Here is a 144,179-nt window from a genome sequence, read left to right as displayed (position 1 = left end):
TCTGGGACCCATCAGGGTCAGCTGCTTCCAAAAACTTGGCCCAAAAATGGATGAAGGAGCTGAACTCCAGTACTACTGTGAGAGTGGCTGCCCTTGACATGGAAGTAGTATTTAACTGAGTGTGGCATCAAGATTCCCTCATAAAAGTGAAGTTTGTAGATATCAGAAGGGAACCGCTCTACAAGAAGGCATTAGGCATGGCACAAAGGAAAGCAGTTATGACTGTTGCGGACCAATCGTCTCATCCCAGGATATTACTGCAGGAGTTCCTCAGGGTAGGGTCCTAGGCCCGATCATCTTCAGCTGCTTCATCAACACCTTTCCCTCCATCATAAGGTCAGAAGTGGGGATGTTCACTGATGATCGCAAAGTGCTGTGCACCATTCACATCGCCTGTAATGAATGGCTATATGCAGAAAATCCTGGATAACAATCTTGAACTAATAAATCTCAGGCATATTCATACCAGACAAGTTCCAGGCAATGGCCATCTCCAATGCATAAGAATCTAACTGACTCTCAACAATGGTATTACCATCACTGACATTCCAACCTCCAAAGAGGTACCATTGTACAGAAACTGTACTAAACTAGCCGCATAAATAATACAGCAATTAGAGCAGGGCAGACACTTGGAATCTACAACAAGTAACCTATTTCCTGACTCCTAAAATGTATCCAGCATCCGCAAGGCACAATTTCAGAGTGAGTATGATGGAATACTGCCCATTTGTCTAGATGAGTGCAGCTGTAACAACAATTAAGAAGTTCAACATCATCTAGGTCAAAGCAGCCCATTTAACTGGCACCCCATTCCCTCCCTTAAGCACTTCCTTACTACCAATACATCAACCGAGAAGGTCAAGGGAAGTGAATCCATGGTAGTTGCAAGCTTTCCTCCAAGACACTTCTAATATCTCTGTTGGTGTCAACCCCCTAGGATGGCAGTGGTTTAACAAGGCCACTTACCACCACTAACTCAAGGATAATTAAGGATGGGCAACAAATTTTGCCCATACCAGTAGCACTCGCATCCGTTGAATTAATCAAAAGAATTGGCTGACCCTATTTTCCAGGTTGGGGTCGCTGCATTGCAATTTATGATCCAAGGCTTGACATTAACCAAAAGCATGACAAATAAAGTCAAAGGGTTATAGAGCTGTACAGCACAGAAACAGACCCTTCAGTCCAATTTGTCCATGCTGACCAGACAGCTGAAATTACTCTAGTCCCAATTGCCAGCATTTGGTCCATATCCCTCTAAGTCCTTCCAAGTCATGTACCCATCCAGATGCCTTTTAAGTGTTGTAATTGTACCAGCCTCTATTACTTCCTCTGGCTGTTTATTTCATGCATGCACCACCATCTGTGTGAAAAGGTTATCCCTTAGATCCCTTTTAAATCTTTCCCCGTCACCTTAAACATTTGCACTCTAGTTTTGGACTCCCCTAACTTAGGGTAAAGACCTTGACTATTCACTCTATCTGTATCCCTCATGATTTTAGAAACCTCCATAAGGTCACCCCTCAGACTCCAACGCAACAGGGAAAATAGCCTCCACCTATTCAGCTTCTGACTCCAACACTGGCAACATCCTTGTAAATCTTCCCTGAACCCATTCAAGTATTGCAACATCCTTCCTGCAGCAGGGAGACCAGAATTGCATGCTGTATTCCAAAAATGGTCTAAACAATGTCCTTAGAGCCGCAACACGACCTCTCAACTCCTATACTCAATGCGCTGACCAATAAAGGCAAGCATACAAAACATCTTCTTTACTATTCTGTCTACCTGCGATTCCACTTTCAAGGAACTATGAGCCTCTACTCCAAGGTGTCTTTGTTCAGCAACACGCCCCAGGACCTTACTGTTAAGTGTTTAAGTCCTGCCCTGATTTGGATTCCCAAAACGCAGCACCTCACATTTATCTAAATTAAACTTCATTTTCTACTCCTTGGCCCTTTGGCCCATCTGATCAAGGTCCTGTTATACTCTGAGGTAACCTTCTTCACTGTCCATTACACCTCCAGTTTTGGTGTCACCTGCAAACTTAGTAATCATACATCCTATGTTCACATCCAAATCATTTATATAATGACAAAAAGCAGTGGGCCCAGCACCAATTCTTGTGGCACACCACTGGTCACAGGCCTCCAGCCTGAAAAGCAACCTTCTTCTGACTTCTACCTTTGAGCCAGTTCTGTATCCATTGGCTAGTCCCCCCTGTATTCCATGTGAAATAATCTTGCATTTCCAGTCCACCTTGTTGAATGCCTTACTGAAGTCCACATAAATCATGTCCACCACTCTGTCCTCATCAATCTTCTTTGTTACTTCATCCAAAAACTCAATCAAGTTAGTGAGACACAACTTCCCATGCAGAAAGCCGTGCTCAGCTATGATCCCAGTAATTCCACAGAAGGGGCACAGACAGCTCCAGAATAGCAATACCCCTGTGCCCATAGAATTTATGCCCTAAGGTTCTCCATTTCTTGCCTCGATGATTTTCATAGTGGGCACCTCCTAGGGTCCCACTCAAGTGCCCATGCTTCACAAACCATGAATAATGGTAGGCTGTTCAACTTTGCCAACTGCATTCTCAGTTACTAGGGCCACAATGGAAACAGGCAGGAAGGACTTTAGTAAAACTTCTGACAAGGTTCCACATTGTACACTAATTAGCAAAGTTAGATCACGTGGGATTCAGGGTGAGCTTGCTAATTGGATACAAAATTAGCTTAATGGCAAGAGACAGAGAATGATGGTGGAGAGTTGCTGTGACCAGCAGTGTTTTACAGGGATCTGAGCTGCGTCCACTTTTGTTTGTCATTTATATAAATGATTTAGATGAGAATATAAAACAGCATGGTTAGTAAGTTTGTGAATGATGTGAAGATTGGTGGAATGGTGGGCAGCATAATTTATCTAAAATTACAATGGGATCTTGATCATTTTGCCAATGGGCAGAGGAGTAGCAGACGGGGTTTAATTTGGATAAATGCGAGGCATTAGATTTTGGTAAAACAATGGCAAGACTTAAATAATTAAAAGTAGGACCTTGGGTAATGCTGTCAAACAGAGAAGCCTAGGCATACATAATTCTTTGAAGATTGTGTCACAAATTGATAGTGTTAACCACACTGTTAAGAAAGCATTTAGCAGGCTTGCCTTCATTGTTCAGAACTTTGAGTATCGGCATTATGTTGAGATTGTACAAGTCCTTAGTGAGGCCTCTTCTGGAGTAGTATATCCAGTTCTGGTCTCCCTGCTACAGGAAGGATTTTTTTTAAGTTAGAGAGGTTTCAGAAGAGATTCAACAGAATGTTTTTGGGAATGGAGGGTTTGAGTTATAAGGAGAGGCTGGATAGATTTTGACTTATTTCACTGGAGTGTAGGAGTTTGAGACGTAACCTTATAGACATTGATAAAATCATGAGGGATATAGCTAAGGTGAATGGCAGGTGTCTTTTCCCTAAGATGGAGGAATTTCAAGACCAGGTGGCATATTTCTAAGGCGAGAGAAGAAAGATTTAAAAAGTCATGAGGGGCCATTTTTTTACACCAAGAGTCGTTTGTGTGTGGGGAATGAACTTCCAGAGGAAGTGATGGATGTGCATACAGTTACAATGTTTAAAAGACATTTGGATAAGTACGTGAATAAGTAATGTTTGGAGGGATTTTGGTCAAGAACAGGCAGGCGGGACTAGTTTAGATTGGGATTATGTTTGGCATGGACTGGTTAGACCAAATGCTGTCTGACTCTATGACTGTAAGTCGTGGATGCAAGTAGGGCATGGAAATGAGAAGATTTATTGGCCAGGAATCCCACAAGAACCAGAATTCCTGAAAGTCATACAACTCTGTCATACTCAGCTGGATTCAAAGATGACTGCCTGCTGGGCACTGAGGCCTCTGCCTCCTGAGTGAGGGAGTTAAGTGCTCAAGGTGCTGGAGGAGGGCATTACTCAACAGTGGGTATAGCCAGCAGCTTCAGATTCTAAGTATAGGGCTCAGTGATTTCAGCAGCCTCACAGTGCTGATGGGAGGGGACCACACGAAAAGTGTGGTATGGATGGAGGTGCTAGGAACGGAGTATGAAGCACCAACTGGAAGCAAACCTTAGGGTCACGGAGCGGGGGAAGAATATTTGATTTAGAAAGACTTCCCGTGATGGAAGCTGAGATTGAAGTAATATAACCTGCTAGTATTCTCCCTGCCCTTAATCTCCTCCTGACATAGAGACATAAACCTTCCTCATTGTTCCTAATGGTTGGAGAACTGTGAGAAAGCCGTCATTACCTCAACTGGACTGTGTAGTCTTTGAGATCAAACCTGGGTGTGAAAGTTTACAGGTCTTTCAACTGTATATGACATCTGAGTTATAAGAAACGGTCACCAGAACCCAAAACATTAACTCTGTTACCTCCTCCACAGATGCTACCAGACCTGCTGAGCTTTGCCAGCAACTTTGTTTTTGTTTTTTGGTTTTTATATATGACATCACACCAGGTTTAGTTAAGTCTTTGGCACATGCACTCATGTAGGCACAGCCTTCTTACAGCAAAGGCCATTACATAGTGATCAGGGAAGCCAGCTTGTATTTCCTTTCTAGACGATCCCAATTGCAAAGTTTCATCCAAGACATTGATAACTGAACTCATCTCCATGCTAAAGACCGAACCCATGAAAGACGTTGTATGTATAGACCACCAGCATGCTTGTTATGATGGATTCCTGTTTTATTTTCCCACAATGGGAGGTTATTGAGTTTCAATGATACTTGTTGAATAAACACATCTAAAGGCTGATCTTGTACTGCAGTGGCTGTACTTTTTAATGTTTATTTGGTGCCTTCTGCTGTGACCATATTACCGATTATATCCACATGAGAAGGTTGCTTGTGCCAAAATTCCTTTCTTACCTTATCAGTAACTGACCTGGTTATAACATTGCTTTGCTTCAGTCTTAATGTTTAAGAATATTTAAGGCGTCTCCTGTAGCAACTTAAGGGAACAAACATTTCTGGCATCCTGCAATGAGCCACTCCCAGAAACTGTTTATGGAATGAGAAACTCTGTAAAAGTTGTTTCAAATATCTGCTTTGGATTTTCCAAATATTAAATCATATCACGACCTCACTGACCAAATAACCAACCTCAATGTATTATATCTCAGCATTTGTGGTAACTCTCTAGGTACAATGTTCAAAACAGGAAGCCATAACTATTAAGCTCATTGCCAATAATTCCAGTCGGAAATCAGGGTAACTTCTTTACCCAGGAAGTGGAATTTGCTACCACACTGAGTACTGGAGGCAAATAGCATTGATGCATTTAAGGGGAACAGCAAGAAAAACAACTTAAAAATTATATAGCATCTTTAATGTCATAAAATATTCCAAGTGCTTTACAAGAGCATTATGAAAAAAATGCTGAGCCACATATGAAGTAATTAGGGCAGATGACCAAAAACGTAGTCAAAGAGGTAGGCTTTTAGTCATAACAAGGTGTAGAGCTGGATGAACACAGCAGGCCAGGCAGCATTAGAGGAGCAGGAAAGCTGAAGTTTCAGGTCTGGACCCTTCTTCAGAAATGGTCCAGACTCGAAACATCAGCTTTCCTGCTCTTCTGATGCTGCTTGGCCTACTGTATTCATCCAGCTCTACAACTTGTTATCTCAGATTCTCCAGCATCGGTAGTTCCTACTATCTCTGAGGGTTTCAGTCATGTCCTGAGGAGGAACATGAGGTAAAGAGGCAGAGAGCTGTAAGGAGGAAATTCTAGACTTAGGGCCTCAGGCAACTGGAGTTGCAACCACCAAAAATGGAGCTTCCAATCGGGATGCTCAAGGTCACAATCAGAGGAGTGTAGATATCTTACGGGGTTTAGAACTGGAGATGATTACAGAGAGGGGTGATCTGAGGAATATGAAAGAAAGGTTGTTACTTTTCTTGTGAGGTGGATATTGTAAGATTTTGTGGCAAATGTGAAATTTGGTTTTATAGTGAAAACACAATGGAGTGGCCAATAATTCATGAGTATGTGTTCCAGAAGTAAAATTAAGTCAGGAGTGTGGATGCCCCTTTGTTGACTTTTTTAAGACTGAGATAGACAGATGTTTGGTCTCTTTGGGTATATGTAAACATCTGAGGAGAAATAAGTGGGAAGTGTCAGGATTTGGAGGCTAGTATAAAGCATGAATGCTTGCATGAACCATTTGGCTAAATGATTTATTTCCATGCTGTTTAATAAATGATTATAATGAGTTGGCTTACTGTGAATTAGATGTGTAACGAAGGAGTCCATTCCATGTAGGAGAGTCTAGGAGTGTTTAGGGGGCACCTAGGTAATAATCCAGCAACCTGTATTATCATATATGATGTAAGATCAGAATTAGCAACAGGAACAATTTATCTACTATTCATAAGAATGGAAGCAAAAATTATGAATTTTTAATAATTCTTTCATGGGATGTGACCTTTGAAGGTTAGACCAGCATTTATTGCCCAGAATGTAGTTAGGAGGCAACTGCATGGTTAAGTTTCTGGAGTCACATGTAGGCCAGACTAGGTAAGGATGGCCATTTCCCTCCTTAAAGGGCATTAGTGAACCAGGCACGTTTTTCCTACAATGTTTTCATGATCATCATCAGACTCCTAATTCTAGATTTTTATTGAATTCAAATTCCACCAGCTGCCATGGTAGGATTTGAACTCAGGTTCCCAGAACATTACCTGGGTCTCTGAATTAACAGTTCACCAATAATACCACTAGGCCACCACCCCTACAGTATTTACTTATAATTGACTGTCCTCCATGCTGTGGAATAGGCTTTAATTTTCTTCTGCATTTCTCCCTGGGGAAGGTATGAGAGCTATTCTGGGGAAGGACAGACACTAGCATCCAGCAATACTACTCTGTGCCATAATGTGTACATGGTTCCCAGGGGTATTTACTTTCTGGTTTTCTCACATACCTGTAGGAAGCATAGCTTAGATGGGATGCTCACCAAATGGCGAAGGTGGGTGCATATTGTTAGGTAGAGATTATATCTAAAGGTAAACTAACTCAAGTGCATGCACATTTCACATGATACACAATGTTCTGGATTGCCTGAGAGACCCAGGCAGGAATTATCTTTGGCTCTTTGCTTTCTTGCTTAGCCTTGAGATCTTTGGGTTTTTATTTTGGTTCTCCCAGAGCATTACAAGGTTCCAGGGATGCTACCAAATAAAAGTAACAGTTCAAACATCATGGATAGGCACCTGAGACCTATTGCTTACCATTCTGATGCCATGTGGGAAATTCAAGACACTTCATGTTTCTTGGGTGACCACATGAGCTGCTCTAGCTCAAACTCAGAATTTCCAATACTGATGGACAGCCAACCTCTGCAGAGTAATTCCAGAGATTTGGAGGTGCCGGTGTTGGACAGGGGTGAACGAGGTTAGAAATCATACGACGCCAGGTTATAGTCCAACAGATTTATTTGAAAGCACAAGCTTTTGGAGCGCTGCCGCTTCATCAGGTGGCAAAAAGAGAATTAGAGTTTTCTGGATCATACATTTCAGGAGGTGGTCACCCGTCAGGCAGTAAAGGTGGGTGGCCATTCGCAATCACAGAATGCCTCAAAGTACCTTGCTGGCAATACGGAAAGCAGACAGGGCAGCATTCCAAAAAGGTAAGATCCCTCGGTGCTGTGTTAGAGAGTGAGCTTTGGCTCTTGTGCTCAGGTCCTAGGATGGAATTTATCCACACCCTTCTGCTTTAAAGACAAGAGTCCTATAGACTAAAACGTTGCTGACACACTATCCACCAAGTACAGTTAGATCACTGCTAATTTGAACCTTAACTCCATTTAACAACCTTGATTCCTCCTCTTAGGTTCTTGACCTAACAAAAAAATTCAGTCAACCTCAGTTTTGAGATTTTCAATTGATCTCCAATCTCAACTCTTTTAGGGAAAGAGATCAGATTTCCACAGCCTGTTGTTTGAAGAACTTTATCCTTAAAAATCTAATTCTAGTTTTAAGGCCATGCCCACTTATGTTGGATTCTTGACTGGACCAAATTTCTCTTCATCTACTCTATCTCAAATAGATTGTCCTTTCATCTCAAGGGGGAATACCAGTGCAGGTAGCTTTGTTATTTGTGTGAATGGCTGACAACATAATCTACCCATTCTCATCAATCACCTTTACATCTCAATCCCTGTCTTTTTGCTGATCCTTTGAGATTTTGTATTTTCAAATCTTTATCTGCTTTTTCTTGTAATAGTTCAGAAGGGATTTGCTTCTACCATTAATTACAAAATCATAAAATCATTACCACATGGAAAAGACCATTCATCCCATTGTTTCTGTGCTAGCTCTGTGCACAAGCAATCCTGCTGGCCTCACTCCCCACTTCAATCAATTTGCCTAATTCCCATTGGAAGGGATTAAATCCCCTCCGCCCTTCTTTTGAAGCAGGAGTGACTTTAATCACAACAGCGAGATTTAAGACGAATGGACATAAAAGCAGAAGCAGGCCATTCAGCCCACTGAGTTTGTTCTGCCATTCAACGAGATTAGGGCTGATCTGGTAATCCTAAACTCCATTTTCCTGCCTCTTCCCTACAAACTTTGATTGCCTTATTGATTAAAAATCTGTTCATGTCAACCTTGAATATGCTGAAAAACTAGGCATTGACAAGCCTCTGCAATAAAGAATTCCATAGATTCACTACTGTCTGAGAGAAGATATTCTCTCTCATCTCTGTCATGACTGTGTAACGCCTTATTCTGAGATTGTGCTCTCAGTCTTAAACTTTCCCAAAAGGAGAAACACTCTTTCCACATTTACCCTGCTAAGAATCTTATTTGTTTCAATAAGGTTGCCTCTTCTAAATTCCAGTGTGTACAGTTCAAACCTACTCAACCTCTCCTCATTAGACAGTCCCTCCATACCTCGTATCAGATGATTCAGATGAGTGAACCTTCTCTAGACTACTTCCTATGCCAGTATTTCTTACTTAGATTTTTTTATTCACTCATGGGATGTGAGTATCACAGGCTAGGACAGCATTTATTGCTGATCCCTAATTGCCCAGTTAAGAGTCAACCTCATGGCTGCAGGTTTGGAGTCACGTGTAGACCAGTCCATGTAAGAACTTCCTTAGATAAAGTTCCCAAGACTGTTCTCAGTATTCCAGTCTGGCCTTATATAGTTGTAGCAAACCTCCCTTCTTTGGTATTCCATTCCCTTTGAAATAAAGACCAACATTCCTGCGGCTAAGGTAAGGCAGTTTTTTAAAATTACTTACCGGTAGCAGGCAGAGGTGTTTTCTTTTTCACAGAAGGAGCGGGAGCAGTGGAGGAAGTGACGAGGACCAGAGGGGCAGCCGGGAAGGAAAGCAGTGACCATACATATCAGCAAGGCAGCTAAAGCCGAGACTCTACAACTGTAGTGTCTCCCATCCGCCCTCCTCCTCTAACCTAGTTAATAAGGTAAGGTTCATTCTAAACATTCTCTATTGAATATAAGTTTGTTATTAATTTGTCATTATTACGTGAAGTAAGCTTTCTACTTTAGTACTGAGTGGGTGTTCAGATAAGTGGGGTATGGATGCTTGGGCTGTTGCTTGCTCCTTCTGCAGAATGTGGCAGGTGGGAGACATGGCACACGTCTCTGCTGGCTACATCTGCGGGAAGTGCACCCAACTCCAGCTCCTTGAAAACCGTGCTAGGGAAATGGAGCTGAAGCTGGATGAACTACAGATCATTCGGGAGGCAGAGGGGGTAATTGAGAGGAGTTACCGGGAGTTGGTCACTCCTAAGGCTCAGGACAAGGATAGATGGGTTACAGTTAGGGGGAGGAAAGGGGACAGACAGGCAGTGCAGAGATCCCCTGTGGGCATTCCCCTCAGCAATAAGTATACCATTTTGGATACTGCTGGGGGGGATGACCTACCAGAGGAAAGCCATAGTAGTCAGTTCTCTGGCACTGAGCCTGACACTGTGGCAAAGAAGGGAAGGGGGCAGAATAGAAAAGTACTCGTGGTAGGGGACTCGATAGTTAGGGGAATCGACAGGAGATTTTGTGGTCAGGATCGGGATTCCTGGAAGGTATGTTGCCTCCCTGGTGCCAGGGTCCGGGACGTCTCCGATCAGGTGTATAAGTTCTAAAAGGGGAGGGTGAACAGCCAGAAATCGTGTTACATATTGGCACTAATGATATAGCCAGAAAAAGGATTGAGGATATAAAAAGTGATTTCAGGGAGTTAGGATGGAAGCTGCAAAGCAGGATGAACAGAGTAGTGTTCTCTAGTTTACTAAAGGTGCCACGAGATAGCGAGGCGAGGAACAGGGAGTGGGCGCAGCTTAACACGTGGCTGCGCAGCTGGTGTAGGAGGGAGGGCTTCAGATATGTAGATAATTGGGATGCCTTCTGGGGAAGGTGGGACCTGTACAAGAAGGACGGGTTGCATCTGTACTGGAAGGGGACCAATGTCCTGGGTGGAAGGTTTGCTCGAGTAGTTCGAGAGGGTTTAAACCAGTATGGCAGGGGGGGTGGGAACCTGAGCTGTATACCAGAGGTGAGCGTTGATGCAGGTGAGGCAGTAGCAAGAGGTAGACCAGCTAGTGGGAAGGATTTTCCTGGGAAGGAACCAAGGGATCGGTTAAAGTGTGTTTGCTTTAATGCAAGGAGTATCAGGAATAAAAAGTGATGAACTTAGAGCATGGATCAGTACCTGGTGCTATGATGTTGTGGCCATAACAGAGACATGGGTTTCTCATGGGCAGGAATGGTTGCTGGATGTTCCAGGGTTTAGAACATTTAAAAAGAATAGGGATGGGGGAAAAAGAGGAGGGGGTGTAGCACTACTAATCAGAGAGGGTATCACAGCTACAGAAGCTTCCTTTGTCAAGGAAGATCTGCCTACCGAGTCAGTATGGGTGGAAATTAGGAACAGCAAGGGAGTAGTCACCTTGTTAGGGGTTTACTACAGGCCCCCCAATAGCAGCAGGGAGATTGAAGAAAGCATAGGTCGGCAGATTTTGGAAAAGTGCGGACGTAGTCGGGTTGTTGTAATGGGTGACTTTAACTTTCCTAATATTGATTGGAACCTCCTTCGAGCAGAAGATTTGAATGGAGCTGTTTTTGTAAGGTGTGTTCAGGAGGGTTTCCTAACTCAGTACATTGACAGGCCGACGAGGGGAGAGGCCATTCTGGTGCTCGGAAGCGAGCCGGGGCAGGTATCAGACCTTGCGGTGGGAGAGCATTTTGGTGATAGTGACCATAACTGCCTCAGATTCTACATAGCTATGGAGAAGGAGAGGATTAGGCAAAATGGGAGGATATTTAATTGGGGAAGAGGAAACTATGATGAGATTAGACATGAGTTAGGAAGCATGGACTGGGAGCAATTGTTCCATGGTAAAGGCACTATAGACATGTGGAGAATGTTTAAGGAACAGTTGTTGCGAGTGATGAATAAATATGTCCCTCTGAGACAAGCAAGAAGGGGTAAGATAAAGGAACCTTGGATGACGAGAGCGGTGGAGCTTCTCGTCAAAAGGAAGAACGTAGCTTACATAAGGTGGAGGAAGCTACAGTCAAGCTCAGCTCTAGAGGATTACAGGCAGGCGAGGAAAGAGCTCAAAAATGGTCTGAGGAGAGCCAGGAGGGGGCACGAGAAAGGCTTGGCAGAACGGATTAGGGAGAACACAAAGGCATTTTACACTTATGTGAGGAATAAGAGAATGGTTAAAGAAAGAGTAGGGCTGATCAGGGATAGCATAGGGAACTTGTGTGTGGAGTCTGAGGAGGTAGGGGAAGCCCTAAATGAGTTTTTTGCTTCTGTCTTTAGGAAAGAAACGAACTTTGTAGTGAATGAAACCTTTGAAGAGCAGGTGTGCATGCTGGAATGGATAGAGATAGAGGAAGCTTGATGTGCTGAAAATTTTGTCAAACATTAAAATTGACAAGTCGCCAGGCCCGGACCAGATTTGTCCTCGGCTGCTTTGGGAAGCGAGAAATGCAATTGCTTTGCCACTTGCGAAGATCTTTGCATCCTTGCTCTCCACTGGAGTTGTACCTGAGGATTGGAGAGAGGCAAATGTAATTCCTCTCTTCAAGAAAGGAAATAGGGAAATCCCCGGCAATTACAGACCAGTAAGTCTCACGTCTGTCGTCTGCAAGGTGTTAGAAAGGATTCTGAGGGATAGGATTTATGACCATCTGGAAGAGCATGGCTTCATTAAATGCAGTCAACACAGCTTCGTGAGGGGCAGGTCATGCCTCACAAACCTTATCGAGTTCTTTGAGGATGTGACTAGAAAAGTTGATGAGGGTTGAGCTGTGGATGTGGTGTATATGGACTTCAGCAAGGCATTTGATAAGGTTCCCCATGGTAGGCTCATTCAGAAGGTCAGGAGGAATGGGATACAGGGGAACTTAGCGGTCTGGATACAGAATTGGCTGGCCAACAGAAGACAGCGAGTGGTAGTAGAAGGAAAATATTCTGCCTGGAAGTCAGTGGTGAGTGGTGTTCCACAGGGCTCTGTCCTTGGGCCTCTACTGTTTGTAATTTTTATTAATGACTTGGATGAGGGGATTGAAGGATGGGTCAGCAAGTTTGCAGACGACACAAAAGTTGGAGGTGTTGTTGACGGTATAGAGGGCTGTTGTAGGCTGCAGCGAGACATTGACAGGATGCAGAGATGGGCTGAGAGGTGGCAGATGGAGTTCAACCTGGATAAATGCGAGGTGATACATTTTGGAAGGTCGAATTTGAGAGCTGAGTACAGGATTAAGGATAGGATTCTTGGCAGTGTGGAGGAACAGAGGGATCTTGGTGTGCAGATACATAGATCCCTTAAAATGGCCACCCAAGTGGACAGGGTTGTTAAGAAAGCATATGGTGTTTTGGCTTTCATTAACAGGGGGATTGAGTTTAAGAGTCATGAGATCTTGTTGCAGCTCTATAAAACTTCGGTTAGACCGCACTTGGAATACTGCGTCCAGTTCTGGTTGCCCTATTATAGGAAAGATGTGGATGCTTTGGAGAGGGTTCAGAGGAGGTTTACCAGGATGCTGCCTGGACTGGAGGGCTTATCTTATGAAGAGAGGTTGACTGAGCTCGGACTTTTTTCATTGGAGAAAAGGAGGAGGAGAGGGGACCTAATTGAGGTATACAAGATAATGAGAGGCATAGGTAGAGTTGATAGCCAGAGCCTATTTCCCAGGGCAGAAAAGGCTAACACGAGGGGTCATAGTTTTAAGCTGGTTGGAGGAAAGTATAGAGGGGATGTCAGAGGTGGGTTCTTTACACAGAGAGTTGTGAGAGCATGGAATGCGTTGCCAGCAGCAGTTGTGGAAGCAAGGTCATTGGGGACATTTAAGACACTGCTGAACATGCATATGGTCACAGAAATTTGAGGGTGCATCCATGAGGATCAATGGTCGGCACAACATTGTGGGCTGAAGGGCCTGTTCTGTGCTGTACTGTTCTATGTTCTGTGTTCTATGTTCTATGTTATTCCATTTCCCTTCTCTATAACCCTCTTGAACTTGGATACTAGCTTTTTGTGACTCATGGATGTGGACTCCCAAATCCCTATATCAGTCAAAGTTTAAAACATCTGTTGCTAATACAGATTATGTGTTAAGAATCAACATTGCTGATTCAGAAGCACTTCCTCTGAACATTTTTACCAGTTTAAATTTCTGTCATGCCAATCCTTGCGCAACAATATCAGCTATGTCTACAGATTTAAATAGTGTATTTAGATTCTCTGGTGAGTTCCTGTTGCTAGGTGTGGCACCCATTAGCACTTTATGTAATGTAACATGATGGAAGTGAACGTATTTGCATCTTATTTGCCTTGGTTAAGGCACAAATTTCAGAAATAAATCTTTCTGGAGATAGCTTCAGTCCCACTCTTGAAAAAGAGATTTCAAATCAGATGAACTTCAACACTGAAGAAGGTTCCTTACGTTATCATGCCAATGCCCAGTCTACTACAATCATCATTCCTCCGTTGTTTCTTGTGCTTCAAGAGTATACAACTAGTTGTAAACTACTCTGGGATATTTGGCATGAAAGATACCTTATGAGTTCAAGTCCTTCTTTTGTTGAGATAACAAGGTGTAGAGCTGGATGTACACAGCAGGCCAAGCAACATCATAGGAGCAGGAGAGCTGACGTTTCGGGCCTAGACTCTTTTTCTGAAGAAGGGCCTAGGCCTGAAACGTCAGCCTTCCTGCTCCTATGATGCTGCATGTCCTGCTGTGTATATCCAGCTCTACACCTTGTTGTCTCAGATTCTCCAGCATCTGTAGTTCCTACTATCTCCTTCTTTTTCTGTTCCTTTATTTCTTCTTTCTCTCTTTTCTTCTCTCCTCTTTTCTCTCTCACTCTCTTTTCTGTTCATTCACAAATGATAGGAGTGCCAACTATACAATTTCTCCACTCGGCCAAAAGCTGGAATTCTCAGAATTTGTAACCTTATTCATGCCTCTCAGATGTGGCCTTCCAAAATTCTCACTGGGTAACCTGCATCAATATTTAGTGGCTATGGAGTGTGCATCAGTCGTGGAGGGAAGATCGACATTGGCTCTGCGGATGGGAGGTCATGTGCCATCTGTTTTTATTAAATTGACTTACAGACTCTGACACTCTATACCTGGAATGTGGAGAGGTTCTTAACGTGTGATCTCAGATCTAATCAATGCCTGTTGTCATTTTTAAATAAAAATGCAGTGACTTCTACATGATCTGTTTTATAATACTGGAACAAACAAGTGGGAAGATAAGAACTGGAGAGGTACTCCTTTGTGGTTTAAGCAGAAGATGCAATTCTTGATGTTGTGTGGAACAGGAAGGGTGACACACCTGAATGAGGTTAGTGGTTAAGTTGCCTTCAAACAACTGCAGGGGCCCTACAGTTGGCCACAGGGCTCCTGAGGAAGAGTCATATTCATCGCTTTCTCCACAGAAACAAAAACAGAAATTCGTGGTGGAGCTCAATAGGGCTCACAGCATCTGTGGAGAGAAATCAGTTCTGAGTTCCAAGGAAGGGGTCACTGGCCCCAAAACATTAACTCTGATTTCTCTCCACAGATGCTGCCAGACCTGCTGAGCTTTTCCAGCAATTTCTGTTTTTGTTTCAGATTTCCAGCATCCGCAGTTCTTTTATTTAGTATTTCTCCACAGATGCTGACAGAGCAGTTAAGAATTTACAGTTTTTACTTCAGATTGCCAGCATCTGCAATATTTCACTTTTATTTCATTTTGACAAAAGCACTGCAAAGAACTGGTATCAGTGGAACAACACATCAGTATGAAGTGATGCCTTTGGGATAGGAGGAAAAGAAATTGGACTCAAGCTCAGGATATCCTCCATTCATAATCCACATGGTGAGAGGAGACAGTCACTGTTACAATATTCTTCCCCGACTTGTCAATAAATAAAGAAACTGCTACCAGTGGTTAAAGGGTTGGTTACCAAGAAATGTGGATTTAAGACATTTGGAAAAAGAATTGGGAAGGGAAGCATATATAAAGAAATGCTTTTATGCCATGAATTGTTATCTTTAATATATGCCTGAAAAAGTGCTGGATAAAGTCAATGGTAAATTTCAAAAGGGAATTGAAAGCAACGAGGAAAGCAGGGAGTGAAACAAATTGGATATCTCTTTCAGAGAGCTAGTATATGCAGAGTGGGCAGAGTTGCCTCTTTCTGTGCCACAATGTTCTGTGATTCTCTGTTAAAGCAGCAAACATGGTTATGTGATAAAATTAAACACCGTTACTTAAGTTAGTGAGCTCTGCTTACACATAGCCTGATGTGGTGTCAGCAGCTTGCACACTTTGAGTCTTGGCCTTTGACCCCTTTATGTCTCATGTATTGAAGGACCACATGTTGCTGCCCCTGTATTTAAGCTCCTGTGACGTTTGGTAGGAATGTTTCCTTCCTTCAAAAGCGTTATGCAAATGAAACTTGAATTTTCCAACCAAGAATTTAATAGATTAGAAATATTTTGAAGTGAGTTGCGATAGCCCTTTTCTAACTTACCTTATGATGATTGGAAAAATAAACATGTGGCAGCACAACCACATTTGATTAGTTTGTAGGAACTGACGGGATGAAAGAATGTAAAATTCATCGTGGGTAGTTACATGCGGAGACTAGACAAGCATTTCAGATTTTAACCTGTATGTTCTGCAGATGGATGAAACACCTGGCTGAAGAAAACAGGAGCTCAATGAATATTTGCAAATGGCCTGTCCGATTTGACAGCCACAGGACAATGATCCTTCACATGTGCATAAAAGATATTTTATGCATTTGCATATTTGTGCTGCCCTTTATAAAGAAGATGGTTAGGCCAAACTGCATGTGAAAATCATTTAAATAAAAGCAAAATAATGTGAATTCTGGAAATCTGAATTAAAAATAGAAAGTGCTCAAGAAACTCAACTCAGTCTAGCAGTATCTGTGGAGAAAAAAACAGAGGTACCGTTTTGATCTAATATGACTTCTTTGGAACTGATTCAATTCTGATGAACAAAGGAGCAGGATTAGGCCATTCAGCCCCTCAACCTTGCTCACCATTCAATAAAATCATGGCTGATCTGTGGCCTACCTCCATATGCTTGCCTTGAACCGATATCTCTTGATACCATCGCTTAATAAAAATTTGTCTATCTCAGGTTCAAATTTAATGACTGAATTGGCATCCACAGATGTTTGCAAGAAAGAGTTCCAAACTTCCACTATTCTTTGTGCATAGAAGTGCCTTCTAAATCTCTCCTGAATGGTCTGGCTCAAATACTTAGACTATGTCCCCAGTTCTAGAATCTTCAACCAGAGGGAATAATTTATCTCTATCTCCCTGCCTTTCCCTGTTAGTATCCTGAAAACCTTGATTAGATCACCCCTTAATTTAGTAAATTCTACAGAATAAAGACCTAATTTGCCTAACCTCTACACATAAGGTAATCCATGAAATCCAGGCATCATCCAGGTAAACCTGCATTGAACACCCTCCAGGGCCATAACATCCTTTCTAAAGTGTGGTGCCCAGATCTTCTCACAGTATTCTAAGTGAGGCCTAACTAGGGTTTTGTTTAACCACAGCATAACATTTACAACCCTATTCGCCAGCTTTTATATATGAAGGCCAGCATCCCTTAAGCTTTCTTGGCTACTTTCTGCACATGTTCCTGGCATTTTAAACAGCAATGAACCTGAACCTGAACCCCCGAAACTCAATGGACATCCGCTATATTTAACTTTGTGCTTTCTAAAGAATACCCTGTTCTATCCTTTGTTGGTCCAAAATGGATAACCTCACACTTGCTTGTCGCAAAATCCACCTCCCATCATTTTGCCCATTCACCTGTTTACACAATATTCTGTTTACACTGTTGACAATATTGTCTACAATGCTGCCCAATTTAGTGTCTTCAGCAGATTTCGTATTTGACTTTTTATGCCATTATCCAAGTCATTAATAAATATTATGAATAATTGAGGCCCCAAGTCAGATTCCTGTGGGTCACCACTAGTCATGTCCTGCCAACTTGAGTACTTACCCATTATTCAAACTCTCTGTTTTCTGCCACTCAACCAATTTCCTATCCACATCAATAATTTGTCCTCATTCCATGGGCTTCCACTTTAGCTAGCAGTCCCTTGAGTGGGAATTTATCAAAAGCCGTCTCAAAGTCTAATAACATAGGAGAAGGGTCACTTAGACACAAAACATTAAATCTGCTTCTCTCTCCTAAAAATAACTTAATTTAGATCAAAACAAATAAAGTTGCAATTACAATTGCAATTGCACAGAGTTAGGAATTTACTTCAGGTTACTCCATGTTTTCCATTCTGGATTTCATTGAATAGTTTTGTATCTTTAAGAATATTTAGGATATATGTTTAGTTAGAGAGCTAATGGAGAAGGCATAAGTGTTAAAAATGATCCATATAATAGACTGGCTTGCTAGACTCTGTTAGCCTATTTAACCTTGCCCATTCCTGTGCTCCTAAGGTTGCTGTATTACGCATGCAGGAAGGATATTAATCAATTCCAACCCAAGATATGCATCCTTTTAATATAAAGTAAACTGACTTGATGCTCAGAGCTGTGATTCTTTCCAAAATCTTGAATGAAATTGAGTAAACATACCAACCATACTGCTAAAGTCTGACATTGTAGTCAACAATCTTCAATCCTGACCAATTGCATTCACATTTTCTATAAAAGTAGAAAAGTGATAGAACATGCAAACACTCAGGGTTTTCAGTTATGCCTCCCATGGTCAATTGCCAGAAGAACTTGCTGAAGCATTTTCTGTTTAGAGAAACGGTACTGAAGCCTCAGGTTAATGTCTCCTCCCTCAACATTGAATAAAATTGGGGAGGTAAGCAAAGAAGAATTTGAAGCTCTGTCTGTACTTCCTCTGTGGCACTGAAGGTTAGACCTGTTGCTGATTTCTCTTCACCATGTCAATGAATGGTGGTCTCCTGTTATAATGTGACACATGCGTTGACTTTTTTCTCTGATCCCTTGCACCATTTTCTCTTCTAGAAATCACTTCTGTCTCTCTACAGTCTATAGATGTCTGGGCTGTAACAATTGACCCAATAATAGGTATCACTACTGTGTGGAAAATGTCTATTTTTAATAAAGTCAGTTGTGTCTGATCTATTTAAATCAGCAAGCTTATAATATGATAGACAAGAAGTTATTATGAGTATGACATTGACATGTTTGTTATTGTCACATGTTGGGTACAAAGTGGTGATGTGCACTGAACTAAACAAAATGTAAATTCTGTCAATGAAGTTTATTACTTAAAGGTTCACTTACAATTTAGCCAAGGCTCTGTCAAAATTAGTCCTGCCTATTTCCTGCACGTTTATCCAGATGGCTTTTAACATCAGCCAAGAATTTTATTTGCATGTTTTTTCCTTTATTTCTTTATATCACAAACTGAATTTTTTTGCATTTTTATGGAGAACGCATCTGAAGTTTTCTGAATAAGAAAATGGTTATGTAACTTTGTAACACATTCCTTTATTGTGATGTTAAATTGACTACAAATTGGAAATACAAAGCTCTTTAAATATTAGTTTGCCTCTGAAATACAAAGGATATGATCTTAGGTTTTAAAGTGCTGATGGTTTCAGGTGACTTTGATGAAGGGAGCTTCTTTACCTTAAACGTGAGTGTTGGGGTATGAGCTGTTTAAACACAAACTTCTTTCAGGCCTTCCAATGAGGAAAGTACACTACTTCTTGTTATACAGGAATGTATGCATAAGGTTACACAACCAAGGGATGCTGGTATTGGACCAGTAATCAGAAGTTTGGGCTAACAATCCAGAGAATGCAGTTTAATTAAACAGTAGCCATTTGAGAATGGAAGTACAATTTTAAAAGTTTGAAAGATGGTCATAAAATTCACGGTTCTTCACTGTCCTGAACTTTCCAAGTCTTACGTAACCATCTTTTCCATGCCAAAGTCATAGATCCTTAACTACAGTCTGAAATGGCCTCACAAATCACTCCTTTTAACAGGGCACCTGAGACAGAGCAACAAATGCCAGCCTTTCCAGCCATGCCCATATCCCAAGAATCATAAAAAGAAAAGGTTCATATATAATGCGTAACATGATAAATTTGTACAAAAGATCTGGAAACAACAATTTAATATATTCTTTTTAAGCTTCACTCTTGTTGATGTAAAATATCATCAAAATACATTTCTGCATTCTTCTCATGCTCACACTTTTAAATTGGCCAAATATATTCCAGTAAAGAACATAAGGTCTACTCCTTATTATTGAGTCTGTAAACCAGACTTCATTTTAACAGGCAATAGGATCTTGTGCTGTGATAACCACATGGTACTTTCCATCTCCAACTTTTATAGAGTGCAGCTTGCGTTTTTCATACTTGCAATTACATTGGAATATCTACTGTGCACTTAAAATGTTTCTGCTGAGGATGCCTAGGAATGCAAATGACGCAATGAAAACATGTCGTCCACAATCCAGCCACAATAGATCCATGTAACTTCATAGTTCACATAAATTTATGTGGATGAAAACAGTTGTGCAGGATTAGGACAAGGTGAGATGGAAATTAATAGATACCTCAAATAATTCCTAGTCCAAAGTGAGTACCAGACAGTTGGAGGCTTCAGTGCACCATCCAGACGCTCACCTGGTTCTCCTGTTGTTAATAAAGGCCAATTCAGGTCCTTATGAGAAATTGGTGTCCATGTATGCCTGGGAAATGTCCTAAACATGCCTAGCAAATCATGTCAAGAATAGTCAGGAAGCTAACCTCATAAATGCTGCTTGGAAGGATCCATATTTAAAGGCTGCCATGTTTTTACTTATTGGAGTCATAGAGCCATATAGCATGGAAAAGACCCTTTGGTCCAACTCCTCTGTGGCAACCAGACATTCTAATCTGAACTAGTCCTATTTGCTAGCATTTGGCCCATATCCCTTTAATCCCTTGCTGTTCATTGAGAAGCATTTTAAATGATGTAATTGTACCAGTTTCCACCACCTGCTCTGGCATCACCCTCTGTGTAAAAAAATTACCTTCAGGTCCTTTTTATATCTTACCCCTCTCACTTTAAACCTATGCCCTCTAGCTTTGGACTCACCCACCCTAAGAAAAGACCTTGGCTGTTCACCTTATCCATGCCCCTCATAATTTTATAAACCTCTATAAGGTCACACCTCAGCCTCCAATGTTCCAGGGAAAAAAGCCCCAGCCTATTCCACCTCTCCCTTTAAATAAAACCCTCCTGTCCCAGCAGCATTGTTGTAATTTCTTTTCTGCACCTTCTCAAGTTTAACAACATCCTTCCTATAGTAGTGTGATCAGAGTTATATGCAGTATTCTAGAAGTGGCCACACCATGACCTGTACAGCTGGAACATGATGTCACAGCTTCATTATGCAATAATATAACCAATGAAGGCAAGCATACCAAATGCCTTCTGCACCACTCTGTCTTCGTGTGGCTCCACCTTGCACCTGAACCCCTAGGTCTTTTTGTTCGGTAACACTCCCCAGGGCCCTGCCATTAACTGTGTATGTCCTCCCTAGTTTGCCTTAGTAAAATGCAACACCTCACATTTATCTAAATTAAACTCCATCTGCCACTCTTCAGCCCATTGGCCCACCTGTTCTACTGAGATAATCTTCTTCACTGTCCGCTACACCAGCTATTTTGGCGTCCTGTGCAAACTTACTAACCATGCCTCCTTTCACATCCAAGTGATTTATGTAAATGATGAAAAGCAGTGGCAAAACTAATCTTTGTGGCATACCGCTGGTCACAGGCCTCCAGTCCGAAAATCAACCTTTTACCACCACCCTCTGTCAACCACCTTCAAGACAATTTTGCATCCAATTGGCCAGCTCCCCCCTGGATCCCATGCGATTTAACCTTACTAGCCAGTCTATCATGCAGAGCCTTGTCGATTGCTCTGCTGGAGTTTGTGTGCAAAACTGCTGACCGTCAGGCCAGTGCACTGAGAAGAATTTGTCTTGCAGAACCTGTGAGAATCTGTTTCATGTAACTTCAGTGTGTTAACAGCTGGGTTAATTGGGTGGTCAGAAGTTCCTCTTTGTGCCAATCCAATATTTCATGGAAATTTCAGCCAAATACTGATTATGTAGAAGGCCATTTGGCATCTTCACTGGTATCCTTTGCAAGCAGGCTTGAATGTCAGCACTCTGAATGACAAGCTGATTCCCAGGCTTTATTGAGGTCAAGGCAGAGAGGCAGTTGGGAAGGTAAGTGAGTGCTATTTAAGTACTTACCTTGAAGCCAGCAGGTCCTTTTTGCAGCGGAGTGCTATTTAAGTAGGTGTGTTCTCAGCCCCAGGTCCTACACGGTAGGGCCTCCCTCCCACTCTCCTCCTCTAACCTAATTAAGAGTCCACAGGCTCACAGCAAACAACAAGGGTTGAGGGAAGTGCCTGGTGAGTAAAATGCGAGTTTTTGGCAAAGAGGCTCAGTGAGGAGATAACGCCACTGTTGAAGAGGGTGAAGACATGACTGCCAAGCTGATTCAGTGTGCTGCGTGCATGATGTGGGAAGTCAGGGACACTGATGGTGTTTCTGGCTCCTATAGCTGTGGAAAGTGTGTACACATTCAGCTTCTGAAGGAGGTTGTTGCAGCCCTGAAGAAAGAACTAGATGACCTCAGGCTTATCCGAGAGAACGAGAATTTTCTGGACAGGACCTTCAGCGAGGTCATTACACCGAGGATACCTGAATGGAGAAGGGGGATGTCAGTGACAAAGGAAGACATGAATGAAGTACAAGAGACCCCAGGGGAAGCACCTATTGTAAACAGGCTGACTGTCTCGGAAACTGTCGAGACAGACGACACTGCCAGTCCGAGAGGTGGACAGGTCTGTGAGTCAAAAATTGCTGTAGAGGCAGAGCCAAGAAGTCAGACATCACAGAGAGCTGTGGTAATAGGGGACTCCATTGTGAGAGGGACTGACAGGGGTTTCTGCGGCAACAGGCGAAATTTGAGGATGGTGTGTTGCCTTCCTGGTGCCAGGATCCAGGACATCACTGATAGAGTGCAGAGAATCCTCGAGGGTGAAGGTGAAGACCCAGAGGTGGTGGTGCATGTCGGCACTAATGACATCGGGAAGAAAAGCAGGGCCATTCTGCAGAGAACTCGGAAGAAGGTTGAAAAGCAGGGCGTCCAGGGTGGTTATCTCTGGTTTGCTTCCAGTTCCTCGGGCTGGAGAGGGCAGGAACAGAGAGATAATGGACTTGAATGTGTGGCTGAGGAACTGGTGCCAGAATCAAGGATTTAAATTCTTGGATCACTGGGGTATGTTTTGGGGTAAGAATAAATTGTACAAGAGGGACGGTTTGCATCTTAATAGGTGGGGGATCAGCATTCTGGCAGGCAGGTTTGCCACTGCAACACAGGTGTGTTTAAACTAAGCAGTGGGGGAGGGGCCAAACTGGAAATTTAAGAAACAAGTCAAAGGGAAAGTGAGAATAGGAGAAGTTAAGAAGGACAACAGAATCAACAGAGCAGAAAACTCAAGAAGGGATCGTACAGTATGGCCAAGTGAACTAGGGATTGATAGGAAGGGTGAAGGGAGAAACAAACTGAAAATATTATATATGAATGCACGAAGCATAAGAAATAAGGTGGATGAACTTGAGGCTCAGTTGGAAGTTGGCAAGTATGATGTTGTGGGGATTACTGAGACGTGGCTTCAAGTGGACAGGGCCTGGGAATTGAACATTCAAGGCTATACGTGCTATCGAAAGGACAGACTGATGGGCAGAGGGGGTGGGGTGGCCCTGTTGGTGCGGAATGATATTCAGTCCCTTACGAGGGTGAGCATAGAGTCAGGAGATGTAGAGTCAGTATGGATAGAGCTGAGAAATTCTAAGGGTAGAAAGACCCTAATGGGAGTTATCTACAGGCCCCCAAACAGTAGTCAGGAGGTAGGGTGCAAGTTGAATCAGGAGTTGAAATTGGCCTGTCACAAAGATATCTCTACAGTTGTTATGGGGGATTTCAACAAGCAGGTAGACTGGGAGAATCAGGATGGTACTGGACCCCAAGAAAGGGAGTTTGTGGAGTGCCTCCGAGATGGATTCTTAGAACAGCTTGTACTGGAGCCTACCAGGGAGGATGCAATTCTGAATCTGGTTTTGTGCAATGAACCGGATTTGATCAGGGACCTCAAAGTAAAGGAGCCATTAGGAGGTAGTGACCATAATATGATAAGTTTTAATCTGGAGTTTGAGAGGGAGAAGGGAGAATCAGAAGTGTCAGTATTGTAGTTGAACAAAGGGAACTATGGAGCTATGAGGGAGGAGCTGGCCAAAGTTCAGTGGCACAATACCCTGGCAGGGATGGCAGTGGAACAACAATGGCAGGTATTTCTGGATAAAATGCAGAAGGTGCGGGATCAGTTCATACCAAAGAGGAAGAAAGATCCTAAGGGGAGGCGGGGGCAGCCGTGGCTGACGAGGGAAGTTAAGGACTGTATAAAGATAAAAAAGAAGAAGTATAACATAGCAAAGATGAGCGGGAAGCCGGAGGACTGGGAAGCTTTTAAAGAGCAACAGAAGATAACTAAAAAGACAATACGCAGAGAAAAAATGAGGTACGAAGGCAAACTGGCCAAAAATATAAAGGAGGATAGTAAAAGCTTTTTTAGGTATGTGAAAAGAAAAAAAATGGTTAAGGCTAAAATTAGGCCCTTGAAGTCAGAAATGGGTGAATTTATTATGGGGAACAAGGAAATGGCAGATGAGTTGAATAGGTACTTTGGATCTGTCTTCACTCGGGAAGACACAAGCAATCTCCCAGATGCAATAGTGGCTGAAGGACCGAGGGTAATGGACGAACTGAAGGGAATTTATATTAGGCAGGAAATGGTGTTGGATAGACTGTTAGGACTGAAGGCCGATAAGTCCCCGGGACCTGATGGTCTGCATCCCAGGGTACTTAAGGGGGTGGCTCTACAAATTGTAGATGCATTGGTAATTATTTTCCAAGATTCTATAGATTCAGGATCAGTTCCTGCGGATTGGAGGGTGGCAAATTTTGTCTCACTTTTCAAGAAAGGAGGGAGAGAGAAAACAGGAAATTATAGACCGGTTAGCCTGACACCAGTGGTGGGAAAGATGCTGGAGTCAATTATAAAAGATGAAATTACGACTCATTTGGATAGCAGTAACAGAATAGGTCAGAGTCAGCATGGATTTACGAAGAGGAAATCGTGCTTGACTAATCTTCTGGAATTTTTTGAGGATGTATCTATGAAGATGGATAAGGGAGAACCAGTGGATGTAGTGTACCTGGACTTTCAGAAAGCCTTTGATAAGGTCCTGCATAGGAGATTGGTGAACAAAATTAGGGCACATGGTATTGGGGACAAAATACTGAGTTGGATTAAAAATTGGCTGGCTGACAGGAAGCAAAGAGTAGTGATAAACGGATCCCTTTCGGAATGGCAGGCAGTGACCAGTGGGGTACCACAAGGTTCGGTGCTGGGACCGCAGCTGTTTACGATATATACTAATGATATAGACGAAGGCATTAAAAGTAATATTAGCAAATTTTCTGATGACACAAAGTTGGGTGGCAGTGTGAAATGTGAGGAGAATACAGGGTGACTTGGATAGGCTAGGTGAGTGGACGGATGCATGGCAGATGCAGTTTAATGTGGATAAATGTGTGGTTATACACTTTGGTGGCAAGAACAGGAAGGCAGATTACTATCTCAATGGAGTCAGGTTAGATAAAGGGGAAGTACAACGAGATCTAGGTGTTTTTGTACATCAGTCAATGAAAGCAAGCATGTAGGTACAGCAGGCAGTGAAGAAAGCTAATGGCATGCTGGCCTTCATAACAAGAGGAATTGAGTATAGGAGCAAAGAGGTCCTTCTGCAGCTGTACAGGGCCCTGGTGAGACCGCACCTGGAGTATTGTGTGTAGTTTTGGTCTCCAAATTTGAGGAAGGACATTCTTGCTATTGAGGGACTGCAGCGTAGGTTCACAAGGTCAATTCCCAGAATGGTGGGACTATCATATGTTGAAAGATTGGAGTGACTGGGCTTGTATACACTTGAGTTTAGAAGGATGAGAGGGGATCTGATTGAGGCGTATAATATTATTAAGAGATTGGACACTCTGGAGGCAGGAAGCATGTTTCAGCTGATGGGTGAGTCCAGAACCAGAGGACACAGTTTAAAAATAAGGGGTAGGCCATTTAGAACAGAGTTGAGGAAAAACTTCTTCCCCAGAGAGTGGTGGATATGTGGAATGCTCTGCCCCAGAAGGCAGTGGAGGCCAAGTCTCTGGATACTTTCAAGAAAGAGGTGGATAGAGCTCTTAAAGATGGTGGAATCAAGGGTTATGGGGACAAGGCAGGAACAGGATTCTGATTGTGGATGATCAGCCATGATCATAATGAATGGTGGTGCTGGCTCGAAGGGCCGAACGGCCTACTCCAGCACCTATTGTCTATTGTCTATATTATCCCCCTGGTCTTCATTCTGTGTATTCGTACTGGATGTATCTAATCTAGCCCCTCTATCCAATCATTCAGTACCATTCTACCAATCCCTGAATGGGAGATTGCCACTGCAACTCAAATAAAGCCATATTCCAAGGATTTTTTTGGAACTGACATGGAAGTGACAGATAAGACCTAATACTTAGTGACATGGATAAGCAGAGACCAATGAGTGTCTTCCAAAAGAAGAAGGAATTTCTCATGCATAACTTGTGTGGGTGAGATTTTGGCAAACAGAGAAACAGAGGAAGATGGTGGAAAACCTCACAGGATTCGTTTGTTTTTCTCACCAAATGTACTTCTTGCTCATGAAGTCTATCATCTGCCCTTCCAATGGAAACAACACGAGAGATTGGTGTCCGCTCCGATTTCAGGTACCTTGCTGACTCTAACTATTTGTAATCATGTTGTGCAGGCAAGCATGGATTGTGTCAATATTATTTAAGGATGTGCATGTCAGGGTAGAATGGTGTTGCTGGTGTGTGAAATATGGCCGAAGATGCAAGAGAAGTTATTGCACCAGTGCATCTGTATGTGAGCAAGGAGGGTAGCAGGTGCAGAGTGTTGTTGTAAGAGTGGAAGGAGGCAGTGGAAGTGTAGGCAGCTATGGAAGAATACCTGGAATGAGGGATGAGGGTGTGGTGGAATTAGAGATGGAGAATGTCAGGGGGTTGAATTCTGGGGTTTAAGGGCCATGTAAATCTAAGGAAGTAAATAATGAGAGATATGAATTAGGACACTTACCTTAGATAGCCTTGGGTAATCATTGAACCTTTTCTCATTTTTCAACTGTGTCCTGAGGGTTACCTGCTCTGCTGCTCTGTCACCCTACCCCTTGTAATGGGCAATTTGTTTTATTTGCTGCTTGGTGGAAAGTGCATGTCCTTCTGTAGATCATTGAGTATCCCACTTTCAATGCTTGTCATTTTTTCCATTCCTCTAATTGTTAGCTTTGTTTAATTTGTAGCATTCTTACTTCCGAGTCAAAGGTTTCAGGTTTACAGTCCAAATTTTTGGTAAATAATCTAAGTCATACTTGCAGGGCTATGAGTTAAGACTGGATTTCACCACAATGTGCTGTCATGGGCTTGATGAACTAAATGGCTTTCTTCTGTGTTTCTATGACTCTATACCCTATGTGTGATACCAACTGTGCATTATATTTCTGGATGTTACCTTTTGTTCTTACCCGATGTTCAAATAATGATCTTGTTACATGGTCAAGTGGACACCAGTGGCTCTACAACACCTCTGTTTGCATCAAGAACAAATAAATAAAAAGATCAGGCCAAGCAGGCTTTGCATGCCCAGATCAAACTTGTGCACATTCCAGGTTTATTGGTAACATTCATGAGAGACAACCTATCTTCACTTCCTTTGACCTGAAATAACAATGTCTGCATTTCCTGAAACCAATTTTGGGGATTAAATCCAGGCCTTCCTGTGTGCTGAATAAGGTCTCACTTTTTCCCTCAGAATTTTCACAAGTGTACAAGAAGAATTGTTATGAGGAAATCTTTCTTTCTTGTCAGCTCACTCCCCTCCTTTTGATCCTGGAGTCCCTTGCTTGTTATAGATCCACCAACCCTCTGCTGCTTCTAACTGAAGTAGTCATTACTTGCTTGTAGTCCCGCCCATTTATTGGATTATGGAAGACATCATAACCCTTTCAAACTTGATGCCTTTGCACAGACTTCCAGAAATGAGTTCCTGACCAGGAGTACCATGTTGACTAATTGTAGGACCCTATCGATCCTGAGACTTGTGAGACAACTCTGAGCTCACCTGTGAATTTTTTAATTACAAGAATATACTTTATATATTAAAAAAAACTTTGTACATATACCTAATCACAAATGCAGTTTGGTTCTGTATAATAGCACATCAAGGAAACAAACAAAAACAGAAGTTGCTGGAAAAACTCAGCAGGTCTGGCAGAATCTGTGAAGGAAAAATCAGAAGTAAATCAAAGACCTGAGGAAGGGTCACTGGAGCTAAAACATTAACTCTGATTTTTTTTTCTTCACAGATGCTGCCAGACCTGCTGAGCTTTTCCAGCAACTTCTGTTTTTGTTCCTGATTTACAGAATCCGCAGTTCTTTCAGTTTTTATTAAAGAAACAAACAAACATTGGAGTTCCACTCTATCCAAAAAAAAGGCATTTCGTACACCCACAAGACTATACGTTCATGCATTTGAAGTACTAGGAGGGTCTGATAACTGAACGGACCTGCATTTAACTTCAGCAGGAAGACCTCAGACAGTGGTTTTTCCAGGTGACCCGTAAACTATCAATGGAATGGTAAATATTTTTTAAAAAATACATGTTTTTGCTAGAAATTTCACTGAAACGTTGTATGAAGTACATTCTCAGGTAGTGAGACACCAGAGCTTTTTCTAAGTTTTCCAGATACAAAATAAAACTTTAAAAGAAGCAGAGATAATGGGAACTGCAGATGCTGGAGAATCCAAGATAATAAAGTGTGGAGCTGGATGAACACAGCAGGCCAAGCAGCATCTCAGGAGCACAAAAGCTGACGTTTCGGGCCTAGACCCTTCATCAGAGAGGGGGATGGGGTAAGGGTTCTGGAATAAATAGGGAGAGATGGGGAGGCGGACCGAAGATGGAGAGAAAAGAAGATAGGTGGAGAGGAGAGTATAGGTGGGGAGGTAAGGAGGGGATAAGTCAGTCCAGGGAAGGCGGGCAGGTCAAGGAGGTGGGATGAGGTTAGTAGGTAGGAAATGGAGGTGCGGCTTGGGATGGGAGGAAGGGATGGGTGAGAGGAAGAACAGGTTAGGGAGGCAGAGACAGGCTGGGCTGGTTTTGGGATGCAGTGGGGGGAGGGGACGAACTGGGCTGGTTTTGGAATGCGGTGGGGGAAGGGGAGATTTTGAAGCTGGTGAAGCCCACATTGATATCATTGGGCTGCAGGGTTCCCAAGCGGAATATGAGTTGCTGTTCCTGCAACCTTCGGGTGGCATCATTGTGGCACTGCAGGAGGCCCATGATGGACATGTCATCTAAAGAATGGGAGGGGGAGTTGAAATGGTTCGCGACTGGGAGGTGCAGTTATTTATTGCGAACTGAGCGGAGGTGTTCTGCAAAGCGGTCCCCAAGCCTCCGCTTGGTTTCCCCGGCGTAGAGGAAGCCACACCGGGTACAGTGGATGCAGTATGCCACATTGGCAGATGTGCAGGTGAACCTCTGCTTAATATGGAAAGTCATCTTGGGGCCTGGGATAGGGGTGAGGGAGGAGGTGTGGGGCAAGTGTAGCATTTCATGCAGTTGCAGGGGAAGGTGCTGGGTGTGGTGGGGTTGGAGGGCAGTGTGGAGCGAACAAGGGAGTCACAGAGAGAGTGGCCTCTCCGGAAAGCAGACAGGGGTGGGGATGGAAAAATGTCTTGGGTGGTGGGGTCAGATTGTAGATGGCAGAAGTGTCGGAGGATGATGCGTTGTATCCGAAGGTTGGTGGGGTGGTGTGTGAGAACGAAGGGGATCCTCTTTGGGCGGTTGTGGCGGGGGCGGGGTGTGAGGGATGTGTTGCAGGAAATGCAGTCAAGGGCGTTCTCGACCACTGTGGGGGGAAAGTTGTGGTCCTTGAAGAACTTGTGCGGGAGTGGAATGCCTCATCGTGGGAGCAGATGTGGCGGAGTCGGAGGAATTGGGAATAGGGGATGGAATTTTTGCAGGAAGGTGGGTGGGAGGAGGTGTATTCTAGGTAGCTGTGGGAGTCGGTGGGCTTGAAATGGACATCAGTTACAAGCTGGTTGCCTGAGATGGAGACAGAGAGGTCTAGGAAGGTGAGGGATGTGCTGGAGGTGAACTGAAGGTGGGGTTGGAAGGTGTTGGCGAAGTGGATGAACTGTTCGAGCTCCTCTGGGAATCAAGATGCAGTGCCGATAGTCATCAATGTAACGGAGGAAGAGGTGGGGTTTGGGGCCTGTGTAGGTGCGGAAGAGGGACTGTTCCACATAACCTACAAAGAGGCAGGCATAGCTGGGGCCCATGTGGGTGCCCATGGCCGCTCCCTTTGTCTGTAGGAAGTGGGAGGAGTCAAAAGAGAAGCTGTTGAGGGTGTGGACGAGTTCGGCTAGGCGGATGAGGGTGTCGGTGGAGGGGGACTGGTCGGGCCTTCGGGACAGGAAGAAGCGGAGGGCCTTGAGACCATTTGCATGTGGAATACAGGTGTACAGGGACTGGATGTCCATGGTGAAAGTGAGGTGTTGGGGGCCAGGGAATTGGAAGTTCTGGAGGAAGTGGACGGCGTGGGTGGTGTCACGGACGTAGGTGGGGAGTTCCTGGACCAAAGGGGAGAAAATGGAGTCCAGATAGGTGGAGATGAGTTTGGTGGGGCAGGAACAGGCTGAGACAATGGGTCGACCAGGGCAGGCAGGTTTGTGGATTTTGGGAAGGAGATAGAAATGGACCGTGCGGGGTTGGGGAACAATGAGGTTGGAGGCTGCGGATGGGAGGTCCCTTGAGGTGATGAGGTCATGAATGGTGTTGGAGATGATGGTTTGGTGCTCGGGGGTGGGGTCATGATCAAGGGGGCGGTAGGAGGAGGTGTCGGAGAGTTGGCGTTTGGCCTTGGCGATGTAGAGGTCAGTGCGCCAGACTACCACTGCGCCTCCCTTGTCTGTGGGTTTGATGGTGAGTTTGGGGTTGGACGGAGGGAGCGGAGGGCTGCCGATTCTGCAGGGGAGAGGTTGGAGTGGGTGAGAGGAGTGGAGAGGTTGAGGCGGTTAATGGCTCAACGGCAGTTGGAGATGAAGAGGTCGAGGGAGGGTAGGAGGCCTAGGGGTGGTGTCCAGGAGGAGGACTTCTGTTGGAAGCAGGTGAAGGGGTCAGTGGAGGGAGGGTTAGGTTCCCGGTTGACGAAGTAAGCGTGGAGGCGAAGGCAGCGGAAAAACTGCTCTATGTCCAAATGTGACTGGTATTCGTTGATGTGTGGTTGTAGGGGGACAAAGGTGAGCCCCTTGCTTAGGACTTTCCTCCCACAGTGGTCGAGAACGCCCTTGACCGCGTCTCCCGCATTTCCCGCAACACATCACTCACACCCCGCCCCTGCCACAATCGCCCAAAGAGAATCCCCCTCATTCTCACACACCACACCACCAACCTCCGGATACAACGCATCATCCTCCGACACTTCCACCATCTACAATCTGACCCCACCACTAAAGACATTTTTCCATCCCCACCCTTGTCTGCTTTCCGGAGAGACGACTCTCTCTGTGACTCCCTTGTTCGCTCCACACTGCCCTCCAACCCCACCACACCCGGCACCTTCCCCTGCAACCACAGGAAATGCTACACTTGCCCCCACACCTCCTCCCTCACCCCTATCCCAGGCCCCAAGATGACTTTCCATATTAAGCAGAGGTTCACCTGCACATCTGCCAATGTGGTATACTGCATCCATTGTACCCAGTGTGGCTTCCTCTACACCGGCGAAACCAAGCGGAGGCTTGGGGACCGCTTTGCAGAACACCTCCGCTCAGTTCACAATAAATAACTGCACCTCCCAGTCGCGAACCATTTCAACTCCCCCTCCCATTCTTTAGATGACATGTCCATCATGGGCCTCCTGCAGTGCCACAATGATGCCACCCGAAGGTTGCAGGAACAGCAACTCATATTCCGCTTGGGAACCCTGCAGCCCAATGATATCAATGTGGGCTTCACCAGCTTCAAAATCTCCCCTTCCCCCACCGCATCCCAAAACCAGCCCAGTTCGTCCCCTCCTCCCACTGCATCCCAAAACCAGCCCAGGCTGTCTCTGCCTCCCTAACCTGTTCTTCCTCTCACCCATCCCTTCCTCCCATCCCAAGCCGCACCTCCATTTCCTACCTACTAACCTCATCCCACCTCCTTGACCTGCCCGCCTTCCCTGGACTGACCTATCCCCTCCCTACCTCCCCACCTATACTCTCCTCTCCACCTATCTTCTTTTCTCTCCATCTTCGGTCCACCTCCCCCTCTCTCCCTATTTATTCCAGAACCCTCACCCCATCCCCCTCTCTGATGAAGGGTCTAGGCCCGAAACGTCAGCTTTTGTGCTCCTGAGATGCTGCTTGGCCTGCTGTGTTCATCCAGTTCCACACTTTATTATCTTTAAGAGAAGCAGTTAGGTGGGAGAAAAGGAATAGTCCGAATTCAAGGCAGTTTTCAGAATCTATATAAGTGGCTGAACTGCGTGTTTGTGTGTGGATTCAAACTCCTCCCGGAGGGGATTTTTAAAACACACCCACCCCATTCTCTGATAAACCTGCCCGATGACTTTTGGAATCAACAAAAGCAGGAAGGAAGGCAGACGGTGTTACTGCTTCAGTTCACCTGCAACAAAGAGAGAGGCACCACTGTGCTGTCTCTGTGGAGAACTCCTGACATAGTCACGGCAGGTAAGAGACTGACTTGTACTGGCTAAAATATTGTGTTTTGGCTAATGGTGATTCTACATCCCACATTCTATGGGAAAACTGTGATATGAGACAGGTAAAATATTTGTTATAGGATATTAGTTTTTTATTCCCATTTTGCTAAAGTGTAGCCTTTGGATGGACCCTCTAGCATCAGACTGTGAATGTAGTTTAGTGAATACCTTGGCATCCAAACCAGTCTTCTTGATTCCTTTGTCAAGGCTGGGGTGAGTGTTTAATATTAGAAAACACGCATTAATCTGTGTGCTTCTGTGTATGAACGGTAATCAGCTATTTATCAGTCATTTGGATAGAAAAGGAAAAAAAACCGTGTTTGATATCGCAGTGAGCACTTTGAACCCAAATGGTAATACTAAGCTTTCAGCATCTTGTACTCCATATAGGCTGGTGCATAGAAATGTAATCAGTTTGAAAGAAGAAAAGGAAAACAAAATCATAGAACTGACAAGTGCAAAGATCAGAATAATTTGAAGGAAGGCATTTTAAAGCTGTTTGGATCAGCGTATGATAGCTCTGAGATTAGAATATAACTATGAAGAAGCACAGTTTGCAATAAAAACAGAAAGTGCTGGAGGAACTCAACACGTCTACCAGCAACTGTGCAGAGACAAACAGAGTTAATGTTTCAAGTCTGATATGACTTCCTTCTTCTTCAAATCATATTTAGTTTGCATTCTGATGGAAAATGGAAACTAAAGAAATGGTAGAGGCATTGAACAGGTATTCTCACAGAAATCACAGAATGTGTTATGACGGAGAAGGAACCCACTCAACCCATCGTTTCTGCATCAGCTCATTATATTAGTAAAGTTTGTGTCTGTCTTCATGGTAGAAGCTTTAGAAAACTTCCCGCCGGTAACTGAAAATCAAGGGATAATGGAGGAGATGAGCTTAAAACAAACCCCACCACCAGGAAGAAGATGCTGGAAGAACTGTCAGACCTAAAGACTGACAAATCCCCAGGAGCAGTTGGTCTATATCCTAGGGTCTTATCGAAGTGCCAGATGAGATAGTAGATTCATCGTTTATAATCTTACAAAGCCTCTTATAATCTGGAAGGTCGTCAGCAGATTGGGAAATAGCAAATGTAACTAACACCTTTATTCGGGACATGAGGAATGCAGAAAGCAGGAAACTATAGACTAGTTAGCCCAACATTTGTTTGGAAAGGTGCTGAAATCTAATTTTCAGAAGTTTATAGCATGTTACCTTTGAAAATTATGATGCAATCAGACAGAGCCAACAGGGCTTTGTGAAATGGAAACTGTGTTTAATCTATTAACAGTTTCTTAACCAAATGGCATTCATGGTGGAACCATAGATGTGGTGTAGTTGGATTTGCAAAAAGCATTGGGTTAAGTACCATTTTAAAGTTTGATGTACAAGACATGAATGTATAGCGTAGGGAGCATTCATAAAGCATGGATAAAGGATTGGTTAACCACTTGAAAGCAAAGAAGAAAGGTGGCATATTTGCTCAGTGGTTAGCACTGCTGCCTCACAGCACCGGGGTCCCACATTCAATTCTAGCCTCAGGTGACTGTGTGTGTGGAGTTTGCACATTCTTCCCACATCTGCGTGGATTTAACTCTGGGCGGCTCAGGTTTCTTCCCTCTGTCCAAAGATGTGTAGGTTAGGTTGGATTGACTGTGTTGTAGTGTGCAGGCTAAGTGGGTTAGCCATGGTAAATGTGGGCTCACAGGTGTAGTAGGGTGGTGGTCTGAGTGGGATGCTCTTCAGAGGATTGGTGTGGACTTAATGGGCTGAATTGCCTCTTTCCACACTGTAGGGACAAGTAGATCTTTTTCAAGGCAGCAAGATGAAACTAGTGATAGCTAAATTTGCAGTGGCATGTTCGATAAGGTAGATAAGAAAGTAAGTTATCAAGAGGGACATTGAGACAGTCTGCAAAGGGATATAGACAGATTACATCAGTGTGCAAAAAATAGGCACATGGAGCATAATGCAGGTATATGTGAACTTGCCCATTTTGGCAGGGAGTCTAGAGAAGCAGTGGAGAGAGATTGCAGGAGATAATGTTACTCGGAGAGCTAGTGTTCAGGTACACAAATCACATAAAGTTAGTCTATAGGTACAACAAGCAATTAGAAAGACATTTTAAAAAATCATATATGTAATATTCATCACAGCCAACAATACTTTTATCTCATGAATAAATAACCAAATAAAATCATTTATATTGCAACAAGGAGAATTTTTTTCATGTAAAGGGGTAAAGCATTCAATGTTCCAGGATTGTTAAATGAAACTTGCTCCATTGTTTTAGATTCCTCAATCAGGTGAAAAGAACCTCTCAGCACTTACATTCCTTCCAATCATTTTTTCTTCTGTACAGACCTCTAAGGTCCATGTGTGGCAAGTCACTATAGGACAACCTGTTCATTCTAGATCAAAAACTAGTGAATATTTCCTGTGCTGCCTCCAGTACTTTTAAACTAAGCTTTTGTTCCTTGTACAAGTACATCAAAGGTTAAACATCAACAGTACCATTTATAAATTTCACTCCTTCTAAAAACAATCTGCTTTTCTATCCTTATGATTAAAGTGAATGAACTCAAAGTTCTTACATTTTACTCTATCTGTCACCTTGTCGCCCACTCTCTTAACCTGTCTATTGCTCTCTGGAGCCTCTTTGTGCCATCTTCAAAGTTGCAATCCAACCTGGCTTTAATTCATCAGCAAATATAAATACATTCCTTTCGATCTCTTTGTCTGTTAACAATTATAAATAGCTAAGGCCTGACACTGATCCTTGTGGCTCTCCACTAGGTAGAGCTTGCCCAACTCTAAAATGCCCTATTTAACCCAATCTCTGCTTGCGGCCAGTGAACCAATTCTCTATCCACATTAATACATTACCCACAGGTCCATATTGTGTACTAACATTTAGAATAGCACCTTACCAAACGTGGTTTGGAAATTAAAATACACCACTTCCATTGGTTTTCCATCTATATTACTTACATTCTCAGAGCCGACTACAAAATTTGCCAAATGGTACTCTTACATCCAGTTGAATCATTCTAATCCTACTATTTTTTTCTAAGTGCAAAGATTAGTTCTGCACATTGGTTTTAAAGGAAGATATTTGAATCTGGTTAAATCAGTTCTGAGATTAAACGCATGCAATTGTTTCTGTTCAATTTTATGAGAACATGATGGAAGATGTCATCAACAGTATTCAGATGCATGTATTGATATTTCTGATAATCAACTAGTTGGAATTTGGGAGCACTCCATCAGAAATTTGAGCTAACCAACTTTGGGATGTGTAGCCAGAACCGTATAATATTAATCTACACTAAATGTACTCAAACTTTACATTATGGATTCAATGAGGCAATGCGCATAGACTTTCAGAAAACTTTTGACAAGGCGCCCTGACAACTACAATTAAGAATTAGGGTGAGGGTAGCACATAGTATTAATACGGTTAGAAAAGAAGTACATAGAGTAGAAGTAAAAAATGTTTCTCAATGTTATTTGAATAGGATACATACATTTAATGTTGTCCAAAATCTCAGACAATATGAAATTTAGAGCCATGTAACTGATCCAGAGGACCACAGAAGTTGGAAGACAATAAGGTGCTGTAGACAGGACACTGTGGATGAATTTCATCTGCAGTAATTGATACTGACAAGTGGCAAGCACCATTTGTGCCACACAATGCTACGTAATGAACATCTTCAATAGGACGCAATCTAACCACCAACCCTTGATATTCAATGGTGTTACTGTCAGTGAATCCCCAAATATCATCACCCTTGAGGTTATTATTGACCAAAAACTGGACATGCCACATAAACACGGTGGCTACAAGAACTTGTCAGAAGCTAGGAATATTGCAGCAAGCAACCCACTTCCTGACTCTCTGAAGCCTGTCCATCATCTCCAAGGCACAAGTCAGAAGTGTGACAGAATACTTCCAGCTTGTCTGGATGGGTTCAGTTTCCAACAACCCTCAAGAAGCTTGACAAATTCTGGACAAAGCAGCCCTCTTGATTAGCACCAACTCCATGAACATCCATTCTCTCAGCTCCTGATGATTGATAGCTACAGTGTGTACTATCTACAAGGTACACTGCAGAATTTCACCAAAGATCCTTAGAAATACCTTTCCGACCCATGACCACTCCCATCTAGAAGAACAGAGGCATCAGATGCCTGGGAGCACCATTGCAAGTCCCCTCCAAGCCACTCACCATCCTGATTTGGAAATACATTGCCATTGTTTCACTGTTACTGGTTCAAAATCTTGGCATTCCCTCCCCAGGGGAATTTTGTGTCAACTTACTGCATATGGACTGCAGCAGTTCAAAAAGGCATCTAACCACCACCTTCTCAAGGGCAACTTGGGATGGGCAATAAGTATTGGCCAGCCAGTGATGCCCATGTCCTACAAATGAATAAAAAATACAACATGCAAGGTATCAACAATATGAAACCTTGATTATATCGCGGTTGTAATGCACAATTTTGGATTTCATGCCGTGGGCAAGATGTGTATATTAAGTCTTTAATAATTTCCTATGTGGTTGGAAGAAGTACAGACATTCCAATAAACTATCTTAATGCTGATGGGAATTCAAATGCAACTGCATTTGTATTCCAGCTGAGTTTAAACATGCATTTCTGAAATAAAATTTTAACAAGACCAATATTTATCACAAACAGTTCCTCTTTGATTATGTTTTGGGTTGCAAGTGAAACAGAGCTTAATGTATAATGAAGGAAGAGTCCAATAGACCTGTTAATATTCCCATTAATATCTAAAACAATAAATTTTGCTTTTACATATTATTGTTCATTTGTTCATGAGATCTGGTCATCACTGACTGGGGCAGCATTTATTGCCACTCCCTAACTGCCCTTGAGAAGGTAGCAGTGAGCTGCCTTCTTGAACCAGTCCAGTACAGTGTGGGGGATGGGTGATTGAGTTCCCTCTGACAGTACGTACGGACATATGAATCAGGAGCAGGAGTAGGCCATTCAGCCTCTAGAGCCTGGTGCACCATTCAATAAGATCGTGGCTGACCTGTTTGTAACCACAAATCTATTTTCCCACTTATTTGTGATAATACTTCATACATTTGCTTACATTTTGCCTTGAAAATATTCAAAGAGTTTTGTTCCAAAACTTTTTCAGCAGTAACGATGACATTTAAGGGCTCATTGCTTGAGGTATTTAATGTCATTACAGGATGGAACAAGAGTAGCTAGAAGCAAAATATTTCCTGTGGCTGAAGAGTCTGGAATAATAGCGAGAAAAAATCTTTTCCCAACAATACCCAGACCCCCTCATAGATCTGGAACTGGAAACCCTGTGGCTTGTATGCATGAACTCTTTGCATGGTCCTTGGGGCGCAGCCAGAGTTCTAAGTACAATGGTTTGATCTGATGTTACAGAAGGTCCAATTTTGCATGGAATGCACTTGTGGTGAAGTGGAGATAGTGGGAACTGCAGATGCTGGAGAACCCGAGCTAACAAAGTGTGGAGCTGGGTGAACACAGCAGGCCAAGCAGCATCTCAGGAGCACAAAAGCTGATGTTTTGGGCCCAGACCCTCTTTTTTCTGATGAAGTGTCTAGGCCCGAAACGTCAGCTTTTGTGCTCCTAAGATGCTGCTTGGCCTGCTGTGTTCATCCAGCTCGACACTTCGTCATCTCTTCTGATGAAGTGTTTGTGTTGTGCTGCACGTGTAGTTGGACTCAAAGATAATTCCTGGACCTAATGTTAAATGGAGCAGATACAATGACCCTAAAATATTAATTCCAAGTGAGTCAGCTGAAGTACTGAAAAATGCAAACAAAACTGATGTTAGAGTCAAAAATGCACACAACAACAAACATTTAAAATAATCTACCAATTCATGCACTGGAATCAAAAACCTCAGCGGTTCAAAGTGCAGTTGGGAACTGAGTGTGATTTGGAAATCTAGAGAGTGAAGCTTATTTGACTGAATGTATTTTCATTTAATAAAAGAACTGTGGATGCTGCAAATCTGAACCAAAAATAGAAATTTCTGGAGAATCTCAGTAAGTCTGGCAGCATCTGCGCAGAGAACGCGGAGTTAACTTTTCAGATCCAGTGACTCTTATTTATAATGTACTTTCTTTTACATTATGATCTAACATAGTAATCCAAATGCTACAATGGTTCAGCCTGTTTACAAGGAAACAGTTGTGTTTATGTGCTCCATACATGAACAGCTGCTTGAGAATTTTAAGCAGCATGGATGTTAATGGTATAACGAAATCACAGGTTAAAGCCATTCAGAGATGACCCATAGGTTGGTGACATATTTGTTTTTTTTAATTGGAGTTTTAAAAAACTTTGTTTGTTTACCCAAAGGACAATATGAGTTTCAGTGTAATTGGTAGTTAACAGAACAATTGTGAAAACACAGTAGAAGGATAATTAATTTAATAATAAAGGGAGCTGTGAGTCAGTTAAATGATGTTTCTTTCTCTCCACCTTCCATCCACGCCTTAACAAGGAATGTCTTCTGAATGTTTACTGAGCGTTTACTCAACATCTAGTAGCAGAGCAAACACTGGTCCAACTTATTAAACTAAATCTGTGCACGAAGCAATACTGCATGTGACTCACAGGCAGAGAACCAGGCACTTTTCTTGTGTTGAGCCTGAATTTCTCAATTTAGCCAAAGTTCCTAATTATGACAGTATTCTGAATACTGTGTCCAAAATAGCTGACTGCCTGCTAGTCTGCCCTGATTAAATTGATGGTTTAATGATAAGATTGTAAAGACAAGCTCATGTTCCAATGAACTATTTTAATGCTGATTCAAGGCATAAGGATGGGAATTCAAATGCAACTGCATTTGTATTCCAGCTGAGCATAAACATAGATTTCTAAAATAATATTTTGAGAACTCATTATTTGTTGTAAACAGTTCTCCTTTGATTATTTGTTGGATTGTGAGTAACTTAATGTATAGTGAAAGAAGAGTGCAAAAGACCCATCTTACATTCCCATTAATATTCAAAACAAAAAATTGTACTTACATATCTTTGCTTTTATTAGTTCATGGGCTGTGGTCATTGCTGGCTGGGGTAGCATTTATTGCCATTCCCTAATTGCCTTTGAGAAGGTAGCAGTGAGCTGCCTTCTTGAACCACTCCAGTGTGGGGGAGGGGTGATTGAGTTCCCTATGACCATACATATGGGCACATGAATCAGGAGCAGAGGTAGGCCATCCAGCTTCTTGAGCCTGGTGCACCATTCAATAAGATCGTGGCTGACGTGTTTGTAACCACAAATCTGTTTTCCCACCTTCCCTTGATAACCCTTCATTCCTTTGCTTACAAAGAATCTATCTACTTCCACCTTAAAAATATTCAAGGACTCTTGTCCCACCACCTCTTTAGGATGAGAATTCCAAAGGTTCTTGACCCTCTGAGAGAAGAAAAACTTGATTTATAATAGTGACCTCTGGTTCTAGATTCTTCCATTATGGGAAATATCCCTCTGCATCTACCCTGCTAAGAACCCTCAGGATCTTATGTATTTCCATCAAGTCACCTTTTCTGAATTCTAGTGAATGCAAGGCGGGGCCTGTCCAATCTTTATTTTGACCCAGTGACAATGAAGAGGCAGCAATATGTTTCCAAGTCTGGATGGTGTATGGCTTAGAGGATAATCTGCAAATGTATTCTCCTATGCATCTGCTACCCTTGTCTTTCTAGTTTTAGAAGGTCGTGGATTTGGAAGGCTCACCCTTAATAGAATGAAGTGTCCTAAGATCAATGTTAACAATAAAAAAAGAGACATGTAGTTCTAGGTTACTGAGTCCATCGGGAATGTACTTGTCTGTCAGCGTAAAGCAATCAAGTGGTAAAGTGCATTTATTTTCCTATCCACCCTAGCTTACATTTTGTCGACAGAATGTAGTTTTCAAATTAGAAAAAGGTCAAAACAATCCTTTTGCTACTTTCGTAATGTTTTTTCTCGGATTGAGAGCATAGCGATGTGGTTGTTTCAACCTTGAGCTGTACATCAAGGTCAAATTGATGACACAAAAGTTTGCTTTTCTTGATTGGTGTTAAAAATCCAGAGGAAAATGATTTTAGGCAATCTCAAACCTTCACAAGGAGGCAGTTTATAGAATGATTGGAATGTGTATTAATTAGCACTAAGTTTTTTGGTTGGATGGGTAAGACAATGTCAGAGTGGTAGGATGCAATTATGAAGTAGGTTTATTCCCAGAATTCCATCACCATGAAAAAGATCCCTGCAATCTAGCTAATATTTCGTGTGTGTGTGTGTGTGTGTGTGTGTGTGTGTGTGTGTGTGTGTGTGTGTGTGTGTGTGTGTGTGTGTGTGTGTGAGTACTTTGTATCCATTGTCAGATCTGAACCGGGGCACTTTAGTGATTTTTAGATGAGTTTATGTCTTTTCTATCAGTGAGACCACTTACTTCTTCCCATCTCTGCAATGTTGCCCAACTTCATCCTTGTCTTAACACATTCTGAAAACACCTCAAGCCTTTAATAACTTTAGATTTGACTATTCTAATACGTTGCCTCAAGGTTTGTGTTCTTCTGTGTGACCACTAAGCTCTGTGTTTGGCAGCAACTACTGAAACCAGAACTGGATGCTGGGAATGGCGTCAGTTCACTGATCCATATGCACAGATCCTCAAAGTATCTGTGCAGCCACACAGGGGGAGCATTGTGTCCCAGTCAGCCGCTTATCTGTGAGTGGACGAATTAATGGCAGATGCAGTATAATTTGGACAAATGTGAGGGTATTCACTATGGAAGCAAAAATAAGAAGGCAGATTACTACCTGAATGGTTGTAAGTTGGGAGAGGGAAGTGTGCAATGGGACCAGGGTGTCCTTGTGCACCAGTTGCTGAAGATAAGCATGCAGGTGCAGTAGGCAGTAAAGAAGGCAAATGGTGTGTTGGCCTTCATTGCAAGAGGTTTCAGTACAGGAGCAGGGATGTGTTGTTGCAGTTGTACAGGGCCTTGGTGAGACTGTACCTGTGCAATTTTGGTTCCATTTCTGAGGAGGGATGCTCTCGCTCTTGAGGGAGTGCAGTGAATATTTACCAGGAACAGCAGGTCTGACACATGAGGAGAGATTGACTAGGTTGGAATTGTTTTCATGGGAGTTTGTCCGAATGAGGGGGGATCTGAGAGAAACTTATAAAATTCTATCAGGACTGGACAGTGTAGATGCAGGGAGGATGTTCCCAATGGTGGGTGTGTCCAAAACTAGCAGTCACAGTTTGAGGACTCAGCGTAGACCACTTAGGGTGGAGCTCAGGAGACATTTCTTCACCCAAAGAGTGGTGAGCCTGTGGAATTCATTACTACAGGAAGTAGTTCATGCCAAAACATTGAATGTATTCAACAGGTGACTAGATATTGGGATCAAAGGATAGGGGAGAAAGAAGGGTTAGGCAATTGAGTTGGATGATCAGCTATGATTATGAAGAGTGGTGGAGCAGATTCGAAGGACCAAATGGCCTCCTCCTGCTCCTTCTATGTTTCTATGTAGAAGGAATTACGCATCTCCAGTTTATTTTTCCTAGCCATTATTATTAGATAGTAAGATTTTAGAGTTTATGTCATATTGACCTGGATTTATTTTACAAGGAATGCAAAGCACAGTGACTGGTAATTTGGTCAACCTCATCCATGCTTATTAACCTATAAAATTTAATAATATTTTATCGATTCTCTAGACTCCAGAACTTATGATTGTTTTATATCAGATTGATAGTTTTTATTCTTTGGTGTGAAGCCTGTATTAAATGTTGGCATATTGAATCCTTTTTAAAAAATGGCAGATAAAATACTAGGAATGCGGAGGATCTCCCCCTTCCCTTCCAAAGCAAGTAACAAATCAGGAATAAGGCTTAGGGTGAGGACTTCCTGATCCAGAGTTCCCGTTGCTGAAATTCAATGAGCAGGACCTACTGTAGCAATCTTGATTGACACATCCAGTACAATGAGGGACAGCACCACAAGGATGCATGTGGACAAAATGGCCTATAAGTGGTCTAGAGCGTCACAGTTAAAAATAAAGTGAGTTTTGCATTTGTCCCCTTGCTCAAAGGCCTAATGGAACAGTGGCAGATGCACCAATTCTGCTCACGTGGGGTAACTGCAACCAACTGTCCAATGGAAATGAGCCCATATGATGAACAATTGAAAAGATTTAAGAATCATATGCTCTACAGTTTAGAGTGTAGATAAAATAGTATTAGATTTTGCAGATTAATAATAATGGACTAATTCAGTAGAATAGCCTGTCTCTGTGCTTTATATTCCTCATTAAATGAATCCAGGTCAATATGACAAAGTGAACCTCAAAGTCAGACCAGATGACATAAATTGAAATGAGTGAATGGCATATTAAAAATAACACCATGGAAAAGACAAAAAAAATGATGGGTGTGATTTTCCCTTCCTTAATAGAAGAATTAATGAGAAAGGGAAATAATTGGGTGAGTTTGCCCTGGAGAGAAATTCACCCACATCTCAACACCCTCTTAGCTAAATGTTGGGTGAGAAAGCTCATTGGCGACTTCCTCGACTCATCACCAGTTAAGGCCCTAAGTACTCAATCAATGGCTGTTTAAGGGCCTCGACTTGCCACTCCCCCAATCACTTGCCTCCTTGGTTTGCCAGAAAGATAGCTACATTCCTAACTGGGAAACTAAACTGGGAGGGATCCTAGTATCTGAATCTGGGACAATTGGAGGCACAGATAGACAACAAGGGGATAGCATCTGAAAGCCTGGTCTCCCTCTTCCACGAACTTCATCCTATGAGAAGAAAAGAAGTAACTGTTCACCACTGACTCTCAAGACATAGGCCTGGAACAACAGTTTTAAGACCTAGAATCTGTTGATCCATGATTGGCTGGTAGCTTCTGGCAGCCCAAGTCACTGTGTTGAGGTCTGTGATGGTACAAAATATTCACCCTCACTTGCCTGTCAGCTCTTACTTCACCGATGGGGCAACAGTTCAGTGGGTTCTCTCACTAGTTAAGATAATATGCTAAGTGCCACCTAACACACTCACCTTAAGACTCAGGGAGAAAAGGAGAATCATGCCCAATTGGTGATTTGAATGGAGCTAGATCATTTTTAGATTGTGAGCATTGCTAGCAAGGCAATTCTTGGCATTTGTTGTGCATTCCTAGTCACACAACATGGAAACTAACTCTTCAGTCCAACCATGTGCCCTTGAGAACATGCTGGCGAGCTACCGTCTTGAACTGGTGTAGCTACTCCCATAATGTTGTTAGAAAGGGGATTCCAGGATTCCAGGATCCTGCAGTGGTGAAGGAACTGAGATATCATTTAAAGTCAGAATGGTGTGTGGCTTGGAAGAAACTTGTGATGATAAGATCATACATAATACAAACAGGAGAAGGCTTTTTGGCCTCTTGAGCCTGCACTGCCATTCAATAGGATTGTGGCAGATCAGAAACCTCTCACATCCACTTCCCTGCTTTTTCCCCTAAAACCTTTGATTCCCCCACTAGTAAAGAATCTATCTCAGCCTTAAATATGCACATGGACTCTGCCCCCAACTCTCTGTGGCAAAGAGTTCCAAAGACTCACAACCCTCTGAGCAAGAAATTCTTCCTTATTTCAGTCTTAAATTGCAGCCCCTTAATTCTTTGACATCACAGATGCTGCCAAACTTGTTGCGTTTTTCCAGCGACTTTGTTTCTGTTCCTGATTTACAGTATCTGCAGTTCTTTCGGTTTTCATCCTAGTCAATGTTCTTTGCAGTGGCTCCAATGGGCTATTATATTTTCTCAAATAAGGGGATCAAAACTTCTCACAGTACTCCAGATATGGTTCCAAGAGCACCTTGTACAATTGCTCTCAGAATTCCTTACTGTATATTACAAACCCTTGAAATAAGGGCCAATATTGCATTAGCCTTCCAGATTACCCGCTGCACCTGTATGCTAGCTTTCAGTGTTTCATGCACTAGCATCCCAAGTCCCTTTGGATTACAGTTTTCTGCAGTTTTTTTTCCATTTAAATAACACTGTGTAGCCTTCTTCCCATATCATGAGGGAGAAGTTAATATAGAAACCAAGTATCTTCCTTAGCTGAATGGTCTTTTCTTATCCTTGAAATGCTGTTCCTTTATTGGATCTGTTATGCATATTATTCACTGGACTGAGAATAGCACAGTCTTTTAAACTCTGCTACCCAATGACGTATCCCAGCAGGGAGTTCCACATAAAACAGGATTTTCTTTGCATATCGTAATAGCGTGGGCAAGAATGCAGGAGATCCCGTTACACAGGCAGCATTCTTCTCCCTTAGCAAACAATCTTTGCTCTGTTTCAATAATACTTAATTGTATGCATATACAAGTGGTGCTGATCATACTGTGTAAAGATCAGTAAGCTTTCAAATAGTAGAGCAGGTTTGTTTTTGATTGAAGCAAACAATGAAAGATGAAAATCGAGGGGAAAACTGCGAAAGGAAGGCTTATCATTTTGCTAATCAATGTAAATTCATTCCTTTTCCAATGCTTTCCTCTGTTCTTTGTACCCAACTTATGCAGATTTACATTGGGGTTGTTCAATGTTGCCAAATGAGCATTCTGTAATTTATTGAGTCATTTTACACAGGAAAGGAACATACATTGAAAGGATTAGAATTTCAGATCTGAACACATTTAAAATACTGTGTCCCGCATTCAACTAAAAGAGAGGCAGGGCTTTTAATCCCAAGTTATGTTATAGTTGATATGCATTATTGCTGACCACATCACAATAAATGGAAATTTTCTACAATCTGAAGTAGATTTATTGTTCATTCTGAGCTTCTTTTATATTTAGCTCCCAACCTATGTAGGAATATATGAACTGAGGTTAGAATAAAAGCAATTTTCAGGTCAGGAAGAGAATCAGAATCCTGGGGAAGACCTTTGACTTATCATTGATGTACCTTTTGAAGAGAGCTGTATTTTTTTGTTTTTATGAGGGAGGGTTAACAGCCTTTAAAGAAGGATGTAAACTGGTGGAGGTGTAGAGTGGAGGAAGTCCATGATAGAGCAATTAAAACACGAGCTTTAAATGGAGTGGCATGACGAGATGAAAACACAATTCTCATCCGGAAATTGTTATGCTTTGATTGAAATCATGATGTGGAGGTGCCAGTGTTGGACTGGACTGGACAAAGTCAGAAATCACAGGATGCCAGGTTATAGTTCATCAGGTTTATTTGAAAACACAAGCTTTCAGAGCTTCAGTACTTCTTCAGGTGTTAGTGAGAGAGGTAGTGTCAGGCACAGAATTTATCAGTAAAAGATCAATGATTCTTTACGCAGATGGTGATGGGTGCGTGGAACACGTTGCCAGTGGAGGTGGTAGAGGCGGGCACGATAGCATCATTTAAGATGTATCTAGACAGATACATGAATGGGCAGGGAGCAGAGGGATACAGATCCTTGGAAAATAGATGTCAGGCTTAGGTAGAGTATCTGGATCGGCACAAGCTTGGAGAGCAGAAGGGCCTGTTCCTGTGTTGTAATTTTCTTTGTTCTTTGTTCATACCATTGATGACGAAGTACTAAACAAACCTACGAAGCTGTTAAATCTTTAATCAGTTAGAAGGCTTTAATTGATTAATATGTATAGTGTAAATTCCCGAATTCCTTTCAAGTCATGGTCCTGAGAGAACTGAAAGTTTTATCAGTGGAACGAAGAAGTGAGGCTCAATGCCACCAACTACCAATTTCCAGAAACCATGCTACGACTCATTTGCTTCATTCACGACCACAATGTCTTCACCTTCGACAACCAGTTCTTCACCCAGACATATGGAACAGCCACGGGGACCAGATTTGCTCCCCATTATGCCAACATTTTCATGAATAGGAGTGAACAAGACTTCTTTGCTACACAGAACCTCCAAACAACACTATACATTGGCTACATTGAAGACATTTTCTTCCTTTTTGGACTCATGGCAAAGAATGACTGAAACAACAATGTGGCAATATTAACAAGTTCATCCGACAATCAGACTTACCATGGGCTACTCTTTAGAATCAGTCCCATTCTTGGACATACGCATCTCCATCAGGGTCGGACACCTCAGTACATCTTTCTACCACAAGCCTATGGATAGCCTCATGATGCTGCACTTCTCTAGCTTTCACCCGAAACATACTAAAACAGCCAACCCCTATGGACAAGCCCTATGCACACACATAATTTGTTTGGATATGGAGGAATGAGACAGACACCTGAAGGTGTTGAAGGGTACCCACTTAGGAACAGAGTATGATGCTCACCTTATTGATCACCAGTTCCAATGTGCCGCAGAAAAAAACCATAATGACTTCTTCAGTAGACAGACATGGGATACATCCGATAGGGTGTCTTTCGTCATCCAGCACTTCCCGGGAGCAGTGAAACCATGTCATGTTCATGGCAGCCTTCAACACATCATCGATAACAATGAGCATCTTGCCAAGATCTTCCCCATGTCTCCACTTCTCGCCTTCACACAACCGCCAAACCTTACACAGACCATTGTTCGCAACAAACTTCCCAACATCCACCACAACACTATACAACCCTGTTATAGTAACTGCTGCAAAACATGCCAGATCTGCAACATGGACACTACCATCACACGTGGGAATACTACCCACCACATGCATGGCAGATACTCATGTGACTTGGCCAAAGTTGTCTATCTCATACACTGCAGGCAGGGATGCGCCAAGGCATGATATATTGGTGAAACTATGCAGACACGACAATAACAAATGAATGGACACCGTGCAACAATTGCCAGACATAAGTGTCCTTTCCCAGTGGGGAACACTTCAGTGGTCAAGGACATTTGGCCTTGGATCTGTGGGTAAACATCCTCCAAGACAGACTTCGGGATACACAGCCATGCAGAGTCATGGAGCAGAGGCTGATCGCTGAGATTGGTGCCTAAGAGGATGGCTTCAACCAGTATCTTGGGTTCATGTCACAATTTGACCCCCACCACCACCACACACACACACACACACACACACACACACACACACACACACACACACACACACTACAGTGTGGAAACAGGCCCTTTGGCCCAACAAGTCCACACTGACCCACAGAGCATCCCACATGGGCCCATCCACACGGTGGCTAAGTGGTTAGCACTGCAGCCTCACAGCTCCAGGGACCTGGGTTCAATTCCAGCCTTAGGTGACTGTCTGTGGGGAGTGTGCACATTCTCCTTGTGTCTGCGTGGGTTTCCTCCCACAGTCCAAAGATGTGTAGGCTAGGTGGATTGGCCATGCTAAATTGCCTGTAGTGTTCAGGGGCGTGTGGGTTATAGGGGGATGGGTTTGGGTGGGATGCTTCAAGGGGCGATGTGGACTTGTTGGGCCGAAGAGCCTGTTCCCACACTGTAGGTAATCTAATAACCCCACTAACCTACACATCTCTAAACACCACTCTCTCTGTTTCTCTCACACCTACATGCACACTCTCCCTCCTTGCCCTCCCCCACACACATATGTGAATTTATGATGTAAATTTGTATTTTCAGTAACATTTTATTTTGTTCAAAAAGCACACAATTTATAGATAGTCAGTTAATACAGTATTTTATAAATTCCTACTTTAGAAATAAAACCAGCCTGACTCCAAACCGAAACACAAACAAGTTCTAAACAAGTTCTCACACCTAATGTGCATTGTCTGACCTGAAATGTCACCTCTTCTTAACAATGATAAAACCTTCAGTTCTTCTCAATTGTTTAACAATCATTTCCATGTATGGGTGGAACCTGCTGTGGTGCAGAAGTTGTAATTTTGTCTGCATTTACCCCAATACAGTTACATACCCCACTGATTAACAATTGCTTTACCTGAATATTCTTACTTGTGTTGCCTTGCAAGTGCACATCACATTTAATAGGTTAAAACAATTATATTTATTTATGTTTACTACAAAACTACAAAAAATGCCAAAGTAATCAATCACAGTATATGATCACAGAAAAAGAATAGTCCGAGAAATTACCCTTCATCTCAAAGTTTGTATTGCTCACCAGAATGTCACTAAATCTGTTGCCATGTCTAAATTTTGGCATTTACTCACTTGTTTCTACAAATCTTCTCAAAACCTTCAGTTCTCTCAGGATCGTGACTTGAAAGGAATTTGGGGATTTACATTATACATATTAATGAATTAAAGCCTTCTAACTGATTAAAGATTGAACAGCTTCTTAGGTTTGTTTAGTACAACATCATCAATGGTATGAACCTTTGATCTGTTACTTATAAATTGTGTCTGACACTACCTCTCTCACTAACACCGGAAGAAGGACTGATGCTCCGAAAGCTTGTGTTTTCAAATAAACCCGTTGGACTATAACCTGGTGTCGTGTGATTTCTGAACTTGCTTGAATTCATATAGTAAAAATCATTTCATGTAGTAATTGCTGTTAACCTGGCTAGGCTGATTCTTACAAAATATGTTGACATATCTGTAAAATATAAATAAATATTGTTTCATATGTATATATATATACATTTAAATGCTTGGGATTACAGAACATTTTTAAGGGTAGACGCAAATGTTGCAATCTTTTATTTCTGTGCCTTTTCTTTGAAGGAGCTATCCAGTTAGCTTTACTGCACTTCTTTTCCCCTCTTCTTGCGGTTTATTTTTTTTCAAGCATTTATTCACTTATTTTGCTTTTTAGGCAAAGGAAGCAAATTCAAAACTATTAGGCAGTCAATTCCAGATCACAGCCACTAAATTCTCAACACTTCCCTTGGGTTTGTTTGTCAATTACATTAAATGTGTGCCCTCTGATTCATAACCTTTTTGCCAGTGCAATACAGGTTATTGCTATTTAATGTATAAAAAGACTTATAAATTTCAATTTCTCTATTAAGTCTCCCCTGAACCCGTTCTGTTCTCAGGATAACAATTCAGTTTCTCTGGATTTGTGACATCACGTCAAATTCTAATTGATGGATTTAATTATTGAAGCTTAAAACACACAGACCACATATCTACACCCATTACTTGTATGCAAGTGTGAATGTACTTAAAGCAGAAAAGCTAAATCCTGAATTATATTTCCATCCTCATCATTTTAATGTGACAGCATTAAATTGTTACATGTAAATTCTGACTTAGAATTTGTAGGCCTGCTTCTCTGGAAGTGCAGTCTGTTACAACATTACAGCTACCTTATTGCCACACCACCTCAACCATCAGGAATGCATATTTGTTCATCTCAAAGGTCACTTCTACAACTTCCTAACAAACAAACCAGGTGGCAGAGGTTCCATGCTGGAGAAATTGGAAAATCCCAAAAGAAGCAAGTGAGTAAATGCCAAAATTTAGACATGGCAACAGATTTAGTGACATTCTGGTGAGCAATACAAATTTTGAGATGAAGGGTAATTTCTCGGACTATTCTTTTTCTGTGATCATATACTGTGATTGATTACTTTGGCATTTTTTGTAGTTTTGTAGTAAACATAAATAAATATAATTGTTTTAACCTATTAAATGTGATGTGCACTTGCAAGGCAACACAAGTAAGAATATTCAGGTAAAGCAATTGTTAATCAGTGGGGTATGTAACTGTATTGGGGTAAATGCAGACAAAATTACAACTTCTGCACCACAGCAGGTTCCACCCATACATGGAAATGATTGTTAAACAATTGAGAGTGAAAGTAGGAAAGTGTAATATGAACAAATGTTCATTGTGGGTCATATATTCTTGCTCTCAGCTCCTTGTGAGGCAGGTAAACTGTTCTCAGGAGTGGTCCAGTTACTGGGTTTTTCTGTAGGCATAGAATGATCTGTTAAGATAGGTTTGTAAATGTAAAACTTCCTATAGCAGCACGTCATTTGGGCTCATTGTCTCAATCAGACTGAATGTCTGAATTGTTCATCAGAATGTTATCAAATGTATGACCAAATATATTTCAACTATTCAAACCAAGCCATTTAACCTCTTGCTTCTTTTGACACTTTTCAATAGCACAGAATCTCCCCCACTAGGTTTGAAACTAAAACATAATTGTCCAAAACAGTTGCCACCATGATGAACATGTAAAACTTCTTTCAGATTTTCCATTGGTGGGAATCATAGCATATTTTAAAATTAATTGAACTTATAAATTCTAAATATTTGAAGTAAAAAAACTTAATTTGCTAGAAATATACAACAGCGTTTGTAAAGAGGAAATGTATTGAAACTTTTGGGTTGTGAAAGGTTCTTTACAATTTCCCTCTTAAAATGCTGGGAACCCACCTACGTGGATATACACACGCATACAGTACGTTCACACAGGTGTGATCATAAAAAAGCTACAAAATAACAGAGAAGATAATAAATCACAAAGACAAAAAGAATCAATGAAATGTGAAACTAAGTAATTGTGCTTACAAAAACAAGTAATATTGATGGAAGCTTTAGTTACACATGAGGTGTACAAGAAAATTATTTATGTTGATTTATATGCCAAAAGTTCTATAAGCTGCAAGTCTGGCAGGTCTGCAACAAATAGGATGGAAAGTATGTCTGGCTCTGGCCTGTAATGGCAGTTTCCGGAGGATGTTGTTTGCAGTTTGAATAATTATCTGCCTCAATTAAAGCTACTTCTCATCCGACTCCAATAACAACTTCAGGCAGACCATCCTTGAGTGGAGGGGATCTCTCAGCTTGTCCCAGCCTGGGAATGATGGAAGGTGCATGCACTGAAGAGTGGCTGGGGCTGTGGCAACCTAAATATGAGCCCAGGTCTGGCCATTGGCCTTGATCGCTAAAAGAAGTTGGTTTGAAGTGTGTCTACTTTAATGCCAGGAGCGTCCGGAATAAGGTGGGTGAACTTGCAGCATGGTTTGGTATCTGGGACTTCGATGTTGTGGTCATTTCGGAGACATGGATAGAGCAGGGACAGGAATGGTTGTAGCAGGTTCCAGGATTTAGATGTTTCTGTAAGAACAGAGAAGATGGTAAAAGGGGCAGAGGCGTGGCATTGTGGGTCAAGGACAATATTATTGTTGCAGAAAGGATGTTTGGGGACTCGTCAACTGAGGGAGTGTGGGTTGAGGTTAGAAACAGGAAAGGAGAGGTCCCCTGTTGGGAGTTTTCTATAGGCCTCCGAATAGTTCCAGATATGTAGAGGAAAGGATGGCAAAGATGATTCTCGATAGGAGTGAGGGAAACAGGGTAGTTGTCATGGGGTCTTCAACTTTCCAAATATTGACTGGGAACACTATAGTTTGAGTACTATAGATGGGTCAGTTTTTGTCCAGTGTGTGCAGGAGGGCTTCCTGACATAGTATGTAGATAGGCCAACAAGGGGCGAAGCCACATTAGATTTGGTACTGGGTAATGAGCCCGGCCAGGTGTTAGATTTGGAAGTAGGTGAGCACTTTGGTGATAGCAATCACAATTCTGTTATGTTTACTTGAGTGATGGAAAGGGATAGGTGTATACCACTGGGCAAGAGTTATAGCTGGGGGAAAGGCAATTACGATGAGATTAGGCAAGATTTAGGGAGCATAGGATGGGAAAGGAAACTGCAGGGGATGGGCACATTAGAAATATGGAGCTTATTCAAGGAAAAGCTCCTGTGTGTCCTAGATAAGTATGTACCTGTCAAGCAGGGAGGAAGCTGTAGAGCGCAGGAGCCGTGGTTTATGAAGGAAGTGGGATCTCTGGTTAAGAGGAAGAAGAAGGCTTATGTTCGGATGAGATGTGAAGGCTCAGTTAGGGTGCTTGAGGGCTACGAGGTAGCCAGGAAAGACCTAAAGAGAGAGGTCAGAAGAGCCAGGAGGAGACATGAGCAGTTTTTGGCGGATAGGATCAGGGCAAACCCTAAGGCTTTCTATAGGTATTTGAGGAATAAAAGAATGACGAAAGTAAGATTAGGGCCAATCAAGGATAGTAGTGGGAAGTTGTGTGTGGAGTCAGAGGAGATGGGGAAGCACTAAATGAATGTTTTTCAACAGCATTCACTCTAGAAAACGACAATGTTGTCGAGGAGAATACTGAGATACAGGCTACTAGACTAGGTGGGATTGAGGTTCACAAGGAAGAGGTATTAGAAATCCTACAGAGTGTGAAGATAGATAAGTCCCCTGGGCCGGATGGGATTTATCCTAGGATTGTCTGGGAAGCCAGGGAGGAGATTGCCGAGCCTTTGGCACTGATCTTTAACTCGTCATTGTCTACAGGAATAGTGCCAGACGACTGGAGGATAGCAAATGTGGTTCCCCGGTTCAAGAAGGGGAGTAGAGACAACCCTGGTAATTATAGACCAGTGAGCCTTACCTCAGTTGTTGGTAAGATGTTGGAAAAGGTTATAAGAGATAGGATTTATAATCATCTGGAAAAGAATGAATTGATTAGGGATAGTCAGCACGATTTTGTAAAGCGTAGGTCGTGCCTCACAAACCTTATTGAGTTCTTTGAGAAGGTGACCAAACAGGTAGATGAGAGTAAACTGGTTGATGTGGTGTATATGGATTTCAGCAAGGTGTTCGATAAGGTTCCCCACAGTAGGCTATTGTACAAAATGCGGAGGAATGGGATTGTGGGAGATATAGCAGTTTGGATCGGAAATTGGCTTGCTGAAAGAAGAGAGAGGGTGGTAGTTGATGGGAAATGTTCATCCTGGAGACCAGTTACTAGTGGTGTACCACAAGGGTCGGTGTTGGGCCCACTGCTGTTTGTCATTTTTATAAATGACCTGGATGAGGGTGTAGAAGGATGGGTTAGTAAATTTGCAGACGACACTAAGGTCGGTGGAGTTGTGGATAGTGACAAAGGATGCTGTAGGTTGCAGAGAGACATAGATAAGCTGCAGAGCTGGGCTGAGAGGTGGCAAATGGAGTTTTTTGCGGACAAGTGTGAGGTGATGCACTTTGGTAGGAGTAACCGGAAGGCAAAGTACTGAGCTAATGGTAAGATTCTTGGCAGTGTAGATGAGCAGAGAGATCTTGGTGTCCATGTACACAGATCCTTGAAACCTGCCACCCAGGTTGACAAGGCTGTTAAGAAGGCATACAGTGTTTTTGCTTTTAGTAATAGAGGGATCGAGTTCCGGAACCAAGAGGTTACGCTGCAGCTGTACAAAACTCTGGTGCGGCCGCACTTGGAGCATTGTGTACAGTTCTGGTCACCGCATTATAAGAAGGATGTGGAAGCTTTGGAAAGGGTGCAGAGGAGATTTACTTGGATGTTGCCTGGTATGGAGGGAAGGTCTTAGGAGGAAAGGCTGAGGGACTTGAGGCTGTTTTCGTTAGAGAGAAGGTTGAGAGGTGACTTATTTGAGACATATAAAATAATCATTGGGTTAGATAGGGTGGATAGGGAGAGCCTTTTTCCTAGGATGGTGATGGCGAGCACGAGGGGGCATAGCTTTAAATTGAGGGGTGAAAGATATAGGACAGATGTCAGAGGTAGTTTCTTTACTCAGAGAATAGTAAGGGAATGGAATGCTTTGCCTGCAACGGTAGTAGATTCGGCAACTTTAAGTACATTTAAGTCGTCATTGGACAAGCATATGAACGTACATGGAATAGTGTAGGTTAGATGGGCTTGAGATTAGTATGACAGGTCGGCACAACACCGAGGGCCGAAGGGCCTGTACTGTGCTGTGGTGTTCTAAAAAAAAGACTAGCTGAATGACTTCTTTTTCTGAGGATCCTTTCAAAGGCCCTCCCAGCGTGGTATACTAAGGAGTTGGAAATAGTGTAAAACCCCTTCAACTGTGTTTATGACATAAAATGAATATTGTAATTATAATCCATAATTGTAAGTGTAATGAGGCACCACAGAGTCCTCATAAGAGAAACCATTCTGTTGTGCATTTGATATAAAGTCAAACTGTTCTTTACAAAAGCATATTTTTAGACAAAAAGGATTCCTAGAGGAGAAGATTTGGATACTCTCACCTTCTCCCAATCCCCACAGTGGGCAGGTGAAGCTGCCCAGTCACCTGCCCAATACTCAACTCTGGTACGGGCACCTATCTCAAAAATGTAAAAGAAGGGATCTTCCTTCAGGAATGGCTGTTGGTGGCTGGGGGACTGTCAGTAGAGGAATTCTGGTTCTGATGACCCCAGACATTACCCTTTAAAGATTTGCAAGACCAGTATTACCAATATTACTGTGCTGGATCAACTTTAATCTAATGCTCAGTCTGCGTGGAAATTGCTTTCAAAACTAAAGATGAATGTGGAAACTATTAATTACAGTTACTGTATCAACAGTTAGCAACAGTAACAGGAGCAGTGTCAATATGTTACACATTTGTTTCCAATCATAATGCCTTAAAGAATGCTACAACTTTCTTGACGTATGTCATTTGAAATCATACCAGTTTGTGGAATGTGAGTTTATAAAGCCCTACCCTCGCAGAGGTGGAGGTTTCAGTTTGACTTTATTTTTGATGATAACACCTTCACGACTCAATGTTCTCTGACAAGCTATTGCCATGGAGATGATCCAAATGAGCTAACTAGTTTAGCAATGACGAAGAAAACAGATGAAAGAAAGGTAATGTGATGCACTGACATGTCAGCTTGCTAATATCATGCTGTAAGCCTGGCATAAACTGTTTCAAGAAAAGTCAGATATTTTCTGGGCATTAGGAACAAGCATGGCTGAAAGCTAACCAGACAGAATTGTATTTGTAGCACTCTTGGGCACTTTGGTCACTCAAATCAGTCCCCTGAATTAGCTAACATCATTATTTTAACATCAGTGTTAACCATAAAAGGCTAACAGAGACAGTTAATTAACACCAGTCAGAAAGTCCAGGCTGGTACAATCATAATTTGACTTCTCATTTCTTTTGATCATCTGGTTCCAGTTGTGCTTCATAATTTGGACAGCATTGTATTTCCATTAGGTCAATTATAGTGCAGTACCTCTGGCTAATATAACGGCAGTGGGTTTATTTATTGCTCTTGTCCATTAGTTTCCCATGTTCAGACTAACCACACGGTTTAAAGTTGCTGGATTTTAATCTAGTTAGGCAGTTTTGAAGGCTGTTGCTCATTGCCTCTTGCTGGCTGCTCCAGTGGTGACATCACATTTTCTGGTATTTTAATCAAGTGGCAGCTTAACCTCACTGTGCTGGAACGTTTTCCCAATATCTCTCCCATTACATTGATACCATGACACAATGTTGTCTGACCAATTCTTCATAGATGAACATAGGTGTGGACCCAACATTTACATTTGCAGAATTTTTGGTTCTCCACATTGTTTCACCCTACTTAATAAGAAAGCCATTGTATGTTACAAAACTAAATGCAGGACAACAGCTCCTCGTTTTACTTGCTTAGCCCTGAGAGGGTTGCAAACACTAATTTGCCTCAGTACAGAGCAGTGTGAAACTGGCAAAATAATTCACTACCAACAAGAACACTGATATTAAACTGGTATTTCCAGTGCAACAGCAACAGTTCATGCAGTTCGATCATCAATGTAAATAAATATGCATTAATTCTAGTCAGAAGTTGGTATTGCAGGATCAGCTGTTGTTGGCCTGATTTGCACTGCTTTACATGAATTTAAATACCATGAAAGTTTGGAAATATTTGTGAGTTAGAATCATGCTGGTGTGCGCAGTGGGATGCAAGTCTGCTGTATTCACTAAGTAACAGCACTCAGAACCCTCTCACAGATGAGATCTTCTTTAGCTTGTTAGTAAATCTGAAAGCATGGTGCGAATATTTTCAGCAGTTGCTGTTTCTAGTGAAACTTGATTAGCATTCTCAAACTCAATGCGACAGAACACTTGCCAACTTGTTCCTGGTCAATATTAATCAAACTAGTGTTTGTTGGAGCTTGCTATATGGAAATGGGCTGCCATGCTTCCCGTGATACAACAATGACTATACAGAAACAACTCATATTTATATTTAGCACCACTAAAGCAATATCACATCTCAAGCAATTCCATTTAATAAAAGACAAATATGATACCAAGGCACACATGGAAGCAAATGTCAGATGACTAGAAGCGTAGGAGTTCCTGAAAGGAGAAAACTACAACAAAAGTAATTAATTGACTGTAGGGTGTTTTAGGATGACATCAAAGGAACTCTATACATGTCAGTCAGAAATAGCAAGAACTGCAGATGACAGAATCAGAGATAACACAGTGTGGAGCTGGAGGAACAGCAGGCCAGGCAGCATCAGAGGATCAAGAAAGTTGACATTTTGGGTTGGGACCCTTTTTCAGAAAAAGACCCTTTCTGATCCTCCAGCTCCACACCATTATACATAAATGTAAGTCTTTCTTTTTCTCCGTCATACAGTAAGGACTCATCTTTACATTACTGACATACACTTCTAAGAAGTCAATTTCAAAATGATCATAGTTGAGGCCCTCCTCAAATGGTTCTCGAGAAACTCACATGGAAGAAATGAGAGAAGTGTCTTTTTCTTCTGAAGGAATCACAGTTTTTGAAAAAAAACCTTCGGAATATTTATAGTGACTAATGGAAGGCTGTTACACGATGAAGTATAAGACTCTCCTCATTTGTGCAAATACTCTTTCCTAGCATGTGCAAAAAGATTGTAACCAGCAGTAGACGTCATGCTTAACCTGCAGCCATGTAGATGAATTGTCGTGCCCCCATCCAGCTGAGAATGGTAGTTATCTCCCTGTAAACTCAGGATCAAACTGAGGCCCTTCCGTGTTCTGCACACCTCAGTTATGAACAAACTTATTTGGCTATCAGGGGAGTTAAAATTCTAGACTTTTATTTCATTGATATAATCTTTAATGTTTTACTCAATATTCAAGTCATTTAACAGCAGAATAAACACAATGACCTACATAAAGGAAGAAATATTCTAGGCTGTGTTCAATGCAAAGGACTGATATCTATTTCCTCTATAGTGCAGAAAAATGGCACAAACAGAAAACTGCTGCTCAAGCTCTGTTAGCATGAAGTTCAAGATTCTTGCACTCTCTCTTGAATTCCATCACACTCTCACTTCACCTGAACTGAATAATCTTTTCAAATTCTAGACCCTATTCAGTGCCTCCAGTCCGCTGAATGTAGGAAATGGAATTGAGGATTTGAAGACTAGTCTCAGTGATGGTGACCAAGAAACTATTTTTGATTGTTGTGAAACCCATTTGCATCACTAATGTCCTTTCGGGAAGAAAAGCAGTGTCCTTTGTCTGACTCACACATGACTTCAGGCCTAGGCAACGTGGCCAACACTTAACTGACTCTGAAATCTCCAAGCAGGCCACTCCATTCAAAGTCAACTAGGGACGGAGAATCCCATGGAAGAATTAGAAAACCTTTCAATGACTGCTTTTATCCTCTTCCTTCCTTTCCACCAATAGAGACTTATCAATCAGCAACTCATAAGAAGAGCCATTGAGCTCTTCTGGATACTTTATCAAAACCACTTCAGCTTTCACCTTGCTACTGTTTTCCTGAAAAACCTCTATCTTCTGAATCACCTCTTAAAACATTAAATTCCATCTGCTGTTCAACATTCTTCTCAATCATTAGTAAGCTTTATGTCATCAGTAGTAAACATGTTGAAATCATATGTCTTAGGAAATATAAGTTGCTATTTCAGGGTAATGACATATTTTCAAAAAAATACAGTTGTATTTTCGTTTTTAACTGATAATTATTGCCAAAACTTGTATTTTCTGAAATACTTATACTTTTAAATTCAGCAGATCTGACAGCATTTGTGAAGGTAAAAACAGAGTTAATGTTTTGGGTCTGTTTTGTCCTTCACAGATGCTGCAGACTTGCTGAGCTTTTCCAGCAACTTTGTTTTTGTTCCTGATTTACAGCATCCGCAGTTTTTTTCAGTTTTTATACTTTTAAGTTAATAGGCAGCAAGCCACAGAAAGTGTAGGCAGTGTGGTGGTGCCTCCTGGTGGGCCATGAAATATTACATTGTTCCCTGAGGACTCAAGGGCCATAGAGTTTTCCTTTTAAATCCTCTATTCCAGGATAACTTCACATTCCTATTCTCATTACTGGGGATAAACCAATTGGCTTTGAGCTTACATCATCTGATTACAGAGTAACTTTAGATATGCCTATCTAGTTGGTACAGTTACGCAATCTTAACTTCTGTATCCTTTTTTTCTTTCTCACTCTGTCAGAGATTTTCTCAAGGCAAACAGACACCTTATCTGTTCTGAAAATGGACTAGTCATTGAAGTTATTGTGATCTTGCCTGCTGATGGAGAGAAACTTACTGAAACCTGAGTTTTTTTTCCCATGATAAACCCATTCAAAACTCATTCCCAAATCCCAATGTATCTCGTTGGAAGAATTGAAGACTTCGATTAGGAGGAGATATTAAGGGTTCAACTAAATATTCCTTGGGGAAAGAGGATTGATGGCAGACAATTAAAAATCACTTGAAAAATTGTGACCTACAGGGCTAGGGACCAGGAGTTGGAAATTGTGATTAGGGTGGCTAACTCCTACTTTGGCTGCAAGAATATGAGAGTCTGAAAGACCTTCTTCTCTGTAATAGATTTTCTTTGTTTCTAAGTTCCTATTTGAATCATGCTGTAACAAACTGAGAGGCACAGTTTTTTTTTTATTAATTCACGGGATAATGGGTGTCACTGTCTAAGTCAGTACCTCTTGCCCATTTGTCATTGCCCAGAAGGCAGTTAAGAATCAATCACATTGTTGAAGGTCTGGAGTCACATGTAGGTGAAGATCAGGTAAGGACAATAGCTTCCTTCCCTAAAGAATATTAGCGAATGGGTTATGAAAACATAAGATGATTTCTAGGTTCACAGATAGGAACAATTTAGAGGGATGTGGGCCAAATGCATGCAAATCAAACCAGCTCAATTTAAGAAACCTGTTCGGCATGGATAAGCTGGACCGAAAGTCCTGTTTCTGCGCTGTACACCTCTATAACCAGATGGCTTTGTCCCCAGCAATCAACACCTGTTTCATGAGCATAATTAGACTCTTAATTACAGATTTTTATTGAATTCAAATTCTACCATCTGTCATGCTGGGAGGATTTGAACCCAGTTCCCCAGAACATTGCTTAGGTCTCTGGATTAATAGTCTAGTGATAATATCACTAAGTATTGTCTCCCACTAATGATGTAAACAAAAGCTGGTAACATAACTTAAACAGTGGAAGCAAAACCAGGGGTTGTGGCCAGGGATTGGAAGACGACTCGATTCATCAGTTGCAAACTTTCTGCAAAAACATCTGGTGTTATGTTAATTAAAATCTTTTATAAACTTTGGACTGACATGAGATATTCCCAGTTGAATGGCTGGCAACAGGTATTGACTAACCTCATTGGCAAAGAAAATGGTGCACAGGGAATAAATCGATGCCTTCAGGCAAACAGGGAGAAATTTCAATGTAGAATCAAATAAAGTGAGGTGTTGTTATTGCAGAATGTACAATATTTTCACTTTGTTTTTCTGTCTACAGGGATTTCCACTGGAAGAGCAGTGGCTGAGGTGACAAAATGGTAAGCAAGTGACTTTCACAAAACAATCACTTTTACATGTTTAATGATGTGAGCTTGTATATTAAACTGGAAATTCTGATAATTTTGATGTTTCATCCCCTCTCCAATTTTATCTTGATAACAATATCTCTGTGGCTTATAAATTTAATGACCTATTAATGTTAAAAATATATTTTCACACCAATTAACCTCATTTTAGATCTTTCATTCTCTGGTGTACCTTGGCTGTCTGTGTAATGTTCACAGGATGGAGTGAGGTAATTCTCCAAGATATTTTTGACAGCACCTCCATCGCTAAAGGACAAGGATAGTGTGAGAAAGGGAACATAGCACCTTCGTGTTCCACTCTGAGTCTCATGCCATCCAGCCTTTCATGCTCCTTCATTGTCACAGGGTATAAATCCATGAGGACACAAACAAAACATTGACTTACCCAGCCAAAACATGAATATCAAGTGAGTGGAAATGAGCACCAAATTCACTCTTTATTTTGTTGTAGGACGTTGGAATGGAAAAATGGGAATGAGAGCAGGTATCTTGTATAGAGTTTTTCAGCCTAACCTTGCACTCACTCACATTATGAACTGGGAAAAACACTTCCCATTCAATGCAAAACAGTGAAATACTTTAAAATTAAATCTATCCATTTAATCAAAATCTGTAAATGAATTCTAGGCTATGTAAAGAACATTCCAAACTCTTAGGTGTGATTTTTCTTCTGAAACTAGAACTTCAGCTTCAACAGTAAGGCAGGAGTCACCCTCCCTGGGAACATTGGGGCTTTGTCAGAAGAACTTATCCTCACCGATACAAATGATGGAGGCATCATTATTAAGGATATCCAACAAGACTCTCCAGTTGCCAGAGCTGGTACTTTGAAAAAAGGTAACCGTTTCTTTTCTTTTTAATGTGTAGTCATAATTATTAAATGCCAGAAATCAGAACATTTCATTAGCGTGGACAAAACAAATACAAAGAAATTATTTGATTTAGAAATTTGGTGGTACCATGCTTGTTTTTCAGCCATGTAGACAGTACCTAAGTGCCCAATATAGCTGGCAGCGATGGTGTGTATATTCCCTTCTCCGTATACAACACTAACATTACCTCATTATTATCCTGGCATGTTTAGGAATTGGAAAGGCTTTCATCCCTTCAATGTACAGTTTATATGCATGTTTGTGGAGGTGACCACTCAACCCATGTTGAGCAGAATGGCTTCCATCCTCCATGGAGGCCATAACAGAAGTTCAGGCTGTAGTCCTAGGCTATACAAGTTGGCTGATGGTCAATGCATCTTGACTTTCTTGATATGCATCCACTAACCTTATTCAGTGGCCTGGGTCCTCAAGGTAAGCAATTATGTCCTGTGAAGTAGAGCTAGCGCACCATCTTGTTGTCCTCTGGTGAGCTGGTTCCTGTGGCATTCTATTCCCTTTCCAGAGCTCTTGCCACATGCATCACTCATCATTGTAGATTCTTCCTCAAACCGAGGAAAATTAGTGAAAGTCATCAACCTGGAATAACAAAATGTCCCTGTCTTTGCAAGAGGTGGCTTCAGTGAGCCACAGCAACAGTGTAAAACCAATTGAAGTTGTTAATCAAGCAAATAGCAGGCATTTTGTGAGGGAAATAACTTTTATCAATGGTGTGCTGCAGTATCTGCAGGTCATCTATCTATGGGAACTCAGTGCACAGTAGAAGGTGGAACTGCTATGAAAATAATATTCAACCAGAACTATAAAGACACTAAAGGGCAAAGCCGAAGTTATCTGCATGGAGAGTCTTTCAAACAATTATTCTTGGAAACTGCATTACCAGATAGCGCCACCTGGTGAGAACAAAAATTGCCGGAAATTACAGTGGGTCCGGCAGCATCCCTGGAGGGAGAACAAACTAACGTTTCAAGTCAGAGTTGATGTGAAGTGTGATATGTAGTGCTGCCTGGTAACTTATTGGCTATTCCAGTTGTTTCATGCCTTTACTTACTTCTTTTTTACATCCAAAAGTGTTATCACACACAACCAAACGGTTTTCCCCACCAGCAAATCACCTGTACAAAGTTTCACCTATTAACCTCCACTAGTACATCAGCTGTGTTCCAAATTATCCAATCTACATACTGAGCCCATTTTGGGTAATGCAGTAACACCAAAAGTGAGGGAAAGGTAGGGAGAGAGGGAGAGGGCTAAATCAAAATGGAGTTGGAAGGAAAACCTCTCCGTTTTATATGAGCCCTCTCTCCTCCCATTCATCTCAGCAGCCATCTCCCTTTGGGCACTATGAAGGCTACAAGTTACCCTCACTCACAATTGCGTGTGCTGATTTGCATCGTCACCCCCTTATCTCACTTGTCATTCCCAATTGGACTGGGGTGCCGACAAAACCCTCTTAAGGGGATACCTATCAGAAGATTGTACCTGCTGTCCCGCTACGGAGGCAATCAAGTTCATGACCTGATAAGTAGCCTGCCATCAAGAAAAAAATTTCAATGTGGAAAAGTTCAGTCCAATTTGACTCACACTCACTGCCTAGATATCCTGCATGCAACACCAGAGGACATAAGTGTCTTGTCTAGATCTCCTGTTCTTTTTAATATGGGGAATTTCACTGCTGTCTGCAGCCAGAGGACATTTCCTTGTTAAACGTGCTGATTTTTGACAACTAGCTTTGATCTTCTAGCCCTCATACAGGTTCATAACCAATGAATTGATAACAAAACACTGAAGATGCTGGAGAAACTCAGCAGATCTGGCAGCATTTGTGGCGAGTAAAACTCAGTTAATGTTTTGAGTCCAGTATGACTCATTTTCAGAAGATTTTGAAATCTCATTCGTCCAAGTAAAGAAGATACAAGTTAACATTTGTGGAAGAACTGACTGCAAAGTCTTGACAGGGAATATGTGGAGAGAATGTTTCTTCTTATGACAGAAACTAGAACTAGAGTCAGGAGCTGCCACATAAAACAGAGATGAGGCAATTATTTTTCCAAGGGTTGTCAATCTGTGGAACTCTCTTCCTTTAAAGGGAGTGAAAGCAGAGCCTTTGAATATTTTTAAGACAGAAGTAGACAGATTCACATTAAACAAGGGGACGAAAAGTTATTGGGCTAGGCTGGAATGCAGATTTCAAAGTAAATCAAATCAGCCAGGATCTCATTGAATGATGGGCTAGATGGGCTGACTAGCCTGTATCTGCCCCTATATCTTATGGTCTTATGGGTAAACAAGATTGCAGATTTGAGGTTACAGTCAGATCAGCTTTGATCTTATTGAATGTTGAGCAGACACGAGGAGCTGAATGCCCTGGTCGACCCATTGTCTCAGCCGGTTCCTGTCCCACCGAACTCATCTCCACCTATCTGGACTCCATTTTCTCCCCTTTGATCCATGAACTCCTTACCGACGTCCGTGACACCACCCACGCCCTCCGCCTCCTCCAGGACTTCCAATTCCCCGGCCCCCAACACCGCATTTTCACCATGGACGTCCAGTCCCTATACACCTGTATTCCTCATGCAGATGGCCTCAAGGCCCTCCGCTTCTTCCTGTCCCGCAGGCCTGACCAATCCCCCTCCCCTGACGCCCTCATCCGCCTAACCGAACTCGTCCTCACCCTCAACAACTTCTCTTTGGATTCCTCCCATTTCCTAAAGACAAAGTGGGTGGCCATGGGTACCTGCATGGGCCCAAGCTATGCCTGCCTCTTTGGAGGTTACGTGGAACAGTCCCTCTTCCGCACCTACACAGGCCCCAAACCCCACCTCTTCCTCCGTTACATTGATGACTGTATCGGCGCCGCTTCTTGCTCCCCAGAGGAGCTCGAACAGTTCGTCCACTTTACCAACACCTTCCACCCCAACCTTCAGTTCACCTGGGCCATCTCCAACACATCCCTCACCTTCCTGGACCTCTCAGTCTCCATCTCAGGTAACCAGCTAGAAACTGAGGTCCATTTCAAGCCCACTGATTCCCACAGCTACCCAGAATACATCTCTTCTCACCCACCCTCCTGCAAAAATTCCATCCCCTATTCCCAATTCCTCCGCCTCCACCGCATCTGCTCCCAGGATGAGGCATTCCACTCACGCACATCCCAGATGTCCACATTCTCCCAGGACCGCAACTTTCCCTCCGCAGTGGTAGAGAACGCCCTTGACTGTGTCTCCCGCATTTTCCGCAACACATCCCTCACACCCCGCCCCCACCACAACCGCCCCAGAGTATCCCCCTCGTCCTCACATACCACGCCACCAACCTCTGGATACAACGTATCATCCTCTAACACTTCTGCCATCTACAATCCGACCCCACCACCCAAGCCATTTTTCCATCCCCACCCTTGTCTGCCTTCCGGAGAGACCACTCTCTCCGCAACTCCCTTGTCCGCTCCACACTCCCCTCCAACCCCACCACACCCGGCACCTTCCCCTGCGACCGCAGAAAGTGCTACACTTGCCCCCACACCTCCTCCCTCACCCCCATCCCAGGCCCTAGGATGACCTTCTATATCAAACAGATGTTCACCTGCACATCTGCCAATGTGGTATATTGTATCCATTGCACCCGGTGTGGCCTCCTCTACATTGGGGAAACCAAGCGGAGGCTTGGGGACTGCTTTGCAGAACACCTCTGCTCGGTTCACAACAAAAACTGCACCTCCCAGTGGCGAACCATTTCAACTCCCCCTCCCATTCCTCAGATGACATGTCCATCATGGGCCTCCTGCAGTGCCACAATGATGGCACCCAAAGGTTGCAGGAACAGCAACTCATATTCCGCTTGGGAACCCTGCAGCCCAATGGTATCAACGTGGACTTCACAAGCTTCAAAATCTCCCCTTCCGCTACTGCATCCCAAAACCAGCCCAGTTCTTCCCCTCCCACCACTGCATCACAAAACCAGCCCAGCTCGTCCCCTCCCCACCACTGCATCCCAAAACCAGCCCAGCCTGTCTCTGCTTTCCTAACCTGTTCTTCCTCTCACCCATCCCTTCCTCCCACCTCAAGTCGCACCTCCATTTCCTACCTACCACCTCATCCCGCCTCCTTGACCTGTCCGTCTTCCCTGGACTGGCCTATCCCCTCCCTACCTCCCCGCCTATACTCTCCTCTCCACCTATCTTGTTTTCCCTCCATCTTCAGTCTGCCTCCCCCTCTCTCCCTATTTATTCCAGTTCCCTCTCCCCATCCCCCTCTCTGATGAAGGGTCTAGGCCCGAAACGTCAGCTTTTGTGCTCCTGAGATGCTGCTTGGCCTGCTGTGTTCATCCAGCTCCACACTTTGTTATCTTGGATTCTCCAGCATCTGCAGTTCCCATTATCACGAGGAGCTGAATGGCCTACTTTTGCTCTTTTTTGTGTTAATGTGACAAATTCACTGAAGCCTCCTAAGGTTTGACGTGTGAAATATAAATTATGGATGATGTAAGATGAGTTGCTGATTCACTATCTTTCATTTTCATGCTGTTGCACCAAGTCAAAACCTGCCTTCTAATTCCACGACAATTTATCTTCAATTTCATTTAAGCCTGAGGTGCTGCCCTAGTTGGTACAGAATCCATAGGTATTAATCTGTCTGAACGATTCACGTGACCTGTAGTCAGCATTGCCACACTGGAATCAATTTGCCTGGAGGGCTTACATATGGTGGAATGTTTGCAGATGTTCCTGGAGGTGCCAGGTGCTCCAAGAATTGCTGCATTAATGTGTATTAGTCTCTGAATGGTGCTGTGCTGTATAAAATTGGAATCAATCCCAGCTGACTGCTGCATGTTTTCTGAGAGTCTGCTACATGTCCCCACATGTGTCAGTATTCTTACTTTCGTGGCCAAGACTTAGTCTCTAGAGAGGGAAACTAACATTTCCAAAATCCACCAGCATCAGGTCCACAAATACTTCCTTGCATTCCATGTCTTAGTCAGGATCAGCTTCTCAGCAGCACTACCTTGATGCCCCAAATGTATCCCACTGGGACAGTGAGTGGAGGAGACAGAAAATGAATGAGGGGTCAATGAATGACCATTTGCATTGCCAGTAGTTTGTAGTAGTTGGAAGTTTGAAGTGGTTTTGAAGAAGGACCATATTGGACTCAAAACATTTGCTTTGTTTCTCTCTACAGACACTGCCAGACCTGCTAAGTTTCTCCAGCACTTTTATTTCAGATTTCCAGGATCCATCCTATTTTGCTTTAATTGTAGTGTTTTTTCTGTTCACCCTCTTCTTAAATGCTGAATCTTGGCTCATAGCTTGTGAAAAGCTTAAGTGAGTTACAAAGTTTCCCAGCCTTGCTTTTCATTGCTTTTATTTTTGTAACAATAACATTTAGGGAGTGTGCAGGTATACTGGCTGCCACTTCAAACTTACTGCACTCATAATACCACCGCTTCCATCACTAAAATGCATGGGTGGAGCATGTGTGAAAGATAACCATCATCGTTTTCACTTGCTATCTAGGCTGTGCCTCCCATAGTTCTCCGTTCCAAGTTTTGCAATAGTTTCCTTTTGCAGCAGGGAGGTGATAGTCTACTGGCACGATCACCAGACTATTAATCCAGAAAATCAGATAATGTTGCAAGCACCTGGATTTGAGGCCCACCTTGGCAGATGGTGGAATTTAAATCTACAGAAGATAATCAAACTACGGAAAACTTGTGCTCCAGAACTTGCCACTACCCTAGCCAAGCTGTTTCAGTACAGTTACAGCATTGGCATCTACCTAAAATTGTCCAGGTGTTTCCTGCACAAAAATAGCTGGACAAATCCAGCCCAGCCAATTATTGTCCAATGAGATCTATTCTCAATCATTAGTAAAGCTATGGAAAGTGTCATTCACAGAGCTGTTGGGTAGCAACTGCTCAGTGATGCCCAGTTTGGATTTTATCGGGGTGACTCAGCTCTGACCTCATTACAGCCTCGTTGCAAACATGAACAAAAGAGCTTAATTCCAGAGGTGAAATGTGAATGGCAGCCCTAGACATTGAGGCTGAATTTGACTGGGTGTGGCATCAAGGAACCCTCAGGATATCGGGGGCATCGTTGGAGTCATACCTGGAATACAGAAAGATGGTCATGGTGGTTGGAGGTCAATCTTCTCAGATCCAAGACAGTACTGCAGAGTTCGTCAGGATAGCATCCTAGACTCAACTATCTTCAGTTGCTTCATTAATGACCTTCCCTCCTTCATAAGGTCAGAAGTTGGGATGTTCACCGATGATTGCACAATGTTCAGCACCTTTTGTGATTCCTCCAATTTTGAGGCACTCCATTTTCAAATGCAACAAGATTTGGACAATATCCAGGCTTGAACTGACAAGAGAAAAATAACATTCACATCACACAAATGTAGCTCAATGACCATCTTCATGAAGAGAGAATCTTATCGCCACTCCTTAACATTCAGTGGTGCTACCATCACTGAATCCACCGAAATCAACATCCTCAGAGTTACCATTGACAGAAACTCAACTGGACTCATCACATAAACACTGTGGCTACAAGAGCATGTCAGAGGCTAGGGATACTGTGGTGAGTGACTTATCTCCTGACTCCCTAAAGCTTGTCCACCAGCTGCAAGGCACAAGTCAGGAGTGAGTTGTAATACTCTCCACTTGCCTCAATGAGCACAGCTCCAATGACACTCAAGAAGCTTGACACCATTCAGAACAAAGCAGCCCACTTAATCAACACCACACCCACAAGCGTCCATTCCTTCGATCACCAATGCTCAGTACCAGCAGTGTGCACCATCTACAAGATGCACTGAAGAAATCCACCAAAAATATTCAGACAACATCTTCCATATCCACTCCTATCCATTGCATCCCTCCTGTTTGCTACTTCTCTCACTCGTCCCATACCTTCTCAAATCTGCCATCCATTATTTCACTTCATGGTCCTCCTCCTATTCAAATTTCCTCACTCCCTTAATTGCCTCCTTCGTCTCCTACATTTGCACACACAGCCACTGTGTCAAGAAATGGCTTGGTAAGAGAGTTGTCTAGCAGGACAGGTGCTCAGTAGGAGGAAGTGGGATGAGGATATGGGAAATGGGAGAGAGTTGAAGAGCAACAGAAAAAGGAATGGGAGAGGCACTGAGAGGGAAGTAAGTAGGAACAGCTAGCTTATCGCTTATGGTTTTAGATTTATTTCATCTCACAAATACTTTCATTGGCAAATACAGTCATATGAATGTGTTTCATTTTACTAGTTTAATATTTGATTGTTTTCTATGATAGGAAATGTCCATTTAGAATGTGGTACAGCTTTTAGATATTTTCTAATCATCCTGTTCAAAGATATTAATACATATCTCTTGATGTATATGATAACATTGTTCATGTTCATTTCTGCATTCATTTGTTGAACAAATTTTATTACAGCAGATTGTATTTTCTGGAAACATGGTACATTTTAATATAGTTCAAACATAATTTAAAACTTATCTTTGTCTATCCTGTCTTTATCTTGTTTTATAGGTGATCAACTGAATGCAGTAACAATACATTTTGACAATTTAACCAGTGAAGAAGTTAGCAAAATACTGAAATATTCAGAACAATACAAAACAAGCTTAAAACTAAATGCAAAAGAAGAACTCAGGAGTCCAGATTTCAGACTCTCTAGTCCTGACATGGTAAAAAAAAGTTCTTGGTTTATCTAGCTACTTCCAATCAAACAAATGAATTTTCTAGCCATTGGTAGGGTTTTAACATTTACTAATACTGACCATCCTGATTGCTGGTGACACTCCCTCTTCCTGACCCTCCCTCTAACCAAATTTCCCAGTCACTGGCCTACTTTCCCTCCCATGAACCCATAGGTCCTCAACTTGTGCTCTCACTGACCCTCCCAGTCGCCAGCAGTCTGTCTCACTAAAATTCGCAGTTGCTGGTCCAACCTCTATCTTGCTCAACCCTCTCACCTGCCTGACCCTCACTCACACCAAATGTCCCAGTGTCCGGCCCTCCCTGTATGTGACCCTCCCTTTCACTGAACATCATTGCCCCCACCCACTTTGTCGATGACTGTCTCTATCACTGAACTTCCTTCAGTTCCTTCATGCTGTCTCTCCAGTTTGTGGTTTACCTATATGAGCCTGAACTCAAAGCTTCACTCACTCCAAAGTTCTCCTCCTGCCTCCTGCTGCTCATCTCCCAGGCCTTCTCTCACAACAAGGGTTTGGGAAATGGATACAAAAAGTGGGAAGGCTGGCCAACAGATAAATGGGCTGGCAAGCAATTGTGAGGATCTGGAATTTCGAAGATTGGAAACCTGGAGGATTGGGGACTTGGTGAGTTAGAGATCAAGGGGTTGACCACCAGTAGGAAGTTAGCTAGAAACTGGATGATTAGGAAAGCAAAAGGGTGCAATGAGCAGAAGATTTTATGAGCATATTGTGGAGAGTAAGAGAAGTAAACGTTGGAAGATTGGCACAGTGGGAAGTGGTGTGGAGTGTGCAAGCAGAGCAAGCCTATTCCTTTTGTATTCTTCAATGTATTTTTGTATATAAGTTATATCATTTACAGACATAGGAATTTAAACACATTTCATCTTATAACGGCTTTAACTTTTTTTGATTCCCATGATAAGCTCTTCACTTTGCAAGCATTTTGTGCTACAGACACCAGCATTCGAGCAGTAACAATGCAGGGAATGCTCAGTTCCATGGAGTTGTTACATTTAGCTGTTCCAAATGTTAGTTACATCTAATTCTGCCTGGAAAAAGGGATGGATTTAGTTGCAAGGTTTTCAATAGTCACTCAGGACAGTTCAAAGATCTTTGAAGAGTAATTCGAAGATTACAGGCAGTTGGGAAAGTCAGAGAAGATGTGAAAGAGAGAGAAAAAGTAAACCTCCAAGTTAGGCACTGCTATTTAGCTATATTTGTAGGAAAATAGCTGAATTAATATATATTCTGCTGTGGGTTCTTAGTGAGAAGTCACAAGAGAAGCTGAATATCTCTGTTGTCTTGTCTCAGGCAGAAGTTCTAAGAGTTGGAAGCCAGCTTGCAATTGGATTCAGGGCTCTAAAAAAGTCCTGGGAACTATGGAGACTCAGAGGAAGCCGTGTGCCATTAATATTTCTGAGAGTGAGGGGAGTGAAAAGTACACAAGTAGTATTTGCATAATGCAACTAAACTCAAATCAGATCTCAGGATAAAAGCATTCTAGCTTATTGGAGTTAATTGTTGGTGAAAACCTAGATTTGTGTCTGTGAGTTAGTACTGGAGTGCAATTTCAAGAATCCAGGGCAGTGCAAACTGAGAAAAGCAAGGTCATTGTTGAAAATAGGAGTGGTAGGTGTGGTGGCATATTACAGAACAGTTGTTTTGAGTGTGTTTCAAGATCAGCAAAAGTGAAGATCTGAATCCCTTGCGAAGTTCATTGAAATTTGACACTCCACCATGTCATTAATGTTTGGGAATTGCTGAGCCTGTCTCATTGCATTTGCTATTTGAGGTGTACTGTAGGGTATTCGGTCACAACCCCAGTTTACCACACATTAATTATTGGTGCTAGAATTTAAGCTATGTAAGGATTGTATAGATTGTATTACTGTTCTAACTTTGCGTAGCAACATTTAATATTATTTGTTCAAGAGCATGGAATCTTGTGCCTTTATTCTCCTAGTAAATTCCCTAGACTTCAGAACTTGTCTACTTAAAATTACAGGTCCTTAGGCAGATTGTAATATAAATTTGTGATCTGGTCCAGGATTATAACACTGAGTAGAAAGGCAATGTAGTTTCAAGCTACTGTTTTCACATTGGTTGTATGGGAAAAATCTGATTTGCATAATATTGTTTCACTTAAAGAACACAACGATAATGCTAAATCTGGACTTACTCCATATTTAAGGCTGAATCATTGAATCAGACAAAGATTTGATCTCCAAGACAGTGAAAGTTTATGGGGTGTAAGCAGGAAAGTGGAATTAATACCACAATCAGATCAGTTATTGAATATTGTAGCAGGATGAATGGCCTGCCTCTGCTCTTATTTCTTATGATCTTCTGAATTAAACGTATACACCAGTTATAAGTCAAAATCAATTTAGCATACTTACTTTACAAATTATGTTTTTCTTTGCAGGGATCTGGTGATCAGGCGTACTTAAAGCTGTACAACAGCAAGATTAAGCCACATCTTAAGCTAGCAAAACCAAATCTGAATGTTGGAAGCCGAAATGGAGAGGCCAATGTAAAAAATAAAACATCATCTTTTGGAGTAAAAGAGCCCAGGATATATTCTCCTGATATTGACATGAAGCTAAAGGCAACAAAAGGTAGTATTTATACTTTAATCTTTAAAATTGATTCACTGCTTTTGGTTTTTACAGTAATGGTATAAATAAAGGTAAAGTCACCACAGTGCTACCAGCCTGATGATGGTCTAACCTAAGGGTCATTGTGCCTCAGGTGACAGAAGAGGCTGATAGCCCTTCATGGTAACCTCAGCCAGTGTAGGAATTGACCCTATGCTTTTGGTGGTGCTTGATATTGTAAACCAGCTGTCCAACCACCTGAGCTAACTGACTACCAGCCATGTAGCTTAAATATGAAACTGATGAAACCAATGCACACACTATCTTCCTTTCATTATATAAACTCAACAGTTGAATAGAGATGTGATATGAGCATCGTGGTTATGTCACTAGACTAGTAATCCAGAGGTCTGGACAACTGATTTGGTCCAGAATCTGGACTAATGACTGAGGAAATATGAATGCAAATTTCACCTTGGCAATCAGGGAATTTAAATTTAATTAAATAAATTTGGGGGGAAAAGTTATTATTAGTAATAAAGACCATGAAACAACTGGATTTTCAAAAAACACCCATGGAGTTCACTAACATCCTTTAGATTCCCTGCAGCATGGAAGCATGCCATTTGGCCCACTGGGTCCACACTAACCCTCCGAAGAGCATCCCAACCAGTCTATCTATCCCTGCAACCCTGCATTTCCCACAGCTAATCCACCTCATCAGTACATCTCTGGACACTATGGGCTATTTACCATGGCTAAGCCACCTAACCTGCACATCTTTGGTCTGTGGGCAGAAACCAGAACACCCAGTCTTGCATTAAACTCAAAAATTGAAGGAATAAAGGGGAAATTAAAATCACATAGTTTGTTTTATAAAGAAAAAAACACAAGGAAACCTGATAATGCCCGATTTGAATCCTGAGGTTCCTAGTTTCAAATCAACAATAAAAGTGCCTTCATTCACATTACCAAGAAACAAACCCTTAATGTTAGATTCTTAGCTCAGCGCTGAACTTTAAAATGGCATTAACAATCTTACCATGGATGTCAAGGAATCCAAATTTGATACTGGGTGTGAAATTAATTCATGTTGAATGCAGAGATAATGGGAACTGCAGATGCTGGAGAATCCAAGATAATAAAATGTGAGGCTGGATGAACACAGCAGGCCAAGCAGCATCTCAGGAGCACAAAAGCTGACGTTTCAGGCCTAGGCCCTTCATCAGAGAGGGTGATGGGGTGAGGGTTCTGGAATAAATAGGGAGAGAGGGGGAGGCGGACCGAAGATGGAGAGAAAAGAAGATAGGTGGAGAGAGTATAGGTGGGGAGGTAGGGAGGGGATAGGTCAGTCCAGGGAAGACGGACAGGTCAAGGAGGTGGGATGAGGTTAGTAGGTAGATGGGGGTGCGGCTTGGGGTGGGAGGAAGGGATGGGTGAGAGGAAGAACAGGTTAGGGAGGCAGAGACAGGTTGGACTGGTTTTGGGATGCAGTGGGTGGAGGGGAAGAGCTGGGCTGGTTGTGTGGTGCAGTGGGGGGAGGGGACGAACTGGGCTGGTTTTGAGATGCGGTGGGGGAAGGGGAGATTTTGAAACTGGTGAAGTCCACATTGATACCATTAGGCTGCAGGGTTCCCAGGCGGAATATGAGTTGCTGTTCCTATGTGTTCATCCAGCCTCACATTTTATTATGTTGAATGCAGACTTGTTTTGATACCAAGAGGGTAGATAGTGTTGCTGCTCACCGTTTGCACAGTCCATATAGGTTTCATCAACGATATGAACAGGAAAATCAAAAGGCTGATTTTTCAGTCAGCACCTAGGCAAATGTTTTACATGAACAAACTTCATGCCAACAATCCGTATGAGAATTCAGTGAATGAAAAATTAAATTGCCATAACCCAACCTGTCAAAAATAAAATGATAAAGACCAGATATTGGCCTTATCACAAAAGCACCATAAATTCATAGTCCTTAATATTAAATATCTTACAACTAACGTGAAGGGATATTTTCTGGTCAATAGTGCTCCAAATCATGATGTTATTAAGAACCACTTGCTGTAAATTGAGCCCCACTATTCCCAGAGTCAAAACAATGTTAATTTTTGTTTTAAAGTATACACGGTACCCCAATGTATATGACTTTCAGATGAAGATTGGCAGAAAGAATGGACCAGGTTTTTGTACTACCTAAGAATTATTGTTTATTACAAGGAATGGCATGGTGCCTCAGAGGTTAGATTGGATTAGATTAGATTCCCTACAGTGTGGAAACAGGTCCTTCGGCCCAACAGGTCCACACCGCCAGTTGGAGCATCCCAGCCAGATCCATCCCCTTATAACTCACACACCCCTAAACACTATGGGCAATTTAGCATGGCTGATCCACCTAGCCTGCACATCTTTGGACTGTGGGAGGAAACCGGAACATCCGGAAGAAACCCACGCAGACACAGGGAGAATGTGCAAATCCGCACAGACAGTTACCCGAGGCTGGAATCGAACCCTGGCCCCTGGCGCTGTGAGGCTGCAGTACTAACCACTGAGCCACCGTGCCGGCCCGCCTCACTGCGCAAGGGACCCAGGTTCAATTCTAGCCTTGAGTAACTGTCCGTGTGGAGTTTGCATATTTTTCCTGTGTCTGCAGGGTTTTCCTCCCATAGCCCAAAGATGTGCAGCTTAGGTGGATCGGCCAAGCTAAATTGCCCATAGTGCCCAGGGATGTGTAGGTTAGGTGGGTTAGCCACGGGAAATGCAGGGATTTCCTGTGAGTGAGGTGAGTCTGGATGAGTCTCTTTAAAGAGTTGGTGTGGACTTGTCGAGCTGAATGGCCTGTTTTCACATAAATTCAAATTCCTTGAAATTTTTTCTCTATAAAACAAACTATGCAATTTTAATTTCCCCTTTATTCCTTCAATTTTTGAGTTTAATGCAAGACTGGGTGTTCTGGTTTCTGCCCACAGACCAAAGATGTGCAGGTTGGGTGGCTTAGCCATGGTAAATAGCCCACAGGCAAACTGATATAAACCATTAGCATATAACACTACTAAATTAAAATTTAATTCCCTTATAAACTCTCCCTTACACGCACATATTCACAATTTATTGGCAGAGGTAGAAAAACTGGAAATTCAACTTTGTGGTCTTTATTTCCTGCTTCCAATGTTGAGATGGTCCATCTTCAGCTGGCTATACTCTTTGTTGATCAGATGCCTTTCTCCAGATGCTTCCATTAGTTTTTAATAAGCACAGAGTGACTAATTCACTTGGAAAATGTTTTCTCAATTCAAACATCACAGCTTATAGCAACTGCTGTGGAAAGGTAATCTGTTTTAGTCAGGTTTAAATCGTATAGTCAGGTTGCAGTTTTTGACTGCAGTGATAGGTAGCTTCTGGTTGCAAGAAAATCTGCACAATTTTTCCCTCTCTCGATGTCTCCTAACTTGCTTCCAGCCCCAAGTTGCTCAGCCAGCTCAGAATCAATCACACAGTTGTTGGTAAGTAAAAGATCTCTGTCAACGATAACTGCTACTAGTCCAATCAACAGTACAATCAACTTATCAACTCTAGCTAGACAAGCAGGACTAGGATCTACTAAAGCAAGCAATGAAAAAGCACAATTCGTGCAAGTTATCTTGAAGATCCCTATACAAAAGAAAAATGCATGAAATTGAAAGCATATTTTCTTAACATGTCTTTGTCAAATGTTTTCATTCCAGATAATGGCCTCAAACTGCCAACATCAAGGATAGATCTTGAAGCTCCAAATATCCAAGCTGAAGTCAAAAGTCCAACTCTTGATGTAGGTAGCCCAAGATTTAAAGCCACAACGCTCGAAGGAAAGATAAAGTCCCCAGAGTATCAAACACCATCGTTTTCAATTTCAAGAGGCAAATCTAAAGTGCCAGAAATGGATGTGTCTGTACCAGATATAAACACTTCTGATATTGACATTGGTGGTGTAAATATTCCTGAAACAAAAGCAAATTTGAAAATGCCAAAAGTACAAATGCCATCCTTTGGTCTATCAGGACCAAAAACACCAGAAGTGGAGGTTGATGGTTCAGTGAAAGCTCCTGGCTTTGATGTGTCTGTTCCAAATGTTAAAGAAAATTTTGCTGCATCGAATGTGGATATAAAACTTCCAAAGGCAGATGTAAACATCCCAGATGCAGACCTTAATAAACGAAAATTCACAATGCCAAAATTTAACATGCCAAATGCAAATTTGTCAGCTCCTGAAATGAACTTGAACATGAAAACGCCAACTGTTACAAGCAATTTAGATGTTAAATTGAAGGCTCCAAACATCAAGAAGCCAAATACAGGCACTTCCAGACTTCAAGGTCCTAATGTGAACTTGGATAGCAACATAAAACTGCCAAAGACTGACATATCAGCTCCAGAGATTAAGGGTGGATTAGACTTCAAAACACCGACGATGGACAAAGATGATGATATGCCTGACATGAACCTCGAAGTACCTGATGTAAAATTGAAAAACACAGGGATAAAGGCTCCTTCGCTCAACCTCTCAGGAAAAACTATTTCTTCTCCAGATATGGATGTCAAACTACCAAGAGCAAATCTAGATATATCTGCACCAAAATTTCAAGCTGATGTCAAAACTCCAAACTTGGATATAAATGCTCCAAAGGTTGATGACCCTAGTGCACAAAGAAGATTTAAGTTCCCAAAATTTAAAAAGCCCACATTTACAATCTCTGGAAACAAACCAAAAATGCCTGAATTAGATGCACCTGTACCAGATTTGAAGGCAGGCATAAATGGTCCAGATGTTGATCTAGGGGGATTAAAAGGGAGTGTCAATGTTCCTGATGCAAAGTGGAAAATGCCAAACATGAAAACGTCATCCTTTGGTGTATCAGGACCAAAAGGACCTGATATGGATATTGATGGATCAATAAAAGTGCCAAGTGTTGACGTGTCTGCTCCAAATGTTAAGGGAAATTTTCAGGCTCCAGATGTTGGCATCAATCTGCCAAAAGGAGGTATAGATACAGACATCCCAGATGCAGAAATTAAAGGAGGAAATTTCAAATTGCCAGGATTCAAAACGCCAAGTGGTAAACTGTCACTGTCAGGTTCGAATAAAGGACTGAAGATGCCAAAACGTACGGTGGATCTTTCTGCTCCTGATTTTCAGGGGGATATCAGTGGCCCAAGTCTTGATATGAAAGGCCCAGATATTGATATCAATGCTCCAAGTGTTGATCTTCCTGAGGCAAAATCCAAATGGAAGATGCCAAAATTCGAATTACCATCCTTTGGTCTATCAGGACCAAAAGAACCAGATGTGGATGTTGAAGGTTCAGTGAAAACACCTGGTTTCGATGTGTCTGTTCCAAACCTTAAGGGAGATTTTGCTGCACCAAATGTTGATGTAAATCTTCCAAAAGCAGACTTCGATGCAAACATCCCTGCTGCTGAACTCAAAGCAGGTAAATTCAAAATGCCAAAGTTTAACATGCCAAGTGCAAATTTGTCAGCTCCTGACATGAACTTGAACGTGAAAGCACCAACTGTGACAACCAATTTAGATGCTAAATTGAAGGTTCCGAAGCTCAAGAAGCCAAATGTAGACTTTTCCGGAATTGAAGGACCTAATGTTAATTTAGATGGCAAAGTCAAGCTGCCAAAAGCTGACTTATCAGCTCCAGAGATTAAAGGTGGGATAGGATCTGGTGGTTTAGACTTCAAAACACCCACAATCAATGGAGATTATGATATGCCTGACATGGATCTTGAAGTGCCTGATGTAAAACTTAAAGGATCAGGAATTAAAAAGCCTTCACTTAACATGTCAGCAGGCAACATTTCCATTCCAGATATGGATGTCAGTCCACCGAAGGGGAATATAGATGTGACTACTCCAAAAATACAAACTGATGTCAAAACACCAAACTTGGATATAAATACAGCAAATGCTGGTGGCTTTGGTGCAGAAGGAAAACTTAAGTTCCCAAAATTTAAAAAGCCCACATTTTCAATTTCTGGAAACAAACCAAAAATGCCTGAACTAAACACAAGTGTACCAGATTTGAAAGCAGGTATAAATGGTCCAGATGTTGATCTAGGGGGATTAAAAGGGAGTGTCGATGTTCCTGATGCAAAGTGGAAAATGCTAAACATGAAAATGCCATCCTTTGGAGTCTCAGGACCAAAAGGGACTGATGTGGATATTGATGGTTCGATAAAAGCGCCAGGTATTGGCGTGACTGTTCCAAATGTTAAGGGAGATTTTCAGGCTCCAGATGTTGACATCAATCCGCCAAAAGGAGATATAGATGCAAATATCCCAGATGCAGAACTTAAAGGAAGAAATTTCAAATTGCCAGGATTCAAAATGCCAAGTGGTAAACTGTCACTGTCAAGTTCAAATAAAGATCTGAAGATGCCAAAAGATCAGCTGGAGCTTTCTACTCCTGATATTCAGGGAGATATCAGTGGCCCAGATCTTGATATGAAAGGCCCAAATCTTGATCTCAATGCTCCAATTGTTGATCTTCCTGAGGCAAAATCCAAACGGAAGATGCCAAAATTGGAATTACCATTGTTTAATCTATCAGGACCAAAAGGACCTGATGTTGATTTTGATGGTTCAGTGAATGCACCGGGTATAGATGTGTCTGGTCCAAATGCTGAGGGAAAATTTCAGGCTCCAGATATTGACATCAATCTTCCAAAAGGAAATATAGATGCAAACATCCCAGATGCAGAACTTAAAGGAGGAAACTTCAAACTGCCAGATTTCAAAATGCCAAGCGGTAAACTGTCACTGTCAGGTACTAATAAAGGACTGAAGATGCCAAAAGGTGAGGTTGATCTTCCTGCTCCTGATTTTCAGGGGAATATTAGTGACCCAAGTCTTGGTATGAAAGGCCCAAATATTGATATCAAAGCTCCAACTGTTGATCTTCCTGAGGCAAAATCCAATTGGAAGATGCCAAAATTGGAATTGCCATCATTTAATCTATCAAAACCAAAAGGACCAGATGTGAATGTTGATGGATCAGTGAAAGCACCTGGGTTCAATGTGTCTGGCCCAAATGTTAAGGGAAATTTTCAGGCTCCAGATGTTGACATCAATCTGCCAAAAGGAGGTATAGATGCAGACATCCCAGATGCAGAAATTAAAGGAGGAAATTTCAAATTGCCAGGATTCAAAACGCCAAGTGGTAAACTTTCACTGTCAGGTTCGAATAAAGGACTGAAGATGCCAAAACGTACGGTGGATCTTTCTGCTCCTGATTTTCAGGGGGATATCAGTGGCCCAAGTCTTGATATGAAAGGCCCAGATATTGATATCAATGCTCCAAGTGTTGATCTTCCTGAAGCAAAATCCAAATGGAAGATGCCAAAATTCGAATTACCATCCTTTGGTCTATCAGGATCAAAAGGACCAGATGTGGATGTTGAAGGTTCAGTGAAAACACCTGGTTTCGATGTGTCTGTTCCAAACCTTAAGGGAGATTTTGCTGCACCAAATGTTGATGTAAATCTTCCAAAAGCAGACTTCGATGCAAACATCCCTGCTGCTGAACTCAAAGCAGGTAAATTCAAAATGCCAAAGTTTAACATGCCAAGTGCAAATTTGTCAGCTCCTGACATGAACTTGAACGTGAAAGCACCAACTGTGACAACCAATTTAGATGCTAAATTGAAGGTTCCGAAGCTCAAGAAGCCAAATGTAGACTTTTCCGGAATTGAAGGACCTAATGTTAATTTAGATGGCAAAGTCAAGCTGCCAAAAGCTGACTTATCAGCTCCAGAGATTAAAGGTGGGATGGGATCTGGTGGTTTAGACTTCAAAACACCCACAATCAATGGAGATTATGATATGCCTGACATGGATCTTGAAGTGCCTGATGTAAAACTTAAAGGATCAGGAATTAAAAAGCCTTCACTTAACATGTCAGCAGGCAACATTTCCATTCCAGATATGGATGTCAGTCCGCCAAAGGGAAATATAGATGTGACTACTCCAAAGATACAAACTGATGTCAAAACACCAAACTTGGATATAAATACAGCAAATGCTGGTGGCTTTGGTGCAGAAGGAAAACTTAAGTTCCCAAAATTTAAAAAGCCCACATTTTCAATTTCTGGAAACAAACCAAAAATGCCTGAACTAAACACAAGTGTACCAGATTTGAAAGCAGGTATAAATGGTCCAGATGTTGATCTAGGGGGATTAAAAGGGAGTGTCGATGTTCCTGATGCAAAGTGGAAAATGCTAAACATGAAAATGCAATCCTTTGGAGTCTCAGGACCAAAAGGGACTGATGTGGATATTGATGGTTCGATAAAAGCGCCTGGTATTGACGTGACTGTTCCAAATGTTAAGGGAAATTTTCAGGCTCCAGATGTTGACATCAATCTGCCAAAAGGAGGTATAGATGCAAATATCCGAGACGCAGAAGTTAAAGGAGGAAATTTCAAATTGCCAGGACTGAAAATGCCAAAAGGTCACATGGACATTTCTGCTCCTGATTTTCAGGGAAAAATCAGTGGCCCAAGTCTAGATGTGAAAAGCCCAAATATTGATATCAACGCTTCAAGTATTGATCTTCCTGAGGCAAAATCCAAAGTGAAGATGCCAAAAATGGAATTATCATCCTTTGATCTATCAGGGCCAAAAGGACCAGATGTGGACTTTGAGGGTTCAGTAAAAACAACAGGTGTGAATGTATCTATCCCAAATAGTAAAGGAAATTTTGCAGCACCAAATGTTGATATAAAACTTCCCAAAGCGTCTGGTGATTTGGATGTGAAAATACCCACAATTGGCACTGATTATGGTGCGTCCGATCTGAAACTTAAAGTACCTGATCGAAAAGTTAGAGACTCAAGTTTAACAGTGCCTTCACTTAACATGCCTTCAGGAAATGTATCCATTCCAGACATGGATACCAATCTACCAACAAACAATATAACAGGAGATGCAAATTTGCGTATTCCTGGTGCTGGAGCTCATGAAAAAAATTGGAAAGACCCCACCATAGACATGAAGGGTAAGAAAGTCAATGTTAAGTCGCCAAATCTGCCTGATGATTTTCGAGAAGTTGGTGTGGATGTGAGCACACCAAGCCTTTACGCCCAAGCAAAGGCTCCCAGAGTAAATGTAAATAGTGATGAGAATAAATTTTCAAGGGAAACATTTAAAATAAGATCATCATCGTTATCTGATCTTGTTGATGCACCTACACTGCCAAAAAGTGATTCCAATTTAAAAGCAAGAACTTCCAGTACTCTTCATATCTCTGATGATGCTTCAAGTAAAAAAAGTAAGTTCAAGTTTGGAAAGCTGTTTAACTTCAGTCACAAATCCAAAGGATCTGTTGACTTCACAAAAGCCAAGGCAGCAGCTTCTTCCGGGACATTTACATCAAAGTTCTCAATCCCAGAACTTGAGCTCTCTGTGTCTAAAGACTGAAAACTTGCATCAACCGGTTATTAAGTCAAGATGTATCAACGTATCTATCTCAGTGACAAATGTACAATTCCTTCATATCAATCCAAATACGTAGAATCTTTGATGTATTCTTACAGTCAAGTGACTCATTCACGTTGAGGCAAAAACAACACCGTTACCACACAGAGAATTAAAAATACAAGATGGTAAGGGATCAATCTCGAATACCGAGTTTGTAACAGACTCAGCTAAGGCAGACAACATCAGCTCAATGCTAGAAATTTTTAAACTTTGTACTTAAATGAAAGGATTTTACTTATGTACCTTAAATATACGGTAACACCTGAAAAAAAAAGCTTTGCTTAGAATTTGCATAGAACTTGCTCCCACAACTCTTTGTATTGATTGTCTACTGGAATCAAACACATAGAAATAGCTATTGCATCTGGGGATTGGGAGTTGTTCTGAGAGATGTTCCATATTATTTGCTGTAAAATTATGATAAAGTGCAAAATAGACAAGCATTGCTTTAATTTTTGACAGTCTGAGTTCTTTCAAAACAAATTTATGCCCTAGTAATCTTCTTGAAAATATATTTCAAGTTTGATAATCACCTGAAATCTTATAAATAATATCATTTAATATTTTTTATAATGTTAATAAATGCTACATATTTAGTTAAGTCAGGTTATGTTTTTGCTTTGTTTCATCAATCATACATATAACAGCAGTCATTATATTAAATCACACTTGGTAACATACTGAAATGTGTTAAATATTTTACTTACATTAGAAATGCAAAACTCAGGATTGTACAGGCTTTCATAATTCTTCAGTGTTAAAATCAATTTGTAAAATATTCAGTTTCTTTACTATTTTAAGAATTTAAAACAATTTGAAGAGGATTTACTGAAACATTTTAAACAGTTATTATACAGTCTCACATGAGGCTCTCAAGTGGTTGAAACCTCAATCTCTGTGTTAAATGCTATTGTTTTATTCCAATATTAAAGACTTCATTTTTATTGAATATCTATGTAATTAATATATTTCTGGAAATACGGTAGTAAACACATGATTGGGATAATTCATTTAAAATATGCCCTTTGATTATCAGCTTTTGCGATTCAGATTGTTAACACATCCTACTTTTACCTTAACTGTATATGCATGTAGATCAGAGTTTTCTAAACCAGGCAAATTGACTCTGATCGATCAAGGCACTGCCCTGAGGAATGAACAAGAAAATGTCTGTTTCTTACTTAGTCAAGGTGAAGTAGGCACAAGTTGTGTGCATGTTCTTTCTGTCTGTAAATTAAAAGCTGTATTTATTAATATACATGACTTCTAGTGTGCACAAGTGTGCCACATTGCCAGCCTGACTGACAATCTTAAATTAGTTGTCAACATAATTCTTAATCCACTCAAGATTGTTTCATATACATTATTCAATTGTGAAACCACACCTAATGTTGGATATTAAGTTTTGAGTTCTGCAGGCATCGACTGGCTGGGCTATGGTCAGAATGTTGCCTGTTGTGTGCAACCAAAGAGATATATGTGTTTGATACTTCGGGGCATATGGCCTATATACCTAGTCACACCTGTATATTCATGCACCACATTTCTCATTTGGCATGATGGTAGCATCCTGTTAGTGGTGAACAAATGTGAAGACGCTTGTTTCACACAACTTTGTCATCAGCATTAAATTGCTAATGAGTATGATTGTTCATTAGGAAATTCTGTGTCACTGGTCATGGGTTCTGTGGGTCGTTGCATGGCTGATCAGCCCAATTCTACAGCCACATCTCCAACCACACAATTGGCAGTGTTCCTGAGAAGTGGAATTGGACCATGGCCTTGAGATTGCTGTCATTCCTTTTCCTGGTTGCTTTCCCTTACTTCCTCTTTCTGATGAGTATACTCAAAGAATTGTGACCAATGGCAGAGTCACGGAATCCCTACAGCACGGAAGCAGGCCATTTAGCCCCTCAAGTCCAGAACAACCCTCTGAAGAGCTTTCCACCCAGATCCACCCCATCCCTGTAAACCTGTATCTCCCAAGTCTAATTCACCTAGCCTGCACATCCCTGGACACTATGGGCAATTTAGCATGGCCAATCCACTTAATCTGCACAACTTTTGCACAGGTGGAGGAAGCCAAAGCACCCAGAACAAACCCATGCAGACACAGGAAAAATGTTCAAACTCTCTACAGTCAGCCAAGGATGGAATCAAACCTGTGTCCCCAATACTGTGAGGCAGCAGTGCTAACCATTGCGCCACCATGCCACCCACTTCATGCTGGAGCTTCCTCCAAGTCAGTTTCTTCTGAACGAAGGTCTACCACATGTTGACATCTATGCTACCGTTCTTGACAAAAACCTTTAGGGAGTCTTTGAAATGCTTCCTTTGTGCTCCTCACGTTTGGGTGCCTTCCTTCAGTTGGGTGAAAACGATTTGATTTGGCAGTTGGAACACAGGCATCCTAAGTACATGGCCAATACTCTTTATAGTAGCAGTGTGGAATGACTAACGTCACATGTTGCACAGATTTTTTTACATATTTTGTTAATCTGAGGTAGATTAGGTATTTATTTGGGATTGAAAGTGGGGACTTGGACTCTATGAGTCTGTAATACACAGTGATAAATCATGAGTAGCCTTTATCTTTCCAGATGGCTTTGATGTATCCAATTTCAGCATTGGATTTGCGCTAGTGAAGTACACTTGAGATAGTCAATGGTAGTGAACCTGCTGGCAGATCTTTCAACTAGTGTGTCGAGGAAAGGGAGCTCATTTGATTACTTCATTTCAAATGTGAATTTGAGTATGGGATGGAGCACGTTGAGATGAGTAAGGATATTCTTACATGCAGTTGCAGATTCAAATATAGCAAATATATCGTCTACATATCACGAGTATGTAAAGGTATTTACTCCCATTTGTATGCTGAGTCAAGCAGAATAGGAAGGTCTTTGTACAATCTGTGATCTGTGCTGGTCTCAACTGCAGGAATACTGCAGTTTCCAAAGCAAACCTGGTGCAGGCAAAACATCAGCTGGGTTTATACTATCGGCCAGACTCGAGAGGGCTTCTGGCTACATCCATCTCAGGTATAAATATCCAGAACTGATTAAGAGTAATATTTTGTGACAAAACCAATTAACATTAAAAAGTCACTTCATGGTGGCTTTAAGAAGGCACCTCCTTACAAAAAGGTGATTAGCAAGCCACTTTGTTGTTGGTGTCTGACTATGCAACACAACGGCCATTTCACCAAGGTACATAATGTGTTGTCATCGTAATAAGACACACGGCTTTCCCTCAATAGAAAAAGATGTGAAGATCTCTTTGTGAAGTACTTTTTAACATTGGAACGATTTGTTAGCAAAAAAGTTTATTTCTGATCAAACAAAGTAACTTGTTGAGATGCTAAATATAATTCATTAGGATTTTATTAATAGGTGGTCTGGTGAAGATATAATTAAAAAGGTTAATATGACCATCCAGATTAGCATATACAATCACAGACTAGAATGAATTACATTTGATCACATTCTTCCAGAATTAGGAATCCATTATTGTGTTACAATAGCTATTGCTTATTAAATTAATTTAATGTTCTGACCTCAGCCATGCTTTCAGGCAACTCTTGCTTGCTCATGAAAACTTTAGTTTCAAAGAACCAGTAGGCTTGTGGTTTAGGAAAATTCTTAAACAAATCTAAATGGCTATTGAAAATTTTAAAATATCATTGTGACTGGACGAACTCAGGCTCATTCATACAGTTTGGATATCATTCACTTCTTTTGGCTGGAGCACCAATGGTTTGAGACAAGAATAGATGTAGTTTAGAATTCTGGAATATCTTTCAGTAGCCAAAAGAACTCCTCAGACTGCAGTATTTTACTATGTGAGCTAGTCTTCAGGAGTAAATTGACTCCCCCAAAAGTACAAGATTCTCAAGAAAAAAGATAATGCCTCACAGTTGCACCATTTATGGAGATGTTCAGGGAATCCCCTAATTTTCCATAAGCCAGGCCTAAGCTATATTGCCACTTCTGTGGGACCAAAAGATTTCTACTGACATAAAGTAGCAGTTTAATTAAATGTACTCTCAAACCTTTGGGTTTTGATTTTAAAAAAAACTTTAAAGGCAGAATTTGAAATAAAACATAACATTTGATTCCATCAAGATCCACAAGTTTTCCCAAACAAAAATATTCACCCTTACCAAAATTTCTGCGTTTGAAATGTCCTGTTGTTTCAATGAACTACATGTACAATGAAGAACAAGGCAGCTGTGGAGAAAGACAGAGTGGAAAAAAAAACAGGCACACATAAATATACACAGATTTTTTTCAAACATTTTAGTGCTTACTCAATTTCTTTCCATTTTGTCATCCATAAATTTCTCACAAAACTTATATCTCTAAAACTTCAGAACTTTCAGGAGATCTCTCTCAATCTATGACAGAATTTGAATGTAAGTTGACTGAAAAAAACTGAATTGTAAGTGAAATGATTACAACTGGAAATTGTACTACAAATTCTTGATTTTTTTCAAGCTTTACTTGATTTTGTATGCCACTGTTTTGGCCACTCTTTCTCCACCCATGTCTCCAGTACTTTTAATACATCCACCCTCTTGTAAAATTTGCACAGGTCAATTAGCTGTGCTACTGTTTGTTCACTGTTCCTCAACAAAAACTCCAAGGTAGGGCTCTGTTGTTTCTGTTCCAAAAAGCAAAGTTCATCATAGGTCATGCCCCATTTGCTGGCAAAGTTCCTCCAGTTTTTGATTGTTGGGTGGTATGGATCCAACTTTAACTTCAGTGTGTACAATAAATCTTCATCATTCATCAAGTCACCAATACAAGGAGGAGAGATGCACAACGATGAATTTTTATAAGTAGTTTCTGAACAGTCTGTACACGATTTACTGTCTTTCACATCTGCAACCAAGAAATAGGAAATTAGCTTCAGTGTATATATTGTAATTTAGTTTCCATGACACTTGATCCCATTTTGACCTCTTTATGTTACTGCATTCACATTCATAGCTGTCACAACCAAAGTTCCCTCATTTTTTGGGAGTGTGTGGCCCCTTAAATTTTTTTGCCAAGTAACACACATGATCATTTTAGAGCTGACTTACATGCTGATTGCATGGGGACTTACAGGAAAGACGACCGCAACATTAGTTACAGAGTTGTAAACTAAACCCTCTACAGGCACTCGAACCCACGCAAAGAATTGTTTTCCACCAACACCTCTATGAAATAGTATTTATATTTATAATTAGAGGCACTTTATAGAAAGAGAAACTAATTCCATTGGTTGGAGATTCTAAAATCAGGAGACATAGTGTGAGGATTTGGGCTAGAATGTTCAAGAAGGATGTCAGGAATCACTTCTATACACAAACAGACGGTTGGTGTCTGGAATTCTTTTTCATAAATGGAGGTGGATGGTAGGTCAGTTGCTTACATTAAGTCCGAGGTAGATTTTTTTTGTTAAGCAAAAGCATGAAGGAGTATGAGCCAAAGGCAGATATGTGAAGTTAGGCCACCGATCATCCATGACCTCACTGAATGGTGGAACAGGCTCATGGGACTGAGTAGCCTAGTTCTGTTTTCATGTTCCACTACAAAAGAAACAAAAAGTCAAGCATTCCCAATCCTGATCAACATCTGGTTACTCCTCCTGGAAAATGAGTACATGTAGTCATTAGATGAGAATTAAATCAACAGCCCAGATTTTACAATCCAATATTGGCAAACATTGAGTTCTTTGCTGGTACTGAGGTTTGCAATGGAACCATAGCTTCTGGGAAGTGACTTACAATCAAATTTGGAAGTTGCGATTTGCCTGAATATTTACCTCAACATTTATGTTGACTATTTGGAGCTGTACCTAATAGTTGTAGACCCTGTCCAGGTATGTTGTCCTTTGAGTCAGTAGAGGCGTTAAAAACACTCCCCCACCAGCATCACTCCCAGCTTTGGAGATGCTCCCCAACCCTGGTATATCAGGGACCTCAGTTCCATCATTGTTGGAGAAGGTGCAAATGAAGTGGTAGCAGGTCTGGATGGGCATGGTGGTGGTGTGGCAGGGTACAGAAAATGTGCAGGTAAGGAACGAATTTTTTTAAAAATTCCGTCATTGGATGTGACAAGCGTTAGCAAGGCCATCGCTTGTAGCCTATCCCCAAAAGCTCTTGAGGGCAGCTAATGAGTCAATCACATCAAAACTGGCTAAAGCCAGGAAGGATGCCAGATTTCTTTTTCTAAAGGGAAATATATGAATATATATAAATATATGAACCACATAGATTTTAAGAGAACTCAATCATAATGATCACAATCACCATTACTGAGAGCAGGTTTACTGTTAATTAACTGAATTCTAATTCCACCAACTGCCATTGTGAGATTTGAACCCACGGCACAAGCCATTAGCTTGGGTTCTAGATTACTAGTCTAGTGATATTGTCACCACTCCTCATTAAGCAACACAGTGGGATGGGAGTCAGATTTCAAAACAGATTTTAAAAAGGTTTAAAGTGCCAGAAAACACTTGAAAACACTTAGGTGCCATGTGCTGAAGTCAGATACAAAGGGCAAGATGGCTTTGCTGCCTCACTACAAGGACAACCTAAACCCACCTCGCTGATTCACGCTAACAAAGCGTGGAGCTGGATGAACACAGCAGGCCAAGCAGCATCTCAGGAGCACAAAAGCTGACGTTTCGGGCCTAGACCCTTCATCAGAGAGGGGGATGGGGAGAGGGTTCTGGAATAAATAGGGAGAGAGGGGGAGGCGGACTGAAGATGGAGAGAAAAGAAGATAGGTGGAGAGGAGAGTATAGGTGGGGAAGTAGAGAGGGGACTGGTCAGTCCAGGGAAGACGGACAGGTCAAGGAGGTGGGATGAGGTTGGTAGGTAGGAAATGGAGGTGCAGCTTGAGGTGGGAGGAAGGGATGGGTGAGAGGAAGAACAGGTTAGGGAGGCGGAGACAGGGTGGGCTGGTTTTGGGATGCAGTGGGGGGAGGGGACGAACTGGGTTGGTTTTGGGATGCAGTAGGGGAAGGGGAGATTATGAAGCTGGCGAAGTCCACATTGATACCATTGGGCTGAAGGGTTCCCAAGCAGAATATGAGTTGCTGTTCCTTCAACCTTCGGGTGGCATCATTGTGGCACTGCAGGAGGCCCATGATGGGCGTGTCGTCTGAGGAATGGGAGGGGGAGTTAAAATGGTTCGTGATTGGGAGGTGCAGTTATTTATTGCAAACGGAGTGGAGGTGTTCTGCAAAGCGGTCCTCAGACCTCCGCTTGGTTTCCCCAATGTAGAGGAAGCCACACCGGCTACAGAGGATACAGTATACCACATTGGCAGATGAGCAGGTGAACATCTGCTTAATATGGAAAGTCATCTTGGGGCCTGGGATGGGGTTGAGGGAGGAGGTGTGGGGGCAAGTGTAGCACTTCCTGCAGTTGCAGGGGAAGGTGCCGGTGTGGTGGGGTTGGAGGGGAGTGTGGAGCGGACAAGGGAGTCATGGAGAGAGTGGTCTCTCCGGAAGGCAGACAAGGGTGGGGATGGTAAAATGTCTTGGGTGGTGGGGTCGGATTGTAGATGGCGGAAGTGTTGGAGGATGATGCGTTGTATCCGGAGGTTGGCAGGGTGGTATGTGAGAACGAGGGGGATCCTCTTGGGGCGGTTGTGGCGGGGGCGGGGTGTGAGGGATGTGCTGCGGGAAATGCAGGAGACGCGGTCAAGGGCGTTCTCAACTACTGCGGGGGGAATGTTGCGGTCCTTGAAGAACCTGGACATCTGGGATGTGCGTGAGTGGAATGCCTCATCCTGGGAGCAGATGCGGCGGAGGCAGAGGAATTGGAAATTGGGGATGGAATTTTTGCAGGAGTGTGGGTGGGAGGAGGTGTATTCTAGGTAGCTGTGGGAGTCAGTGGGCTTGAAATGGACATCAGTTTCTAGCTGGTTACCTGAGATGGAGACTGAGAGGTCCAGGAAGGTGAGGGATGTGTTGGAGATGGCCCAGGTGAACTTGAGGTTGGGGTGGAAGGTGTTGGTGAAGTGGATGAACTGTTCGAGCTCCTCTGGGGAGCAAGAGGCGGCGCCGATACAGTCATCAATGTAATGGAGGAAGAGGTGGGGTTTGGGGCCTGTGTAGGTGCGGAAGAGGGACTGTTCCACGTAACCTAGAAAGAGACAAGCATAGCTTGGGCCCATGTGGGTGCCCATGGCCACCCACTTTGTCGGTAGGAAGTGGGAGGAATCGAAAGAGAAGTTGTTGAGGGTGAGGACAAGTTTGGCTAGGCGGATGAGGGTGTCGGTGGGGGGGGGGAACTGGTCGGGCCTGCGGGACATCTGCATGAGGAATACAGGTCTATAGGGACTGGGCGTCCATGGTGAAAATGAGGTGTTGAGGACCTGGGAATTGGAAGTTCTGGAGGAGGTGGAGGGCGTCGGTGGTTTCACAGACGTAGGTAGGGAGTTCCTGGATCAAAGGGGAGAAAATGTGTTTTCGCTTTTATTAATAGATGGATCGAGTTCCGGAACCAAGAGGTTATGGTGAAGCTGTACAAAACTCTGGTGCAGCCGCACTTGGCGTATTGTGTACAGTTCTGATCACCGCATTATAAGAAGGATGTGGAAGCTTTGGAAAGGGTGCAGAGGAGATTTACTAGGATGTTGCCTGGTATGGAGGGAAGGTCTTACGAGGAAAGGCCGAGGGACTTGAGGCTGTTTTCATTAGAGAGAAAAAGGTTGAGAGGTGACTTAATTGAAACATATAAAATAATCAGAGGGTTAGATAGGGTGGATAGGGAGAGCCTTTTTCCTAGGATGGTGACGGCGAGCACGAGGGGGCGTAGCTTTAAATTGAGGGGTGAAAGATATAGGACAGATGTCAGAGGTAGTTTCTTTAGTCAGAGTAGTAAGGGAATGGAACGCTTTGCCTGCAACGGTAGTAGATTCGCCAACTTTAGGTACGTTTAAGTCATCATTGGACAAGCATATGGACGTACATGGAATAGTGTAGGTTAAATGGGCTTGAGATCGGTACGACAGGTCGGCACAACGTCGAGGGCCGATGGGCCTGTACTGTGCTGTAATGTTCTATGTTCTATGTTCTAAAATGGAGTCCAGATAGGTGGAGATGCGTTCGGTGGGGCAGGAACAGGCTGAAACAATGGGTCGACCAGGTCAGGCAGGTTTGTGGATTTTGGGAAGGAGGTAGAAACGGGCTGTGCGGAACAATAAGGTTGGATGCTGTGGCTGGGAGGTCCCCTGAGGTGATGAGGTCATGGATGGTATCGGAGATGATGGTTTGATGCTCAGGGGTGGGGATCAAGGGGGCAGTAGGAGGAAGTGTCGGAGAGTTGGCGTTTGGCCTCGGCGATGTAGAGGTCAGTGCACCATACTACCACTGCGCCTCCCTTGTCTGCGGGTTTGATGGTGAGGTTGGGGTTGGAGCGGAGGGCTGCCCGTTCTGCGGGGGAGAGGTTGGAGTGGGTGAGAGGGGTGGAGAGGTTGAGGCGGTTAATGTCTCGAAGGCAGTTGGAGTGCTGCAGCTGGGACAGCAAGTTCCTGCTGTAGCCTATTAACAAGGTAAGAATGCACTTTTAAACGCAGTCAGCGACATACACTTGGGACAGCAAGTTCCCGCTGTAGCCTATTAACAAGGTAAGAATGCACTTTTAAACGCAGTCAGCGACATACACTTGGGACAGCAAGTTCCCGCTGTAGCCTATTAACAAGGTAAGAATGCACTTTTAAACGCAGTCAGCGACATACACTTGGGACAGCAAGTTCCCGCTGTAGCCTATTAACAAGGTAAGAATGCACTTTTAAACGCAGTCAGCGACATACACTTGGGACAGCAAGTTCCCGCTGTAGCCTATTAACAAGGTAAGAATGCACTTTTAAACGCAGTCAGCGACATACACTTGGGACAGCAAGTTCCCGCTGTAGCCTATTAACAAGGTAAGAATGTACTTTTAAACGCAGTCAGCGGCATACAGTTGGGACAGCAAGTTCCCGCTGTAGCCTATTAACAAGGTAAGAATGCACTTTTAAACGCAGTCAGCGACACACCTTTGCTTTGTTGCTGAGAGATCAAATGGTTGGCTACAACAAGTCTCAAATTTGAACTAAGAGATGCTCACAGTCTAGATCCATATTTGAGGAATAATCAGTTGGCGTACCCATCTAACATATGGGAGGGAGGTCATTTGAATCAAAGGTTAGATTAGATTAGATTTCCCTACAGTGTGGAAACAGCCCTTCGGCCTAACAAATCCATACCGTCCCTTGAAGCATCCCACCCAGACCCATCCCCCTATAACCCACACACCTCTGAACACTAGGGGCAATTTAGCACAGCCAATCCACCTAACCTGTGCATCTTTGGACTGTGGGAGGAAACCGGAGCACTCGGAGGAAACCCACGCAGACAGGGGGAGAATGTCCAAACTCCACACAGACAGTTGCCCAAGGCGGGAATCGAACCCGGGTCCCTGGCACTGTGAGGCTGCAGTGCTAACCACTGAGCCACCGTGCCGCCAATGGTTATTAAGGCATGGTTATTAAGTTTGCAGATGACACCAAAATTGGTGGTACAGTGGACAGTTAAGAAACTTTACTGAGAATGGAAAAAGACCTTGAGCAATTGGTTCAACAGGCTGAGGACTGGCAGATGGAGTTTAATTTGGACAAAAAAGTGAGATATTGCATTTTGGTCAAACAAACAAGGACATGACTTACACAGGGTCCTGGGGAAGCGCTGTGTATCAGAACGAGCTAGGCATTCAGGTACATCATTCGTTGAAATTTGCATCACATGTAGACAGGGTGATTAAGTTGACATTTAGCACACTTGCCTTCATTGCTCAGACCACTGGGTACAGCAGCTGGGATGTCTTGTTGAGATTATACAGAATATTGGCCAGACCTCTTCTACTGTGTGCAGTTCTGGTCACCCCATTATAGGAAGGATGTTATTAAACTGGAGCAGGTTCAGAAAGATCTACCAGGATGGAGCCTTAAATGGAGGGTTTGAGATATAAAAAGAAAGACTGGAAAGACTGGGACATTTTTTTACTGGGGCAGAGGTTTATAAAATCATGAGGGGCATAGATAAGGTAAACGATAATGGTATTTTCTCTAGGGTGTTAAAAATTAGGGGGCATATTTTTAAGGTGAGAGACAAAGGATATCTTTTCTTAAAAAAAAGGACACGAGGTGTAAGCTTTTTACACAGAATGGTTCACGTGTGGAATGAATTGCCAGAGGAAGTGGTGGATGCAGTTAGAGTTATAACATTTGGGTAAGTTCGTGACTAGGAAAGGTTTGCAAACATATGGGCCAAGTGAGGCAGGTGGGACTAGTTTAGTTTGGGAACATGGTCGATGTGGGCTGGTTGGACTGAAGGGTCTGTTTCCATGCGGTGTGACTTTAACGGAGATAAGGAGGAATTTCTTCAGGAAGAGGTGGTAAATCTGTGGAACTCATTGCCACAGAACCCTGTGCAGACCAAGTCATTGAGTGTTTTTAAGACTAAGATCGATAGGCTCTTAATAGAGGAATCAAAAAGGTGATAAGGAAAAGGCAGGAGAATAGGGTTGATAAATGTAATCAGCCATGATCAAAAAAGGAAAAGCAGACTTGATGAGGCGAATGGCCTAATTTGTTTATGGTGCAATATAGATTTTGAGGGTTTAACTAGGGAGACATTTCAGTTTAGTTGTGAACTCAAAACAATGCAGATTTCACTGCAGTGATAAGAGGTCAATGTCTTTAACATAAATGACAAAGGAGGAACAGAGTGTTGGAACTCCCTGTCTAACAGGACTGGGGGCTTACCTACATAACCCGGGTTGTAGATGTTCAAAAAGGCAGCTCAACACCAGCTTAGCAACAGCAATTGGGAACAGGCAATAAATGCAAGCCAGCAATCCCCATATCTCACAAAAGAATAAGATGTTTTAAAAAAAAATTGAATGCGCATTTCTTTGTTTAATTGAAAATTGTGAAAAATAAGACAGACAGGATTTCTGGAGTTAAACAAGTAAGGGGTGAGCTATATTGTGCACTTGTTTGATCACTGCCCAAAACCTAAATCAGGAATGACAGAGCCCTCACACAACCTCCCTCCATACTGGTTATAGACTAAGATTAAATTTGCCTGCAGTTCAATTTTAGCCATTATGTTTTTTAACCAAGATGACCGTTTAAAGGACTGTTTCTAACTCTAAAGCTTCAGCAAACCTGCAGTACTTTGGTCAAAGATAGTAAAAACTGCTAATGCTGGAGTCAAAGATAATACGGTGTGGAGCTGGAGAAACACAGCAGACTGTTTTTTCCGAAAAAGGATCCTGACCCGAAGTGTCAACTTTCCTGCTCCTCTGATACTGTCTGGTCTGCTGTGTTCCTTCAGTTCCGCACTGTGTTATCAGCCTAAAACTTAATGCTACCTTCTGCTAGTTTTAGAAAAACCAAGTCACTCTGAGTGATTACATTTGCAGCAATCAACCTTACAATGCAGAAGATTCTCCTTATGCCCAGCAAAAATCAGTGATGCCATTCACAGAGAACACACTGGTATCTGTCATTCAGTACTTAAGGATATAAAAGGGTACAACAGACAAGAAGTGTGTTCCTCCTTTACACAGGTTTAGTAAACACCCATTCCTTCATGGGTGATTGTTTTATTGGCCTGCCCCGAAAGTACCCAATGTGCAAGACAACTAGAAAGGGATCCCACTGGATCTGGATTTTATTCTAAATTCCACTTTTCTTCCCTGTTACAACCCACTTTCCTCAGTTCCTTGGCTTTTCAGGTCAATAGCTCCAAATATGCCAAATGTTTTCCGACTGTCCTTAACTTCTACAATTTTAAAAATGTGTAATCTCTATTTAAAAGTTATTCACATAATCCCTACAGTGCAGGAAGAGGCCATTCAGCCATCAAGTCTCACCGACCCTCCAAAAAGCATCCTATCCCCCAATATCCCTGTAACATCACATTTCCCATGGCTATTCCCCCTAGCCTGCGCATCCCTGGACACAAGGACAATTTAGCATGACCAATCAACCTAACCTGCACATCTCTGGGCTGTAGGAAGAAACTACAGCACCTGGAGGAATCCCATGCAGACACAGGGAGAATGTGCAAACTCAACACAGACAGTCACACAGGCTGGAATCAAACCTGGGTCCCTGGTGCTGCACCAAGCCACCTTGCCACCCCATTTCAGATTATACTCTTCACAAAAACTCACCAAGAAACTCTGTACCTGGAGAAAATATTTCTTAAAACCTGACATCAAAACTCATAACTTGGCAATCACCATTCGATTTGATGTAGGATCAATAATTTGGTGAGGAGACAGCCGGCAGCTTGAAGGAAAGCAAGCAAGAAGAAGTAAACGAATTACAGTAAAATTTAAAGACATAAAATTTATGAATAAAGTTTGACATCATCATCATTCACCTTTAAAGATAAGTTTATCAATGAAACTGACATGTGCCTTAAATGTTCCCTTGGTCTATGAATGCATGTCGAGGAATGCTAGAAAACGTGAGGAGAATGAAAGAAATGTTCAGAAGATCTCAGCCTTGGCAACAATAGTAACGAAACTGATCTTCACAAAACGTTAATTTTCTTGACCCACCCTTGTCGTCAATGAAAAACAATACAGCCTGCCTCCCTTGCAAGGCTGCACAAATGCAGGTCTTGGGCATCCTAAGTCTTAACAAGGATTTTTTGGAGGAAGAGTAGGTCATATGGCTTGTTGGTCTAGATTTCATAGAGCCGTTGAACAGTTACATTTGTGTACGTATTGGTTCATTGTAAGAACAACTCTACTGGTCCTTTCCCTAAAGCTATGCAATTTTTTATCTTCAAATAATTATTCCAATTACATTTGAAAGCCACAATCTCAGCTAATGCTTTCTAAATCCTAATCAAGTTCACACACAAATGCTTATCTTCATGTCACCTTTGGTTCTTTCACCATGTATCTTAAATCAATGTTCTCTGTTTTTCTCTTCTTCCAATAATGACACAGTTTCTCCCTATTTATTTCATACTCATGATTTCAAACATAGAATCATAGAACACCTGCAGTGTGGAAACAGGTCTTTTGGCCCAACAAGTCCACACCAACCCTCGGAGCATCCCACCCAGACCCATCCCCCCGTAACCCAACTAATCTGCAAATCCTTGAACACCAGGCCAAGCTAAATTGCCCATATCGACGCTAACCTGCACATCTTTGGACTGTGAGGGAAAACCAGAGCACCTGGAAGAAACCCACACTAACATGGGGAGAATATGCAAACTCCACGCAGTCACCCGAGGGTGAAATTGAACCTGGTTTGCTGTTGCTGTGAGGCAGCAGTGCTAACCATTGAACCACAGTGCCACCCCTCACTTTTATCAATTCTCCTATCAATCTTGTCTTCTATAAAGGGATCAAAACCAACTTCTCCAATCTATCCATATAACCATAAGATCATAAGACAAAGGAGCATAATTAGGCCATTCAGCCCATCAAGTCTGCTCTGCCATTCAGTAATGACTGATATATTTCTCAACCCTATTCCCCTGCCTTCTTTCCATAACCCTTGTTCCCTTTGCTAATCAAGGTCCTATTTATCTCTGTCATAAATACACTCAATGACTTGGCCCCCACATTCTTCTTAGCAATGAATTCCACAGAATAACCATCCTCAAGCTGAAGAAATTCCTCCTAATCCCAGTTCCAAAGGGTTGTCTCTTCACTCTGAGGACCTAGTCTCTCCGACGAGCGGAAACATCTTCATGTCAATTCTATCCAGGCCTCTCAATATTCCGTAAGTTTCAATGAGATTGTCCCTCATCCTACTAAACACCATGAAATACAGACCCAGAGTCCTCAACCACTTCTCACATGACAAGCCCTTCATACCCAGGATCACTCTTGTAAGCCTTCTCTGGACCCCCACCAATGCCAGCACACCCTTCCTTAGATATAGGGCACAAAACTGCTCACAGTATTTCAAATGTGCTCCAACCAGTGCCTTACACAGCCTCAGCCATACATCTCTGCTCTTGTATTCTACTCCTTTCAAAATAAATGCTAACATCGCATTTGCCTTCCTAACTGCCAACAGAACATGCATGTAACCTTAAGAGCATCTTGAAGTAGGACTCCCAAGTCCTTTTGTGCTTTAGGCTTCTGAAGCCTTTCCCTATTTAGAAAGTAGTCTTTTATGCTTGTTTTCTTTCTAACAAAGTGCATAAACTCACACTTTCCCACATTATATTCCATCTGCCTCTTCTTTGCCCACTCTCCTAATCTGTCCATGTCCTTCTGCAGCCTCCCTACTCCTTCAACACTACCTATCCTTCCACTAGGTGTCATCTACAAACTTAGCAACAATGCCCTCAGCTCTTTCATCCAGATCTTTAATGTATAATCTGAATGGTTATGGTCCCAAAACTGACCCCTATAGAACTCCACTACACACCAGCTGCCCCTGAGAAAGATTCTGTTGTCCCCACTCTTGGCTTTGTGTCAGTCAGCCAATCCTTTATCCATGCCAGTACCTTGCCCCTAACACAATGGGCTCTTGTTTAGCAGCCTCCTGTGCAACACCTTGTCAAAGAGCTTCTGGAAAATCCAAACAGATCAGATCTTCTGGCTCTCCTTTGACCAATTTGCTTGTTACCTACTCAAAACATTCTAACATATCTGTCAAGCATGACCTCCCCTTAACAAGGCCATCGGACTCAACCCTATGCTACCAAGCACTTCCATGCAAGCTCATTCTTAATAACAGACTCTGAAAAGGGTTCCTCACCCTTAAACCTCTCATAAATCTCTTCACATCCTTCACAGCACTCCTAACCTTCCTAAATTGTAGTGCCCAAAATTGGACATAATTCTGCAGCTAAACCTAAGCTAGTGATTTATAAATACTTACCATAACATCCTTCCTTTTCTACTCTATTTGTTATTTATAAAGCCCAGGATCCTGGGTGCCTTATCTACTGCTCTTTCAGCCTGTATGCTACATGAATTGATTTGTGCACAATACATCTGTACACCCTACAACTTCTCCACTCCTTTCAGAATTCTTTTGGCTCTCTGTGTTATTCCTCCCCACATGTTTACTTTACATACTCTGCAGTAAATTTCATCTGCCACATATATGGCCATTCCACTTATCTGTACACATCCCCTTGAAATCTATAATTATCCTCACAGTTCACAATATTTCCACGATTTTTGTGATGTAAAATTTTGAAACTTTGTGCTGTACGCACAAGTAATCTCAGCCTTTAAGGTAGATCAAGAAAAGCAGTGATCCTAGCACTGGCTCCTAAGTGACCCTAGTGTACACCTTCTCCATTACCCACCACAACTTTAACTAATGACCAATAAAATTTAAAGTAAGACTTGAACGCATGTACAGCCCAAAGATCATGAAGCTGGAACTCTTTAATCCACCAGCATCAGGTCTTTACAAACAGTAAGAGAAATTAAGGATAACCAAAGACTAAATACACAATATACAATGAATGGCCATTTGGGTTATAATGGACTTAGGAATTCCTTTATCTGACTCCATCCCTTCCCAATAGCTCTCTCTCTTGTTCTCCATGAAGCTTTTCCTGTCAGGGAGAGTCTAGGACCAGAGAACATGTTCTCAGGGTATACGGTCACCCATTTAAGACAGAGATAAGGAGGAATTTATTTTCTCTTAGGGTATTTGATCTGTGGAATTCATTACCATAGAGGGCTGTCAAGGCTCCAACCTCTGAAATTCAGATTTTCGGAGGAATACTCTGGAGCCAATTGGAAAGTCAGTCCTGTTAAACTTGTGATTAGACACTGCTTTTTTTCAGCATTTCTCTCTCATTGTCATCTAAAATGTCTGGCTTAGCATCGTGTGATGCTCAGCTATTCACCTGTTGACCTAGTCATCCTCATCAAAAGCTGTGGTGAGCCTGGGGAAATAGTCCACAGAAAGGGCTGAGTTTTGCCTAAAGAAAAGATAGTGCAGAGAATACCCGGTGGATTAGTGTAGGGGTGCTTTACAAACATTAACTAGCTCTGGCATGTACTGAGGTACTTTCATTTACCCTCAGATAGGTAGGCTGCACAGACGACCATGCAAGTACAGTTGATTTGTTTGCACTCTCCATTACCCTCTGGATGATGGGAAGTGGTGTGGCTCTTAGCAATGCCATGGACCTGTCAATCCCCTTCTAATATCTTGCTTTCAAAATTGCCACCCAATCATGATGAATCTGATGTAGAAGACTGAAACAAATAAACCAATTAGAAACTAACACTTCGGTTATCAGGTGAAGCTTCGTGACCAGAGGTCAGAGCCGCATGCGTGAACTTAGTGAAGACGTTCGTAAGCATAAGAACGTGTATATCCCATTACTACCAGGGTCAAGGACCATTAAATCCATTGCAAGTTCTTCCACAACAGTGATTCTCAACCTTTTCAGTCTCAAGGCACACTTCAACAAGACGAAGAATTCCGCAGCACATCCACATTCAATATAATTGATTGCTCACAAATATCACATTTACTTGCATTTACTATGGTCACAGCCTTACGAGCAAAGTTTTTCACAACATGGTGCACATGACATGTTAAAAAGGGTCAAAAGCATTAATGTTTCAAATCAGCCGGGAGAAATCCACCATCTTCGACTGTAAGCACAGACACTTTTTCAAGATCGGCTCAATTTAAGCGTTTCTAATTATTCCTGAACAATGGATCAGAGCAAACCACAATGTAGAATAAACTACAATTCATCAAGTTAGTAGCAAACCTGGTCCTGCCGGTGTGCACAGAACATTTTGATCTGAGGAAAAATTGATGAGAGGCCCATCTGCAAATCTTGCTCCAAATTCTCTTGCAGTGCTACAAGAAGTCTGTGCTGTAAATGGCATCTTAACTTATTTGGTATAATCACAATATTTGCCAAGTTCTCTCTGCAACTGAGACATTCAGATAACAGGCTAGCAGCATCTCCTGGACATGAAAATCCAAAGGCCAGATTGTTCTCATTATACTGTCTCTGAACAGTTCTTGCTTCTTTTCTCTTGAGTTTGTATATTTCATTGACTGAATTAACAGAAGAATTACCCCTTCTGCCAAGAAACTTAGCCATTTCTTCTTAGAATCCAAGACTTAGATAAGTGGCATAATTTATAAACAAGAAATCCAAAAATATTCACCCTAAAATTCATAGTAATGTGTCCAGACAGGCAAGCTTAACAGCCCTTTCAATTGTATGTCTCTTTACTGCATACACGCAGTATCGTCTCATAATGAATATCTGGTCCTGCACATATCCAGATTCCAGATGCCAGATTTCTATGCATTCATGGTATTGGAAGACATTATGCAAAGCAGCACTACTCCTGAGAATTTCTCAGAACTCACGTGACTACTCACCTGGCCCTATTGTGTCATGTCACACCAGTCGTAAACCTCTGCTCCAGAGGTCTTATGATGACCAAGGATCCGAGCTGGGCTGAAATGTTCTTCTCTTTGGCCAAAGTACACTTTTCGTAATTGTGACAGTAGTCATCAACATTATTACCAATGTCAGGCCAGTGACACCACTCTCTGGTTTGTCTTTCTTGTTGCTTGGCGTCCTGAAGTGCTATATTTGACACTTTAAGACTATCAGGGGTGATGAGTTTCTTTGCCTTGTGCTTCTTGTCATGAGCCAGCCAACAGAGGGTTCCATCCTCCTCTCCAATCATCTTCCAGCACATCAACTTGGACTCCTTCATCAGGTGCTGTTGGGTTGGTGGATGTGGGCCTCCTGTAATGGCACAGTCTACCAGCTGCTTGAAGTCCCCTTTTGAAATAGATGGCAAAGGTGAAAGTATTCCTGACTCTACCAATCTTCACCTGGTTTGGATCTCACTCACAAAGACATCAGTGACATTCTGCTGAATCTTAATTTGAATGTCAAATGGAATTGGGGTCAGAATGATGCTTTTGTCTTGAGACATGGGCATGGTGTCAGCCACAGCTCCCTCCAGTCAGGAAGGAGAAGTACCCTCTTGTGGTCAATAATGTGAGTAAGGACATTAGCATTTGCCTGACCTGCACTGGTTCTGGAATCAAAAGTGCCCAAGTTCAGTGTCTCATTAAGTTTATGTTGTTCGCAGCTTGGTGGAAATTTGCAAGTAGCAGCATGGGTTGGTGTCTATAAACATTTCAAACTCTTCACTGATCAGAATATCTCCGAACTTCTGGGAAATAGCCCACCTCAAAGCTTGGTTTAAGTCTCAGACTGGAATAGTTCTCCATATTCCTCCCATTTGGCTTGACTGGTGTAAGTAATAACCATTCTTTTCTGCCCTTGAAGCTACAACAGCACCACTCCTTGGCCAAGGAAACCTGTTCCAGTTTCGAAATAACTTCACACAAGCTGGTATCCCATCACCAACACCTTGCTGACAAGGTATCCTAAACCAAACCAGTCCTATTTGCCTGTGATTGGGCCATATTCCTTTAAATCTTTCTTATTCGTGTACCTATTCAAATATCTTTTAAATGTTATAATTGTACTCGCCTCTACCACTTCCTCTGGCTGCTCATTCCATACACACACCAAGCTCTGTTTAAATAAGTTGCCCCTCAGGTCCCTTTTAAGTCTTTCACCTCTCACCTTAAACCTATGCCTTCTAGTTTTGGACTTCCCTATCCTTGGAAAAAGACCTTGGTTATTCATATCACCTATGCCTCTCATAATGTCATAAACTCTATAAGGTCACCCCTTAGCCTCTGAGGCTCCAGGGAAAAAGGACCTCATGGCACTCAAACCCTGCAATCCTGGCAACATACTTGTAAATATTTTCTAGTAGCTTTCTAGTTTAAGCAACATTTTTCCTATGGCAGAGCAACAATGTATAACCTAAACATCATGAAAAAGCTTTTTCTGATGTAGAGTCCAGGCCTGAAACGTCAGCTTTTGTGCTCCTAAGATGCTGCTTGGCCTGCTGTGTTCATCCAGCTCCACACTTTGTTATCTCGGATACTACAGCATCTGCAGTTCCCATTATCTCATGAAATGGAGGTTCTTTATTCCACTAGTGCCAAGATGTTACAAACAGAATGGGAAATTATGGGTAACCAAGGACTAAATACACTATGTGCATTGAGTGGCCATGTGGTTTACACAGGATTCAGGAATTCCTTTGTCTGCCTGTCTCTCACTCTCTCTCTCTCTCTATACAAAACATACTGTTTTGTTTCCAGTGAGCATCTGTTTGATTGTTTCAACCGTCCTCTCTCACATGAAGGTGAAGGCCTTTCAGAAAGGTTCAGCCCCTTTGCTCAGTGCCCTCTATCACCATCACCACCTGCTGCTTGAGTTCCTGTTAGATGAAGATAATAGCTGGACTCAGAATGTGGCTTACTTACGTTTGCTAGCAGCCACATTATTTCTTATAACACTACTTGTCCTCTGCACTAGAAAAGGAATGTGTCCAGGCATTGAATTTATTTTCAATCAAATAAATGCAAGAAGTTTACCAGTTGTCTTGCGCATGTCCCTGGCAACTCCTCAACCCATCAGAGTCAACATATAAATCTGTCAGCGCTTTTTCTTATGCATTATAAGTTGTTGTTCCGTTCAAATTTGGTTTATTTATTTCTATCTAATAAATGCAAGATGAAAGATTGAAACAACATGTCTTTTTTTTCAACAAAACACAATAAATTTAAACATGGCTCCCCAGGAGGAGGCAATGGCCTAGTGGTATTATCACTGGACCATTAATGCAGAAACCCAGATAATATTACAGGGACCTGGGCTTGAATCCCATCATTGCAGATGGTGGATTTTGAACTCAATAAAAATTGGGAATTAGGAGTCTAATGATGACAATGAATTCATTGCCAATTGTGGGTGGGGTGGGGGACAGAGAAAACCCATCTGGTCCACTAATGTCCTTTAGGGAAGGAAACTGCTATCTTTAGCTGGTCTGGCCAACATATGAATCCAAACCCACAGCAACATTCTCTGGGCAATAAATGCTGCTTAGCCAACCATGTCCTCATCCCATGAATCAATTTAGAAGAAAAAGACAAATCTGTGTTGACTTTTATTGAGTAATCCACACTTTTCCAAATAGCTGCTAACTTTGTCCTGGGTTACTGTTTCTTAAAGTTTTCCCACCACCAAGGTTAAATTGATTGTTTTGTGGTTACAGTTGACTGTACTGCAAAATTATTTTAAAACCAACCTTGAAGCCTATATATGGCACTTTGCTGGGCTCTGTTAAACCCTCTATCTGAGGGATGATCCAATAATTCCATTGGATCCCAGGGCCAATGCTAGAGCTTTCTGGTCCCTCTGCATCTGGGCACCTCACAGCTGCAAATCAGAGGTGGGGAATGTGATCTCCTCTCCTAACTGTTCTTCATGCCATTGCTGGATCTGCAAATGAACTATTCTGTCCCAGGGAAATTCTTAAGTTGTTAAGTAACATTAAGAAACAGAGTCTTTGTACATGGCATTTGCCACATTTCTCTTGATTTGAGCAGAATAGTTAGGAAAATCAGAACACTGGTTAGTGTAAGAGATCTATGAATGAATACCCAAACCTAGACTGAAAGAAACAAAACTGCAGGATAACTAAAAATTAAAAGGCTATTGGTTCAAAAAGAACTACACTTTTACATTTAAATTAATATTTGTCAAATAATATTTGATAAGACTGACCTGTAATTTAGCCCAAATAACACCATCTTTTGTAGTTATGACAATTAACTGTAGAAATGGCTCATTTTACCTTCTTCTGATAAACATTCTCCTTCAGTGTGTCGGCTGTCACTATCTTCAGGCTGTATGGCAGTAAAATATAGTACGTTTCAGTGAGGGCAGTTGCCAGATCATCAAGTGTTCCAGTCTCTCTGCTGACTCTATTCAGCTGACTGCTCATTAGCTACTGAAATACAATTTATTTGTTGATTCAAGTCCAGCTTGTCATATATACAAGCTGTCACAAATTGAAAATTGTTTAAACATTTTCTTTATTCATGCCTCTTCAAGATCAGATTCCACTTTCCTTATTAATTATTTTGATTCAGAGAAAGAGCATTGGATTCCCGAATTTCACTCAAGTCAGAAACAAGGAAATACAAGAAAGCAGTTCATGGTGTCCACCTTTCAACTTTGCCTTCTCTCTTGATATGTCACAGCATGCTGAAGAGCTAAAGGACCTTTAATGAGCTGAATAAGCTATTTTAAAATTCTCAACACAAAGCTATTTTGAAGCCACCCAATTTTTAATAACTTACTTCAGAGACTGAAGGAGGTGGTATTCTTATGAGACCCTAGGTGTGATTGTGGTTACAGGGAGAGAAATTTAAAAAAAATCTTTTCAAGATGCTGGTTAAACAGAGGACAGAATACTTTGAAACTTAATCTCTACAAAAGCTCATAACTAAGACAAGGAATAAAGTTGAAATGAACTTGTTCCTACCTGTCTTGTCGTTTGAAGATTTGAAGTTAAATGTTCCAGGTTAACAGTTGTTGTATCCTGTACAAGGAGATCTGAAACACCTGTCAGCATAATTAATTGAGCTTTAGTAGGTATTGATATACATCAGTGTTTAATAACTGAAAGAAAGTTACTATAAAGCACTGAGTACTTTAATTATCCTAAACAGGTAATGGGCATTTCCTGATAAGTGATAATATTCTCAAAATAATAAGTGCTAAATGACACCACAATGCAATAGGTAATGCTTGTGACCTACGGTTTTGCATTGTTCATAGGCAGGTACCTTTTCATTTAGCACTTTCTTTAATTGTAGCATAGCAATTTGCATGTGGAGCTGTAGGTGAATGATCTAAAGGAAATCATCAGGGTAGGAGAGTAAAATAGCTAACCAAGATAATAATCATTCAGGAATTAATGGATAAAAGAGTGTGGGAGAAAATGGAAACATGACATTGAGATAGAGATCTAATCTCTAGAGAATATTGAATAGTGGATCAGGCCCAAAGGGCTGAATGGCCTGCAGCTACTCCCAGTTTCTATGTTTCTCAATTGAACATTTCCATTTTTTGTACCAAACTTCAACATCAGGTTCACCCAAGTCAGCTACTCCAAGAGTTAAACAATTCAAGTTAATATCCCTTTAGCTAGGTAAAGAAACAATGCCCAGCTCCGGCCACCAGCCATCCCCCGTGCCAATATGGCCTTTCTATTTCTCGAATTAGCCACCTTTGTGGTCCTTGTTTATAATTAAGATTGCTAGTCATGAAACTCAACAATTATAGAACAAGATAATAAAATGTGAGGCTGGATGAACACAGCAGGCCCAGCAGCATCTCAGGAGCACAAAAGCTGACATTTCGGGCCTAGACCCTTCACCACCCTCTCTGATGAAGGGTCTAGGCCCAAAACGTCAGCTTTTGTGCTCCTGAGATGCTGCTGGGCCTGCTGTGTTCAGCCAGCCTCACATTTTATTATCTTGGATTCTCCAGCATCTGCAGTTCCCATTATCACTGATACAATTATAGAACAAAGCAGCACACATGATCTGTAGCCTATCTATAATGTCAAACATATCCCTTATTCCACCGATACATAATTTTTAGTGCATAGTACCCATTGGATACGTTGCAGCAACATTTCAAAACTTTTTTGAAAACAACACCCAAGCCTACAACTTCTTCACCAAATCACACACCATCAAAGTTTGGATATATGTTACTATTTCTCCTTTATCATTGGGTCAAAAGCCTGGAACTTCCTTTCTTACAATATTGTGAGAACACCTTCACTACATGGGCAGAAGCAGCTCAGATAAGTGGTTCTCATGGCAACCAATGAAGAGCAAGAAATAGTGACACCAATGTCTTAAGAATGAATATTTAAAGTCTTGTCAGAGTAAGGGTGGGTTTGAGTTGCATCAATTGAGAACTCTGTTGAAACTACCACAAACAGTCACAATTTCTCTTACAGACAATGTTCTGTATTCATGTCATTATCTTGCATGGATTGTCAACCTGGATCTCAGAGGTGAAAGAGCAGCACCCACCAGACCCAGTATAAACTAATATCAGAGATAATGGGAACTGCAGATGCCGGAGAATGCTCTCTGATGAAGGGTCTAGGCCCGAAACGTCAGCTTTTGTGCTCCTGAGATGCTGCTTGGCCTGCTGTGTTCATCCAGCCTCACATTTTATTATCCCAGTATAAACTAACCTGTCCATGCCCTATCCAGAATCAAAGTCAATTGTGGTTCAAGCAGTAGCACTTGTCATTTAAGTTGCACTACAACGATTTGAGTGTAAAAATCTATTCTGACAAGCCAGTTTAGTACTGAAGGATTCTTTTAGGCTAAACATTAAATCATTATTGTCTGCTCTTTCAGGCAGAGATAAAAGATCCGTTGACATTTATTTTGAAGAGGAGAATAAAAATTATTCCTTGCATATTAGTCAACATTTATTCCACAATCAACGCCATGAAAGCAGGTTGTCTGGCTATTATCACATTGTTGCTTTAGAGAGCTTGCTTTGTGAAAATTGTCTGCTGCATTTCCCACATTACAAGTGCCAACAAGTTATAGGTACTTTATTAGCTGCAAAGCACTTTGAAGCAATCCGGAGGTCATGAAAGGAGAAATGTAGAAACATGGAAACTACAACTAGAAGCAGGTCATTCAACTCTTTGAGCCTGGTCTGTCATTCAATGTGATCATGTCTGATCTTCTATCTCAAAGCCACATTTCTGCTTTCTCTCCATACCCCTTTATGCCCTTAATATCTAATCATTTACCAATCACTTACTGTCATAGCAAATTGTACAAGTTGACCACCCTCTGAGTCAAGAAATGTTTCCTCAACTCATCCTAAAAAGCCTACACCATATCTTGAAACTGTGTTGTCTGATTCTAGACTTCCCTACCAGGCAAAGTGTCCTCTCTTCATCTAGCCTGTCTAGTCCTGTAATGATTTTACATGTTTCAATCAGATCCGCTTTTGTTCTTCTAATCGCCAATGCATACAGGTGCACCTGAACCAATAATTCTTCATACCACTATCCTGCCATCCTGGTATCAGCCAAGTGAATCTTCACTGCATTCCTTCTATGCAATATCCTTTCAGATCCGTCGGGAGACCTTACCCTTATCTGCACATTATATTCCAGGAAAGCCTCACCAAGTCCTGACGAAATGCAATAAAGCATCCTTATTTCTGAACTCAGATCCTCTTGCAATGAAGGCCACCATACCATTTGTCTTAGATAACAAGGTGGAGAGCTGGATGAACACAGCAGGCCAAGCAGCATCTTAGGAGCAGGAAATCTGACGTTTCGGGCCGAGACCCTTCATCAGAAATGGGGAAGGGGAAGGGGGTTCTGAAATAAATAAGGAGAGTTGGGGAGGTAGATCGAAGATGGATAGAGGAGAAAATAGGTGGAGAGGAGACAGGGATGGAGCCAGTAAAGGTGAGTGTAGGTGGGAAGGTAGGGAGGAGATAGGTCAGTCCAGGGAGGATGGACAGGTCAAGGGGGCGGGATGAGGTTAGTAGGTAGGAAATGGGGGTGTGGCTTGAGGTGGAAGGAGGGGATGGGTGAGCGGAAGAACAGGTTAGGGTGGCGGGGACAAGCTGGGCTGGTTTTGGGATGCGGTAGGGGGAGGGGAGATTGAAGCTTATGAAATCCACATTGATATCATTGGGCTGCAGGGTTCCCAAGCGGAATATGAGTTGCTGTTCCTGCAATCTGCAGGTGGCATCATTGTGGCATTGCAGGAGGCCCGGGATGGACATGTCGTCTGAGGAATGGGAGGGGGAATTGAAATGGTTCGTGACTGGGAGGTGCAGTTGTTTATTGCGAACTGAGTGTATGTGTTCTGCAAAGCGGTCCCCAAGCCTCTCCATGGTTTCCCTAATGTAGAGGAGGCCACAATGAGTACAGCAGATGCAGTATACCACAACAGCAGGTGTGCAGGTGAACATCTGCTTGATGCGGAAAGTCTTGTTGGGGCCTGGGATGGGGGTGAGGGAGGTGGTGTGGGGGCAGGTGTAGCACTTCCTATGTTTACCGTTGGGGTGGAAGGTGTTGGTGAAATGGATGAACTGTTCGAGCTCCTCGTGGGAGCACAAGGTGGCGCTGATACAGTCATCAATGTAACAGAGGAAGAAGTAGGGATTAGAGCCGGTGAAGGTACAGAAGAGGGATTGTTCCACATAACCTACAAAGAGGCAGGCATAACTTGGGCCCAAACGGGTACCCATGGCTACCCCGTTTGTTTGTAGGAAGTGGGAGGAATTGAACAAGAAATTGTTGAGGGTGAGGACGAGTTCGGCTAAGGGGATGAGGGCGTCAGTGGAGGGGGACTGGTCGGGCCTGCGGGACAGGAAGAAGCGGAGGCCTTTAGGCCATCTGCATGGGGAATGGAGGTATATAAGGAATGGACGTCCATGGTGAAAATGAGGTGTTAGAGACCGGGGAATTGGAAGTTCTGAAAGAGGTGGAGGGCATGGTTGATGTCACAGACGTAAGTAGGTTGTTCCTAGACCAAGGGGGAGAAAATGTAGTCCAGATAGGTGGAGATAAGTTCGGTGGGGCAGGAGCAGGCGTAGACAATGGGTCGACCAGGGGAATCAGGTTTGTGCATTTTGGGAAGGAGATAGAAGCGGGTGGTGCAGGGTTGGGGAACGCTGAGGTTGGAGGCTGTGGGTGGGAGGTCACCTAAGGTGATGAGATTGTGGATGGTTTAGGAGATGATAGTTTGGTACTTGGGAGTGGGGTCATGATCCAGGGGGTGGTAGGAGGTGGTGTTGGTGAGTTGGCATATGGCCTCGGCGATGTAGAGGTCAGTGCGCCATTCTACAACTGCACCTCCCTTGCCTACGGGTTTTATTGTGAGGTTAGGATTGGAGTGGAGGGAGCGGAGGGCTGCACGTCCTGCGGGGGAGTGGGTGAGAGGGGTGGAGAGGGTGAGGTGATTGACGTCTTGACGGCAGTTGGAGATGAAGAGGTCGAGGGGTGGTGTCCAAGAGGGGGGCTTGTGTTGGAGGCAGGAGAAGTGGTCGGTAGAGGGAGAGTTAGGGTCACGGTTAAAGAAGTAAGCGTGGAGGCAGAGGCGGCGAAAATACTGCTCAATGTCCAAAATAACAAGGTGAGGAACTGGATGAACACAGCAGGCCAAGCAGCCTGAGGAGGGAGGAGGGTAACTTCTTCAGGTTAGGCATTCCTATAAGTGTCCAAACGTGACCGGTATTTGTTGACATGTGGGTGGAGGGGATCATGTGTTTTGCTCATACATGCACCTTGTCCAGATCGCCCTGAAGCTTCCTTGCATCCTCCTCAAAACTCATAATCCTGCTGAGTTGTGTGTTGATAGCAAACTTGGAAATATTGCATTTGGTTCCTTCATCCAAGTCTTTTTTGAATATTGTGAATAACTGGGACCCAAGTACTGATTGCTATGGTACATCAGTGATCACTGCTGGCCATTCAGGAAAAGACACATTTATTTTCATTGTTTTCCGCCTGTCAACCAATCCTCTACCACCAAACTGTTACCTTACTTAACAAAAGCAATGTCCGTACTTCGATGCCAGCTTGGGGAAGTATCCAGGCTCACTTACCTTTCAAAGAAATGACATAAAAACCTATGTCAAATTTATTGCTGCTCTAACATCTTTTATGATCATAAAAAAAATATCAATATTCACCTTTCATCTTTTGACTTTCATGCTGTTTAAAAGGACGCTAATGAACTAAATGCGATGACAAGACCAGGCGACTGACATGGAATACATAAAAAATGGCTCTTGAAATTACCATTTTTAGTCAAGAAACACAAACTCATTTATGGGTCACAAAATGAGTATCTTTTGTTTTATTCAAATTTGCATGATAACTTCACATGCTGAAGATGAAAGGTTAAAATGAATAGTTTGAAAAAGATTATGGAGCTGGACTTGAATCAACAAATGAATTGTATTTCAGTAGCTGACTTTAAGTAATTAAAAAACAAAAAGAGAAAGCAATGTGGTTTGAATGAAGCAAACCTACAATAAGCTCTTCTCTCACTCTCTCTAAACCTCAACAGAGAGCCAGTGAAAACAATTAACATTGTAAGATCTCAGGTGACTGAGAAATCAAGGGTATCTGCACTTCATCACTAGTGAGGAAACAGAATACCAGCTAAACAATTGGGATTCACGTGTCACTCTCATAACTTAAATGCTAAAACAACTGCTTTTTAATTTCAGTCTATACTAGTTATCCCTGCACCCCTCACCTTCATTGTAAGCTCATTACCTGTATTTTGTGATCACTTTTTTTCAGGTAATAAAAGTCCACTGTTTCATTCAAAAGAACCTTGGAATGGCTCTCTTTCATTTTTAATCTGGTTAACTAAGTTGGACTGAAAGATGACAGCTACATGCTAAAAAGGCAAAAATTCGAAGATATTTGTTGTGACTGGCCAACAGAAGGTTAAAAGGAGGAAGGCTGTGACCTGTCCTCACTTGTCCTAGCACATTTCTTATGTTCGGATTCTGCCTGCAGTCCTCACTTCTGTGTCATGTTATCAGGACAAAACAGGGAATAGAGTCTGCATATCTTCTCAAAGAAAGGGAGGGAAAAAATTTCAGGTTTTCCTTGGGCTATTCTTGAACACTTGTCAGGGCTGGCACAAAGATACAACATGACTGAAGATGATTTCATCAAGAGCAACTTAATGATGGAAAGACTGGAAACCACTGAAGATGAAATCTATACTCAATTATTAATAAGTTCATTACTGTACTCATATGAAATTGTTTTGCCCACTTCCTTAATAATAGGTTAATACCTTCATTTAAAGGACAGCTAATGAAATTTCATACAAACATGCTCATGCATTAATTATATGTTCAAGGTTAGCAATAGAAAAGCACTTAAAATGTTGTGACCTTGGTACCAAATTTTCTGCTGGCATAGGCTGTATATCATGGTCATCATATAAAAATTGGCAGCATTTGATTTGACTAAAAGTACACACTGGATGCAATATAGTTGTCTCAATTTTGTATTGGGGAAAAATCTGTCCAGTGCGTATTCTAGGGTCAGAAAATTTATACCTTTAGTGGAAACACCGTGATCTGTAGCTTGAATGGGATATTTTTCAATCTGTGGAAGCAGAAAAATAGGAGCATTAGCACACACGTTTGACACATACACAGATAATCGATAATAATAAAAGACTTTTTATGCTCAACATGTGGGAGGAAAAAGAAACACGCTGGACTATCAAATTTTATTTGCAGCTGAAGGAAATAGAATCATGGGCAGCATTTCATAGCTGCTTTCTGGCAGGCTTGCAAGTGGAACAGCTTATAAAATTCCCCAAGTGGCTTTCCCACTACTTGCCCTCGATCTATCTGTAATTTTGCACGGAGTAGGCATGAGTGGCCTGCCTGCCTCACCCAACTGAGGTCTTAAGGTCGTGAATTATCAGGCAATTCAGGGCCGCCTCCTGCCGGTCCTTAATCTTGAGGTTGATGGATGTAGAGGGTCTTATTGTTGGACCATTAGTCCAGAGACCCAGGTAATAATCTGGGAAGCAGGGTTTGAATCCGCAATGGCAGATGGTGGAATGTGAATTTGATAAAAGACTGGAAGTAGGGTCATGAATCAATTGTCGATTGTTGGAAAAATTCATCTCATTCACTGATGCCTTTTAGGGAAAATAACTACCATCTTTACCTGGTCTTTCTACATATGACTCCAGAACACACAGCAATGTGGTTGACTCTTAACTAACTTCTGTGCAATTAAGGATAGACAATAAATGCTGGCCTGGCTGGTGATGTCTTCGTCCCATGAAGGATTTAAACAAAGCGTATGGGAAAGGATCAGTGGGTCACCCTGTTCTAGTCTTGCACCAGAATGGTACTCCCTGAAGGTACACCTTCTATATGCCCAAATCTACTACGCCTAGAGCTTGGCTGCTATGATGCTCATTTCCTCCCTGGGCTCCTCATCAGGACTTCAATATTACATATTCTTAAAACCCCAGTCCTTACCTCACCCCCCTGCTATAACACTCCCATTCCAACACAGAGATAACGGGAACTGCCGATGCTGAAGAATCTAAGATAATAAAGTGTGAAGCTGGATGAACACAGCAAGCCAAGCAGCATCTTAGGAGCACAAAAGCTGACATTTCAGGCCTAGACGCTTCATCAGAGAGGGGGATGGGGAGAGGGTTCTGAAATAAATAGGGAGAGAGGGGGAGGCAGACCGAAGATAGATAGAGGAGAAGATAGGTGGAGAGGAGAGTATAGGTGGGGAGGTAGAGAGGGGATAGGTCAGTCCGGGGAGGACGGACAGGTCAAGGGGGCGGGATGAGGTTAGTAGGTAGAAAATGGAGGTTCGGCTTGAGGTAGGAGGAGGGGATTGGTGAGAGGAAGAACAGGTGGGGGAGGCGGGGACGAGCTGGGCTAGTTTTGGGATGCAGTGGGGGGAGGGGACGAGCTGGGCTGGTTTTGGGATGCAGTGGGGGAAGGGGAGATTTTGAAGCTTGTGAAGTCCACATTGATACCATTGGGCTGCAGGGTTCCCAAGCGGAATATGAGTTGCTGTTCCTGCAACCTTTGGGTGGCATCATTGTGGCACTGCAGGAGGACCAGGATGGACGTGTCGTCTAAAGAATGGGAGGGGGAGTTAAAATGGTTCGTGACTGGGAGGCGCAGTTGTTTATTGCGAACTGAGTGGAGGTGTTCTGCAAAGCAGTCCCCAAGCCTCCGCTTGGTTTCCCCAATGTAGAGGAGGCCACAACAGGCACAGTGGATGCAGTATACCACATCAGCAGGTGTGCAGGTGAACATCTGCTTGATGCAGAAAGTCGTGTTGGGGCCTGGGATGGGGGTGAGGGAGGAGTTGTGGGCGCAGGTGTAGCACTTCCTGTGCTTAAGGTTGGGGTGGAAGGTGTTGGTGAAATGGCTGAAATGTTCAAGCTCCTTGTAGGAGCACGAGGTGGCACCAATACAGTCATCAATGTAACGCGATGTCCGTGTTCTTCAAGGGCCGCAACCTCCCCCACCCAAAGGTCGAGAACGCCCTGGACCATGTCTCCCGCATTTCCCGCAACACATCCCTCACACGCGGCCCCCGCAATAACCGCCCAAATAGAATCCCCCTGGCCCTCACATACCACCCCACCAACCTCCAGATACAACGCATCATCCTCCGACACTTCCGCCACCTACAATCCGACTCCACCACCCAAGACATTTTTCCATCCGCACCCTTGTCTGCGTTCAGGAGAGACCACTCTCTCCGTGATTCCCTTGCCCGCTCCACACTCCTCTCCAACCCCACCACACCCAGCACCTTCCCCTGCAACCGCAGGAAGTGCTACACTTGCCCCCCCACACCTCCTCCCTCACCCCTATCCCAGGCCCCAAGTAGACTTCCGTGTCAAGCAGAGGTTCACCTGCACATCTGCCAATGTGGTATACTGTATCCATTGTACCCGGTGTGGCTTCCTCTACATTGGGGAAACCAAGCAGAGGCTTGGGCACCGCTTTGCAGAACACCTCCGCTCGGTTCACAATAAATAACTGCACCTCCCAGTCACGAACCATTTTAACTCACCCTCCCATTCCTTAGATGACATGCCCATCCTGGGCCTCCTGCAGTGCCACAATGATGCCACCCGCAGTTGCAGGATCAGCAACTCATATTCCGCTTGGGAACCCTGCAGCCCAATGGTATCAATGTGGATTTCACCAGCTTCAAAATCTGCCCTTCCCCCACTGCATCCGAAAACTAGCCCAGCTCATCCCCGCCTCCCTAACCTGTTCTTTCTCTCACCTATTCCCCTCCTCTCACCTCAAGCCGAACCTCCATTTCTGACCTACTAACCTCATCCCGCCCCCTTGACCTGTCCGTCCCCCCCGGACTGACCTATCCCTTCCCTACCTCCCCACCTATACTCTCCTCTCCACCAATGTTCTCCTTTATCCATCTTCGGTCCGCCTCCCCCTCTCTCCCTAAGTATTTCAGAACCATCTCCCATCCCCCTCTCTGATGAAGGGTCTAGGCCTGAAATGTCAGATTTTGTGCTCTTAAGATGCTGCTTGGCCTGCTGTGTTCATCCAGCTTCAGACTTTGTTATCTCCCATTCCAACACCGTTAGTTGGTCCGAGACTCTGAGATTTAAAACCTGAGGACTGCTCATAGTCCCAGTCCCGGTCATTGTGACCCTTGCTGATGCTGTGGAACTGCCAGCTATTCACCAGAGTGCGGGCAATAGACCCGTTTCCAGCAAACTGAAACTCCTTGGTGTGTTAAATGACTGTGGGGTTGCCGTGATATTCAGGGATGTGTTCCCCACCAACTCCTCAGGTGGCGGAGGTACAAAAATGTACCTTCTGGAAACTTCTTCATTATCAAAACCATGATTAAGGTTTTACCATAAAAATACTGGCTTTACTTTTGTCATCACACTGGGTTCAAACAGCATTGAAATGGCAAGGCTTGAATTGTAGGGCGAACTTTCCTAAAATCAGGATAGTGCATACACTACATGGATAGGAAACAAAATATGAATTTTCCCAATCACACCTCCTCCCCAGTAGTGTTGTGTTAATCTTGTCAAGGCTGCTAGTGGATTTTGAGAGAGAGGATCCAATAAATTCTGTTTTTCAAATCATTCATCTCTTGAAGTGTATGTATTATTAGAACTGGAAGCCTCTGCTGCAATGAGTACAGTGATCCAGGCAGCAAGTCTTCAAATAGTAGAGAAAGCTGATCAAAGGATGTATTGCAAACAGACTAAAATCGTGAATACGAGTCTTGACCTTAATTTTTTGTGTAGTAATGAAAAATTTGCATTTATATAGGATCTTTCATATCCTCAAGTTGTTCTCAAAGCATTCCACATAGGTCACTCTTGAAGTGGTCATTGTTGTTTTGTAGCAAACCTGGCAGCCAAATTACATTCAAAGTTGGAACAAACTTAGTTTCAACTTCCCATTCACACTCCTTAAATTCTGAACTAATCTGTGCCACTGTAGAAACTTACTATACATGTCCATAAAGCATGAAGGTGAAAAATCATGGGCAATTCAGTCAAGTGGTTATTTTCAATTACATCCAGCAGTGGTCTTACACACAACTGAACTTTTTTTTCCATCAATCACCCATGTTATTATCTTTCATTTATTAACCACTTTCAGGAAATCATCCATGTTTTCCAATTGATTAATTTGCCTGCAAGGGGAACGTAAACCACGAATGGCGACAGACAGGTAGGGATTGTGGGGAGGGAGCTAAATCAAAACGGACATGGTAATTGTCACACAGCTCCTCATAAACAGCTGAAGATACTTCTAGCAAATGCTGGATGCACTACATTTGGATGAAGTGAAAAAGGGGAGTATAGGAGGAATTCCAACTTTGTTTAAAAGACTAAAAGCTATGATGCCTGACTGTGGATTGTTATCACATCAAGCATTCAAGATGTTTTTAAAAACAAATGTTGCACCATTGATTTTAGCTAATGAGAATGTTCACTATTGCAAAATGGTAAGAATATACTATTCATACTCTTGCTTCACAAGTGTGAAAGTGCACCTGAAATAAGTATAATATTCAATATGCAAATTGTATTTGCAAAGTGGTGTGTCATATTTACTGCAAAAATTGAAGAATATAAAGATTTAAAATCAGAGTGAGTAAATGAATCAAGCCAAACAATCATGATTCATAAAATGTGTCATGCAAGGCAGCAAGTCATACCGTTTCTGAAGGAATACTAGGATCTGTATCCTCAACAGGAGTTCTAGAAACTTCTTCTGTTAAAAGCAAAAGTACAACCAATTGTTGATAAAAAAAATTAAAAACTTACATGATATTACACTAAATGAGATATAATAAGATGAAAGTTACAGCAAAATAAATGTATACAATTAATGTTCAACCTTTCAGGGCAATATTTTGGAATCGAACTTGGTATTAATCTCACTCACTCAGCTGTAGGGGGTGGTTTAGTAGCCAACTAACTTTTACACAGGTAGTGAAAAAAGACCCAAGAATACAGGTCCCCAATCTCTATTGGCTACTATTACCATAACCTTGATGAAAGGGTGAAGCAGGACTTCTAGCTGACTTGGGGTTGGCCCATGATGCAGAAGAACTGAAAGAGGACACAAATTAAAAATAAACATAACAGAACTTTCATAGATATAAGAGATCATCTCACTTTGAAAGACAGATCAATGTATCTTCTAAATGGAACTATGGAGTAGTAGAAATTTAGAGCTTCAAACACAGAAATCAGTAAAAGCCAACGGAAACCACAAAAATAACTTAAAAAGTGAATGCAATGTTGGCCTTTACCTCAAGAAGACTGAAACACAAAACATGAATATTATGTTGCTGTTATGTCAAGATTTGATTGGATGATATCTGGAGTATTGCATTTAGTTCCAGACACCATATTTCAGGGTGGATGTACTGACCTTGGAGGGAGCACAGATTCACTAGAATGACAATGGTGGTAAAATAACTAAGTTATGGGGGAAGGCTGAATAAATTTTGCATGTAAACATTTGAGTTTCCAAATTAACAGATGGTTAAACTGTGGTATTTATGGTAGAGAAGATAGGGTAGACAAAAATAAACTACTTTTTATAGTGTGAAGTTCAGATCAAAGCGATATTAGTGTTAAAATTGAATTTAAGCTATTCGGGAGTGATATCAGAGAATATTATAAACCCAGCACTCTTTCCCACTATAAGTTGTTTAGCTCGGTTAATTGAAACTTTTAAAACAATATAGTTTTAAATAGATATGCTGAAAGTATTAATGCTTACAAAATAAGGCACATCAATGGAGTCAAGTTGCAGATCAGCAATGATCTAACTGAATGTCAAAACAGGCAGGAGGAGTTGAATGATCTACTCCATTCCACCAGGCAGAATTGTACCAGAAAGCAGCAAAGTGTCAATTTTGGTGAGATTCATGAAGGGTTTCTTTCTGTGAGTGCCATACTTCTATGGTGCCTGACTCTTCACAGCTTTCTCTTGACAGGAATAGAAGTACTCATCACTACCAGGATCTCCCAAGATTCCCAGTGCTGGCATTATTTCTAAAGCCCAGCAGTGTGTCAGGTCAAGAACTGCCATCTAGGCGTTGCCATTCACCAGTCATTTAGTGAGAGGGGAAACCAAAACTAAATTTTCTCAGGGCATATCAGTAGCACGGCTCACATGTCATTGCAAATACAAGTGCAGATTCATAAATATATTGCTATTTAGAAACCAAGCTGAATGGCCTTAGCTGATGCCAACCCCCACCACCCCTGCAGTAACCCACATCCTCCATTGCTTTGTCATCTTCCTATATGTTGAGTTGTCCCTTTTACAACTATTGTTCCTTATATCCCCAACCGACTTCCCCACCACAGCAATGGCCCCTGATAAGCCCCCCTTTCTGTCCTAATTGATAACTGACCAGATTCCTGAATGATATGTGCACAATCCCTGACTAATTTACCACAAATCCCTGGACTGATTCTGCTGGACTTGCAGGTTGATCATGGTCTACATTCCAGACAATAGAAACATGGACCTGTAAGTCTGACCAAACAACTGTCGGACATGTCCAAGCTCTTGGATTAATAACGGATGATGCCTTTAATCTCAGGAACCCCTGACTGAAAGCTGTCTCCCTTGGTTTGACTCTGAACTACTGCTCTCAGAGTTGAGATATGGCCATTTGGTTCAAGTACGTGCAGTGTGTTTGCCGCATATGTTGCATAGCTTAGTGCTATATAGTATCGTGTTCATGTTTTGACTGATTATTTCTAACAATTATAACAAGCAGCCTGGCTTTGATCTGTGCCATGCAGTAAGGCAAAACAAAAGTACTTTGAGCCTTTAAACTATGGCTGAAGTGACAAAGCGCAAAAAGCAAGACGAGGCAGAAATGCTGTGAGCGTCCAAATAGATGCAAAGTGAATGGGCATTAAGACAGCAAATGAGGAGCCCAGAGATGCACCCTGGTTTAATCCATGATTTAGGTGCCTGCTCCCTCAAGTGTAAAATATTCTGACAGTAGCATTACAAAGAATGGTACTGGTGCACGCCAAAGTTCAGCACAGAAGTGCAGAACCTTATTGTAAATGAATCGAGAAGGTGCCATGCGGGTATGGTCAGGCTGGTGATTCAGTCTACCAAAAATGTTATTCAAAGGATTTATTTAAATTTCTATAATTGGAATATATTCTCACTCTTTCACTTGACTGCTGTAATCACACTTTATTAAAACATACAAGATCTTGAAGGAAATTGACAGAGTAGATGCTGAGAGGACATTTTCCCATAGGACAGAGTAAAACTAGGGGGCACATGTTAAAATAAAGGGTTTCCCATTTAACATGGAGATGAGGACTTGCGTTTTTCTCTTGGAGAGCCATTTGCCTACAGAATTCTGTTGACCAGACAGTAGCAGAGGCTGAGTCCTTAAACCTTTTTAAGGCTGAATTGGGTATATTGATTGTCAAGGGAAACAAAGGGCATTGGGATTATGCAGAAAATTGGAGTTGAGGCCATGTGGTGAAGCCGGCTTGAAGGGCCAAATGGCCACCTTTTCCTTTTAATTTGCATGCTCGTATGACCTAAGATTTGCTCCTTCAATTTCATTATACAAAGTTTCTTCAATATACCTAGATGAATATAAATTTTAAGTAAAAACGGCATTTTATTTTACAAATGTAAATTGGTATTAATTATAAGGTTTGCTTCCTTGTTATTTACCATGAAAGGTGAAATACATTCAGCATACTTCTCAATAAGTATTGTACATTTGTCATTAGTAACGCAGCATTCATTCTTCGATTCATCCTAAGTATTGGTGTATTCAACATTAAAGGATTGGCTCTACTTGTCTCCCCAGAAATGACATTCTCGACTCTTACATGTGCCTTCATATTTATGTCCCATGACATGGTTTTCTCTTAAGTTAATACATCAGCCAGGGGCCATCACCATCTTTTTTAATTAGGCTTAATTTGTTTTGTACTTATCTTCTCAAAAACTGGCTACGACATTGTCATTGAGATGCAATGTGTAGTTTAAAACAAACATTTTGGTCATTCAGCCATGTCACCTGCACATTCCACACCATCTCCTGTGTGAATCACATCTTTAAACATTGTCTATTCTATTGTTTAACTTGAATTAGCAATATAAAGAGGAGTAAAAATGTAAGAATGCCGCAAAGTTTCTGAAACATTCTCAGTGGAAGATTTTCCATACATTCCTATATCCAAATGTTCTATGTTGATCCAACAATTAGTTTTCTACAACTATTGAGTGTTCTTGAAGTCAAAGTTCAAAGTTCAGTCACACCAAGTATTCTTTTTGCTTTAATGGAAGAAATATCCATTTAGCTTTCATGCACATTGCTCACTCTTGAGTTAATCAAATTGTTGGTCAGGTTTACAGTGCCAAATTTCATTATTATACAACCTGTAGGTTAACCTCACAAAAATAATTATAGGGGGGGTAAACTTGTAGGGCTAAGAAGATGTCACACCCATTCACACCAGACAGGGCCTTTACAAAATCAAGACTTTTAAAAATAAATTACTTAGAGCCTCTTTTAAGTGTAACTGAGCCAACGTCCATGACACAAATACAAACAGCTTTTCATCCCACAACCTGAAGGTTTTTACATAAGGTTTTTGCAGTTCATCTTATCGAAAGGAAAAGGTGATTAATGTTTGCCCCAGGTTAATTTTGATGAGTTGACATTTCCATTTTCTGAAAATACAGAGTTAATAAAATGTGTGGAACTGTTCCACAGAATTATTTTATAACTCTCCTTTACGATTGATGTGGTGCTGTGCTGTCAAAGAGATGAATTAAACCTTCAGGGCAAGACATTTGAGAACTCAGTGAGTTTTGCTCTTACAACGTTACAAAAATTTCATTCACCAGCCACATTGTTATAAGGGATTCAGCCACCTGAATGCAAGTACACATCCTGAAGAAGTATCTGACCTATCAGAAAGTTTTGTCTTATTGAGAATTGTAGCTCTCAGCCATGTGAATGGTGACCAGCAGTTTAAACAAATAAGTTTCTGTAATATTCTCTGTGAAATGCTTAAAATATACACTGGATCAGTGTCTGAAAAGAAATATATTTTAGATAAAACTCAGAGCAGTTTCATCATACATACATTGATAATTATCCTGGGTCCCCTTCCCACACTCTTGTGATTTTTTTTCATCTTTCAACAAGAACTCTAGCTACAATAGTAATCAGCCACTTTTGGATCCAATGTGCCACTTCCTTTGGATCCCATGGTTTCTTAGTTTCTTTATAGTCTGCTATATGAGATCTTTTCAAAAAACCTAACCAAAGTCCACATAAATCACTCTAAATGCCTTGGAATATGTGGTGATGAACTGCCTTCTTGAACTGCTGCTGTCATTGGAGTGTGGGGACCCCCTAGTGCTGCGGGCATGGGAGTTCAGGTTCTTTGACTCAGTGAAGGAAAGGTGATACACTTCCAAGACAGGGTTGTGTGTGGCCTTTTTTAAAAATTCATCCACAGAATGTCAACATCATTGGCTGGGCCAACGTTTCTTGCCCATCCATCATTGCTACTTGAATTGACTGGCTTGCTAGTGGCAGTTCAGAAGGCAGTTAAGAGTCAACAACTTTGCTGTGGGCCTGAAGTAACATGGAGGCCAGATCAGGTATGCACAACAAATTTCCTTCCCTGAAGAACATTAGTGAAGCAGATGGATTTTTACATCAACCGACAGTGGTTACATGGTCACCATTAGGTCAGCTTTTAATTCCAGATTTTCATGATTTAAATTTCACCATCTGCCATGCTGGGAAATTAACCCATGTACCCAGAGCATTAGCCTGGGTTTCTGGATTACTATCCAGTGATGATACCATTACATCACTGCCTCCCTAGGTAAGGGAACTTCCAGGTAGTGGTCTTCCCATGCATCTGCTGCCTTTGCTATATTGTACAGGTTGAGAGTTTGGAAGGCGCAATCCAAGAAGGCTTGGTGAGTTACGGTTATACAGCTTGTAAATGGTACACTTGCTGCCACTATGCAATGGTGGAAGAGGGATTTAATATTGAAGGTGGTGGGTGAGGTGCCAGTCAAGTGGGATGCTTTGTCTTGGATTATGTCAAGTTATTGAATGTTGTTGGAATTGCATCTATCTATCAAACTCCTTACTTGTGTCTTGCAAGATGGTGGACAGATATTGGGCAGTCAGGAATGAGTTAGTCGCTACAGAATTCATAGCCTCTGACAAGTTTTTGCAGTCACAGTACTTAAACGGCTGGCCCAGTTCAGTTTCTGCTCAGTAGCAATCCCAGCATGTTGATAGTAGAGTATTCAGTGATGGTAATACCATTTATTATCAAAGGATGCTGCTTAGCTTCTCAATTACAGGAGATGATTTTTGCCTGGTAATTGTATGACATGTATTTTACTTGGTACTTATCACTGCAAGTCAGGAAGTTGTTCAGGTCTTTCGACTTAGGAGGCAAACTTCAGTATTTGTGGAATCACGGATGGTTCTAAACATTGCGCAATCTTCTGATCTCATGATGGAGATAAGTCACTGATGAAGGAGCTGAAGATTGCTGAGTCTAAGACACTGCCCTGGGAACACCTGCAATGATGTCCTTTGGTGAAATGATGAACCGCCAACAATCACAAACATTTTCTTTTGTGCCGAGTATGTAAAATTGGATTCTTGCACATTGTGTGCACTTGGCTCTACCTGGCCCTGTTAGACCTTACATGCACATATTGGGTCTGTGATTGAGAGATAATGGGAACTGCAGATGCTGGAGAATCCGACATAACCGAGGGTTTAGGCCCGAAACATCAGCTTTTGTGCTCCTAAGATGCTGCTTGGCCTGCTATGTTCATCCAGCTCCACACTTTGTTATCTTGGCTCTGTGATTGGGTCTCTCGATGAAGATCATCAAATCAGTGTAACCTGTAACTAGTTGCTGACATACATGTCCATCCTGTTAACTAAAAGGGACTTTTCTAACAAAAGCAGCAAACGGCTTTCCTCTACCTCAGTAGACCAGACAAGCCCTATAGTTTCCTACACATACAGTGCTGGTGGCAGCAACTTCCACCATGAGCAGTGGCTTATACTGGATAGTGAGCTGCTGCTCATACAACAAGCAGCAATTTGTTTATTCCACAGTAAATGCACCCGCAGTACTTGCATGGTGTACTGAATTTCTTTTTTTGGGGTGACTGTGGTTGATTGGGGGAAGGAGATGATAAAGAACTAACTAATTACAAAATCTATGGTCATGAAACATATTCTTTGCCATCAATTAAAATTTATTGCAAATGTGTACAATTTATAAAGGAAAATGTTAACAGATCCTATGGCATTATTCATGTTCTAACGACACCCTATGGATTAACATGTCACAGTTGAAAGCTTTCTCATTACAAGTTTCCACATGCCAAGATCTTTGAAGTGAGAACTTTAAATGTGAAGAAATCTTTTTGTTTGACTACTTCTGTTATCTGTAGATGTCAAACAACTAGTTAACTCTTTGAATACGGGATTTTTTTTTCAATAAAACATAAGTTTGTGGACTGTAGGCCTTTTGAAAACTAGGTTTTGCAGATTTAAGAAACTGAGGTATAAATTCTATGAGAAAATTCAGAAGAGATCTATTAGAATTTTAGCTATAGTAACAATAGGTCAGGTGTTAACTTTGGAAAGATCTAATTGATAAAATTTAACTTTTCTGTTTGTTAGGAAATATACATTAAGAAAATTGGAGTTTTTTGAGTCTCATATCTTGAAATTTATTTACAACACTAACTATTTATAACACTACCATGTCACAGATGTACAGTTCTGCAGACATAGTCTGGGTTCTATGATTGCTTATGTTACAATAAATTACATGGATATATTGACTGACCACATTCAATCCTTTTGTGTAATGGAATCAAAGTGAGGTGGGCATACTTACACTGAAACATCTCATGTTGTGATGTCACATAACTGTCTTAAAGGTATAGACCTGAATGGTTGGAAAATGTGTTAACACACCCCTTCCACACCCTTTTACCTTTCTAAAGAATGGAAATCCTTTTCGATACATTCAGATAATATATTCATGGAAGTATGATATGAGACCAAAATACTACTACTTGGTAGTGTACCTGCAATCAGTGGCATGCTACTTGTTACAGATGGGTGTGTATCATTTGTTGTTCATGTGTAGTTGTATCTAGCATGACATCTTCAGCATACAAATCAGCATCCTGTATGACAAGTGGCTGATGGTATGCAATTTAGGTTTGCTGTCTGTATTTTTGTATGAATTGGCCATTGCTCATTACATCATCATGTGACTTAGGCTGGACACAACGCTGTAGTATATTTCCAATAATCCATGCGCTCATATGAAAGCCTTGAAACTTACGGTTTGTCCTTGCGGTAACGAATGGCATGCTGATGGACCATTTTCTCCCCTCTTGCCTACAATGTATCATGCATATGTGGTTGGGTAATGAGAGTGTGGAACAGAAATCTCCCAAACACGTGAATTGTCTGTGAGGCTAAACATTTTTGAGGGGTAGACATAAATTTAATGTAGCTATTTGAAAGTCTTGGCAAGAAAACTTTACATTAAATGATCATGGATTTAATTGTATAAACGGTGTACTCTGGTAGTGGGGAACAGGAAATTAAATGTTAAATTGTCCATTGCCTACACACGTCCAGGAAAAAATGCTTTAGTGTACTATGGTGCTGTTGTCAGACATAAATGAGATAGACCAATCATACTGAATATGGCAATTGTAAAAGTCTGTTGCGCTATTGGTACCTTTGATTTTTCACATAAAAGGTAATTTGCTGAAATTGTCAGTCACCAGAATGTAATAATGGCCTTAGATATGGAAAATATTGGTTGCAACCTTACTGTGTATTTCTGAAGGAATCTTGTGTGCACCCGTGTGACCTATATATGGCCTAGCATGTCTTGTCATAGACCTTGCAGAATCACAACTTTGAAGATTACGTTTGTCTTTGAATGACCATAAAGAACACACTAGCTGAAGGATCTGTGGGATACATTCAGGACATCTTCTGTGCTGTATGATTTTATGGCCTGTTGATATACTTTTTGAACTATCGCAGGTGGTCATCATCTGATGTAGCTTGCTGGATGTACCCTGCTTGACTGTGACCAAAATGAATGATATCAATGCTGTGGTCTGAAGTCCTTGATGTGAAAGGTGACTCCTCTTAACTCTTCTCTCTTTCTTCAGGTCAAAGTTGTGGCCATGGGTAACCACATGGGCCCCTGTAATGGCTACGGGTGCATGAAACATTCCTTATTCCAGTGCTACTCAGGCTCCCAGCCATAACTCTTTCTCCGCTACATTGATAACATCATTGGTGCTGCTTCTATCTCTCACCCATAATTGGAAATGTTTATCAACTTTGTTTCCAATTTTCACCCTGCTTTCCCCTTCACCTGGTCCATTTCTGACTCCTCCTTTCCCTTCTTCAACATCTGTTTCCATTTCTGGGGATATGCTGGCCCCCAATACAAACTCACCGACTCCTCAGTTACCTTGACTATACATATACTATACCCTGCTTCCTGAATAGGCTCTATTCTATTCTCCCAGTTTCTTTGTCACTGTTGATTTCATTTCAATGAGGTCAGCTTCTATGAGGGAGCCTCTGAAATGTCCATCTTCTTCCTCAATAAGATTCCCCACCACTGTGGTTGACAGGACCATCAGTCATGTCCTAACCATCTTCCCCACTTTGGCCTTCAGCCTTTCTCGTCTCCCACAACAACGATAAGGTTGACCTGGAACTCACTTACCACATCACCGGTGTCCATATACAAAAGGATCTTTAGCTGCCATTTTTGCCAGCTCCAGTAGGATGCCATCAATAGACACATACTTCCCATGCTGCCCTTGTCTGCCTTTTGTACAGACTGTGCCCTCCAGGACACCATGGTCCACTTCCTTACTCCCAACATCTCCTCACACCCCCATGGCACCTTCCCTTACAACAGGAGAAGGTGTAACTCCTGCCCTTTTCTTCCTCCCTCCTCAATATCAATACCCTGGACACCTTTTAGGTGAAGCAGCAATTTATCTACACTTCACTCAATCTAGTCAACTGTATTCACTGCTCTACATTGGGGAAACGACACATAGACTCGACAACTGGTTTGAAGATCATCTCCATTCTTTCTACGAAAATGACCTTGAGCTGTCTGCTGCCTGCCACTTCAACATACCACCATGTGCCCTGGCCAACATCTGCCGCAGGCTAGCTGCAGTACTCCAGTAAAGCTCAATACAAGCTAGAAGAACAACATCTCATTTTCATTTTTAGGTCTCAATATCAAGTTTAGTAATTATATTACTAGAGCACCTACTCCAATATCCTTACTCAAATACCACCCCACAATACTGGGTCTTGTCATCACACGGCTGCTACCATAATCAACACATTTTCAACCACTCATGGTCCCTTTAGCAGCTATTGATTCTCCTGGGCTGAATATTATCCAGTTCACTGTCTGCCCAACAGGTGTTCTCTCTCTCAGGGTTCTATCTTCACCTATTGTTTACTCCTCTCTCCCTCCCCTTCATCTTCAGCATATCTACTAACCTTTCCCAGCAACAATCAGTTCTGAAGAAGAGTCATTGGACCCGAAATGTTTTAACTCTGCTTTCTCTCCACAGATGCTGCCAGACCTGCTGAGTTTTTCCAGCATTTTTTATTTGTTGTTCAATATCACTACAGCAGGTCCTCAAGCCACAACTCATGGGCAACACGGTGGCTCAGTGGTTAGCACTGGATCCTCACAGCACCAGGGACCCAGATTCGATTCCAGCATCGGGCAACTCTCTGGGCGAAGTTTGCAAATTCCCTCTGAGTCTGCATGGGTTTCCTCTGGGTGCTCCAGTTTCCTCCCACAGTCCAAAGATGTGCGGGCTAGGTGGATTGGCAATGCTAAATTGCTTGTAGTGTTCAGGCGTGTGTGGGTTATAGGTGGATGGATGGTCCACAGGGCGGTGTGGACTTGTTGGGCCGAAGGGCCTGTTTCCACACTGTAGGGAATCTAATCTAATCTAAGCCCAACTTTCAACTGCTTCACCAATTAGATTCCCTTCTCCATCAGGTCAGAAGATGAGATAACTATTACAATCATCAGTGAATTTGTGACTCTCGGATAATGAAGCAATCTGTGCATGATATTCAGTTTTGGAATAATAAAATGGTATCAACATTTGCATCATGAATGCACTAGCCAATAATCCCATGATCAACGTTCTGGGGGCTTATGGTGGTGGTGGTGGGGGGGTTGCGGTGTACAGGTGTCACTAATTGTCAGGAACTTGATTGGGCCAACTACAAAAATATTGTAGCTACAAGAGCAGCTCAGAAGCTGGGTATTCTGCGACAAGGGACTCACCAACTAAAAAGTCTTTCACTAGCATGGGTAGGAGTTACGAATATGATGGAAAACTCTCTATGTTCCCGAATGAACAGTTCTGAAAGGCAGTGCAAGAATAGAGGCAATTGAGGCTATATGTGCACTGGCAAGTTGAGAAAATGGTTACAAACAGATTTGGGATCCCAAGCTTTATAAACTGAGTTATGGAGTACAAAAGCGAGTTATGAGAAACTTTTATAAGACTGGACTGGGCTCAATGTGCCTGATTCTGAAGGCTTTAGACAGAGAGAGCAGAAAGATTAACAAGAATGGTCCCAAGGATGAAAGCAGAGGGACTTCACATCTGAAGATTGCAGGGAGAAACTAGAGCTTCTTAGAGAACAGAAAGTCAAGAAGTGATCTGATACAGGTATTCAAAAATATGAACAAGTTAGACAAAGCAAATACAAAGAATCTATTCCATTGGCATAAGGATCAGAGGTCACTAATTTAAGATAATTCAAAAAATAAAGTTTTTTTTCTATGCAGCAATTGGTTAGGAGCAGGAATTCACAGTCTGGGAGGTAGTGGCAGGCTGAGTTGTGGCTTTCAAATGGATATTGAATGAACACCTGAAGATTAAACAAAAAAAAGGTTATGAGGAACAGGGAAGGTTTGGGAGAGTTGCTTAATTGCTGCTGCAGAGAGTTGGGTGGACCAAATTCCTTTTGTGTTGCAACTATCCTATGATTCCTAACAACATACATACAGCATTATCCTGGATAAAACAAACAATTTGACTTGCATCCACCACCGTAAATATTCACATTCCCTACCAATTTGTAGTTGCACTGTCTGCCATCTATAAAAAGCCCCTCTAACATCTTTGACAGCATTTCCTAAGTTCCTGAGTTCTTCTACTTAGGACAAAGGCAACAGTTGCACAGGCACACTACAACCTCCAAGTTAATCTTTGAATCAAACACCATCTGTACTTTTGAAATGTATTATTGTTTCAACATTATCATTGGGTCAAAATCTTCAAACTGCCTCTTTCCTTGAAACAGCACAGTGGAATACTTCCATCACAAACACAGCAGTGGTTCAGAAAGTGGTTTGTTGCAATCTTCTTTCAGGCAGTGATGAGCAATAAATGCGACTGTTTCCAATGATGTCTATATCCCATGAATGAATTTCAAAAAAGAAACTGGATTGGATTATCCAAACACATTGAAGAAAGAACATTTGCAGCTAGCTTAGAAGTCTCCGATCCCATTCTTTTATGGGTTTCACATTCAGTTCCCATAGGTGAAATTAGAGCTTCTTATCCTACAGAACAACTCATTTCTCTTAACATCTTGATTTAAGACCCTTAGAGAGTTAACTGAATAGTTTCAGAATATTCAGGCTGAAGAGAAGAAGCTTATATCCATATGATCGTCATTTCACAAAGTATTTCCCAAGAAGACCCCAAGCAGAAATGTGATGAATTCATAAAATAAAGATTGGAAGGGCTGGAAGTACACAAGAGAGGTTGCAGCAACCGTGGAGACAGTTATGATTGAGACAAATATGATTCAGAGCATACATTTAATGTCTTTCTTTCATATGTGCAGCATCTGCAGTATTTTCTTTTATAATTATCAAGATTCTTAATTGAAACAGTAAGGAGAGGAATAACATTAATGTAGCCAACAAAATTTCACAGAATAAGTCAAAGACCATTAATGTTATTCATGTATAAGGGGGTGCAGAAATAGATTATTGTTGATGATCTCAAATTTTTCGCTTTAGTGTAGTTGAGAGAATGAGAACACCAAAAAAACTTACTAAGTAGATGTTTCAGGAAATTGAAGGGGAAAATAAATCACAGTAAGGTGTCAGTACAGAAACGTAGAAAATAATCTAGATTTAAAGCAAGAAAAATGGCAGAAATAAAGATGAAAGACCACACAAAACAGCAGTATGCTACACAAGATAAATTAAAAACAGCCAAAATTAGAGTCTTGTCTCAAGGGTATTGCATACAGCAGGATTAAAAGAAATGGTTAACTAATATCGTGCACAGTTTTGGGTAAGAATATTCAAATTAACTGTGTTAAATCAATTCTTTACAGGTTTTCACAGAAGCTAAATGTAAGTTGGACTCAGTTCATTTTTAAAATATATTTCTGGAGTCATGACTTACAAGCAAACTGTCAAATTCATTTTACCTGCAAGCTCCACAGACAAATACCTGTAACAGTAATGAAATGTTTCAACAAGCTTTCCTGAGAATCAAAGAGCTGGACACATATGACAGGAATAACTCTTTAGCCATTTCATTTTACAGTACATTTCAGCAATTTAATGCATATTAGCTATTATTGCAGTTTGTGGGATTATGCATCATCAGACTGCATTCTTGCCTGATCCAAATTCCACCCTCAATTACTTTCAATTGGGTAATCACAGTGGCCTAGCAACATGAAGAATGACTCATTAATAAGTATTTTGTAATATTTTAAAAGATTATTTTGATCTTTTGGAATTATCTTTATCTTCTCTCTCGCTTCCTGTAACTCTCTGAATTTGATTTTAAACTGTCCCATCTGGCGAACAATATCAGATGTGGGAGCAAAGAAGAAAGATTTAAAGTAACAGGGCAACTTAATTCCACAATTCTGCTTCCCTTCCATCAGGTTCCTGGATTAAACCGTTCACTTGAGCGGAGCTGCACATCACCAAGAGCGAAACAGGGTGTTCTTTAAATATACATATCATACATAATGAAAGGGCTACGTCTATAATATCAACTGAGGCCTAGGGAGATGGTGGACAATTTCAGCCAAAAGGAGGATGCTTGGCTGAAAGACTAATTATGTATTTATTTTTCAGGATTTCCTGTGGGCTAAAAAGGATAGGAGTGGTCCATTTGGGCCTCGTTTGTTCTGAACTACCGATCTCCCTTGATCATAGCCCCACAGACTGCCAGTCAAGAACAAGAACTATTACACAGTGACTCACATCCTACCAACAGATGAGCAATAACCACAATTTAAGTCTGAAGTCAGTTTAATTTGGTTCTCATACATCCAATTGTTTTTATCTTTCCTAGTAGTTTGTTTGACCCTTCACTAAGCTTCAAATTCTTTATCTAATCCATAATCAAAGTTATCTGTTACTACCTCTGCCATGTTTGGCCAGAGCATTTACCACCACTGCTGAAGTCTTGGACGATCTAGTTCAAACATAATTTTATCCATGGCCCAGTTCACTGGTTTTGAGGGCCCGCCCACAAGACTTACAATTCATCTAAACATGTACTCATCTGCTCAACTATTTCTTCTTTTCTTGGCAACATGATGCTCATCCTTCAATGTCATTTTAAAATGCTATCTTAGTCTTCCAAAGGCATCCCTTTAGTCCAAAGAGATCATCCAAGACCACAGATAATGGGAACTGCAGATGCTGGAGAATCTGAGATAACAAAGTGTGAAGCTGGATGAACACAGCAGGCCAAGCAGCATCTTTGGATGCTGCTTGGCCTGCTGTGTTCATCCAGCTTCACACTTTGTCATCCAAGGCCACAATCTAGTTCATACATTTTACACTTCTACCTCTCAGCTACTATATGTATTCCTTCCCATCTGTTCCACTGTTGGCAGCAGAGGTTTTAGCCATTAAAACCTGGCATTTTTGAACTTGCTTCCTGAACCCCTTTAAACTTGCCAGCATTCTCATCTTCAAATCTCTTTTTTCAATAGTGCCTTTTGCATCTTTTATAAATCTTCTCTCAATACCTGTTCATTGTCTGACTTTGCTATTCTCTCGTGAAGCACCTTAGAATGAACCACTGTGTTAGAACTGCTATGTAAATATGGCAGGTAGTTGAGGACTGTTTAGAGACATTGTAGATAAAACAGATTCAATGCAATCATCAACATTTTTACCATTTCATGTATTGTGGTGACAGGCACCCTAGATCAGCACTTCCTTTTAATGATGGGTGCAGCACTTTCAATGTTAATGTGGGATTCCAGAAGCAAAAGGTTTGGAAACCACCTGTCTTAGAGTATCCGGGCTTTTCTCAGTGTCATACAGTCACGTAGCACAGAAACCAATCCTTCAGTCTGGCAGTCTGCGCTGAACATAATCCCAAACTAAACTAGTCCCACCTACCTGCCTAGTCGTGGCAAATATCCCTGCAAACCTTTCCTTTTCATGTACTTACCCAAGTGTCTTTTAAACATTGTAATTGTGCCCGCATCCACCACTTCCTCAGAAAGATCATTCCACATGCAAGACACCCTCTGTGTAAAGAATTTGTCACTCATGTTTTTTTTAATTTCTGTCATTTCACCATAAAAATATGTCCTCCAGTCTTGAATTTCCCACCCCTAGGGAAATGACACCTACCATTAACCCCATCTATACCCCTCATGATTTTGTAAGCCTCTAAGAAGATCATCTCCTAAATTCCTATGCTCCAGGAAGAGAAGTCCCAGCCTAACCAGCCTTTCTTAACAACTCAAATCTTCCATACCCACCAGCATCCTGATAAATCCCTTCTGAACCCTCTCCAACTTAATAATATCCTTCCTTAGATGCTCACTTTTTGTGATCCATGGACGAGGGCTCACAAATCCCACAGTACTCTAGTTTTCTGCAGTTTTTCCTCCATGTAAATAATATTCAGTTCCTCTATTCTTCCTGTAAAAAATGCATAACCTCACATTTTCCCCACATGATATTCCGTTTGTTAAGTTTTTGCTCATTCGCTGAACCGGTCTATATTCCTCTGTAGACTCTGTCATCTTTATTACTTGCCTTCCCACTTATTTTTATGTCATTGGAAATTTGGGAAATATGTTTTGTCCTTGTTGTGCAGTTTTGATTGTGCAATTTACCCAAGAGTGGCACAAGCAATGCAAAATGTCATGGAATTCAAATTTAAATAATGTGCAGTGCAATCCAAGACACCAAACTGGAAGCAGGTCCAATGCACAAAACTCGCCATGCTCTCAAGATACAATAATTGCTATTCGGTATTTTGCTCATTTCAGATCTTTGAAGATGGTCTAAAAATTAAGATGACTATTTTGGGTGCAAGAACACTAACAGGAGCATTTTATAAAGTTTATGAATATAACATACTAAGAAATAGACCGCTTTACCTCAATAAGTATATTTTCGAAAAGTCAAATTTATTAAGTTTCTTATGTATGAGATCTTAGAGCTTTACAAGCTCAGGTTGGACAGCTGAGTCATAGCACAATTATTTGGTGGATTGAATCCTGTGGCAAATTTTCATCTCCGTTCTCATCACTACTCCACTTTTATCTTCACCTCCACTGTATTAAGTCAACCTTCACTTTTCAACTCATCAAGTTTAAAATCTCTCTCTTTCTCTCTCTTTTTTCCCCTTTCTTCTGCTTTTAATCAGAAGTTAAATTGTTTCCATTTCCTTTTCATATTCAAACTGTTTTACTTCTTTTGCTTTTGCCTCTACTTCGGGCTACTTCATTTCCAATGATTGCAATTGCATCTCTAAAAATTACAGATGCTGAGCTATCGCTGCAATTATCCCTTTTCCACACATGCACAGCCAACCCCAATTTCAGCTTGTTTGCCAATTCCAAAAGCTTTGCCTTCCTCACCCTCTGTAAACTATCCAAGGGAGTGCTTCCACACCCAGGAAACTCTTAACATCTTAGAACACAGAGACCCCCAGTGTGTTATGGACCATACCAGATATCCCCTCTCCCCTCCAAAATATTGTAAGGAGATAAGGCTAGAACCTAACATTTATATGTATTTAAAGGCAAGTGTAAAGCCCTGTGCTCCAGATGCAACTCAAATGGTCTGCCACTAGGCTTGAATCAAAACACACTTCATTCTTACAACACAGTTGAAATACAAAAGAAAGACCGAGAAAAGTCAATGGAATTCCTGATATAAGACTGGGACTCCTTCCTAAAGCAATCTAATTCTGTTTTATGGACCAGACCAAATCCCCTCAAGTCATGTCAAGGAGAAAGCCTAGATCATATATTTTATGTTATTTAAAGGCAAGTGTAAGATGCTCTGTTGCCAGGATAATTTGATTGGGGATATTTCTAGGCTTTAAGCAAAACATACTTTATTCTTACCTTACAGTTAAAATATAAACAAAAGAAGGAAGAATTGGTATACTTCAACTTTACTGGAAAACTTAATAGAATTATACAGTATTTAACTGCTAAATAGCAACTATTCCAATATAGAAACATCCTATAAACATACCCTTTGCAAAGGCAAATTCAGTAAAATAGATTATCTCATGTAATGTTTCTCCAATCTGGGAGAAAGAAACACCAAGAGAAAATTCCAGTATAGAGACATACATGGCAGCTTTCACAACTAACTTCAACCCCAACAACTACTGAAAGCTAAACTAAAACCCTGGTGCTGTGGGAGTCTGACTCATCCTTTCATTTTCTTCTATTGTTCCAACTTTAAAAAAAATCCTTATGCATCACAAGCTGTTTGTTTTGTTGGCTTGGAAGAGAGAGCTTTGTACCTATTGGTCAAAACATCTCTTTAAAAAAAAAGGACAAGGCATACTTCTTAAAATCATAGCATTGTCTCACATGCTTTTTGTTGTAATTTATTCTGTTAAAGCCAAATTTTAAGTAGAGTGAGTGTGATGAAGTGAGGTTAGCCACTTTGGTAACAAAAACAGAAAGGCAGACCGCTGTCTGAATAGCAAAAGATTGGGAAAGGGGGAGATGCAACAAGGCCAAGTCACTCTAAGTAAGTATGTAAGTGCATCATGTGGTGAAGATGATAAATAATTCGCTGGCCTTCCCAACAAGAAGATTCAAGAACAGGACATTGCTGAAATCACATATGGAATTGCATGCAGTTTTGATCCCTTTAGCTGAGGAAGATGTTCTAGTTATGGAGGGTGTGAAAAATTGGTTTTGCAGACTGATTCCTAGGATGACAGGCCTGAAGACAGACTAGATCAGTTAAGACAATATTCACTTAAGTTTAAAAGACAGAGGAGGCATTTCATAGAAACCGTTAAAATTTTAACAGGGCTAGACAGGGTCAATGCAAGAAGGATGTTCCCAGTGACCCAGGGTGTCCAGAACCAGGGATCACAGTTTAAGGAGATCAGAGATAATGGGAACAGGAGATGCTGGAGAATCCAAGATAACAAAGTGTGAAGCTGGATGAACACAGCAGGTCAAGCAGCATCTCAGGAGCACAAAAGCTGACGTTTCGGGCCTAGACCCTTCATCAGAGAGCTCTCTGATGAAGGGTCTAGGCACGAAACGTCAGCTTTTGTGCTCCTGAGATGCTGCTGTATTCATCCAGCTTCACATTTTGTTATCACAGTTTAAGGATATGGATAGCTTATTTAGGACTGAGAGGAGGTGACATTTCTGCACTCAAGAGGGCGATGAGTGTATGTAAATCTCTGCCACAGAATTGGTTGAGGCCAAAACATTGAATGTTTTCAGGAATTTATTAGATAAAAGTTAAAGATTGTTCAACGGATAACTAAATAAAAGCAAAATACTACAGATATTGGAAATCTGAAACATAAGAAGAGAATGCTGGAGAAACTCAGAAGGTTTGGCAGCTTCTGAGGAGAGAGAAACAAGAGTTTACATTTAGTGTCTGGTGTGATTTTTATTCAGGAGAAGTCTGACCACAGTCATGTTTCTTAGAAATAGTTCTTGGAGCAATGAGCATATTGAATGGTCAAACAATTTCAAAGGGCTAAATGGCCGACTCTTGCTCATATTTTCTATGTTTCTGCGTAATCAGTCAAATAAATTAATGTGATTGCCCCAGATTCAATCATATGACAATAATGTTTAAGCTTCAAACAGAAATGAAATAAAAATGATGACTGCAAAAGCAAGCTCACTAATTGGGAATAGGCCAGATCTCAGAGAGACAAAGAGTGAATTAGCAGAGATGAGAAGGGAATGAAAATTGCTTTATTTACTTTGTAGAATAAACAAACAAACAATTACAAAGGGAAACTATTTCATATTTCAAGTTAACCAAAGTGGAGGGTTAGAAACAAAAAAAAAGACACATAAATCCTATAACTATGATTTTTGATTTTGATTTCATTTCATTTACTATCAAATGTCATAAGATACTTTGAAATTACATTGCTTTGCGTGCAACTCAAGCGTGCAATTAAGTACATCAAGGTAATAGAACAGAATGCAGAATATAGTGTTACAGCTACAGGGAAGGTACAGAGAAAGAGTAATCCTGACTTAAAATTGATACGTAAAAGTAGAACGATTCTAATATTGAAACTAGTGATACAAGAATCCGAGAAAAGAAGTTAACAGGGAGTAAGTAGAATCTAAAAACATATACTGCAATACATTAGTTAAAAAAAACACTAGTGATGTAAAGGTGTAATCGCCATCAATAAAAGGCAACAGTGAATTAGTTTGGGATACACTGAGATTTATGGAAATACTTAATGAGCATTTTGCTTTAATAAGAGTGATGATAATATAGTAGAAAAATTAACTCAGCTAATGGATATCAGATTACAGGAAACAGGAGGACTACGTTCAAAGATATGATGGAAATGGGGGAAGTAGTATCAGAGGACAAGACATTATTTCAGGGATTTCTGAATAGTAGATGTGCCAGAAACAAGAATGGCCACTGTACTACTCACTTTTATAAAGGGGAACAGAGCCTACTCAGGTGATTGTAGTCTGACATCGATGATATCAAATGTTCATGTGAAAGAATTTATTAACTATCTGAATGAATAGAAAACTTACTTTAATTTCCAATAAGGTATTCCTAATTGCTCATGTAATTTTAGCAGTAGATCTGTGAAAATACCGGGAAAATGTTGATCATATTAAAGTTTCCACAAGTGTGTTGTGAAGTTTCAACGAATAACTAGGAGAATCCCCTTGCAAATCCAACTTTAATCTAATAATTAAAAGCTATCAATATAACATTAAGAAAGGAATATGTTCCTATTACTTTTATGTATAACAAGCTGCATGTACAAATTGATTTTACTATTCCAATTCAGGATTTTTTTTCTCTAATAAGACAACGGCACAAAAATGGCCCTTTCCAAACTTATAAGCCCACAAAATTCAAACTGGACACCAGAGTGCAAGCATCTGCAGTGCAGGTTTCTAGGCCATAATGTGCACACCTTCTAAAATTTAAAAACTGGAATTATCCAAAAAAGCTATAGCATATATTTGTTTATTATTAATAGCTGAAAACAGCATTTTTAAAATTTGTAATAGCAGAAATTAGCAAAGAACTGTCAGTCAATCAGCTCGTTTCACACTTCCCAAAATACAAGTTTGTGTAATGTTTTTAGTCTGGTGAAATGGCATTCTATTAATGCACGCTGGGAGTCACCAAATGATTGAAGGGATCACAATCTTTTTAAAAACCAAAAGAACCAGGAACAAAAACAAAGTTGCTGGAAAAGCTCAGCAGGTCTGGAAGCATCTGTGAAGGAAAAAAGTTTAACTTTTCGGATCCGGTGATCCTTCCTCAGGACAACCTCACTATCTTTTTAACTCAGGCTTCTTTGCACAGAATCCTTCAATTATCATGGAACAACACCACCCTGAACCACAATTAGCCCTTCTGCCTCCATTATATGTTGGAAGTCTGCCATGGCCTGATAACACGAAATTCCCACTTCTCATGAAGGACAAATAGTGAATTTGATTGAGTGTTGATCAAGAACTAATTATTAATTAGGCCCTACTGTTAAGATAAGCTGGGGTCCAAGAGCTAAAATCTGTCAGTGCTGCTACTTTAGGGTTTGTGCAGATTGTTCCTGACCCTTTTATGAAAATCAGGGAGATAGTTACAAATGAAGTAAAGCAAAAATCACTCTTCTTATCCACTAAGTTTCCCCTTGTGTCTTTGATTTTGAGCTGAAGTTTCCTCCAGTTCTACTTGACAAATTTCAAGTGAGCCAATAAATGCATCAAGGTAAAAGAAGAGGTAACTGTAGAAACGAAGAATAGAAAATGTGGCTGAACAAATACTGTAGAAAACAGCCATAATAAAACACAAACATCTGTTATTAACGGTAACTATCATTCACGGGTGTTAACAATCATTCAGGAAAGAGTGCAATCATGTGGCGTGTACTTCTGTCTTCAGCTAACAAATTATGTTGGAATACTCATATATTACGGCAGATAGTGGTTTCAAGAAATGGCACTCTTGCAAATAGCATAGGAGGTGCCAAGGGTGTAACATGGAGGAAGTCAATTATCATTGCATAATCACCTCCTTTGGAATCCAGCTTTGATGGCGTTTGTAGCTGTTAGGTATGATTTGTTGAAGTGATCATCTTCCTGGTGCGTTTACATCTTTCTTCTCCAGTGCTTCTGTGTCATTGTCATCTACATTGTATTATTGGCTTCGCTGGAGTGCAAAATTACAAGGGGCACAGCGCAGGAACACAGACGCAGGAACAGGCCTTTCTGCCTCTCAAGCCCAGTAATTAAATTAGATCATGGCTAATTTGTATCTTAACTATATTTTCTGGCCACGATGCCAAGAAATCATGCATGCAATCAGAATCTATGCTTGCCTTTGGGTTATGTACTGATGTACTCTGCTTTGTCTCCCAGGATCCATAAATTCACATGGTTACTATCCTGGAAAAGTTGCATAAAGAATAAATTCATCATTGGTGCTCCTGAGATGCTGCATGGCCTGCTGTGTTCATCCAGCTTCACACTTTATTATATTGGTAATTCCGCTGTTGCTTGACTGTAACAAGCAGGACTTTCTGATTGGCATCACAAACAAACTGTAATTTTGGTAAACGGAACCCTTTTAATGTATGGCAAAGGTTTTTCTGTTCGTTGGTGTCTTCAGAGCCATCCTTCAGCCAATTATGGCATTCTGCATCCAGATTTCAGATCGCTGATCAAATGCAATCACTTTCTTTGCCCCCTGGGTATTTTGGTGAATTTGTTAAGTTGTTCCTTTGAAAGTTATGGTCATTAACTGTCACATAGCTGCCATGATTGCACTCCACCTGATGAAACACAAATCCATAGTGGCAGCTCGAAAAGACTTTGAAGCCAAGAAAATAACTTACATGCTTATAAAAACCTTAACATAGCAAAGTATCCCATGGCAATTCACATTGTTAGATTATTGCTGACAGTTGTGTCAACCTGATCTTGATGGTCACACAATTTCACAAAATCAGCTTTAATAAATCATACCTTTTAAACAAAGCTTATTACAGATCTTATGGCGCAGCAATCGAGCCTATATTTCTAAAGCAGAAACTCTGGGTTTAAGTGCCATTCCAGGACAGATCAAGCCTGATTTCACCTTCGTGAAAGTGCATAGGTTCGGAGTAGGGGGAGACTGTGACACCATAGGGGTTTGGGTGAAAAAGCCCGAAATCTGCAAGTATAGCTTGGGGAGTCTTTAAATGTCTCAAGCTCCCAACTTCAGCGGGTGTTGCGGAAAATATAAGAACACTTAAATGGTGTAAGCTATTCAAAGTGCAACAGTAGCGCAAAAGCAGGATTTTTTTATTGGAACGTCACTAGGTGAATCGGATCACACACACAGTACTAACAAGGGTCCCATGGAACTTGGGAGACAGACAACTTAAATTGCCTTCCACGCTTAAAATAATTGTGCTAGAATACATTTCTATTGTTATACCGAATAATCACGGCAAAATTAACAAAATAAGCGTATGTTGGCAAGCATGTTCTGGGAAAAAAATCTATGAATATTTAGTAAAGAAATGAATGTGAAGCGAATGGTTTAATACTTATAAAGGAATAAAACGGGAACACGAAGTTAAGACGTAGTCAAAAAGCCGGTTGAGTTATATATTTTAAATGTACGCGTTGTAACCAAACGTATGGCAGCAGAATTCTTAGAAGGCACTAATACACAACTTCAGCAGCTGAGGTTTAAAAGTACCATTGGCGTGATACACCAATTTCCAGAGTTAAAACTGATCATATCCGATGCTGAATGCGTTCTTCAGTTTTTATCTAACGCCCATACTTGAGTGGAAATAATACAAAGATGGAATAGCAAACGTCAGTCCGTATGGTTGGAAAACTATAACAACACTAAAAAATGCACTGTTGGTGTAGTTAATACTTGGGGAGCTAAAACACCAAAAAATTGCCCAAAATTACATCAGTGAAAGTTTACAGTACCTTGGGGCAGCTGGCTGTTGTCTGGTTGAAGGGTAGCCATGGGTGCACACTCTGGCGGTGCAGGCTGAAACGGATACAGTAAGAGCAAAGGCGTAAATGAAACAAGGTACAGCGAAGTCAAGAGATAATGGGAACTGCAGATGCTGGAGAATCCAAGACAACAAAATGTGAGGCTGGATGAACACAGCAGGCCAAGTCGCGCCGATGAGTGGGGATCCGCTTCCTGGCAGTTGATGCTTCGGGCAGATCATCATGTTCTCAAGCAGTGGGAATGTGGTACGTGGGCGCTCCCTACAGGTATCAACCAACTGCAGCTGTCACTTTGGGGGAAGAGGGGGCACAGGACAGTGTGCAGAGAGTAGCTCTAAGATTGCTGCTCGTACTTTGCACTGTACTTTGAAAAAGAACCATGCAAAAGCCACGTGTGCGTTGTTCTAGTTTACGCTTTTCATTTAAAGAATTTCCATCACTTGGCCATCTGATTGTTTTCAGTTGTTTCCCTTGCTCTCTCCCTCGAGGTGGAAATCTCTCGATTGGTTTGAATCAACAGTCTGAGTATCTAGAGGTTCATTGGAATGTATTCAGAAAAGTTCCACATATCAGTCCAACGTTGTTTTGTTGCTCATGTTGTCCTAAATAGTGAGGCTTCTACATTTCCCTCGGCTTTTTTCCACCGAAGATCCAAAGTCCCCGAGGACCAATGCAGCCAGAAGAACAACTCAGAGGCTTCGATACTGAATCGAATGGAGTGACAATTAAGAGGCAACATTTATTGTTCATTCTTAATTGCCCCGAGAGGGTGGGGGGGGGGGGGGGGTAGTGGGTCACGTTCCTGAATCGTTTTAGTACTGGTGCCTTTACTGCAGTTTGGTAGTTTGATGGGGACTGGATAAAGTTAGGTAGTGCTTCTTTAAAATTAGGTTTAGGACGATACAATTAGGACATTCAATATCGGAATTAAAACGAACAAGTAGATCGGATGCAGTTCTTCCCTTTACTGGAAATCCAGAACAACACCATGTAATAACATTATTAAACTAGTTCAAAGCAAGCCCAAGGAAATGTCGATTTTACAAAGCTTCTTAAGTAAACTATAGATAACAAGGTGTGGAGCTGGATGAACACAGCTGGCCAAGCAGCATCTTAGGAGCGGGAAAGCTGGTGTTAGGGTCAGATCAGGTTTCCCGCTTCTAAGATGCTGCTTGGCCAGCTGTGTTCATCCAGCTCCAGACTTTGTTATCTCGGATTCTCCAGCATCTGCAGTTCCTATTATCTCATAAGTAAGCTATATCCCAGAGAGCACTGATGCAGAACCAACTTGCACAGTTAAACAGAATGAGACAATTGGGTACTAATTATGCTAAGGCATGTGCCAGCTGCATTAATAAAGGAAACAATACAGTAGAAAACACTCAACGGGTGAGCCTTCCGTCGGGTTCCTCTGATCTGTACGGCCTTTGTTTACTGCAAGGAATGCCACGATTGTTCGGAGTCTGTCAGCAAAAAAAACTCTACATTTATTTAGTGACTTACCGTTAAGGTTACGTCCAATGTATTTTTCTCAATAAGGTGAGTTTTTGAATTCGATATTCTTACCCTGTGATCTGGTTATCGCTGGCATTTATTGTCCATTTCCAATTGCCCAGTAATAGTTTGATACATTTGACTGGCTTCACTGCTTCAGATGGCAATTAATGGTAGACCACATCGGAATGTCTGACACAGGCCAGACCAAAATGGCATTTTTTTCTTTAGGATCAGGATTTAAAAGGACGTTAGATTCACAGTCGGATATCTTACAACAACGATCACTTTTCATGATAGCAGTTTTAATTTCCACTTCCCAAAACAAAATTCAAATTGCCATAAGAGGCTCTGAACTCAGATTTGCTTGTTTATTATGTAGATTATTAGTCCAGCAAAAAACCTTCTGCCTTAATTTGCCATTTCTCATATACAGATCAGCTAAAGCAAACATAATCCTTATTTTAATTCAGTTTTGTCTCTGCTAGCCATGCATGTGCGGACAATAAGTTTTGATCTTCGGACAATTTTTTTTGAATATTTTATAGATTTAGTTTGGAATAACAACTGCAATGGGTTTGAACATCACAGTATTTACTCAATGATATAAAGATTATAAATATTTAATTAAGAAAATTTGCAATCTAAGTTATGGAAAATGTTCTGTAGTATTTGTAGAGTTGATAAATGCTATGAGAGGTTGCTGAGTTTTAACAGGGTATTTAATAATCAGATGTTACTAACATCTATTTCTTATTCTCATCCTGTAAATAATGTTATGTTCGTTAGAGCTACTCCCATCAAAAATCATAGTTCTACTTAAAGTAAGTAAGGCATTGTTGAACTTTATTAACTTTAATTATTAATCACTAAGTTATAACAGACAATAATATATCTGTCTGATCACTGTATTTGAGAAATCATAGTATTAGACAGTCAACACACTTTAATGAAAGGGAAACTGTGTTTGACAAATTTATTAGAGGTTTTAGATGAAGTGAGATAAAGGGGACCAAACATGTAGTATGTTTGAATTTCCAAAAAGCATTGAATAAAGGGTCACACAATAGCTTACTGCACAAGGTAAGAGCTCACAGAGTTTAGGGCAATATTGGTTAATTGACAGCAAGCAAAATGTGGGAATAAATAAGACACCCTGAGTGGCAAGTCAGAACTAGTGGAGTGCTGCAAGAGCAGTTCTGGGGCCTCAGCCATTTCCAAACTATATTAAAGGAAGAGACTGAGACTAAGGTATCCGAGATTGCTGACGGTGCAATGAATACTAGGTGGAATATAAGGAGGACTCAAAGAGGCTGCAAAGAAACATAGATAGGTTAAATGGGCAACCAGGTGACAGATGGAGGATAATGTGGGAAGTTACGTGGTCCTTTATTTTTGTATAAGAATACAAAAGCATTAGAATTTTTAAAAGCAAGGAACCTTTAAATGTTGATGTTCAGACAAAGTTGGGTGTTCTCTTACAAGGAACAATTTAGCATGCAGGTACAGCCAACAATTAGGAAGACATACGGTATGTTGGCTTGACAAGGGATACAGTAAGAAGTTGTTTCCACTGCTGGGGTACTGAGTTCAGCGGGATACAGTCTATTGACAATATACTGTTTGTTTGGGACTGAGATGAAGAGAAGTTTCTTCACAGTGAGAAAGAATCTTTGAAATTCTCTACTTCAGAGGGCTTTGGATTCTCGATCATTGAGCATACTCAAGACAGAGATTTTTTACAAAAAGAAGATCACCCATGATTAAATCGAATGGCAGAGCTGGCTTGGGCAGCCACATGGTCTACTTGTGCTATTTTTAAACTCTTGTAAAAGCAAAAGACATTTATTTGACTTGATATATTATTTAAACTTGTTACAGTAGTTTGAAATAATGTAAATTTACCAAGGCAGATCTGTGTTTTGTCTCTTGCATTTGACAGAAATCATTTCAAATCTAACAGCGTCAACAAATTTTACGATTAAAGCTTATTATTAATGTGTCAAACCTAGTTATCTAACAATGTTTGTCTTCCAAAATGTGCCCTAAATATTAATGATAAAGAACATATAAATATGTGCTTCTGTGAAGAACTGAAAGTTTTATAAATTATACTGCTTTCTTGTTTACAACGAGACTGATGGAGGGACCAGGGAATACAAACAGAATTCTAATCAACTATTATACCATCAATGTTAGCTGATCTCGAGCACTTAATAGAACAAAATGTGTTTCAAATCCTCTCTTAAGATGAAACCTTCCTTAGCTTTGCTTCAGCTAATGATCATTGTTGTACAATCAGCATAACAATTCTGACTCCCATAGCTACCTTCAGCACTGGTCTTCCCTCCTCACGTCCTCCAAAGATTCCATCTTATTCTCCCAGTTCGTTCACCTACGTTGTATCTGTTCTGGCGATGTCACCTTCCAAAATAGCACTGCTGATATGGCTTCTTTCTTCCAGAACAGTGGCTTCCCACCCACTGTGGTTGACAGGGCCCTCAACTGCACCTGACCTATCACTCGTGCTTCCGCCCTTGCCCCTTCCCATCACTCACAACAGCACGAATGGGTCTCCTTTGTTTTCACTTTTCATCCCACCAGCTTCCAAATTCATTTCAGAAAACTCCAGCAGAACAGCACCACCGAACACATCTTCCCCTCACTTCCCTCTGTCTGTAGTTTGCAAGGATCATTCCCTCCAGGGCACTCTAGTCCACTCTAACCATGTTAGATGGTTACAACACCTGTAACCATGGAAGGTGCAAAACCTGTCCCCTCACCTTCTCTATCTTCACCATTCAAGGGCCTAAACAGTCTTTCCAGGTGAAGCAGCATTTCACCTGGTACCTCCTCCAATCTTGTGTATTGTATTTGCTGCACCCAATGTGGCCTACTCTACATTGGAGAAACTAAACACAGACTAGGTGGACCGCTTTGCAGAACACCTCTGGTCCATGCACAAGAAGGACCCCAACCCTCCCACAGCCAGTCATTTTAACACAGCATCTTGCTCACATGTCCACTTGTCTGTCCTCAGCATGCTGCAATGCTCCAGCAAATAACAGCGCAAACTGGAGGAGAAACATCTCATCTTCAAACTAGACAGTTTACGAACTTCTGGGCTTAATATCAAGTTCAACACCTTCAAATTGTGAACCAATTCTTTCCCCTTCTTTTAGATTGGCACGTTACATTCCCTGTCACCCTTTCTTCCCTGTCCCCACCCCAGTGGAACTGTCTATTCATTCCAGTCTGGCAGTTCGACACACCATTGTTCTGCCACTCTCACATTCCAATGACTTAATCTGAACTATCAATATCCTTTCTCTACCAGCACTCCAACACCACCCTCCCACTATTGTGTTAACATTGTCCTCTTCACTTCAGCTCTGAAGAAGTCATGTAGACTCAAAATGTTAGGTTGCTTTCTCTCCATGGATGCTGCCTGACCTGCTGTCATCAGAAGCATTTTTTTTGTTTTCAGTTCAAATTCCAGTACCTGCAATAATTTGCTCCAGCATAACAATTAACTTCGTTGAATAGTTTCATTTCAGATTGTGATGGGAAAGGTTGGACTTGATCTCAGAAGTAAAATGTGGAACCAAGCGGTCCTGGTAATATTCAATCTGGGTACCAGCGAGGTCAGTGGTCAAGAGTAATTAGCAGAGGGTTTCCTTACCAAATTTGACCATGTCCGAGGTTAAAGTTGAGAGGGACATGATAAAACCAGGTATGTTTGCTCATGGTTCTTTCAGCAGACTGGTGCTTCTGTGGAACCAACCTCACAACTTTGACACTAACATCCAACTGTTAGAGATAGTTACTTTTCAGATTGACAGGGTTGAATATGCCATTTTTTTTTCTAATGTCACAAAGGTTGTTTCCACTTTATGGTTTTGTTCCTGTTATTAGTGGTTTGATACAACTAACTAACTTGCTGGGCTGTTTCAGAAGTCAGTTGGAAAACAAGGACAGTGATGTGAAAGTTACATGTGGGCTTGACTTATCATGCATTTGATGGTTACCTGAATGTCTTGGATATACAACTTGTCTCACAGCAATGCAGAGATGACTTTAGTTAGGATTTTCACATAGATGGGGCAGAATCTTCCAGATTTGCAGGAGGTTTGAAAGGCAAGGGAGGTCTTGAAACTGAGTTGAGTAATGGTTGAAATTGTTATCAGACATCTTCCTTCCTCCATGCAAATAATTTGAGTGGAAAGGCCTGTAGGTGACCTATCACCAATTAATGACAATGTATTTTCCTGCCAAGCTGCAATATTCCTGCTGTGAGCAGAACACTGACAGATGGCTTATGTGACTAGTAAACATGTGTGTTTTTCATGTTAGTGAAGGCTGAAAGAGTATCCTTGATTTACAATAATTTCTGCACTATCCTGAGTATAGACATGGCATGGAGAAAGAATGAGCCTGCTGACAGCAACACCCTTGCTCGTTTCTGAGCCCCGTAGCACCTTGCTCACTGCCATGAGATCCTGACCAAAATATATCTTCTTCCTAGGTTGCTCCTTAATCTTAGAAATCCAGGATTGCTGAATCAAATCCTTTGTGGACTTGAATTATAGAGTTATAGAGTCATACAGTACAGAAACAGACCCTTCGGTCCAACTCATCTGCTTCTACCAGGTTTCCCAAACTAAATTAGTCCCATTTCCTGGGGTCAGTTTGGGGCCAAAGGCCTATGGATGTACTCTTAACTGCCTACTAGTGGACAAAAAATTTGATAAGACTTCCATCTAATATTGAAGAAATAGCAAGAACTGCAGATGCTGGGGTCAGTGATAACAAAACGTGGAGCTGGAAGAGCACAGCAGGCCCGGCAGTATCAGAGGAGCAGGAAAGTTGATGTTTTGGGTCAGGATCCTTCTTTGGTCCTGACCCGAAACATCAACTTGCCTGCTCCTCTGATGCTGCCTGGCCTGCTGTGACCCTCCAGCTCCACACTATGTTATTGCTGACATTGAGGAGTGTATGCAGGATACTATAAGAAGATGCTTGTGTGCTAATGAATCAGATTTGTTGGAGTATTTCAATCATGTGCCTATTTTCTCCACACATGCACGTTTACTAGATATCAGGAACCGGCCAGATGGGAAACCAGGACCAGGGA

General features: G+C 41.7%; 2 protein-coding genes across 2 annotated transcripts; one reads left to right on the top strand and one right to left on the bottom strand.

Moving 5' to 3' along the window:
• Positions 1-32,391: 32,391 nt before the first annotated feature.
• On the top strand, positions 32,392-81,747 carry si:ch211-125o16.4 (neuroblast differentiation-associated protein AHNAK). The gene is made up of 6 exons (XM_048536228.2): positions 32,392-32,492; positions 60,035-60,074; positions 60,803-60,959; positions 68,549-68,706; positions 71,165-71,357; positions 75,059-81,747. The coding sequence occupies exons 2-6, from the start codon at positions 60,072-60,074 to the stop codon at positions 80,794-80,796; spliced, it is 6,249 nt and encodes a 2,082-aa protein (XP_048392185.2). The 5' UTR covers positions 32,392-32,492; positions 60,035-60,071; the 3' UTR covers positions 80,797-81,747.
• Positions 81,748-84,259: 2,512 nt separating this feature from the next.
• edaradd (EDAR-associated death domain) lies at positions 84,260-137,751 on the bottom strand. The gene is made up of 6 exons (XM_048535831.2): positions 137,522-137,751; positions 114,602-114,657; positions 109,936-109,984; positions 103,322-103,401; positions 102,629-102,680; positions 84,260-85,736 (listed from the first exon to the last, which is right to left on the bottom strand). Exons 1-6 carry the CDS (start codon positions 137,559-137,561, stop codon positions 85,345-85,347), a joined length of 669 nt encoding a protein of 222 aa, XP_048391788.1. The 5' UTR covers positions 137,562-137,751; the 3' UTR covers positions 84,260-85,344.
• Between the last annotated feature and the right edge of the window lie 6,428 nt (positions 137,752-144,179).

The sequence above is a fragment of the Stegostoma tigrinum genome, chromosome 9 (genome assembly GCF_030684315.1).
Source record: "Stegostoma tigrinum isolate sSteTig4 chromosome 9, sSteTig4.hap1, whole genome shotgun sequence".
Taxonomy (NCBI): domain Eukaryota; kingdom Metazoa; phylum Chordata; class Chondrichthyes; order Orectolobiformes; family Stegostomatidae; genus Stegostoma; species Stegostoma tigrinum.
Note: the sequence above shows the minus strand (reverse complement) of the source record. Positions and strands in the feature narration are given on the sequence as shown.

Excerpts from the sequence above, each read along its gene's own strand:
- si:ch211-125o16.4 (XM_048536228.2), top strand. Across the intron at positions 68,707-71,164 it reads GACTCTCTAGTCCTGACATG|GGATCTGGTGATCAGGCGTA; the intron begins GTAAAAAAAAGT and ends TTTTCTTTGCAG. Across the intron at positions 71,358-75,058 it reads GAAGCTAAAGGCAACAAAAG|ATAATGGCCTCAAACTGCCA; the intron begins GTAGTATTTATA and ends TTTTCATTCCAG.
- edaradd (XM_048535831.2), bottom strand. The coding sequence starts at position 137,561 with ATGGCTACCCTTCAACCAGACAACAGCCAGCTGCCCCAAG. Across the intron at positions 114,658-137,521 it reads CAACAGCCAGCTGCCCCAAG|AAGAAGTTTCTAGAACTCCT; the intron begins GTACTGTAAACT and ends TGCTTTTAACAG. Across the intron at positions 109,985-114,601 it reads CTAGTATTCCTTCAGAAACG|ATTGAAAAATATCCCATTCA; the intron begins GTATGACTTGCT and ends CTGCTTCCACAG.